General features: G+C 48.8%; 3 protein-coding genes across 6 annotated transcripts; 2 read left to right on the top strand and 1 right to left on the bottom strand.

Annotated features, from left to right (window-relative positions):
* Positions 1-10,493: 10,493 nt before the first annotated feature.
* UTP6 (UTP6 small subunit processome component) lies at positions 10,494-14,409 on the top strand. The gene is made up of 5 exons (XM_063945796.1): positions 10,494-10,584; positions 10,755-10,858; positions 11,499-11,565; positions 11,996-12,068; positions 14,193-14,409. The coding sequence occupies exons 1-5, from the start codon at positions 10,528-10,530 to the stop codon at positions 14,348-14,350; spliced, it is 459 nt and encodes a 152-aa protein (XP_063801866.1). The 5' UTR covers positions 10,494-10,527; the 3' UTR covers positions 14,351-14,409.
* Positions 14,410-22,206: 7,797 nt separating this feature from the next.
* Positions 22,207-84,338, bottom strand: COQ9 (coenzyme Q9). Of its 2 annotated transcripts, none has more exons than XM_063945791.1 (9): positions 84,191-84,338; positions 72,588-72,729; positions 57,926-58,061; positions 53,698-53,840; positions 38,875-38,959; positions 36,528-36,632; positions 35,266-35,421; positions 28,867-28,920; positions 22,207-22,300 (listed from the first exon to the last, which is right to left on the bottom strand). In XM_063945791.1, the coding sequence occupies exons 1-9, from the start codon at positions 84,297-84,299 to the stop codon at positions 22,265-22,267; spliced, it is 966 nt and encodes a 321-aa protein (XP_063801861.1). In that variant the 5' UTR covers positions 84,300-84,338; the 3' UTR covers positions 22,207-22,264. The 2 variants fall into 2 exon arrangements, with proteins under 2 accessions (XP_063801861.1, XP_063801862.1); XM_063945792.1 differs by having other exon boundaries at positions 84,221-84,336.
* Positions 84,339-84,345: 7 nt separating this feature from the next.
* CIAPIN1 (cytokine induced apoptosis inhibitor 1) lies at positions 84,346-94,071 on the top strand. 3 transcript variants are annotated; one of them, XM_063945794.1, is made up of 9 exons: positions 84,346-84,423; positions 85,676-85,839; positions 88,042-88,194; positions 89,419-89,495; positions 90,018-90,177; positions 91,487-91,560; positions 91,918-92,039; positions 93,151-93,232; positions 93,898-94,071. In XM_063945794.1, exons 1-9 carry the CDS (start codon positions 84,416-84,418, stop codon positions 94,006-94,008), a joined length of 951 nt encoding a protein of 316 aa, XP_063801864.1. In that variant the 5' UTR covers positions 84,346-84,415; the 3' UTR covers positions 94,009-94,071. The 3 variants fall into 3 exon arrangements, with proteins under 3 accessions (XP_063801864.1, XP_063801865.1, XP_063801863.1); XM_063945795.1 differs by having other exon boundaries at positions 84,378-84,441; XM_063945793.1 differs by having other exon boundaries at positions 84,399-84,473.
* Positions 94,072-132,176: the final 38,105 nt, after the last annotated feature.

Genomic DNA, 132,176 nt, shown 5'->3' with positions numbered 1-132,176 from the left:
CTCCTCAGCACACGGCGCCATTTTCTGTCACAGCTCCGCTGGTCAGGAAGGCTCCCAGGTCTCTCCCCTGCACTGCACTACAGAAACAGGGTATAACAGAGAGGGGGGGCAGAATAAATGGCAATATATTAATATAAAAGCAGCTATAAGGGAGCACTTAATCATAAGGCTATCCCTGTCATATATAGCGTTTTTTGGTGTGTGCTGGCAGACTCTCCCTCTGTCTCCCCAAAGGGCTAGTGGGTCCTGTCTTCGTATAGAGCATTCCCTGTGTGTCTGCTGTGTGTCGGTACGTGTGTGTCGACATGTATGAGGACGTTATTGGTGTGGAGGCGGAGCAATTGCCAAATATGAGGATGTCACCTCCTAGGGGGTCGACACCAGAATGGATGCCTTTATTTGTGGAATTACGGGATAGCGTCAACTCGCTTAAGCAGTCGTTTGCCGACATGAGGCGGCCGGACACTCAATTAGTGTCTGTCCAGGCGCCTCAAACACCGTCAGGGGCTGTAAAACGTCCCTTGCCTCAGTCGGTCGACACAGACCCAGACACAGGCACTGATTCCGGTGGTGAAGGTGACGAATCAACCGTATTTTCCAGTAGGGCCACACGTTATATGATTTTGGCAATAAAGGAGATGTTACATTTAGCTGATACTACAGGTACCACGAAACAGGGTATTATGTGGGGTGTGAAAAAACTACCAGTAGTTTTTACCGAATCAGAAAAATTAAATGACGTGTGTGATGAAGCGTGGGGTGCCCCGATAAAAAACTGCTAATTTCAAAGAAGTTATTGGCTTTATACCCTTTCCCGCCAGAGGTTAGGGAGCGCTGGGAAACACCTCCTAGGGTGGACAAAGCGCTAACACGCTTATCAAATCAAGTGGCGTTACCCTCTCCTGAGACGGACGCACTTAAAGATCCATCAGATAGGAGGATGGAAAATATCCAAAAAGGTATATACACACATGCAGGTGTTATACTACGACCAGCTATTGCGACTGCCTGGATGTGCAGTGCTGGGGTAGTTTGGTCAGAGTCCCTGATCGAAAATATTGATACCCTGGACAGGGACAATATTTTACTGTCGTTAGAACAAATAAAGGATGCATTTCTTTATATGCGTGATGCACAGAGAGATATCTGCACACTGGCATCACGGGTAAGTGCTATGTCCATTTCGGCCAGAAGAGCTTTATGGACACGACAGTGGACAGGCGATGCGTAGAGGAGTTATTTGAGGTCGGTCTATCGGATTTGGTGGCCACGGCTACGGCCGGGAAATCCACCTTTCTACCTCAAGTCACTCCCCAACAGAAAAAGGCACCGACCTTTCAACCGCAGCCCTTTCGTTCCTTTAAAAATAAGAGAGCAAAGGGCTATTCATATCTGCCACGAGGCAGAGGACGAGGGAAGAGACAGCAACAGGCAGCTCCTTCCCAGGAACAGAAGCCCTCCCCGGCTTCTACAAAAGCCTCAGCATGACGCTGGGGCTTCGCAAGCGGACTCGGGGGCGGTAGGCGGTCGTCTCAAAAATTACAGCGCGCAGTGGGCTCACTCGCAGGTAAATCCCTGGATCCTGCAGATAATATCTCAGGGGTACAGGTTGAAATTAGAGACAGAGCCACCTCGCCGTTTCCTGAAGTCTGCTTTACCAACGTCCCCCTCAGAAAGGGAGACGGTTTTGGAAGCCATTCACAAGCTGTATTCTCAGCAGGTGATAGTCAAGGTACCTCTTCTACAACAAGGGAAGGGGTATTATTCCACTCTATTTCTGGTACCGAAGCCGGATGGCTCGGTAAGGCCTATTCTAAATCTGAAGTCCTTGAACCTATACATAAAGAAGTTCAAGTTCAAGATGGAGTCACTCAGAGCAGTGATAGCGAACCTGGAAGAAGGGGACTTTATGGTATCCTTGGACATCAAGGATGCGTATCTCCACGTTCCAATTACCCCTCACACCAGGGGTACCTCAGGTTCGTTGTACAAAACTGTCACTATCAGTTTCAGACGCTGCCGTTTGGTTTGTCCACGGCACCTCGGGTCTTTACAAAGGTAATGGCCGAGATAATATTTCTTCTTCGAAGAAAAGGCGTATTAATTATCCCATACTTGGACGATCTCCTAATAAGGGCAAGGTCCAGAGAACAGCTAGAGATGGGTTTAGCACTATCTCAAGAGGTGCTAAAGCAGCACGGATGGATTCTGAATATTCCAAAATCCCAATTAATGCCGACAACTCGTCTGCTGTTCCTGGGGATGATTCTGGATACAGTTCAGAAAAAGGTTTTTCTTCCCGAAGAAAAAGCCAAGGAGTTATCTGACCTGGTCAGGAACCTCCTAAAACCAGGAAAGGTGTCTGTACATCAATGCACAAGAGTCCTGGGAAAAAAAATGGTAGCTTCTTACGAAGCAATCCCTTTCGGCAGATTCCATGCAAAGGGATCTGTTGGATAAATGGTCAGGGTCGCATCTTCAGATGCACCTGCGGATAACCCTGTCGCCGAGGACAAGGGTATCCCTTCTGTGGTGGTTGCAGGAGGCTCATCTATTGGAGGGCCGCAGATTCGGCATACAGGATTGGATCCTGGTGACCACGGATGCCAGCCTGAGAGGCTGGGGAGCAGTCACACAGGGAAGAAATTTCCAGGGAGTGTGGTCGAGCCTGAAAAAGTCTCTTCACATAAGCATTCTGGAACTAAGAGCAATCTACAATGCTCTAAGCCAGGCGGAACCTCTGCTTCAAGGAAGACCGGTGTTGATCCAGTCGGACAACATCACGGCAGTCGCCCATGTAAACAGACAGGGCGGCACAAGAAGCAGGAGGGCAATGGCAGAAGCTGCCAGGATCCTTCGCTGGGCGGAGAATCACGTGATAGCACTGTCAGCAGTATTCATCCCGGGCGTGGACAACTGGGAAGCAGACTTCCTCAGCAGACACGACCTTCACCCGGGAGAGTGGGGACTTCATCCAGAAGTTTTCCACATGCTATTAAACCGTTGGGTAAAACCAATGGTGGACATGATGGCGTCTCGCCTCAACAAAACACTGGACAGGTATTGCGCCAGGTCAAGAGATCCGCAGGCAATAGCTGTGGACGCGCTGGTAACACCTTGGGTGTACCAGTCGGTATATGTGTTTCCTCCTCTGCCTCTCATACCAAAGGTATTGAGGATTATACGGCAAAGAGGAGTAAGACTAGTGGCTCCGGATTGGCCAAGAAGGACTTGGTACCCGGAACTTCAAGAGATGGTCACGGACGATCCGTGGCCTCTACTTCTGAGAAGGGACCTGCTTCAGCAGGGTCCTTGTCTTTTTCAAGACTTACCGCGGCTGCGTTTGACGGCATGGCGTTGAATGCCAGATCCTAAAAGGAAAAGGCATTCCAGAAGAAGTCATTCCTACCTTGATAAAGGCAAGGAAGGAAGTCACCGCGAAGCATTATCGCCGTATTTGGCGAAAATATGTTGCGTGGTGCGAGCAGCGGAGTGCTCCGATGGAGGAATTTCAACTGGGTCGTTTTCCTACATTTCCTGCAATCAGGATTGTCTATGGGTCTCAAATTGGGATCTATTAAGGTTCAAATTTCGGCCCTATCAATATTCTTCCACAAAGAATTGGCCTCAGTCCCTGAGGTCCAGATTTTTATCAAAGGAGTACTGCATATACAGCCTCCTGTGGTGCCTAAGGTGGCACCGTGGGATCTAAATGTAGTTTTAGATTTCCTCAAATCCAATTGGTTTGAACCACTAAAGAATGTGGATTTGAAATATCTCACATGGAAAGTGACTATGTTACTGGCCCTGGCTTCGGCCGGGAGAGTATCTGAACTGGCGGCTTTGTCTTATAAAAGCCCTTATTTAATTTTCCATTCGACATAGGGCAGAGCTGCGGACGCGTCCGCATTTTCTCCCTAAGGTGGTATCAGCGTTTCACCTGAACCAGCCTATTGTAGTGCCTGCGGCTACAGACGACTTGAAGGACTCCAAGTTGTTGGACGTTGTCAGAGCCTTAAAAAATATACATTTAAAGGACGGCTGGAGTCAGAAAATCTGACTCGCTGTTTATACTGTATGCACCCAACAAGTTGGGTGCACCTGCTTCTAAGCAGTCGATTGCTCGTTGGTTTTGTAACAAAATTCAACTTGTACATTCTGTGGCAGGCCTGCCACAGCCTAAATCTGTTAAGGCCCATTCCGCAAGGAAGGTGGGCTCATCTTGGGCGGCTGCCGAGGGGTCTCGGCATTACAACTCTGCCGAGCAGCTACGTGGTCAGGGGAGAACACGTTTGTAAATTTTTACAAATTTGATACCCTGGCAAAGGAGGACCTGGAGTTCTCTCATTCGGTGCTGCAGAGTCATCCGCACTCTCCCGCCCGTTTGGGAGCTTTGGTATAATCCCCATGGTCCTTTCAGGAACCCCAGCATCCACTTAGGACGATAGAGAAAATAAGAATTTACTTACCGATAATTCTATTTCTCGGAGTCCGTAGTGGATGCTGGGCGCCCATCCCAAGTGCGGATTATCTGCAATACTTGTACATAGTTATTGTTAACTAATTCGGGTTATTGTTTAGGAAGCCATCTTTCAGAGGCTCCTCTGTTATCATACTGTTAACTGGGTTTAGATCACAAGTTGTACGGTGTGATTGGTGTGGCTGGTATGAGTCTTACCCGGGATTCAAAATCCTCCCTTATTGTGTACGCTCGTCCGGGCACAGTACCTAACTGGAGTCTGGAGGAGGGTCATGGGGGGAGGAGCCAGTACACACCACCTGACCTGTAAAAGCTTTACTTTTGTGCCCTGTCTCCTGCGGAGCCGCTATCCCCCATGGTCCTTTCAGGAACCCCAGCATCCACTACGGACTCCGAGAAATAGAATTATCGGTAAGTAAATTCTTATTTTCCATGTGAGATATTTTAAGTCCACAGTGGTGGGTGGTTCAAACCAATGTGATTTTAGGAATCCCAAAACTACATTGAGATCCCAAGGTGCCACTGGAGGCACAAAAGGAGGCTGTATATGTAGTACTCCCTTGACAAACGTCTGAACTTCAGGAACAGAAGCCAGTTCTTTTTGGAAGAATATTGACAGGGCCGAAATTTGAACCTTAATGGACCCTAATTTGAGGCCCATAGACAGTCCTGTTTGCAGGAAACGACCCAGTTGAAATTCCCTGTAGGGGCCTTCCTGGCCTCGCACCACGCAACATATTTACGCCAAATACGGTGATAATGTTGTATGGTTACATCCTTCCTGGCTTTGATCAGGGTAGGCATGACTTCATCCGGAATGCCTTTTTCCTTCAGGATCCGGCGTTCAACCGCCATGCCGTCAAACGCAGCCGCGGTAAGTCTTGGAACAGACATGGTCCCTGCTGGAGCAGGTCCTTTCGTAGAGGTAGAGGCCACGGGTCTTCCGTGAGCATCTCTTGAATTTCCGGGTACCAAGTCCTTCTTGGCCAATCCGGAGCCACGAGTATAGTCTTTACTCCTCTCCTTCTTATGATTCTCAGTACTTTTGGTATGAGAGGAAGAGGAGGGAACACATACACTGACTGGTACACCCACGGTGTTACCAGAGCGTCCACAGCTATTGCCTGAGTGTCCCTTGACCTGGCGCAATATCTGTCCAGTTTTTTGTTGAGGCGGGACGCCATCATGTCCACCTTTGGTTTTTCCCAACGGTTCACAATCATGTGGAAGACTTCTGGGTGAAGTCCCCACTCCCCCGGGTGAAGATCGTGTCTGCTGAGGAAGTCTGCTTCCCAGTTGTCCACTCCCGGAATGAACACTGCTGACAGTGATATCACATGATTCTCCGCCCAGCGAAGAATCCTTGCCACTTCCATCATTGCCCTCCTGCTTCTTGTGCCGCCCTGTCTGTTTACGTGGGCGACTGCCGTGATGTTGTCCGACTGGATCAACACCGGCTGACCCTGAAGCAGAGGTCTTGCCTGACTTAGGGCATTGTAAATGGCCCTTAGTTCCAGGATATTTATGTGAAGTGATGTTTCCATGCTTGACCACAAGCCCTGGAAATTTCTTCCCTGTGTGACTGCTCCCCAGCCTCTCAGGCTGGCATCCGTGGTCACCAGGACCCAATCCTGAATGCCGAATCTGCGGCCCTCTAGGAGATGAGCACTCTGTAACCACCACAGGAGAGACACCCTTGTCCTTGGAGACAGGGTTATCCGCTGATGCATTTGAAGATGCGATCCGGACCATTTGTCCAGCAGATCCCACTGAAAAGTTCTTGCGTGGAATCTGCCGAATGGAATCGCTTCGTAAGAAGCCACCATCTTTCCCAGGACCCTTGTGCATTGATGTACTGACACTTGGCCTGGTCTTAGGAGGTTCCTGACTAGGTCGGATAACTCCTTGGCTTTCTCCTCCGGGAGAAACACCTTTTTCTGTACTGTGTCCAGAATCATCCCTAGGAACAGCAGACGTGTCGTCGGAATCAGCTGCGATTTTGGAATATTTAGAATCCATCCGTGCTGTCGTAGTACTACTTGAGATAGTGCTACTCCGACCTCTAACTGTTCTCTGGACCTTGCCCTTATCAGGAGATCGTCCAAGTAAGGGATAATTAAGACGCCTTTTCTTCGAAGAAGAATCATCATTTCGGCCATTACCTTGGTAAAGACCCGGGGTGCCGTGGACAATCCAAACGGCAGCGTCTGAAACTGATACCACAAACCTGAGGTACCCTTGGTGAGAAGGGCAAATTGGGACATGGAGGTAAGCATCCTTGATGTCCAGAGACACCATATAGTCCCCTTCTTCCAGGTTCGCTATCACTGCTCTGAGTGACTCCATCTTGAACTTGAACCTTTTTATGTAAGTGTTCAAGGATTTCAGATTTAAAATGGGTCTCACCGAGCCGTCCGGCTTCGGTACCACAAACAGCGTGGAATAATACCCCTTTCCCTGTTGTAGGAGGGGGTACCTTGATTATCACCTGCTGGGAATACAGCTTGTGAATGGCTTCCAATACCGCCTCCCTGTCGGGGGGAGACGTTGGTAAAGCAGACTTCAGGAACCGGCGAGGGGGAGACGTCTCGAATTCCAATTTGTACCCCTGAGATACTACCTGCAGGATCCAGGGGTCCACTTGCGAGTGAGCCCACTGCGCGCTGAAATTCTTGAGACGGGCCCCCACCGTGCCTGAGTCCGCTTGTAAGGCCCCAGCGTCATGCTGAGGACTTGGCAGAAGCGGGGGAGGGCTTCTGTTCGTGGGAAGAGGCTGTTTGCTGCAGTCTTTTTCCCCTTCCTCTGCCCCGGGGCAGATATGAGTGGCCTTTTGCCCGCTTACCCTTATGGGGACGAAAGGACTGAGCCTGAAAAGACGGTATCTTTTTCTGCTGCGAGGTGACTTGGGGTAAAAAGGTGGATTTTCCAGCCGTTGCCGTGGCCACCAGGTCCGATAGACCGACCCCAAATAACTCCTCCCCTTTATACGGCAATACTTCCATATGCCGTTTGGAATCCGCATCCCCTGACCACTGTCGCGTCCATAATCCTCTTCTGGCAGAAATGGACATCGCACTTACTCTTGATGCCAGAGTGCAAATATCCCTCTGTGCATCTCGCATATATAGAAATGCATCCTTTAAATGCTCTATAGTCAATAATATATTTTCCCTGTCCAGGGTATCAATATTTTCAGTCAGGGAATCCGACCAAGCCACCCCAGCACTGCACATCCAGGCTGAGGCGATTGCTGGTCGCAGTATAATACCAGTATGTGTGTATATACTTTTAAGGATATTTTCCAGCTTCCTATCAGCTGGTTCCTTGAGGGCGGCCGTATCAGGAGACGGTAACGCCACTTGTTTTGATAAGCGTGTGAGCGCCTTATCTACGCTAGGGGGTGTTTCCCAACGCGCCCTAACCTCTGGCGGGAAAGGGTATAATGCCAATAATTTTTTAGAAATTAGCAGTTTATCGGGGGAAACCCACGCTTCATCACACACCTCATTTAATTCATCTGATTCAGGAAAAACTACGGGTAGTTTTTTCACACCCCACATAATACCCTTTTTTGTGGTACTTGTAGTATCAGAAATGTTCAAAACCTCCTTCATTGCCGTGATCATGTAACGTGTGGCCCTACTGGAAAATACGTTTGTTTCCTCACCGTCGACACTGGAGTCAGTGTCCGTGTCAGTGTCTGTATCGACCTGAGGTAACGGGCGTTTTATAGCCCCTGACGGTGTTTGAGACGCCTGTACAGGTATTAACTGATTTGCCGGCTGTCTCATGTCGTCAACAGTCTTTTGTAAAGTGCCGACACTATCACGTAATTCTTTCCATAAGACCATCCAGTCAGGTGTCGACTCCCTAGGGGGTGACATCACTAACACAGGCAATTGCTCCGCCTCCACACCATTTTCCTCATACATGTCGACACAGCGTACCGACACACAGCACACACACAGGGAATGCTCTGACAGAGGACAGGACCCCACTAGCCCTTTGGGGAGACAGAGGGAGAGTTTGCCAGCACACACCAGAGCGCTATATATATACAGGGATAACCTTATATAAGTGTTTTTCCCTAATATAGCTGCTGTATATATTAATATGCCAAATTAGTGCCCCCCCTCTCTTGTTTTACCCTGTTTCTGTAGTGCAGGACTGCAGGGGAGAGTCAGGGAGCCTTCCTCCAACGGAGCTGTGAGGAAAAAATGGCGCTTGTGTGCTGAGGAGATAGGCTCCGCCCCTTTTTCGGCGGCCTTTCTCCCGCTTTTTTGTGGAAAACTGGCAGGGGTTAAATACATCCATATAGCCCAGGAGCTGTATGTGATGTATTTTTAGCCATTTAAGGTGTTTTTATTGCGTCTCAGGGCGCCCCCAGCGCCCTGCACCCTCAGTGACCGGAGTGTGAAGTGTGCTGAGAGCAATGGCGCACAGCTGCGGTGCTGTGCGCTACCTTATTGAAGACAGGACGTCTTCTGCCGCCGATTTTCCGGACCTCTTCACTCTTCTGGCTCTGTAAGGGGGCCGGCGGCGCGGCTCCGGGACCCATCCATGGCTGGGCCTGTGATCGTCCCTCTGGAGCTAATGTCCAGTAGCCTAAGAAGCCCAATCCACTCTGCACGCAGGTGAGTTCGCTTCTTCTCCCCTTAGTCCCTCGATGCAGTGAGCCTGTTGCCAGCAGGTCTCACTGAAAATAAAAAACCTATTTAAACTTTTACTCTAAGCAGCTCAGGAGAGCCACCTAGATTGCACCCTTCTCGTTCGGGCACAAAATCTTAACTGAGGCTTGGAGGAGGGTCATAGGGGGAGGAGCCAGTGCACACCAGCTAGGCCTAAAGCTTTTACTTTGTGCCCAGTCTCCTGCGGAGCCGCTATTCTCCATGGTCCTTTCGGAGTCCCCAGCATCCACTAGGACGTTAGAGAAATTACAGGCCCTGAGCGTTCCGGGTGTTTCTGTTGCTGGAATTACAGGCTCTTGAGCGTTCCTGGTGTTTCTGTTGGTGGTATTACAGGCTCTGCGCGTTCCGGGTGTTTCTGTTGCTGATATTACAGGCTCTGCGCGTTCCGGGTGTTTCTGTTGCTGATATTACAGGCTCTGAGCGTTCCGGGTGTTTCTGTTGCTGATATTACAGGCCCTGAGCGTTCCGGGTGTTTCTGTTGCTGGTATTACAGGCTCTGCGCGTTCCGGGTGTTTCTGTTGATATTTCAGGCTTTGAGCGTTCCGGGTGTTTCTGTTGCTGGTATTACAGGCTCTGAGCGTTCCTGGTGTTTCTGTTGCTGGTATTACAGGCTCTGCGCGTTCCGGGCGTTTCTGTTGCTGGTATTACAGGCTCTGCGCGTTCCGGGTGTTTCTGTTGATATTTCAGGCTTTGAGCGTTCCGGGTGTTTCTGTTGCTGGTATTACAGGCTCTGAGCGTTCCTGGTGTTTCTGTTGCTGGTATTACAGGCTCTGCGCGTTCCGGGTGTTTCTGTTGATATTTCAGGCTTTGAGCGTTCCGGGTGTTTCTGTTGCTGGTATTACAGGCTCTGAGCGTTCCTGGTGTTTCTGTTGCTGGTATTACAGGCTCTGAGCGTTCCGGGTGTTTCTGTTGCTGGTATTACAGGCTCTGCGCGTTCTGGGTGTTTCTGTTGCTGGAATTACAGGGCTCTGCGCGTTCCTGGTGTTTCTATTGCTGGTATTACAGGCTCTGAGCGTTCCGGGTGTTTCTATTGCTGGAATTACAGGCTCTGCGCGTTCCGGGTGTGTCTGTTGATATTTCAGGCTTCGAGCGTTCAGGGTGTTTCTGTTGCTGGAATTACAGGCTCTTGAGTGATCCTGATGTTTCTGTTGCTGGTATTACAGGCTCTGCGCATTCTGGGTGTTTCTGTTGATATTTCAGGCTCTGAGCGTTCCTGGTGTTTCTGTTGCTAATATTACAGGCTCTGAGATATCATATACTTCATCTTTCTGTTCAGATAAATGAACCCGCTATGTAACCAGATGGTGTTACCTTGACGTTTCTTTCTGTCTGCAGGACAGTTTGCCATTGTGGACCCTAATGGTGGAGTGGAGCGAGAAGGAGAGGAGCCCGGAGAGCACCGAGTCTCTCTACCAGGTACCTGTGTGTTGGATGTGCCTCTCCTGTGGTGGCCCTAGTGAGTGTTCTCCTGATGGTTAGCATTAAATGTGAGACCATTATGGATGTTTCTAGTTATAGTTTGGGTGTCTAGGCAGTATGGAGATTACTTGTACAAGATTTGTGCATTAACCTCTGTTTCCTCACAGAAACTGGTTCTGAATCTCACGGTCAACAAAATCATGAAGGTCCGATACCTGGATTGGACGTACAGGTGCCAGGGCTACAAGCGTGCCAGGAAAGTGTTTAGCAGGTGAGATGCATATTAGTGTCTGCAGGTGGGGTCATGTGTGAGTTATGGAGGTTAGACTCTGAACGGTGCCTCTCTGTGACTGACAAAAATACGAGATCTGGGTACCCGCAGTGGGGTCCTGTGTGAGTTAAGGAGAGTAGGCTTGGAACGGTTCCTCTCTGTGACTGACAATACAAGATATGGGTACCCGCAGTGGGGTTCTGTGTGAGTTATGGAGGTTAGGCTTGGAACGGTTCCTCTCTGTGACTGACAATACAAGATATGGGTACCCGCAGTGGGGTTCTGTGTGAGTTATGGAGGTTAGGCTTGGAACGGCGCCTCTCTGTGACAGACATAAATACAAGACCTGGGTACCCGCAGTGGGGTTCTGTGTGAGTGATGGAGGTGGAATGGCGCCTCTCTTTGACAGACAATAATACAAGATATGGGTACCCGCAGTGGGGTCATGTGTGAGTTATGGAGGTTAGGCTTGGAACGGTTCCTCTCTGTGACTGACAATACAAGATATGGGTACCCGCAGTGGGGTCATGTGCGAGTTATGGAGGTTAGGCTTGGAACGGCGCCTCTCTGTGACAGACAATAATGCTCACCAGAATGACAATCCCTGGCACACCATTCACCCCCAGTCTCTCTCTTGTAGTTTACTTCAGAATCGTCCCTTTTCTGAGGATTTCTTCCAGAAGATGATAGAAATCGAGAAAGCTCAGGTGAGTCTGTAGCCTGGGAGCCGGCTGTGTAGCAATGTACCTGATAGAGTAATCCGCTGTCAGCTCACGTGTGCATACAGGTGCAGGTCACCCAACATGCCAAGTGCTATGATACCACTGCACAGGCTACTGGAATGCCATTATATAACGTGTTTCCATATACTGTCACTAAGTGACCAAGGAACAGGAGAGCCCATCTGTATCCTGATCCAGTGTATCTATATAACCTTGTGTTATAAGTCCTGTGGAACCAGTGAGAATGGTTGATGAGCCCTGTGTCTCCTATATACTAGATGCCTGTATATATCACAGCTGCAGAATACATAGTTTGCTCCATTTATTATAGTCATTATTTGCTCTAGTTATTTTTATTGAGCTGCATCTATTTCCATTTCTTCGGTCTGGTAAATGAATATTATTTGTAACGTAGGAGCAGAGCAAGATGGACAATCTCCGAGAGTATTACGAGCGCGCACTGCGGGAGTTTGGGGCTACGAACCATGGTATGTTTTCCACATGTACTTTTATAGTGTTCCAGGCCAGCAGCCGGTGTGTGTATGTTGTCATTCACATGTCTGATACATGCCTTTCTCTGAGGACACTGGAGACATTGGGCTGCACAGGGAATCGTGGCTGTAGCTTCTCCCCCTCTATACCCCACACCTGTCGGAGGCTTCTGTATAACCAGGTCCCACAGGACAAGATAGTGATGAACAATCAATAAATAACAACAGCAAAACATCCCACAACATAAAATTGTAAAGGAGAACAAGAGTGCAAAGGTTGGGCACTGATCCACCAAATATGGTGCAACACACGTGTAAGAACCCATTGATTGATGCTTCATGCTTCTACAGGTGGGTATGTGCAAAATGTGTAGACCCTTGAGAATGTATGAACAGACGACAAGGTGGCAGTCCTACACAGCTGCTCAGCCTGCCCCCCCACCCTCCATAGTAGGCCCCCTAAGTCTCCAGGTGGGAGTGGATCTCTGGAGATGTAGGTCCTACTACATAACTCATGATGCCTTGCACCAAAGTGTCTGCTGTGGAGCAGAGCCAGAGGCTGTTCAAGTACATCCTCTGACCTTGAGGAATGGAGAGCTAACCTCCAAAGTTATGAACCCTCATACTACCTGCAGTGTTTGGTCTTCCCCATTCCCTCACATCTTCCAATAATCTACTGCGACATGTCGGACCCTCATGTCGCGGGCGATCACCCCGGCAGCCTCCCGGGGGGCAGGATTGCCCACGATACATCGTATGCTGTCCTTTTGCATACAATATATCTTGGGCAATCCCAGCCATGCCTTCAGGGTGCAGCATGTTCAGTCTGGAGGATCTGATCTGATGCTCACAGGAACGCGGATCGGATCAGAAACGCCTCCAAAATGCCCGATTTCACCCGATATATCGGGCATTATCGTTCTAGTGTATGGGGCCCTTAAGGCTGAAAAGAAGTCTGATGCTGTAATTTCAGCCTCTACATGACCAGTAATCCAATCCTGTCACCCAGGTATCTAAGGCCTCCTGCCCCTGCTCTATCGGACTTGGAAACCCGCCCTGAGCTATGCTAGCTACTTCAACACCTCCTTCATGACCCTCCCAAAGGCCAGGCTACGCACTGGTTATAGGACAACCATGTGATGGGCACAGTCACTGATTTGTATCCTCAGGGGAGTGGGGCACCTGTGGAAACGGATGCCCTAATTCCTCTAGATCCAGAACAGAGAGCAGTGAAATCAGATGCTTGTCCTTACGCTGGATCCTCTGGGAACTCAGTATCTTGCTTGTCTAGGATTGGGCGCCCTGCTGACCAATGGGCCTCATCCTGAATCTGCAAAGAAGATTGTAATATGGAATTAGCTACCACAAACTAGGAGCATTGGTAGGCACGTGTGATTGTACAGATCTCTGCTCCAGTCATCTAGCATCCACCACAGGTCATGTTTTCTTGATGTCTTTAATAAGCAAATTGATTTTGCTGGGTAAGTAAGTGAGCTCCCAGAAGGCAGTCCTGCAATAGTCCCTGCACAGTAAAATTGCATGCTTGCTGGTAGCATTGCCAGGGCATTTACCATAAGTACAGGGTCCTACAGGTGTAGGATGGAGTGGAGGAGCTTCTACACTGACTGTTCCACAGTGGGATAAATGGCCTATTACCCAATGTCTCCAGTGGGACGAATGGCCTATTACCCAGTGTCTCCAGTGGGACGAATGGTCTATTACCCAGTGTCTCCAGTGGGACGAATGGCCTATTACCCAGTGTCTCCAGTGGGACGAATGGCCAATTACCCAATGTCTCCAGTGGGACGAATGGACAATTACCCAGTGTCTCCAGTGGGACAAATGGCCAATTACACAGTGTCTCCAGTGGGACGAATGGCCAATTACACAGTGTCTCCAGTGGGACGAATGGCCTATTACCCAATGTCTCCAGTGGGATGAATAGGGAAAAAGTGAGTATTAGAAGGAATGGCCTGCTGTCAGCAGATGAGACTTGCATTGTATATTAGTGCTAAGTATGATAACTATGCATTATATAATCTGCCTTATTACACCACAGTAGACTATATATATGCAGTACTGTTTGAGGACAGGAACTGATTGTTGCCTTCCGGTCCCCAGATCTCTGGCTGTGTTACATCAAGGAAGAGCTCAGCCATGCAGAGGGAAAGCCGGAGAACTGTGGCGCCATCCACTGGCGAGCCATGAAAATGCTGCAGGGGGAAGATGTGGAACATTTTGTGAACAAATATACATTACTGCAGACGGGGCACCTATAGTGACGCTTTACCATGTTGTTCTGTACAGTTGTTATACTCAATAAATGTTATTTCCATGAGACGTTGGCACGCAATGGATGTTCCTTCTAGTGATTGGATCAGAGATGTGGCTCTATAGCGCCACCGGGGATGTGCTGGACAATATAAAAGGACTTTTATAATTGTTATATTGGGAACATTGGGGTGTTAGTAAGGACGTTCTCGCCCAATTCCCACACCTGCGCCCAGAAGAAAATGAGTAGGATGGAAAGAACAGTCACATATAGCAACAAAGGACACGGTAAGAAACTAAAGGACGGGTGCCTGATATTCCCCAACAAACACGAGTAGTAAAATCCTCTCTACTTAGTCCTGAAGTTGGTGGACACTGGGGCGTTCCGTGCAAGCAATGCAGAGTACACGCCTAACGGCAGCATCCCAGCGCCATGCACATATAGGGTCCAACGCTGAGGCGCTGGTAAGCCACTAATCTCAGGGGCAAACGCTGGATGTGCAGGAGGGTGGAGACTGATAGAATATATACTGTATATATGTAATAAATAAGAATTTACTCACCGATAATTCTATTTCTCGTAGTCCGTAGTGGATGCTGGGGACTCCGTAAGGACCATGGGGAATAGCGGCTCCGCAGGAGACTGGGCACAAAAAGAAAGCTTTAGGACTACCTGGTGTGCACTGGCTCCTCCCCCTATGACCCTCCTCCAAGCCTCAGTTAGGATACTGTGCCCGGACGAGCTGACACAATAAGGAAGGATTTTTGAATCCCGGGTAAGACTCATACCAGCCACACCAATCACACCGTACAACTTGTGATATGAACCCAGTTAACAGCATGATAACAGAGGAGCCTCTGAACAGATGGCTCACAACCAGAACCCGATTAGTTAACAATAACTATGTACAAGTATTGCAGACAATCCGCACTTGGGATGGGCGCCCAGCATCCACTACGGACTACGAGAAATAGAATTATCGGTGAGTAAATTCTTATTTTCTCTGACGTCCTAGTGGATGCTGGGGACTCCGTAAGGACCATGGGGATTATACCAAAGCTCCCAAACGGGCGGGAGAGTGCGGATGACTCTGCAGCACCGAATGAGAGAACTCCAGGTCCTCCTCAGCCAGGGTATCAAATTCATAGAATTTTGCAAACGTGTTTGCCCCTGACCAAGTAGCTGCTCGGCAAAGTTGTAAAGCCGAGACCCCTCGGGCAGCCGCCCAAGATGAGCCCACCTTCCTTGTGGAATGGGCTTTTATTGATTTAGGCTGCGGTAATCCTACCGCAGAATGCGCCAGCTGAATAGTGCTACAAATCCAGCGCGCAATAGACTGCTTAGAAGCAGGAGCAGCCAGCTTGTTGGGTGCCATCAGGATAAACAGCGAGTCAGTTTTCCTGACTCCAGCCGTCCTGGAAAAATAAATTTTCAGGGCCCTGACTACGTCCAGCAACTTGGAATCCTCCAAGTCCCTAGTAGCCGCAGGCACCACAATAGGTTGGTTCAAGTGAAAACCTGAGACCACCTTCGGGAGAAATTGAGGACGAGTCCTTAAGTCTGCCCTATCCATATAGAAAATGAGATAAGGGCTTTTACATGACAAAGCCGCCAATTCTGACACACGCCTGGCCAAGGCCAACAGCATGACCACTTTCCACGCAAGATACTTTAGCTCCATGGTTTTAAGTGGCGCAACCAATGCGACTTTAGGAAATCCAACACCACGTTGAGATCCAAAAAGTGCCACAGGAGGCACAAAAGGAAGCTGAATATGTAGTACTCCTTTAACCAAAGTCTGAACTTCAGGCCGTGAAGCCAGTTCTTTCTGGAAGAAAATCGACAGAGCCGAAATCTGGACCTTGATGGACCCCAATTTGAGGCCCAAACGTCACCCCTGCTTGCAGGAAGTGCAGGAATCGACATAGTTGAAATTCCTCCGTCGGGGCCTTCATGGCCTCCCACCAAGCAACAAATTTTCGCCAAACGCGGCGATAATGTCTTGCGGTGACATCCTTCCTGGCTATGATCAGGGTAGGGATGACTTCCTTCGGAATACCCTTTTCCTTTAGGATCCGGTGTTCTACCGCCATGCCGTCAAACGCAGCCGCGGTAAGTCTTGGAACAGACAGGGTCCCTGCTGCAGCAGGTCTTGTCTGAGCGGCAGAGGCCAAGGGTCCTCTGCCAGCATCTCTTGAAGTTCCGGGTACCAAGCTCTTCACGGCCAATCCGGAACCACGAGTATGGTTTTCACTCCTCGCCTTCTTATTATTCTCAGTACCTTGGGTATGAGAGGTAGAGGAGGAGACACATAAACAGACTGGTACACCCACGGTGTCACTAGAGCGTCCCCAGCGATCGCCTGAGGGTCCCTTGACCTGGCGCAATATCTTTTCAACTTCTTGTTGAGGCGGGACGCCATCATGTCCACCCGTGGTCATTCCCAACGGTTTACCCGCATTTGGAAAACTTCTGGATGAAGTCCCCATTCTCCTGGGTGTATGCCATCGCCATCCTGCTTCTTGTGCCGCCCTGTCTGTTTACATGGGTGACCGCCGTGATGTCGTCTGATTGGATCAGTACCGGCTGGTTCTGAAGCAGGGGCCTTGCTTGGCTTAGGGCATTGTAAATGGCCCTTAGCTGCAGAATATTTATGTGAAACGAAATCTCCTTGGAAATTTCTTCCCTGTGTGACTGTACCCCAGCCCCGAAGGCTGGCATCCGTGGTCACCAGGACCCAGTCCTGTATTCCGAATCTGCGGCCCTCTAGTAGATGAGCCCTCTGCAGCCACCACAGCAGCGACACCCTGTTTCTTGCTGACAGGGTTATCCGCTGTTGTATCTGTAGATGGGACCCGGACCATTAGTCCCACAGGTCCCATTGGAACGTCCTTGCGTGGAGCCTTCTGAATGGAATTGTGCTTCATACGAAGCTACCATTTTACCCAGGACTCGTGTGCATTGATGTACCGACACCTGTCCTGGTTTTAGGATGTCTCTGACTAGAGATGACAACTCCTCAGCTTTTTCCACTGGAAGAAACACTCTTTTCTGGTCTGCGTTCAAAAACATTCCCAGGAACAGAAGACGTGTCGTCGGGACCAGCTGTGACTTTGGAATATTGAGAATCCAGTCGTGCTGTTGTAGCACTTCCCGAGAGAGTGCTACCCCCACTACCAACTGTTCTTTGGACCTCGCCTTTATCAGGAGATCGTCCAAGTACGGGATAATAAAAACTTCCTTCTTCTGAAGGAGTATCATCACTTCGGTCATTACCTAGGTAAAGACATTCGGTGCCGTGGACAACTCCAACGGCCGCGTCTGGAACTGATAGTGACAGTCCTGTACCACATATGAGGTACTCCTGGTGAGGAGGGTAAATGGGGACATGCAGGTACTCATCCTTGATGTCCAGGGAGACCCTGTAATCCCCCTCGTCCAGGCTCGTAATAACCGCCCTGAGCGATTCCATCTTGAACTTGAATCTTCTGATATAAAAGTTCAAGTATTTTAATTTCAAGATGGATCTCACCGAACCGTTTCGGTACCACAACTACTGTGGAATAGTAACCCCTTCCTTGCTGAAGGAGGGGCACCTTGACAATCACTTGAATATCCACCAACACCGTCTCCCTGGCAGAGGGAGGTGCCGGTAAGGCAGATTTTAGGAAACGGCGGGGGGAAGAACGTCTCAAACTCCAGCCTGTACCCCTGAGATACTACTTGAAGGACCCAGGGATCCATGTGAGAGAGCCCACTGTCCGCTGAAATTTCTGAGACGGGCCCCCACCGTACCCGGGTCCGCCTGAGCAGCCCCAGCACCATGCTGTGGACCTACCGGACGCAGGGAGGACTTCTGCTCTTGGGAACTAGCTGTGTGCTGCAGCTTTTTCCTTTGCCTCTCGGCAGAAAGGAGGAGCCTCTAGCCCTCTTGCTTTTCTGGGGCCGAAAGGACTGTACTTGATGATACGGTGCTTTCTTTTGTTGTGGGGTAGCCTGTGGCAAAAAAATCGATTTCCCAGCAGTAGCTGTGGAAACGAGGTCTGAAAGACCATCCCCAAACAGTTTTACCCCCTTATAGGGCAACTTCCATGTGCCGATTCGAGTCGGCATCACCTGACCATTGCCAAGTCCATAACCCCCGTCTGGCGGCAATGGACCTAGCGCTTATTTTTTATGCCAGCCGGCAAATATCCCTCTGTGCATCACGCATGTATAAGACCACGTCTTTTATATGCTCTATTTTCAGCAAAATATTGTCCCTATCCATAGTTATTTTCCGACAGGGAATCTGACCACGCAGCGGGAGCACTGCACATCCATGCCGAAGCAACGGCTGGTCGCAATATAATGCCCTAGTGTGTGACTATATCTTATAGGGTAACCTCCTGCTTTCTATCAGCAGGTTCCTTCAGGGCGGCCGTATCCGGAGACGGTAGTGCCACCTTTACTGATAAGCGTGTAAGCGCTGTATCTACCCTATGGGGTGTTTCCCCCACGTGACCTATCCTCTGGTGGGAAAGGGTACGCTGCCAATAACCGTTTAGAAATTATCAATTTCTTACCGGGGGAAGACCACGCTTCCTCACACACCTCATTTAATTTCTCAGATGCAGGAAAAACTACTAATAATTTTTCTCTCACCAAACACAATACCCTTTTATGTGGTACCTGGGGTATAATCATAAATGTGTAATACATTTTTCATTGCCTCAATCCTGTAACGCAGGCTTTTTCAACCAGTGTGCCGTGGCACACTAGTGTGCCGCGACCAGTTGCAAGGTGTGCCGCGGAGCCAGAGCACCTTCAGAGTGAACTGTTGGCCCGGGCTCTTCTTAGAGAATCAGTCGTGCTCCGGCCATGACCTATGCCTTGAAAACTATGTGATATCATAGGTCACAGCCGCCGCATCTCACCACCCAGCCAGCCCACCTGGCTGCATACATATCTTCCAGTTCCCGCCTGCATACACAGCTTTCTTTGCCCACCCACATCCACACCTGCCCGACCGCTCAGTATTCGTAGAACTCCACTATGAACAGCCCCCGCCACTGAGGGACAGGGAGGAGGACAGCTGATAATATTTATTATTTTATTTCTCCTGTGGGGAACAATATGATTTCAATAGGATTTATGTGGGGAGAAAAAGAATTTATGGATTTATGGGGGGAACAATGTGAATAAATCATGTGGGGAGAAATGTGATTGATTTATGTGTGGAGCAATAGGATTTATGTGGGGAGCAATGTGATTGTTTTTTACTGTGAGGGCCAATGTGTGTGTTTTGTTTTTTTCTGTGGGGAACGGATGGTGTGCCTTGGCAATTTTAAAATATTGTTCGGAGTGCCGTGAGTAAAAAAAAGGTTGAAAATCACTGCTGTAACGGGTGGACCTATTTGGAGGGTACACCAGTCTCATCGTCGCCGACACTGGAGTCAGTATCCGTGTCGACATCTGTGTCTGCTATCTGAGATAGCGGGCGATTTTAGAGCCCCCCATGACATTTGAGACGCTGGAACAGGCACAAGCTGAGTAGCCGGCTATTCTGTGTCGTCGACCTTTTATGTAAGGAGTTGACACTTTCACGTAATCCTTCCATAAGTTCAACCACACCGGTGTCGACCCCGCAGGGGGTGACAACATATTTACAGGCAGTTGCTCCGCCTCCACCTCATTATCCTCCACATACCTGTCGACACAGCCGTACCGACACACAGCACACACACAGTGAATGCTCTGATAGAGGACAGGACCCCACAAAGCCCTTTGGGGAGACAGAGGGAGTATGCCAGCACACACCAGGGCGCTATATATCACAGGGATAGCACCTATAAAAAAGTGTTTTCCCTTATAGCTGCATATATATTGTATACTGCGCCTAAATTGTGCCCCCCCTCTCTTTTTAACCCTTTCTGTAGTGTATTAACTGCAGGGGAGAGCCAGGGAGCTTCCCTCCAACGGAGCTGTGAGGGAAAATGGCGCCAGTGTGCTGAACGAGATAGCTCCGCCCCTTTTTCGCGGACTTTTCTCCCGCATTTTTATGGATTCTGGCAGGGGTTAATGTACATCCATATAGCCCTGGGGGTTATATGTGATGTATTTTTGCCAGCCAAGGTGTTAATATTGCTGTTCAGGGCGCCCCCCCCAGCGCCCTGCACCCATCAGTGACCGCAGTGTGAGGTGTGCATGAGGAGCAATGGCGCACAGCTGCAGTGCTGTGCGCTACCTTGATGAAGACTGATGTCTTCTGCCGCCGATTTTCCGGACCTCTTCTGGCTCTGTAAGGGGGCCGGCGGCGCGGCTCTGGGACCGGACTCCGAGGCTGGGCCTGTGTTCGATCCCTCTGGAGCTAATGGTGTCCAGTAGCCTAAGAAGCCCAAGCTGGCTGCAAGCAGGCACGTTCGCTTCTTCTCCCCTTAGTTCCTCGTTGCAGTGAGCCTGTTGCCAGCAGGTCTCACTGAAAATAAAAAACCTAAAACTAACTTTTTTTCCAAGAAGCTCAGGAGAGCCCCCTAGATTGCACCCTGCTCGGTCGGGCACAAAAATCTAACTGAGGCTTGGAGGAGGGTCATAGGGGGAGGAGCCAGTGCACACCAGGTAGTCCTGAAGCTTTCTTTTTGTGCCCAGTCTCCTGCGGAGCCGCTATTCCCCATGGTCCTTACGGAGTCCCCAGCATCCACTAGGACGTCAGAGGAATAATAAATATACAGATATATATATATATACACACACACAATACCTTTGTGTGTCCCAGGGTTGAACCCAGGTCCGAATAGGGTAGGCTGCAACCCAGAATACGTTAATGCCTGTAAACCCCATTCTCCTGTAGGACATAAGTCCCAGCATAATAGCAGAACATGATTAGAAGAAAAGTGAGCCTGCGGGACAGAGCACAGTAACCACGCGGGGAAATCTGCCCTGGTGCCTCACAACTGAACCTCCTAAGATGGGTGATAACACCTTCCCACGGGCCCATCAGCCATCCTTGTCCCTAGTGGGGTCTTACTGTCTCTACCACCCTAACGCAGACCACCAATCCAGGGGCCCACTGTGACATGTACCAGAAAAGGCGCTCTCACAGACAAGGGACCCTCTGATGTGTGCTGATGTATCCCACTCTCCCGCTGGCTCCAGCATTAGGAGCGGGGCTTGTCCCTGAAGGTGATACAATAATCACCATTCCTCTTACTGCAATCTGACGGCTGACGTATATCCAACTCTAGGACAAAGCCGGCACTACAACTGGTGTAAGGGGAGCAGCCATGCACCGCTATACCCCCAGCCTCTCCCACATGAGATGTAGGTGTGGTAGTAAGTACGGAGATGTTCAGGGTATGATGGTAAGCGCTGTTCCGCTGCCTGTCTGTGTTACAGGATAACCAGATCTCACCGATTACTAAACCCGCTCCTGTGCCAGAGCACAAACCTACCTCCCTCATTTCCAGAGATCACACAGAGAGACATTAAATTAGTTTGTATCTCTACGACAATGCGTCTAATAAGCACTATCTTCAAGGCACCGCAACCGGCCAGGTTATAAGGATATCCATGCTTAGGCACAGGTGTCTTAATTAGTAACTCAAGTCTGTTGCCTGGACTGTTGAGGTGCCTTGAAGATCGCATTTGGGAACCACTGATCTATTCTAGAACTTGGGTGAAGGTATAGAAGAGATGACCTCACATGTCAGCCACCGCACCATGCCATATGTAGCACATTCCACGTACTATGGATTATACAAGTGACATTTGTTAGATTTAAAGGTAATTCACTTGTGAGATTGTAAATTCTTCCAGGCAGCAGTTCCAGTACAGTAGCGGCCCAGATCACCGGGGATTCTCCCCCACACAGGAACACACTGCAGGCAGGATACAATCTATTTATTACGCATAATGAGGTGCAGGCAGAGGGTTGTAGTGACCTTCACCGACGCTGGTTCAGTCCCGTCAGGTTCTTTATCTGGACAAGAGAGGAAAGACAGATCAGTAACTGACCTCCGGTTCCTGTATAATCTGTATGGAGCCTGATAGTGACCCCACACTGTGCACTGCCCCTGTCACCTCTGCCGTGTCCCACCGTTATTACACACTATAAAAGGGTGGGGGATCACTAGTACTACGCACACCAGGCTTCCTGTATAATCTGTATGGAGCCTGATAGTGACCCCCACACTGTGCACTGCCCCTGTCACCTCTGCCGTGTCCCACCGTTATTACACACTATAAAAGGGTGGGGGATCACTAGTACTACGCACACCAGGCTTCCTGTATAATCTGTATGGAGCCTGATAGTGACCCCACACTGTGCACTGCCCCCGTCACCTCTGCCGTGTCCCACCGCTATTACACACTATAAAAGGGTGGGGGATCACTAGTACTACGCACACCAGGCTTCCTGTATAATCTGTATGGAGCCTGATAGTGACCCCACACTGTGCACTGCCCCTGTCACCTCTGCCGTGTCCCACCGTTATTACACACTATAAAAGGGTGGGGGATCACTAGTACTACGCACACCAGGCTTCCTGTATAATCTGTATGGAGCCTGATAGTGACCCCACACTGTGCACTGCCCCCGTCACCTCTGCCGTGTCCCACCGTTATTACACACTATAAAAGGGTGGGGGATCAATAGTACTACGCACACCAGGCTTCCTGTATAATCTGTATGGAGCCTGATAGTGACCCCACACTGTGCACTGCCCCTGTCACCTCTGCCGTGTCCCACCGTTATTACACACTATAAAAGGGTGGGGGATCACTAGTACTACGCACACCAGGCTTCCTGTATAATCTGTATGGAGCCTGATAGTGACCCCACACTGTGCACTGCCCCCGTCACCTCTGCCGTGTCCCACCGCTATTACACACTATAAAAGGGTGGGGGATCACTAGTACTATGCACACCAGGCTTCCTGTATAATCTGTATGGAGCCTGATAGTGACCCCACACTGTGCACTGCCCCCGTCACCTCTGCCGTGTCCCACCGCTATTATACACTATAAAAGGGTGGGGGATCACTAGTACTACGCACACCAGGCTTCCTGTATAATCTGTATGGAGCCTGATAGTGACCCCACACTGTGCACTGCCCCTGTCACCTCTGCCGTGTCCCACCGTTATTACACACTATAAAAGGGTGGGGGATCACTAGTACTACGCACACCAGGCTTCCTGTATAATCTGTATGGAGCCTGATAGTGACCCCACACTGTGCACTGCCCCTGTCACCTCTGCCGTGTCCCACCGCTATTACACACTATAAAAGGGTGGGGGATCACTAGTACTACGCACACCAGGCTTCCTGTATAATCTGTATGGAGCCTGATAGTGACCCCACACTGTGCACTGCCCCTGTCACCTCTGCCGTGTCCCACCGTTATTACACACTATAAAAGGGTGGGGGATCACTAGTACTACGCACACCAGGCTTCCTGTATAATCTGTATGGAGCCTGATAGTGACCCCACACTGTGCACTGCCCCTGTCACCTCTGCCGTGTCCCACCGTTATTACACACTATAAAAGGGTGGGGGATCACTAGTACTACGCACACCAGGCTTCCTGTATAATCTGTATGGAGCCTGATAGTGACCCCACACTGTGCACTGCCCCTGTCACCTCTGCCGTGTCCCACCGCTATTACACACTATAAAAGGGTGGGGGATCACTAGTACTACGCACACCAGGCTTCCTGTATAATCTGTATGGAGCCTGATAGTGACCCCACACTGTGCACTGCCCCTGTCACCTCTGCCGTGTCCCACCGTTATTACACACTATAAAAGGGTGGGGGATCACTAGTACTACGCACACCAGGCTTCCTGTATAATCTGTATGGAGCCTGATAGTGACCCCACACTGTGCACTGCCCCTGTCACCTCTGCCGTGTCCCACCGTTATTACACACTATAAAAGGGTGGGGGATCACTAGTACTACGCACACCAGGCTTCCTGTATAATCTGTATGGAGCCTGATAGTGACCCCACACTGTGCACTGCCCCTGTCACCTCTGCCGTGTCCCACCGTTATTACACACTATAAAAGGGTGGGGGATCACTAGTACTACGCACACCAGGCTTCCTGTATAATCTGTATGGAGCCTGATAGTGACCCCACACTGTGCACTGCCCCTGTCACCTCTGCCGTGTCCCACCGTTATTACACACTATAAAAGGGTGGGGGATCACTAGTACTACGCACACCAGGCTTCCTGTATAATCTGTATGGAGCCTGATAGTGACCCCACACTGTGCACTGCCCCTGTCACCTCTGCCGTGTCCCACCGTTATTACACACTATAAAAGGGTGGGGGATCACTAGTACTACGCACACCAGGCTTCCTGTATAATCTGTATGGAGCCTGATAGTGACCCCACACTGTGCACTGCCCCTGTCACCTCTGCCGTGTCCCACCGTTATTACACACTATAAAAGGGTGGGGGATCACTAGTACTACGCACACCAGGCTTCCTGTATAATCTGTATGGAGCCTGATAGTGACCCCACACTGTGCACTGCCCCCGTCACCTCTGCCGTGTCCCACCGTTATTACACACTATAAAAGGGTGGGGGATCACTAGTACTACGCACACCAGGCTTCCTGTATAATCTGTATGGAGCCTGATAGTGACCCCCACACTGTGCACTGCCCCCGTCACCTCTGCCGTGTCCCACCGCTATTACACACTATAAAGGCGGGGGATCACTAGTACTACGCACACCAGGCTTCCTGTATAATCTGTATGGAGCCTGATAGTGACCCCACACTGTGCACTGCCCCTGTCACCTCTGCCGTGTCCCACCGTTATTACACACTATAAAAGGGTGGGGGATCACTAGTACTACGCACACCAGGCTTCCTGTATAATCTGTATGGAGCCTGATAGTGACCCCACACTGTGCACTGCCCCTGTCACCTCTGCCGTGTCCCACCGTTATTACACACTATAAAAGGGTGGGGGATCACTAGTACTACGCACACCAGGCTTCCTGTATAATCTGTATGGAGCCTGATAGTGACCCCACACTGTGCACTGCCCCCGTCACCTCTGCCGTGTCCCACCGTTATTACACACTATAAAAGGGTGGGGGATCACTAGTACTACGCACACCAGGCTTCCTGTATAATCTGTATGGAGCCTGATAGTGACCCCACACTGTGCACTGCCCCCGTCACCTCTGCCGTGTCCCACCGCTATTACACACTATAAAGGCGGGGGATCACTAGTACTACGCACACCAGGCTTCCTGTATAATCTGTATGGAGCCTGATAGTGACCCCACACTGTGCACTGCCCCTGTCACCTCTGCCGTGTCCCACCGTTATTACACACTATAAAAGGGTGGGGGATCACTAGTACTACGCACACCAGGCTTCCTGTATAATCTGTATGGAGCCTGATAGTGACCCCACACTGTGCACTGCCCCTGTCACCTCTGCCGTGTCCCACCGTTATTACACACTATAAAAGGGTGGGGGATCACTAGTACTACGCACACCAGGCTTCCTGTATAATCTGTATGGAGCCTGATAGTGACCCCACACTGTGCACTGCCCCCGTCACCTCTGCCGTGTCCCACCGTTATTACACACTATAAAAGGGTGGGGGATCACTAGTACTACGCACACCAGGCTTCCTGTATAATCTGTATGGAGCCTGATAGTGACCCCACACTGTGCACTGCCCCCGTCACCTCTGCCGTGTCCCACCGCTATTACACACTATAAAAGGGTGGGGGATCACTAGTACTACGCACACCAGGCTTCCTGTATAATCTGTATGGAGCCTGATAGTGACCCCACACTGTGCACTGCCCCCGTCACCTCTGCCGTGTCCCACCGTTATTACACACTATAAAAGGGTGGGGGATCACTAGTACTACGCACACCAGGCTTCCTGTATAATCTGTATGGAGCCTGATAGTGACCCCACACTGTGCACTGCCCCCGTCACCTCTGCCGTGTCCCACCATTATTACACACTATAAAGGCGGGGGATCACTAGTACTACGCACACCAGGCTTCCTGTATAATCTGTATGGAGCCTGATAGTGACCCCACACTGTGCACTGCCCCTGTCACCTCTGCCGTGTCCCACCGTTATTACACACTATAAAAGGGTGGGGGATCACTAGTACTACGCACACCAGGCTTCCTGTATAATCTGTATGGAGCCTGATAGTGACCCCACACTGTGCACTGCCCCCGTCACCTCTGCCGTGTCCCACCATTATTACACACTATAAAAGGGTGGGGGATCACTAGTACTACGCACACCAGGCTTCCTGTATAATCTGTATGGAGCCTGATAGTGACCCCACACTGTGCACTGCCCCCGTCACCTCTGCCGTGTCCCACCGCTATTACACACTATAAAGGCGGGGGATCACTAGTACTACGCACACCAGGCTTCCTGTATAATCTGTATGGAGCCTGATAGTGACCCCACACTGTGCACTGCCCCCGTCACCTCTGCCGTGTCCCACCGCTATTACACACTATAAAAGGGTGGGGGATCACTAGTACTACGCACACCAGGCTTCCTGTATAATCTGTATGGAGCCTGATAGTGACCCCACACTGTGCACTGCCCCCGTCACCTCTGCCGTGTCCCACCGCTATTACACACTATAAAGGCGGGGGATCACTAGTACTACGCACACCAGGCTTCCTGTATAATCTGTATGGAGCCTGATAGTGACCCCACACTGTGCACTGCCCCTGTCACCTCTGCCGTGTCCCACCGTTATTACACACTATAAAAGGGTGGGGGATCACTAATACTACGCACACCAGGCTTCCTGTATAATCTGTATGGAGCCTGATAGTGACCCCACACTGTGCACTGCCCCCGTCACCTCTGCCGTGTCCCACCGTTATTACACACTATAAAAGGGTGGGGGATCACTAGTACTACGCACACCAGGCTTCCTGTATAATCTGTATGGAGCCTGATAGTGACCCCACACTGTGCACTGCCCCCGTCACCTCTGCCGTGTCCCACCGTTATTACACACTATAAAAGGGTGGGGGATCACTAGTACTACGCACACCAGGCTTCCTGTATAATCTGTATGGAGCCTGATAGTGACCCCACACTGTGCACTGCCCCCGTCACCTCTGCCGTGTCCCACCGTTATTACACACTATAAAAGGGTGGGGGATCACTAGTACTACGCACACCAGGCTTCCTGTATAATCTGTATGGAGCCTGATAGTGACCCCACACTGTGCACTGCCCCCGTCACCTCTGCCGTGTCCCACCGCTATTACACACTATAAAGGCGGGGGATCACTAGTACTACGCACACCAGGCTTCCTGTATAATCTGTATGGAGCCTGATAGTGACCCCACACTGTGCACTGCCCCCGTCACCTCTGCCGTGTCCCACCGCTATTACACACTATAAAAGGGTGGGGGATCACTAGTACTACGCACACCAGGCTTCCTGTATAATCTGTATGGAGCCTGATAGTGACCCCACACTGTGCACTGCCCCCGTCACCTCTGCCGTGTCCCACTGCTATTACACACTATAAAAGGGCGGGGATCACTAGTACTACGTACACCAGGCTTCCTGTATAATCTGTATGGAGCCTGATAGTGACCCCACACTGTGCACTGCCCCTGTCACCTCTGCCGTGTCCCACCGTTATTACACACTATAAAAGGGTGGGGGATCACTAGTACTACGCACACCAGGCTTCCTGTATAATCTGTATGGAGCCTGATAGTGACCCCACACTGTGCACTGCCCCCGTCACCTCTGCCGTGTCCCACCGCTATTACACACTATAAAAGGGTGGGGGATCACTAGTACTACGCACACCAGGCTTCCTGTATAATCTGTATGGAGCCTGATAGTTATCCCAACACACACAGGAGCTACAGACACACAATACACACTAAAGACAACACACACAGGAGCTACAGACACAATAAACACTAAAGACAACACACAGGAGCTACAGACACACAATACACACTAAAGACACAACACACACAGGAGCTACAGACAATACACACAAAGACACAACACACACAGCAGCTACAGACACAATACAGACCAAAGACACAATACACACAAGAGCTACAGACACACAATACACACAGGAGCTACAGACACACAATACACACAGGAGCTACAGACACACAATACACACAGGAGCTACAGACACACAACACACACAGGAGCTACAGACACACAATACACACAGGAGCTACAGACACACAATACACACAGGAGCTACAGACACACAACACACACAGGAGCTACAGACACACAACACACACAGGAGCTACAGACACACAATACACACAGGAGCTACAGACACACAATACACACAGGAGCTACAGACACACAACACACACAGGAGCTACAGACACACAATACACACAGGAGCTACAGACACACAATACACACAGGAGCTACAGACACACAACACACACAGGAGCTACAGACACACAACACACACAGGAGCTACAGACACACAACACACACAGGAGCAGTGGATACTCACAGTAACCGCCGCTCCCATCAGCCCCTGTATAACAGCTTCTCCTGTAGAGGTCACCTATAGACGAGGGGATACAAGTAAGTCACATATACACCATACTGCGCTCCCTGTAGCCTTACAAGTACCAGTCCACTAATAATAGACTTTGGATAATAACGTTTGGGGTAACCTCATAACCGGAATATCACAACATACAGATATATAATAAACATGAATTGATATTCCATACTACACTTTGGGGGTTATTCCAAGTTGATCGCTAGCTGAAAATGTTCGCTGCGCAGCAATGATGCAAAAAAACTGCACTTCTGCGCATGCATATGCGGCGCAATGTGCATGCGCGACGTACTTTCACAACGACCGTTGTAGTTTCACACAAGGTCTAGCGAAGCTTTTCTGTCGCACTGCTGGCCGCAGAGTGATTGACATGAAGTGGGCGTTTCTGGGTGTCAACCGACCATTTTCAGGGAGTGTTCGGAAAAACGCAGGCGTGGCTGGGAGAACGCAGGGCGTGTTCAGGAAATGAACAGTCTGAAGTCATCGCAAGCGCTGAGTAGGTCTGAAACTGCACAAAATTATTTTGTAGCCGCTCTGCGATCCTTCCGTTCACACTTCTGCTAAGATAAAATACACTCCCAGTGGGAGGCGGCATAGCGTTTGCACGGCTGCTAAAAACTGCTAGTGAGCGATCAACTCGGAATGACCACCTTTATGTGCCTTATCCATATGGTGTAAGCATCCATCTGTACCAGCTACTAAATGCCTACATGTGGACATGTCTGTAGGTGCCTCTGTGAGGTGTATAGGTTATTACGCTGTGTCTGTAGGTGCCTCTGTGAGGTGTATAGATTATTACGCTGTGTCTGTAGGTGCCTCTGTGAGGTGTATAGGTTATTACGCTGTGTCTGTAGGTGCCTCTGTGAGGTGTATAGATTATTACGTTATGTCTGTAGGTGCCTGTGAGGTGTATAGATTATTACGCTGTGTCTGTAGGTGCTCTGTGAGGTGTATAGATTATTACGCTGTGTCTGTAGGTGCCTCTGTGAGGTGTACAGATTATTACGCTGTGTCTGTAGGTGCCTCTGTGAGGTGTATAGGTTATTACGCTGTGTCTGTAGGTGCCTCTGTGAGGTGTATAGATTATTACGCTGTGTCTGTAGGTGCCTCTGTGAGGTGTATAGATTATTACGCTGTGTCTGTAGGTACCTCTGTGAGGTGTATAGATTATTACGCTGTATCTGTAGGTGCCTCTGTGAGGTGTATAGATTATTACGCTGTGTCTGTAGGTGCCTCTGTGAGGTGTACAGATTATTACGCTGTGTCTGTAGGTGCCTCTGTGAGGTGTACAGATTATTACGCTGTGTCTGTAGGTGCCTCTGTGAGGTGTATAGGTTATTACGCTGTGTCTGTAGGTGCCTCTGTGAGGTGTATAGGTTATTACGCTGTGTCTGTAGGTGCCTCTGTGAGGTGTATAGATTATTACGCTGTGTCTGTAGATGCCTCTGTGAGGTGTATAGATTATTACGCTGTGTCTGTAGGTGCCTGTGAGGTGTATAGATTATTACGTTGTGTCTGTAGGTGCCTCTGTGAGGTGTATAGATTACGCTGTGTCTGTAGGTGCCTCTGTGAGGTGTATAGGTTATTACGCTGTGTCTGTAGGTGCTCTGTGAGGTGTATAGATTATTACGCTGTGTCTGTAGGTGCTCTGTGAGGTGTATAGATTATTACGCTGTGTCTGTAGGTGCCTCTGTGAGGTGTATAGGTTATTACGCTGTGTCTGTAGGTGCTCTGTGAGGTGTATAGATTATTACGCTGTGTCTGTAGGTGCTCTGTGAGGTGTATAGATTATTACGCTGTGTCTGTAGGTGCCTCTGTGAGGTGTATAGATTATTACATTGTGTCTGTAGGTGCCTGTGAGGTGTATAGATTATTACGCTGTGTCTGTAGGTGCCTCTGTGAGGTGTATAGATTACGCTGTGTCTGTAGGTGCCTCTGTGAGGTGTATAGGTTATTACGCTGTGTCTGTAGGTGGTCTGTGAGGTGTATAGATTATTACGCTGTGTCTGTAGGTGCTCTGTGAGGTGTATAGATTATTACGCTGTGTCTGTAGGTGCCTCTGTGAGGTGTATAGATTATTACATTGTGTCTGTAGGTGCCTCTGTGAGGTGTATATATTATTACGCTGTGTCTGTAGGTGCCTCTGTGAGGTGTATAGATTATTACGCTGTGTCTGTAGGTGCCTCTGTGAGGTGTATAGATTATTACATTGTGTCTGTAGGTGCCTCTGTGAGGTGTATAGATTATTACGCTGTGTCTGTAGGTGCCTCTGTGAGGTGTATAGATTATTACATTGTGTCTGTAGGTGCCTCTGCGAGGTGTATAGATTATTACGCTGTGTCTGTAGGTGCCTCTGTGAGGTGTATAGATTATTACGATGTGTCTGTAGGTGCCTCTGTGAGGTGTATAGATTATTACGCTGTCTCTGTAGGTGCTCTGTGAGGTGTATAGATTATTACGCTGTGTCTGTAGGTGCCTCTGTGAGGTGTATAGATTATTACGCTGTGTCTGTAGGTGCTCTGTGAGGTGTATAGATTATTACGTTGTGTCTGTAGGTGCTCTGTGAGGTGTATATATTATTACGCTGTGTCTGTAGGTGCCTCTGTGAGGTGTATAGATCATTATGCTGTGTCTGTAGGTGCTCTGTGAGGTGTATAGATTATTATGCTGCGTCTGTAGGTGCTCTGTGAGGTGTATAGATTATTACGCTGTGTCTGTAGGTGCTCTGTGAGGTGTATAGATTATTACGCTGTGTCTGTAGGTGCCTCTGTGAGGTGTATAGATTATTACGCTGTGTCTGTAGGTGCTCTGTGAGGTGTATAGATTATTACGCTGTGTCTGTAGGTGCTCTGTGAGGTGTACAGATTATTACGCTGTGTCTGTAGGTGCCTCTGTGAGGTGTATAGATTATTACGTTGTGTCTGTAGGTGCCTCTGTGAGGTGTATAGATTATTACGTTGTGTCTGTAGGTGCCTGTGAGGTGTATAGATTATTACGTTGTGTCTGTAGGTGCCTCTGTGTGGTGTATAGGTTATTACGCTGTGTCTGTAGGTGCCTCTGTGAGGTGTATAGATTATTACGCTGTGTCTGTAGGTGCTCTGTGAGGTGTATAGATTATTACGCTGTGTCTGTAGGTGCTCTGTGAGGTGTATATATTATTACGCTGAGTCTGTAGGTGCCTCTGTGAGGTGTATATATTATTACGCTGTGTCTGTAGGTGCCTCTGTGAGGTGTATAGATTATTACGATGTGTCTGTTGGTGCCTCTTTGAGGTGTATAGTTACGCTGCATCTGTAGGTGCCTGTGAGGTGTATAGATTTTTACGCTGTCTGTAGGTGCCTCTGTGAGGTGTATAGATTATTACGCTGTCTGTAGGTGCTCTGTGAGGTGTATAGGTTATGACGCTGTGTCTGTAGGTGTCTCTGTGAGGTGTATAGATTATTACGCTGTGTCTGTAGGTGCCTATGTGAGGTGTATAGATTATTACGCTGTGTCTGTAGGTGCTCTGTGAGGTGTATAGATTATTACGCTGTCTGTGTAGGTGCCTCTGTGAGGTGTATAGATTATTATGCTGTGTCTGTAGGTGCTCTGTGAGGTGTACAGATTATTACGCTGTGTCTGTAGGTGCCTCTGTGAGGTGTATAGATTATTATGGTGTGTCTGTAGGTGCCTGTGAGGTGTATAGATTATTACGCTGTGTCTGTAGGTGCCTCTGTGTGGTGTATAGGTTATTACGCTGTGTCTGTAGGTGCCTCTGTGAGGTGTATAGATTATTATGCTGTGTCTGTAGGTGCCTGTGAGGTGTATAGATTATTACGCTGTGTCTGTAGGTGCCTGTGAGGTGTATAGATTATTACGCTGTGTCTGTAGGTGCCTCTGTGAGGTGTATAGATTATTACGCTGTCTCTGTAGGTGCTCTGTGAGGTGTACAGATTATTACGCTGTGTCTGTAGGTGCCTCTGTGAGGTGTATAGATTATTACGCTGTCTCTGTAGGTGCTCTGTGAGGTGTATAGATTATTACGCTGTGTCTGTAGGTGCCTCTGTGAGGTGTATAGATTATTACGCTGTGTCTGTAGGTGCTCTGTGAGGTGTATAGATTATTACGTTGTGTCTGTAGGTGCCTCTGTGAGGTGTATAGATTATTACGCTGTCTCTGTAGGTGCTCTGTGAGGTGTATAGATTATTACGCTGTGTCTGTAGGTGCCTCTGTGAGGTGTATAGATTATTACGCTGTGTCTGTAGGTGCTCTGTGAGGTGTATAGATTATTACGTTGTGTCTGTAGGTGCTCTGTGAGGTGTATAGATTATTACGCTGTGTCTGTAGGTGCCTCTGGGAGGTGTATAGATTATTACGTTGTGTCTGTAGGTGCTCTGTGAGGTGTATAGGTTATTACGCTGTGTCTGTAGGTGCCTGTGAGGTGTATAGATTATTACGTTGTGTCTGTAGGTGCCTCTGTGAGGTGTATATATTATTACGCTGTGTCTGTAGGTGCCTCTGTGAGGTGTATATATTATTACGCTGTGTCTGTAGGTGCCTCTGTGAGGTGTATAGATTATTACGCTGTGTCTGTAGGTGCCTCTGTGAGGTGTATATATTATTACGCTGTGTCTGTAGGTGCCTCTGTGAGGTGTATATATTATTACGCTGTGTCTGTAGGTGCCTCTGTGAGGTGTATAGATTATTACGCTGTGTCTGTAGGTGCCTCTGTGAGGTGTATATATTATTACGCTGTGTCTGTAGGTGCCTCTTTGAGGTGTATAGTTACGCTGCATCTGTAGGTGCCTGTGAGGTGTATAGGTTATTACGCTGTGTCTGTAGGTGCCTCTGTGAGGTGTATAGATTATTATGCTGTGTCTGTAGGTGCCTGTGAGGTGTATAGATTATTACGCTGTGTCTGTAGGTGCCTGTGAGGTGTATAGATTATTACGCTGTGTCTGTAGGTGCCTCTGTGAGGTGTATAGATTATTACGCTGTCTCTGTAGGTGCTCTGTGAGGTGTACAGATTATTACGCTGTGTCTGTAGGTGCCTCTGTGAGGTGTATAGATTATTACGCTGTCTCTGTAGGTGCTCTGTGAGGTGTATAGATTATTACGCTGTGTCTGTAGGTGCCTCTGTGAGGTGTATAGATTATTACGCTGTGTCTGTAGGTGCTCTGTGAGGTGTATAGATTATTACGTTGTGTCTGTAGGTGCCTCTGTGAGGTGTATAGATTATTACGCTGTCTCTGTAGGTGCTCTGTGAGGTGTATAGATTATTACGCTGTGTCTGTAGGTGCCTCTGTGAGGTGTATAGATTATTACGCTGTGTCTGTAGGTGCTCTGTGAGGTGTATAGATTATTACGTTGTGTCTGTAGGTGCTCTGTGAGGTGTATAGATTATTACGCTGTGTCTGTAGGTGCCTCTGGGAGGTGTATAGATTATTACGCTGTGTCTGTAGGTGCTCTGTGAGGTGTATAGATTATTACGTTGTGTCTGTAGGTGCTCTGTGAGGTGTATAGGTTATTACGCTGTGTCTGTAGGTGCCTGTGAGGTGTATAGATTATTACGTTGTGTCTGTAGGTGCCTCTGTGAGGTGTATATATTATTACGCTGTGTCTGTAGGTACCTCTGTGAGGTGTATATATTATTACGCTGTGTCTGTAGGTGCCTCTGTGAGGTGTATAGATTATTACGCTGTGTCTGTAGGTGCCTCTGTGAGGTGTATATATTATTACGCTGTGTCTGTAGGTGCCTCTGTGAGGTGTATATATTATTACGCTGTGTCTGTAGGTGCCTCTGTGAGGTGTATAGATTATTACGCTGTGTCTGTAGGTGCCTCTGTGAGGTGTATATATTATTACGCTGTGTCTGTAGGTGCCTCTTTGAGGTGTATAGTTACGCTGCATCTGTAGGTGCCTGTGAGGTGTATAGATTTTTACGCTGTGTCTGTAGGTGCTCTGTGAGGTGTATAGATTATTACGTTGTGTCTGTAGGTGCCTCTGTGAGGTGTATAGATTATTACGCTGCATCTGTAGGTGCCTCTGAGGTGTATAGATTACGCTGTGTCTGTAGGTGCCTCTGTGAGGTGTATATATTATTACGCTGTGTCTGTAGGTGCCTCTGTGAGGTGAATAGATTATTACGCTGTGTCTGTAGGTGCCTCTGTGAGGTGTATAGATTATTACGCTGTGTCTGTAGGTGCCTCTGTGAGGTGTATAGATTATTACACTGTGTCTGTAGGTGCCTCTGTGAGGTGTATAGATTATTACGCTGTGTCTGTAGGTGCCTCTGTGAGGTGTATATATTATTACGCTGTGTCTGTAGGTGCCTCTGTGAGGTGTATAGTTACGCTGCATCTGTACCTGTGTAACAGAATTCCCCATAGTCACAGCCTCTGATATGCGATTCTGCAGGAAGCTCCATGTGTCCTGGAAATCTAGAGAGTTATCCTGCGTCATGACCAGCTCCGTTGTGTTGTAAATTCCCGCCAGCACCGCCCTGCGCGAGTACCAGCTGACCTGCAGAGAAACATGCAGGATATACGGCATTACCCAATGTATATATCATCCCCTACTCCGGCCGTTACCAATATATATATATATATATATATATATATATATCATCCCCCCACTCCGGACGGTTACTTTATGTATATATCATCCCCCGCTCCGGCCATTACCATATGTATATATCATCCCCCGCTCTGGCCGTTACCTTATGTATATATCATCCCCCGCTCCGGCCGTTACCTTATGTATATATCATCCCCCGCTCCGGCCGTTACCTTATGTATATATCATCCCCCGCTCCGGCCGTTACCTTATGTATATATCATCCCCCGCTCCGACCGTTACCTTATGTATATATCATCCCCCGCACCGGCCGTTACCTTATGTATATATCATCCCCCGCACCGGCCGTTACCTTATGTATATATCATCCCCCGCTCCGGCCGTTACCTTATGTATATATCATCCCCCGCTCCGGCCGTTACCTTATGTATATATCATCCCCCGCTCCGGCCGTTACCTTATGTATATATCATCCCCCGCTCCGGCCGGTTACCTTTTGTATATATCATCCCCCACTCCAGCCGTTACCTTATGTATATATATCATCCCCCGCTCCGGCCGTTACCTTATGTATATATCATCCCCCCGCTCCGGCTGGTTACAGGGAGCGGAGACAGATCGTGCAGGAACATCCGCAGCACCTTATGCTGACCGGGGACAACTATGGGAACTGGCGCTGCAGCCAATCACAGAGGGACTGCAGGGTCACAGCACATTCGCATTGCAAGGCCTGTACTAGACAAATGCCTGACTGATAATTATATAAGAATGTTCTATGGATCCCGACCACTTACAGGAGCGCCCAGATACACCTATCCGCAAATCGCACCAAATACCCCGGTTACTGCGACACAGACTGTGCTACTCAGCCGCGCCGCAAAACTATCCCTAAGTTCCTAGTCGCTTACTTGCAAACTAAGACGCACCATGGACAAAAAGTAGCGCTATACAGCAAACGCACTATATGGTGCAATAGGGATAGGAGTACGAGGATTCTGTTTCAGGGCATCAGTGTGGGCAGATGACACATATAATACCCGGCGGTCACTCACATCAGTAGACTGGTCACCAGCATAATGCCAAACGTCATCCACCATGGTGGTCAGAAGCTTCAGGCTGGCAGGAATATTGTGCGGCAGGAGGAGTATCCCCAGCGCCTAGAGGGAATCACATGCACCAATTACAACTGATTACACCACACCCACCAATTACACCACTGTACTGCCATCAACTATATACCACTGCCACCAATTATATACCACTGCCACCAATTATACCACTGCCACCAATTACTGCACTGCCACCAACTATATACCACAGCCACCAATTATATACCATTGCCACCAATTATACCACTGCCACCAATTCCAATTACACCACTGCCCAATTACACCACGCGCAATAACACCATTCAGTGACATCTTTCCCAGGTCACCCAGCACTGACACATTTCCCATGTCACCCAGCAGGCGCACATGTGCACTCATTACTCACTGACATTTCCCAGGTCACCCAGCAGGTGCACAGGTGCACTCATTACTCACCGACACATTTCCCAGGTCACCCAGCAGGAGCACAGGTGCACTCATTACTCACTGACATTTCCCAGGTCACCCAGCAGGTGCACAGGTGCACTCATTACTCACCGACACATTTCCCAGGTCACCCAGCAGGAGCACAGGTGCACTCATTACTCACTGACATTTCCCAGGTCACCCAGCAGGTGCACAGGTGCACTCATTACTCACTGACATTTCCCAGGTCACCCAGCAGGTGCACAGGTGCACTCATTACTCACCGACACATTTCCCAGGTCACCCAGAAGGAGCACAGGTGCACTCATTACTCACTGACATTTCCCAGGTCACCCAGCAGGTGCACAGGTGCACTCATTACTCACGACACATTTCCCAGGTCACCCAGCAGGAGCACAGGTGCACTCATTACTCACTGACATTTCCCAGGTCACCCAGCAGGAGCACAGGTGCACTCATTACTCACCGACACATTTCCCAGGTCACCCAGCAGGAGCACAGGTGCACTCATTACTCACTGACATTTCCCAGGTCACCCAGCAGGTGCACAGGTGCACTCATTACTCACTGACACGTTTCCCAGGTCACCCAGCAGGAGCACAGGTGTATTCATTACTCACTGACACATTTCCCAGGTCACCCAGCAGGAGCACAGGTGCACTCATTACTCACTGACATTTCCCAGGACACCCAGCAGGAGCACAGGTGCACTCATTACTCACTGACATTTCCCAGGTCACCCAGCAGGAACACAGGTGCACTCATTACTCACTGACATTTCCCAGGTCACCCAGCAGGAACACAGGTGCACTCATTACTCACTGACATTTCCCAGGTCACCCAGCAGGAGCACAGGTGCACTCATTACTCACTGACACACTTCCCAGGTCACCCAGCAGGTGCACAGGTGTACTCACTGACAAGTTTCACAGGTCACCCAGCAGGAGCACAGGTGTATTCATTACTCACTGACACATTTCCCAGGTCACCCAGCAGGAGCACAGGTATACTCATTACTCACTGACATGTTTCCCAGGTCACCCAGCAGGTGCACAGGTATACTCATTACTCACCGACACGTTTCCCAGATCACTCAGCAGGAGCACAGGTGCACTCATTACTCACAGACACGTTTCCCAGGTCACCCAGCAGGTGCACAGGTGTACTCATTACTCACTGACACGTGTCCCAGGTCACCCAGCAGATGCACAGGTGTAATAATTACTCACTGACACATTTCCTAGGTCATCCAGCAGGTGCACAGGTGTACCCATTACTCACCAACACATTTCCCAGGTCACCCAGCAGGTGCACAGGTGCACTCACTGACAAGTTTCCAATGTCACCCAGAAGGTGCACAGGTGTACTCATTACTCACTGGCACATTTCCCAGGGCACCCAGCAGGTGCACAGGTGTAATCATTACTCACTGGCACATTTCCCAGGGCACCCAGCAGGTGCACAGGTGTACTCATTACTCACTGACACATTTCCCAGGGCACCCAGCAGGAGCACAGGTGTAATCATTACTCACTGGCACATTTCCCAGGGCATCCAGCAGGTGCACAGGTGTACTCATTACTCACTGATACATTTCCCAGGTCACCCAGCAGGTGCACAGGTGTACTCATTACTCACTGATACATTTCCAAGGTCACCCAGCAGGAGCACAGGTGTACTCATTACTCACTGACACATTTCCCAGGTCACCCAGCAGGAGAACAGGTGTACTCATTATTCAGCGACACATTTCCCAGGTCACCTGTCTTATATACGGACTTCGCTGTATCTGTGCTTTCTTCTAGAGAACATATATGAAAGTTATGATGGAGGGAAGCCATTACCACCGAGCTCAGTCACCCACCTGTGGCCAATATCCCATGTAGGGAATCAGCATCTTTAGCCGAGCCTCCAGTGCATCTTTCAGGAACTGCGCTGTTGGTTTCTTCCTGCCACAAAGCACAGCGTAATATTATAATGATAATAATTTTATTTATGTAGCGCTCTTTCTCCAATAGGACTCAAGGCGCTTAACAGATACATAGCATAATATAGTACAGAAACAAGTATAGAAAAGCTTATCAGAAAATATAGAGAGTGCGGGGAAGTGAGTCCCATAGAGTCGGAGCCGCATGACTAAAAGCTCGACCCCCAGATGAATTACGGGAGATTCTAGGTACTGCTAAAAGTACTTCATCTACAGATCGCAGTAATTGAGTGGGGTAGTATGGGTCAGAAGCTGCTTCAGGTACCTTGGGCCCTGGTCATGTAGGGCTTTAAAACTCAGTAAACCAATATTGAAGATGATTCGCCATCGTACAGGCAGCCAGTGAAGGGAGTAGAGGATGGGTGTTATGTGGCTAGAAAGGGGCTGGTCGGGTAACAGCCTGGCAGCTGTGTTTTACACCAGCTGTAAGCGGTGCAATTCTTTTGCTGGGAGACCAAGGTAGAGGGGATTGCGGAAGTCTAATCGAGGGGATACAAATGTATGAATTACGGCCCTCATTCCGAGTCGTTCGCTCGGTAAATTTCTTCGCATCGCAGTGAATTTCCGCTTAGTGCGCATGCGTAATGTCCGCACTGCGACTGCGCCAAGTAATTTTGCTATAAAGTTAGGATTTTTACTCACGGCTTTTTCTTCGCTCCGGCGATCGTAGTGTGATTGACAGGAAATGGGTGTTACTGGGCGGAAACAGGCCGTTTTAAGGGCGTGTGGCAAAAAACGCTACCGTTTCTGGGAAAAACGTGGGAGTGGCTGGAGAAACGGAGGAGTGTCTGGGCGAACGCTGGGTGTGTTTATGACGTCAAACCAGGAACGACAAGCACTGAACTGATCGCAGATGCCGAGTAAGTCTGAAGCTACTCTGAAACTGCTAAGAAGTTTGTAATCGCAATATTGCGAATACATCGTTCGCAATTTTAAGAAGCTAAGATTCACTCCCAGTAGGCGGCGGCTTAGCGTGTGCAATGCTGCTAAAATCGCCTTGCGAGCGAACAACTCGGAATGAGGGCCTACTTTTGGCCGTTAATCTGAAGGAAAATAAGAATTTACTTACCGATAATTCTATTTCTCGTAGTCCGTAGTGGATGCTGGGAACTCCGTAAGGACCATGGGGAATAGCGGCTCCGCAGGAGACTGGGCACAAAAGTAAAGCTTTAGGACTACCTGGTGTGCACTGGCTTCTCCCCCTATGACCCTCCTCCAAGCCTCAGTTAGGATACTGTGCCCGGACGAGCGTACACAATAAGGAAGGATTTTGAATCCCGGGTAAGACTCATACCAGCCACACCAATCACACCGTACAACCTGTGATCTGAACCCAGTTAACAGCATGATAACAGAGGAGCCTCTGGAAAGATGGCTCACAACAACAATAACCCGATTTAGTTAACAATAACTATGTACAAGTATTGCAGACAATCCGCACTTGGGATGGGCGCCCAGCATCCACTACGGACTACGAGAAATAGAATTATCGGTAAGTAAATTCTTATTTTCTCTGACGTCCTAGTGGATGCTGGGAACTCCGTAAGGACCATGGGGATTATACCAAAGCTCCCAAACGGGCGGGAGAGTGCGGATGACTCTGCAGCACCGAATGAGAGAACTCCAGGTCCTCCTCAGCCAGGGTATCAAATTTGTAGAATTTAGCAAACGTGTTTGCCCCTGACCAAGTAGCTGCTCGGCAAAGTTGTAAAGCCGAGACCCCTCGGGCAGCCGCCCAAGATGAGCCCACCTTCCTTGTGGAATGGGCTTTTACAGATTTTGGCTGTGGCAGGCCTGCCACAGAATGTGCAAGCTGAATTGTATTACAAATCCAACGAGCAATAGTCTGCTTAGAAGCAGGAGCACCCAGCTTGTTGGGTGCATACAGGATAAACAGCGAGTCAGATTTTCTGACTCCAGCCGTCCTGGAAACATATATTTTCAGGGCCCTGACTACGTCCAACAACTTGGAGTCCTCCAAGTCCCTAGTAGCCGCAGGTACCACAATAGGTTGGCTCAGATGAAATGCTGAAACCACCTTAGGGAGAAAATGAGGACGAGTCCTCAATTCCGCCCTGTCTGAATGGAAGATCAGATAAGGGCTTTTACAGGATAAAGCCGCCAATTCTGACACGCGCCTGGCCGAGGCCAGGGCCAACAGCATGACCACTTTCCATGTGAGATATTTTAACTCCACAGCTTCAAGTGGTTCAAACCAATGTGACTTTAGGAACCCCAAAACTACATTGAGATCCCAAGGTGCCACTGGAGGCACAAAAGGAGGCTGTATATGCAGTACCCCTTTTACAAACGTCTGAACTTCAGGAACTGAAGCTAGTTCTTTCTGGAAGAAAATTGACAGGGCCGAAATTTGAACCTTAATGGACCCCAATTTTAGGCCCATAGACACTCCTGTTTGCAGGAAATGCAGGAATCGACCTAGTTGAAATTCCTCCATTGGGGCCTTACTGGCCTCGCACCGCGCAACATATTTTCGCCAAATGCGGTGATAATGCTTTGCGGTTACATCCTTCCTGGCTTTGATCAGGGTAGGGATGACTTCATCCGGAATGCCTTTTTCCTTCAGGATCCGGCGTTCAACCGCCCTGCCGTCAAACGCAGCCGCGGTAAGTCTTGGAATAGACAGGGTCCTTGCTGGAGCAGGTCCCTTCTTAGAGGTAGAGGCCACGGGTCCTCCGTGAGCATCTCTTGAAATTCCGGGTACCAAGTCCTTCTTGGCCAATCCGGAGCCACGAGTATAGTTCTTACTCCCCTCCGTCTTATAATTCTCAGTACTTTTGGTATGAGAGGAAGAGGAGGGAACACATACACTGACTGGTACACCCACGGTGTTACCAGAGCGTCCACAGCTATTGCCTGAGGGTCCCTTGACCTTGCGCAATACCTGTCCAATTTTTTGTTTAGGCGGGACGCCATCATGTCCACCTTTGGTTTTTCCCAACGGTTTACAATCATGTGGAAGACTTCTGGGTGAAGTCCCCACTCTCCCGGGTGGAGGTCGTGCCTGCTGAGGAAGTCTGCTTCCCAGTTGTCCACTCCCGGAATGAACACTGCTGACAATGCTATCACATGATTTTCCGCCCAGCGAAAAATCCTTGCAGCTTCTGCCATTGCCCTCCTGCTTCTTGTGCCGCCCTGTCCGTTTACGTGGGCGACTGCCGTGATGTTGTCCGACTGGATCAGCACCGGCTGACCTTGAAGCAGAGGTCTTGCTTGGCTTAGGGCATTGTAAATGGCCCTTAGCTCCATTTATGTGAAGTGATGTCTCCAGGCTTGACCACAAGCCCTGGAAATTTCTTCCCTGTGTGATTGCTCCCCAGCCTCGCAGGCTGGCATCCGTGGTCACCAGGACCCAGTCCTGAATGCCGAATCTGCGGCCCTCTAGAAGATGAGCACTCTGCAACCACCACAGGAGAGACACCCTTGTCTTTGGTGACAGGGTTATCCGCTGATGCATCTGAAGATGCGATCCGGACCATTTGTCCAGCAGGTCCCACTGGAAAGTTCTTGCGTGGAATCTGCCGAATGGAATTGCTTCGTAGGAAGCCACCATTTTTCCCAGGACCCTTGTGCACTGATGCACTGACACTTGGCCTGGTTTTAGGAGGTTTCTGACTAGTTCGGATAACTCCCTGGCTTTCTCCTCCGGGAGAAACCCCTTTTTCTGGACTGTGTCCAGGATCATCCCTAGGAATAGAAGACGTGTCGTCGGGATCAGCTGCGATTTTGGAATAATGAGAATCCAACCGTACTTGAGATAGTGCTACCCCGACTACCAACTGTTCCCTGGATCTTGCCCTTATCAGGAGATCGTCCAAGTAAGGGATAACTAAAACTCCCTTCCTTCGAAGGAGTATCATCATTTCGGCCATTACTTTGGTAAAGACCCGGGGTGCCGTGGACAAACCAAACGGCAGCGTCTGAAACTGATAGTGACAGTTCTGTACCACAAACCTGAGGTACCCTTGGTGTGAAGGGTAAATTGGGACATGTAGGTAAGCATCCTTGATGTCCAGAGACACCATATAATCCCCTTCTTCCAGGTTTGCAATCACTGCTCTGAGTGACTCCATCTTGAATTTGAACCTCTGTATGTAAGTGTTCAAGGATTTTAGATTTTAAATAGGTCTCACCGAGCCGTCCGGCTTCGGTACCACAAATAGCGTGGAATAATACCCCTTTCCCTGTTGTAGGAGGGGTACCTTGATTATCACCTGCTGGGAATACAGCTTGTGAATGGCTTCCAATACCGCCTCCCTGTCGGAGGGAGACGTCGGTAAAGCAGACTTTAGGAAACGGCGAAGGGGAGACGTCTCAAATTCCAATTTGTACCCCTGAGATACCACCTGAAGGATCCAGGGGTCCACCTGTGAGTGAGCCCACTGCACGCTGAAAATTTTTGAGACGGGCCCCCACCGTGCCTGAGTCCGCTTGTAAAGCCCCAGCGTCATGCTGAGGACTTGGCAGAAACGGGAGAGGGCTTCTGTTCCTGGGAACTGGCTGTTTGCTGCAGCCTTTTTCCTCTCCCTCTGCCACGGGGCAGAAATGAGGAGCCTTTTGCCCGCTTGCCCTTATGGGGCCGAAAGGACTTATGTTGAGAGGCTACCTGGGGTAAAAAATGTGGATTTCCCAGCCGTTGCCGTGGCCACCAGGTCTGTTAGACCTACCCCAAATAACTCCTCCCTTTTATAAGGCGATACTTCCATATGCCTTTTGGAATCAGCATCACCTGACCACTGTCTTGTCCATAACCCTCTTCTGGCAGAAATGGACAGCGCACTTACTCTTGATGCCAGTCGGCAAATATCCCTCTGTGCATCACGCATATATAGAAATGCATCTTTTAAATGCTCTATAGGCAATAATATACTGTCCCTATCTAGGGTATCAATATTGTCAGTCAGGGAATCCGACCAAGCCACCCCAGCACTGCACAATCAGGCTGAGGCGATTGCTGGTCGCAGTATCACACCCGTGTGAGTGTATATACATTTTAGGATATTTTCCTGCTTTCTGTCAGCAGGTTCCTTAAGGGCGGCCGTATCAGGAGACGGTAGTGCCACCTGTTTAGACAAGCGTGTGAGCGCTTTATCCACCCTAAGGGATGTTTCCCAACGTGCCCTATCCTCTGGCGGGAAGGGGTATGATGCTAATAACTTTTTAGGAATTAACAGTTTTTATCGGGGGAAACCCACGCATCATCACACACTTCATTTAATTCCTCAGATTCAGGAAAACTACAGGCAGTTTTTTCTCACCAAACATAATACCCTTTTTAGTGGTACTGGTATTATCAGAAATATGTAAAACATTTTCCATAGCCTCAGTCATGTAACGTGTGGCCCTACTGGAAGTCACATTCGTCTCTTAATCGTCGACACTGGAGTCAGTATCCGTGTCGGCGTCTGTATCTGCCATCTGAGGTAACGGGCGTTTTAGAGCCCCTGATGGCTTTTGAGACACCTGGACAGGCACAAGCTGAGTAGCCGGCTGTCTCATGTCATCAATCTTTTGTAAAGAGCTGACACTAATTCCTTCCATAAGCTCAGCCACTCAGGTGTCGACTCCCTAGGGGGTGACATCTCCATTACAGGCAATTGCTCCGCCTCCACACCATTTTCCTCCTCATACATGTCGACACAATCGTACCGACACACAGCACACACACAGGGAATGCTCTGATAGAGGACAGGACCCCACTAGCCCTTTGGGGAGACAGAGGGAGAGTATGCCAGCACACACCAGAGCGCTATATATATACAGGGATAACCTTAGAGAAGTGTTTTCCCCTTATAGCTGCTGTTTTATTAATACTGCGCCTAATTAGTGCCCCCCTCTCTTTTTTAACCCCTTTCTGTAGTGTAGTAACTGCAGGGGAGAGCCAGGGAGCTTCCCTCCAACGGAGCTGTGAGAGAAAATGGCGCCAGTGTGCTGAGGAGACAGGCTCCGCCCCTTTTTCGCAGACTTTTCTCCTGCATTTTTCTGGATTCTGGCAGGGGTTAAAATACATCCATATAGCCCTGGGGGTTATATGTGATGTATGTTTGCCAGCCAAGGTGTTTTTATTGCTGCTCAGGGCGCCCCCCCCCCCCAGCGCCCTGCACCCTCAGTGACTTCAGTGTGAGGTGTGTATGAGGAGCAATGGCGCACAGCTGCAGTGCTGTGCGCTACCTTGGTGAAGACTGATGTCTTCTGCCGCCGATTTTCCGGACCTCTTCTTGCTTCTGGCTCTGTAAGGGGGCCGGCGGCGCGGCTCTGGGACCGAGCTCCGAGGCTGGGCCTGTGTTCGGTCCCTCTGGAGCTAATGGTGTCCAGTAGCCTAAGAAGCCCAAGCTGGCTGCAAGCAGGCAGGTTCGCTTCTTTTCCCCTTAGTCCCTCGATGCAGTGAGCCTGTTGCCAGCAGGTCTCACTGAAAATAAAAAACCTAAAACTAAACTTTCACTAAGAAGCTCAGGAGAGCCCCTAGTGTGCACCCTTCTCGGCCGGGCACAAAAATCTAACTGAGGCTTGGAGGAGGGTCATAGGGGGAGGAGCCAGTGCACACCAAGTAGTCCTAAAGCTTTACTTTTGTGCCCAGTCTCCTGCGGAGCCGCTATTCCCCATGGTCCTTACGGAGTTCCCAGCATCCACTAGGACGTCAGAGAAATAAGTGCTTGATTCTGGATATGTTCCTCAGGTGAAAGAATGAGGATTTGATTGTGGTTGATATCTGATGATTAAGTGTCAGATGCCACCATCCGGGACAACACCAAGATTCCGCACACAATCAGTGGTTTGTAATTCTGAATCCCCAAGTGTAAGTCCAGATGGTTGGCTATATCAACTGATACTACATAACATATCACCCATAGCCTAATACAGCATAACACAAAACTGCCATTAAGCACAGCGAGAACCCGCCAGAACATCTGTCGCTATGTACAGCGAAAACCCGCCAAAACATCTGTCGCTATGTACAGCGAGAACATCTGTCGCTATGTACAGCGAGAACATCTGTCGCTATGTACAGCGAGAACATCTGTCGCTATGTACAGCGAGAACATCTGTCGCTATGTACAGCGAGAACATCTGTCGCTATGTACAGCGAGAACATCTGTCGCTATGTACAGCGAGAACCCGCCAGAACATCTGTCGCTATGTACAGCGAGAACCCGCCAGAACATCTGTCGCTATGTACAGCGAGAACCCACCAGAACATCTGTCGCTATGTACAGCGAGAACCCGCCAGAACATCTGTCGCTATGTACAGCGAGAACCCGCCAGAACATCTGTCGCTATGTACAGCGGGAACCCGCCAGAACATCTGTCGCTATGTACAGCGAGAACCCGCCAGAACATCTGTCGCTATGTACAGCGAGAACCCATTGGAAAAATAAGATTTTACTCACCGGTAAATCTATTTCTCGTAGTCCGTAGTGGATGCTGGGAACTCCGAAAGGACCATGGGGAATAGCGGCTCCGCAGGAGACTGGGCACAACTAAAGAAAGCTTTAGGTCACCTGGTGTGCACTGGCTCCTCCCACTATGACCCTCCTCCAAGCCTCAGTTAGGACACTGTGCCCGGACGAGCTGACATAATAAGGAAGGATTTTGAATCCCGGGTAAGACTCATACCAGCCACACCAATCACACCGTATAACTTGTGATACTATACCCAGTTAACAGTATGAAATACAACTGAGCCTCTCAACAGATGGCTCAACAATAACCCTTTAGTTAACAATAACTATGTACAAGTATTGCAGACAATCCGCACTTGGGATGGGCGCCCAGCATCCACTACGGACTACGAGAAATAGATTTACCGGTGAGTAAAATCTTATTTTCTCTGACGTCCTAGTGGATGCTGGGAACTCCGAAAGGACCATGGGGATTATACCAAAGCTCCCAAACGGGCGGGAGAGTGCGGATGACTCTGCAGCACCGAATGAGAGAACTCAAGGTCCTCCTCAGCCAGGGTATCAAATTTGTAGAATTTTGCAAACGTGTTTGCCCCTGACCAAGTAGCAGCTCGGCAAAGTTGTAAAGCCGAGACCCCTCGGGCAGCCGCCCAAGATGAGCCCACCTTCCTTGTGGAATGGGCTTTCACTGATTTAGGATGCGGCAGTCCAGCCGCAGAATGCGCCTGCTGAATCGTGTTACAGATCCAGCGAGCGATAGTCTGCTTAGAAGCAGGAGCATCCAGTTTGTTGGGTGCATACAGGATAAATAGCGAGTCAGTTTTCCTGACTCTAGCCGTCCTGGAAACATAATTTTTCAAGGCCCTGACTACGTCCAGTAACTTGGAATCCTCCAAGTCCCTAGTAGCCGCAGGCACTACAATAGGTTGGTTCAAGTGAAAAGCTGATACCACCTTAGGGAGAAACTGGGGACAAGTCCTCAATTCTGCCCTATCCATATGGAAAATCAGATAAGGACTTTTATATGACAAAGCCGCCAATTCTGATACACGCCTGGCCGAAGCCAAGGCCAATAACATGACCACTTTCCGCGTGAGATATTTTAGATCCACGGTTTTTAGTGGCTCAAACCAATGTGATTTTAAGAAACTCAACACCACGTTGAGATCCAAGGTGCCACTGGAGGCACAACCGGGGGATGAATATGCAGCACTCCTTTTACAATGTCTGAACTTCAGGTACTGAAGCTAATTCTTTCTGGAAGAAAATCGACAGAGCCGAGATCTGTATCTTAATGGAGCCTAATTTTAGGCCCATAGACACTCCTTTTTGTAGGAAATGCAGAAATCGACCTAGTTGAAATTCCTCTGTTGGGGCCTTTTTTGGCCTCCCACCAAGCAACATATTTCCGCCATATGCGGTGATAATGTTTTGCAGTTACATCTTTCCTGGCTTGAATCAGCGTAGAAATGACTTCCTCCGGAATGCCCTTTTCCTTTAGGATCCGGCGTTCAACCGCCATGCTGTCAAAACGTAGCCGCGGTAAGTCTTGGAACAGACAGGGCCCCTGCTGCCGCAGGTCCTGTCTGAGCGGCAGAGGCCATGGGTCCTCTGATATAATTTCTTGAAGTTCTGGGTACCAGGCTCTTCTTGGCCAATCCGGAACCACGAGTATCGTTCTTACTCCTCGCCTTCTTATTATTCTCAGTACCTTTGGTATGAGAGGCAGAGGGGGGAACACATAAACCGACTGGTACACCCACGGTGTTACCAGAGCGTCCACAGCTATCGCCTGAAGGTCCCTTGACCTGGCGCAATATCTTTTATAGCTTTTTGTTGAGGCGGGACGCCATCATGTCCACCTCTGGCCTTTCCCAATGGTGTACAATCCTTTGAAAGACTTCTGGATGAAGTCCCCACTCTCTCGGGTGGAGGTCGTGTCTGCTGAGAAGATCTGCTTCCCAGTTGTCCACTCCGGGAATGAACACTGCTGACAGTGCTATCACATGATTTTCCGCCCATCGGAGAATCCTTGTGGCTTTTGCCATCGCCATCCTGCTTCTTGTGCCGCCCTGTTGGTTTACATGGGCGAATGCCGTGATGTTGTCTGATTGGATCAGGACCGGCTGGTTTTGAAGCAGAGGCCTTGCCTGACTCAGGGCATTGTAAATGGCCCTCAGTTCCAGAATATTTATGTAGGGAAGTCACCTGACTTGACCAAAGTCCCTGGAAGTTTCTTCCCTGTGTGACTGCCCCCCAGCCTCAAAGGCTGGCATCCATGGTCACTAGGACCTAGTCCTGTATGCCGAACCTGCGGCCCTCTTGAAGATGGGCACTCTGCAGCCACTACAGTAGAGATACCCTGGTCCTTGGAGACAGGGTTATCAGCCGATGCATCTGAAGATGTGATCCGGACCACTTGTCTAACAGGTCCTACTGAAAAGTTCTTGCATGGAACCTGCCGAATGGGATTGTTCCGTAGGAAGCTATCATTTTTCCCAGGACTCGCGTGCAATGATGCACCGATACCTGTTTTGGCTTCAGGAGGTCTCTGACTAGAGATGACAGCTCCTTGGCTTTCTCCTCCGGGAGAAACACTTATTTCTGGTCTGTGTCCAGAACCATCCCCAGGAACAGTAGACGTGTCGTAGGAACCAGCTGTGACTTTGGACTGTTTAGAATCCAACCGTGCTGTTGTAGCACTTTCCAAAATAGTGCTACCCCGACTAGCAACTGCTCCTTGGACCTCGCCCTTATAAGGAGACTGTCCAAGTACGGGATAATTAAAACTCCCTTTTTTCGAAAGAGTATCATCATTTCGGCCATTACCTTGGTAACACCCTCGGTGCCATGTACAGTCCAAACGGCAGAGTCTGGACTTGGTAATGGTAATCCTGTACCACAAATCTGAGGTACTCCTGGCGAGGATGGTAAATGGGGACATGCAGGTAAGCATCCTTGATGTCCCGGGATACCATGTAATCCCCCTCGTCCAGGCTTGAACTAACCGCCCTGAGCGATTCCATCTTGAACTTGAATTTTTTTATGTATGTGTTCAAGTATTTTAAATATAAAAAAGGGTCACACCGAACCATGCGGTTTCGGTACCCCAAACCGTGTGGAATAGTAACCCCGTCCTTGTTGAAGTAGGGGCACCTTGAGTATTACCTGCTGGGAATACAGCTTATTAATTGCCTCTAGCACAGCCTCCCTGCCTGAGGGAGTTGTCGGCAAGGCATATTTGAGGAAACGGCGGGGGGGGGGGGGGGGGGGAGACATCTCGAATTCCAGCTTGTACCCCTGAAATACTACTTGAATGAAACAGGGATCCACCTGTGAGCGAGCCCACTGATCGCTGAAATTTTTGAGACGGCCCCCCACCGTACCTGGCTACACCTGTGGAGCCCCCGCGTCATGCTGTGGACTCAGAGGAAGCGAGAGAAGAATTTTGATTCTGGGAACAGGCTGACTGGTGCAGCTTTTTCCCTCTTCCCTTGTCTCTGTACAGAAAGGAAGCGCCTTTGACCCGCTTGCTTTTCTGAAGCCGAAAGGACTGTACCTGATAATACAGTGCTTTCTTAGTCTGTGAGGAAAACTGAGGTAAAAATATTTCTTCCCAGCTGTTGCTGCGGATACGAGGTCCCAGAGACCATCCCCAAATAATTCCTCACCCTTATAAGGCAGAATCTCTATGCGCCTTTTAAAGTCAGCATCACCTGAATGGACATTACATTCATTTTGGATGCCAGCCGGCAAAATATCCCTCTGTGCATCCCTCATATATAAGACGACGTCTTTAATATGTTATCATGTTTGACAGGGTCACCGACCACGCTGCAGCAGCACGATCTGCAGGTCTCAGTCTAGTACCTGAGTGTGTAAATACAGACTTCAGGATAGCCTCCTGCTTTTTATCAACAGGTACCTTCAAAGTGGCCGTTCCTAAAACGGCAGTGCCACCTATTTTGACAACCGTGTGAGCGCCTTATCCACCCTAGGGGATATCTCCCAGCGTAACTTATCCTCTGGCGGGAAAAGGTACGCCATCAGTAACTTTTTAGAAATTACCAGGGGGAACCCACGCTTTTCACACACTTCATTCATTCATCTGATGGGGGAACAAAACACCGCCTGCTTTTTCTCCCCAAACATAAAAACCCATTTTTAGAGGTACTTGGGTTAATGTCAGAAATGTGTAACACATTTTTTATTGCCGGAATCAAGTCACGGATGTTCCTAGTGGATTGTGTATATGTCTCAACCTTGTCGACCCTGGAGTCAGACTCCGTGTCGACATCTGTGTCTGCCATCTGAGTGAGCGGGCGTATTTGAGCCCCTGATGGTCTTTGAGACGCCTGGGCAGGCGCGGGCTGAGAAGCCGGCTGTCCCACAGCTGTTACGTCATCCACCCTTTTATGTAAGGAGTTGACACTGTCGGTTAATACCTTTCACCTAACCATCCACTCTGGTGTCGGCCCCACAGGGGGCGACATCACATTTATCGGCATCTGCTCCGTCACCATATAAGCCTCCTCATCAAACATGTCGACACAGCCGTACCGACACACCGCACACACACCGGGAATGCTCTGACTGAGGACAGGACCCCACAAAGCCCTTTGGGGAGACAGAGAGAGAGTATGCCAGCACACACCAGAGCGCTATATATTTTCCCCAATAGCTGCTTGTATATACAATATTGCGCCTAAATTTAGTGCCCCCCCTCTCTTTTTAACCCTTTGAGCCTGAAAACTACAGGGGAGAGCCTGGGGAGCTTTCTTCCAGCTGCACTGTGAAGAGAAAATGGCGCCAGTGTGCTGAGGGAGATAGCTCCGCCCCTTTTCCGCAGACTATTCTCCCGCTTTTTTCTGGATTCTGGCAGGGGTATTTACCACATATATAGCCTCTGGGGCTATATATTGTGGTATTTTTGCCAACCAAGGTGTTTTTATTGCTGCTCAGGGCGCCCCCCCCCAAGCGCCCTGCACCCTCAGTGACCGGAGTGTGAAGTGTGTATGAGGAGCAATGGCGCACAGCTGCAGTGCTGTGCGCTACCTTGGTGAAGACTGATGTCTTCTGCCGCCGCTTTTCCGGACCTCTTCTTGCTTCTGGCTCTGTAAGGGGGACGGCGGCGCGGCTCCGGGACCGAACACCAAGGCTGGGCCTGCGGTCGATCCCTCTGGAGCTAATGGTATCCAGTAGCCTAAGAAGCCCAAGCTGGCTGCAAGCAGGCAGGTTCGCTTCTTCTCCCCTTAGTCCCTCGCTGCAGTGAGCCTGTTGCCAGCAGGTCTCACTGAAAATAAAAAACCTAATTCTATACTTTCTTTCTAGAAGCTCAGGAGAGCCCCTAGTGTGCATCCAACCTCGGCCGGGCACAAGATCTAACCGAGGCTTGGAGGAAGGTCATAGTGGGAGGAGCCAGTGCACACCAGGTGACCTAAAGCTTTCTTTAGTTGTGCCCAGTCTCCTGCGGAGCCGCTATTCCCCATGGTCCTTTCGGAGTTCCCAGCATCCACTAGGACGTCAGAGAAATTATGCTGTTCTGTACACTTACCAGAACTGTGTATATTGTGCTCTGTGCTGTATGTGTCATGTATACTGTACTCGGCACTGTGTATGGGACATGTATATTGTACATGGCACTGTGTATGTGACATGCATACTGTACTCGGCACTGTGTATGGCACACATACACAGTACTCAGCGGTGCAGGGTCGCGCCTACACAGTACTCGGCGCTGCATGTCGGCCCTATACAGTAGTTGGCGCTGCATGTCGCACCTACACTATACCCGGCGCTGCATGTTGCACGTACACTGTACTCGGCGCTGTATGTTGGATGTACACTGTACTAGGCGCTGTATGTTGGATGTACACTACTCGGCGCTGCATGTTGCACGTACACTGTACTCGGCGCTGTATGTTGGATGTACACTGTACTCGGCGCTGTATGTTGCATGTACACTGTACTCGGCGCTGCATGTTGGATGTACACTGTACTCGGTGCTGTATGTTGGATGTACACTGTACTAGGCGCTGTATGTTGCACGTACACTGTACTCGGCGCTGTATGTTGCATGTACACTGTACTTACTCGGTGCTGTATGTTGGATGTACACTGTACTCGGTGCTGTATGTTGGATGTACACTGTACTCGGTGCTGTATGTTGGATGTACACTGTACTCGGCGCTGTATGTTGGATGTACACTGTACTTACTCGGTGCTGTATGTTGGATGTACACTCTACTCGGCGCTGTATGTTGGATGTACACTGTACTTACTCGGTGCTGTATGTTGGATGTACACTCTACTCGGCGCTGTATGTTGGATGTACACTGTACTCGGCGCTGTATGTTGGATGTACACTGTACTCGGCGCTGTATGTTGGATGTACACTGTACTCGGCGCTGTATGTTGGATGTACACTGTACTCGGCGCTGCATGTTGGATGTACACTGTACTCGGCGCTGTATGTTGGATGTACACTGTACTCGGCGCTGTATGTTGGATGTACACTGTACTAGGCGCTGCATGTTGGATGTACACTGTACTCGGCGCTGTATGTTGGATGTACACTGTACTCGGCGCTGTATGTTGGATGTACACTGTACTCAGCGCTGCATGTTGGATGTACACTGTACTCGGCGCTGTATGTTGGATGTACACTGTACTAGGCGCTGCATGTTGGATGTACACTGTACTCGGCGCTGTATGTTGGATGTACACTGTACTAGGCGCTGTATGTTGGATGTACACTGTACTAGGCGCTGCATGTTGGATGTACACTGTACTCGGCGCTGCATGTTGGATGTACACTGTACTCGGTGCTGTATGTTGGATGTACACTGTACTAGGCGCTGTATGTTGGATGTACACTGTACTAGGCGCTGCATGTTGGATGTACACTGTACTCGGCGCTGTATGTTGGATGTACACTGTACTAGGCGCTGCATGTTGGATGTACACTGTACTCGGCGCTGCATGTTGGATGTACACTGTACTCGGCGCTGTATGTTGGATGTACACTGTACTCGGCGCTGTATGTTGGATGTACACTGTACTAGGCGCTGCATGTTGGATGTACACTGTACTCGGCACTGCATGTTGGATGTACACTGTACTCAGCGCTGCATGTTGGATGTACACTGTACTTACTCAGCGCTGTATGTTGGATGTACACTGTACTCAGCGCTGTATGTTGGATGTACACTGTACTAGGCGCTGCATGTTGGATGTACACTATACCCGGCGCTGCATGTTGGATGTACACTGTACTCACTCAGCGCTGCCCAGCTGCACCAGTTTCTGCTCTTCCTCCAGCACTTCCACTAGTTTCCTGTTACACTGAGAGACAAAGTGCAGGACCAGCTCAGCACCTTCATTACCGAACATCCCCGCTGCAGCCGCTGACAGATCCAAGGCCTGGGGAGGGAAGCAACAAGTTACACACCACTCACCCCTGTGCCAAGAGTAACGTCACTGCACCAACACTCACCCCTGTGCCAAGAGTAACGTCACTGCACCAACACTCACCCCTGTGCCAAGAGTAACATCACTGCACCAACACTCACCCCTGTGCCAAGAGTAACGTCACTGCACCAACACTCACCCCTGTGCCAAGAGTAACGTCACTGCACCAACACTCACCCCTGTGCCAAGAGTAACGTCACTGCACCAACACTCACCCCTGTGCCAAGACTAACGTCACTGCACCAACACTCACCCCTGTGCCAAGAGTAACGTCACTGCACCAACACTCACCCCTGTGCCAAGAGTAACGTCACTGCACCAACACTCACCCCTGTGCCAAGAGTAACGTCACTGCACCAACACTCACCCCTGTGCCAAGAGTAACGTCACTGCACCAACACTCACCCCTGTGCCAAGAGTAACGTCACTGCACCAACACTCACCCCTGTGCCAAGACTAACGTCACTGCACCAACACTCACCCCTGTGCCAAGAGTAACGTCACTGCACCAACACTCACCCCTGTGCCAAGAGTAACGTCACTGCACCAACACTCACCCCTGTGCCAAGAGTAACGTCACTGCACCAACACGCACCTGTGCCAAGAGTAACGTCACTGCAGCAACACTCACCATTGTGCCAAGAGTAACGTCACTGCACCAACACTCACCCCTGTGCCAAGAGTAACGTCACTGCACCAACACTCACCCCTGTGCCAAGAGTAACGTCACTGCACCAACACTCACCCCTGTGCCAAGAGTAACGTCACTGCACCAACACTCACCCCTGTGCCAAGACTAACGTCACTGCACCAACACTCACCCCTGTGCCAAGAGTAACGTCACTGCACCAACACTCACCCCTGTGCCAAGAGTAACGTCACTGCACCAACACTCACCCCTGTGCCAAGAGTAACGTCACTGCACCAACACTCACCCCTGTGCCAAGAGTAACGTCACTGCACCAACACTCACCCCTGTGCCAAGAGTAACGTCACTGCACCAACACTCACCCCTGTGCCAAGACTAACGTCACTGCACCAACACTCACCCCTGTGCCAAGAGTAACGTCACTGCACCAACACTCACCCCTGTGCCAAGAGTAACGTCACTGCACCAATACTCACCCCTGTGCCAAGAGTAACGTCACTGCACCAACACGCACCTGTGCCAAGAGTAACGTCACTGCAGCAACACTCACCATTGTGCCAAGAGTAACGTCACTGCACCAACACTCACCCCTGTGCCAAGAGTAACGTCACTGCACCAACACTCACCCCTGTGCCAAGAGTAACGTCACTGCACCAACACTCACCCCTGTGCCAAGAGTAACGTCACTGCACCAACACTCACCCCTGTGCCAAGAGTAACGTCACTGCACCAACACTCACCCCTGTGCCAAGACTAACGTCACTGCACCAACACTCACCCCTGTGCCAAGAGTAACGTCACTGCACCAACACTCACCCCTGTGCCAAGAGTAACGTCACTGCACCAACACTCACCCCTGTGCCAAGAGTAACGTCACTGCACCAACACTCACCCCTGTGCCAAGAGTAACGTCACTGCACCAACACTCACCCCTGTGCCAAGAGTAACGTCACTGCACCAACACTCACCCCTGTGCCAAGACTAACGTCACTGCACCAACACTCACCCCTGTGCCAAGAGTAACGTCACTGCACCAACACTCACCCCTGTGCCAAGAGTAACGTCACTGCACCAATACTCACCCCTGTGCCAAGAGTAACGTCACTGCACCAACACGCACCTGTGCCAAGAGTAACGTCACTGCAGCAACACTCACCATTGTGCCAAGAGTAACGTCACTGCACCAACACTCACCCCTGTGCCAAGAGTAACGTCACTGCACCAACACTCACCCCTGTGCCAAGAGTAACGTCACTGCAGCAACACTCACCCCTGTGCCAAGAGTAACGTCACTGCACCAACACTCACCCCTGTGCCAAGAGTAACGTCACTGCACCAACACTCACCCCTGTGCCAAGAGTAACGTCACTGCACCAACACTCACCCCTGTGCCAAGAGTAACTCTACTGCACCATCACTCACCCCTATGCCAAGAGTAACGTCACTGCAGCAACACTCACCCCTATGCCAAGAGTAACTCTACTGCACCAACACTCACCCCTGTGCCAAGAGTAACTCTACTGCACCAACACTCACCCCTATGCCAAGAGTAACTTTACCGCACCAACACTCACCCCTGTGCCAAGAGTAACATCACTGCACCAACATTCATCCCTGTACCAAGACTAACAACACTGCACCAATACTCACCCCTGTGCCAAGAGTAACGTCACTGCAGCAACACTCACCACTGTGCCAAGAGTAATTCTACTGAACCAACACTCACCCCTGTGCCAAGAGTAACATCACTGCACCAACACTCACCCATGTGCCAAGAGTAACGTCACTGCACCAACACTCACCCCTATGCCAAGAGTAACTCTACTGCACCAACACTCACCCCTGTGCCAAGAGTAACTCTACCGCACCAACACTCAACCCTGTGCCAAGAGTAACATCACTGCACCAACATTCATCCCTGTGCCAAGAGTAACATCACTGCACCAACACTCACCCGTGTCAAGAGTAACGTCACTGCACCAACACTCCCCTGTGCCAAGAGTAACTCTACTGCACCAAAACTCACCCCTGTGCCAAGAGTAACAACACTGCACCAACACTCACCCCTGTGCCAAGAGTAACAACACTGCACCAATACTCACCCCTGTGCCAAGAGTAACAACACTGCACCAATACTCACCCCTGTGCCAAGAGTAACACTGCACCAACACGCACCCGTGTCAAGAGCAACACTGCACCAACACGCACCCCTGTGCCAAGACTAACTCTACTGTATCAACACTCACCCATGTGCCAAGAGTAATGTCACTGCATCAACACTCACCCCTATGCCAAGAGTAACAAGACTGCACCAACACTCACCCCTGTGCCAAGACTAACGTCACTGCACCAACAGGAACCCCTGTGCCAAGACTAACTCTATTGCACCAACACTCATCTGTGCTAAAAGTAACTCTACTGCACCAACACTCACCCCTGTGCCAAGACTAACTCTACTGCACCAACACTCAACCCCGTGCCAAGAGTAACGTCACTGCACCAACATTCATCCCTGTGCCAAGAGTAACATCACTGCACCAACACTCACCCGTGTCAAGAGTAACGTCACTGCACCAACACTCCCCTGTGCCAAGAGTAACTCTACTGCACCAAAACTCACCCCTGTGCCAAGAGTAACAACACTGCACCAACACTCACCCCTGTGCCAAGAGTAACAACACTGCACCAATACTCACCCCTGTGCCAAGAGTAACAACACTGCACCAACACGCACCCGTGTCAAGAGCAACACTGCACCAACACGCACCCCTGTGCCAAGACTAACTCTACTGTATCAACACTCACCCATGTGCCAAGAGTAATGTCACTGCATCAACACTCACCCCTATGCCAAGAGTAACAAGACTGCACCAACACTCACCCCTGTGCCAAGACTAACATCACTGCACCAACAGGAACCCCTGTGCCAAGACTAACTCTATTGCACCAACACTCATCTGTGCTAAAAGTAACTCTACTGCACCAACACTCACCCCTGTGCCAAGACTAACTCTACTGCACCAACACTCAACCCCGTGCCAAGAGTAACGTCACTGCACCAACACTCACCCTTGTGCCAAGAGTAACGTCACTGCACCAACACTCACCCATGTGCCAAGAGAAACTCTACTGTATCAACACTCACCCCTGTGCCAAGAGTAACACCACTATACCAACATCACTGCACCAACATGCATGTAAGGCCACACACCAACACTCACTCGTGCCAAGAGTAATGCCACACACCAACACTCACCCGTGCCAAGAGTAATACCACACACCAACACTGACCCCTGTGACAAGAGTAACACCACTATACCAACATCATTGCACCAACATGCATACCTGTGCCAAGAGTAATGCCACACACCAACACACAAAAAATTACCTTTGCTCCTTCGGCAATAGCATCCGAGGTCCAGCCATATTCGGGCACAAATGCCAAGGCCGCAGTCAAAATACGCTCCTGGAGCTGCTCCACACTCTCATATCCCTCAGATTCCTCGCCACCCTGGTCTGTGTACCTGGAGCCAAAGTAGCAAAGCTCTCATCTTACGTGCTGGTTATTAGCCAGATTTCATTAGAAACATAAGCTCACTATGGTGAAGTGTCCTCTACTGAAAGGCAGTCATATATAAGATCACGCCTTGTAAACTTTGGGACTACTGCTCATAAGAGCTTGCAATCTATAGGAAGGGGCCACATGTATGCAGACATGAATAAGAAGAATTTTTGTACTGATAAATCCCTTTCTCCGATTCCATGAGAGAGACTGGAGTGATTACACTGGGGTAAACATGGGTGTAGTGTGGAGCCTGGCTCTTTAAATTTCTTTACATTTGTAGCTGGCATCTCCCCCTCTATACTCCACCAGTCCCAGTTTAGAGAAACTGAGCATGAGTGGAGACAGAGAGCAGAGACAACAGAGGAAGAAACACGGAGGAGGAACCTACAGACTGTCCAAGGACCGAAACAGAAGTATGAAACCATAAGCAGACAACAACATGCAGTCATACAACCAGAAACAATGGCACAATGACAGGTAATGCAGCACTGGGCAGGCGTTCAGTGTCTTCTATGGAGTCGGAGAGAGGGATTTATTGGTAAGTAGCAAAATCCTATTTCTCCTTCATCCACTAGGGCAAAACTGAGGTGATTACACTGGGAATGTCCCGAAGCATCCCTACCAGGTGGGAGAGCGCTGATAAAGCTGCTAGACCCTGCTGCTAAATCCTGCGTCCAAGGCCACAAATGGAATCAAAACTGTAAAACCGTACACATGTGTACACCGTGGACCAAGTGGCCACACAGCAGAGCTGCATGCTGCCCAAAAGGGGCAGACCTGCGCTGAAAACAGATGGACAAGGAAGTTACCTGTACCTTCAGCGACCCCAACCGAAGACCAGTGTCCAAACCTGCTTGCAGGAAGAGTAGAAGGCGCGGTATACGGAAGGAAGTAGTGGAGAATCCATGGCCTTCACACGCGCCACGTAAGACTTCCAAATACGATGGTAGTGGGCGGACGTAAATGGCTTCTAAACCTGATGCAGAAGGTAATGACTGCTTCCGGGATACCCTTGTATCTTAAGATGGCGGCCTCAACAGCCACACCATTAAACACATTGGGGATAAGTTGGGTTACACGAACGGACCCTGCTGAAGAAGATCCGGCCTGGAAGGCAACATCCACAGATGCGAGAAGCAGCCAAAGGTCTGACTACCATGCTCGACGAGGCCAATGCGGAGCCACCAAGGCTGGAATCAGGTACACCAGATGATACCACCATAGAACAGCCAGAGCGTTCACTGCCTCTGAAACTGGATCCCACATCCCGGAGCAATACCTCATTAACTGGTGATTCTGGCAGGAAACCATAAGGTCTCTCTGAGGCCTGCCCCAAAGCCAGACCAGTTTGAAGGGCCCATTTCCCATCATGAAGGTCCTGGCAACTGAGAGAATCTGCCTCCCAGTTCTCAACACCAGTTATAAAAACAGCAAGATCACCACAGTGTGTCTTTCTGCCCACTGAAGGATGCAGAGGAACCTCTGCATGGCCATACGACTTTGTGTTCCCCCTTGCCGATTGATGTATGCAATGACCGTGGCATTGTCCAATTGCATGCGAAGTGGCAGTCCCTTCAGAAGTGGAGATGCTGCAAGTGGGGCATTATATACCGCCCTGAGCTCCAGCAAACTGATGGGTGAAGCGCCTCCTAGTGCGACCAGCGACCCTGCAATTAGCTCTCCACACCATTTCACCCAAGCCACTTAAGCTGGTGTTCGTAGTCAGGAGAACCCAAATCCAGATGCCGAAGCAGTGACCAGCTGTGAGAAGAATGGTCTGAAGCCACCAGAGCAGAGAGATGCCAGTTTGAAGGGACAGACATATCGATGCATGTGAAGATGAGACCCTAGCCACTGAGACAAAGTTCAACTGAAATAGTCTGGAATGGAACCTGCCAAAATGAATGGCCTCAAAAGAGACCTCCATCTTGCCCAGCAGATGAATGGAAATGTGAACTAAAACCATTTTTTGCTTGAGAACCATGCTGATCAATTCCCCGGCCTCCACACATGCAATCGTTGAGAGGAGGGATTCCATCTTCAAATGGTGAAATGTCAGATATTTAACAAATTTGAGATTCAAAATAGTCCAGACTGAACAGTCCAGCGTTGGAACCACAAACAGATTTGCGTAAAATCTCTGATGCACTGGGACCGGAACTAAAACTTTGCAGGCAAGAAGTATAGCTATTGCCTACTACAACACCTTTTGCTTCTGCATTGAAACCAGCAAACCTGTGATGAAAAACCAAACTCTATCTTGTATCTGTGGGATACAAGATTGTGAACCTAAATGTCTGAACAAGTCTGGAACCAAACTCCCATGGGGCCCCCAGTTGAGACCGTCAATCCACAGGTTTGTGTGCAGTCTTGGGGTCTGGACGATGGGCATACCCGGGTTGACGATTACTGATCTTTCAACCTCAAGACACAGATGAGGCACCTCACCTCTGGCTTTACAACAAAATTTGGTAGGGGCCCGAAATGAGCAAAATGAAGGTCCTGAGTAGGACCGATGCAGAATAACCGCAGTTGAAGGAAAGAAGATACTCTTGCCACCTGTGGCCACAGCAATCCACTTGTCCATTCCCAGACCAAATAAGACATCCTTACAGAACGGAAGGGCCCCCATGACCAATTCTGAATTGGCCTGCCAGGCCCAGAGCCAGAGTGCGTGATGAGCAGCCATCACTGAAGCCAAGACCTTAGGGGTAAATTTACCCCTTGGAATCTACCTAGCCAACATCCATGTAGGAATCTCCCAGGTAAATAGCTGACTCACAAATGTGTTCAGCTAGGGGAATCAGGTCATCTCGTGGAGCATTTGACCAGAGGCCCTCAGCCAATTTTTCCGCCTATTTCTCAACTTCCTTATTTACCCAATGGCTAGCTAAGGCTGGCCTGAGTAAAATTGCTGCTGCCATGTACATGGATTTTAGGGTTGTTTCCAAGTTCCTATCTGATTTATCTCGCAAGGAAATGGCCCCCCTTTTTTTTCTTTTTTTTTTTATAAGATGGGAGACCGATGGATCCACTGGACGAGAAGTCTCCCTTTTGACTCTGTCAGGTGACAGAAAAGGGTAAAGGTAAAGAAAATGCTTGGACATATGCAATTTCTTGAACAGATGTTTCCAAGTCACAGACAGCTGGACTTCTAACAGCCAGTTGATTTTCTTACCAAATAACTAAGTATCCTGACACTCCAGAGCATGTATCCGCCTCCTGCTGCGAGGAATCCTCCACATCCGATTACCCCACCAATTCACCTTCCTCATCGTTGGAAGAGCGATTCATCCTTAGACTAAAGAACCTCCGGCAGAAGTCTCTTTCTTGATGGACGTTGTGCAGAGCTATCTGGACTCCTGGAAGAGGACCCCATAATCTGGACTAAACCCTCAACGTAGCAGACTAACCCGAGACCAAGCTGGCTCAGACACCTGTGAAGAAGGCAAGGAATCAGAACTGGTGCCTTCCCGCCTTGCAAACTCCCTTTATCTATGGGAAACCGCCAACTAGTGGGTCTCAATATCCGCGAGTTAGTAGAGTTCCCGCACATGGACAAATGCTTATAAGGAATTCTGCGGTTTGAAGAACTTTGGAGGAAAGCAAGATAAAGTCACTTAAAGTGAAACTATTTGGGACATTTGAATAGACTTTATCATCACTCTCCTATACCACAATCAATTTTTGTTATTATTTTTTACGCAACCTGACATAAGGTGGTAGCGCCAAAGATATATTCAAATATTTGTCTTTTAATAAATGAGACATGTTAAAGTATGTCACATATAAATAAGGAAAATTGTATAACTCAGAACAGAAGAGAAGAAAGTAGACACTCTTTGTTGGGGCACTCTTGTAGTTAAAATTTAAACTTTATTAAATTTCACAATAAAATCATAGACCATGCCATTTCTTTGGTTCAAACATCAGATTAGCCAGATACAAAAACACAATGTATAGTGATACAAAAATAAATAATATTTCTTGACAACGAAGTAGTTGTAGCCGTATAATGTGTGTATCCTAGATCACATATAACAAATAATGATTGGTCTTGGTGTGTACCCCTTTAATTCCCGTATGAAAAACAACAATGATGTAGATCGTGTTAATACAGTCTGTAAAAAGGAGAGAATGTGCCAGCCAAAGACCTTTGTGATCTCATATTTGGATAGTAAATCATCCTTCAATCATATGTTTGTCTAGGGCTTATTCAACAATTTATACAAATAGTCAGGCAGGGTTTTACATTTTAACGTTTACAGGCAAAAATATACAAATGTAAAAATTCTCCGGTTATCCTAAGTGGTCAGAGTCCTGATCTGCAGGTATCCGTGATGACTGCAGTACTGACAATAATCTTTCATTAAGTGTCACAGTTAATGTGGTTTTATAAATGCAGCTGTAAAGGGAAAGATAAGGAAAGAATGTCCTCATACGGCCTTGCCCTGGCTCCTGCTGTCTCCCTGTGTGCCAGCTTTATGGCATTGAACAGGAAGGTGAGGGTGCACAGGGAGGGTCATAAAGAAAAAGTGAGAGAGCTGCTTTTATACAGTGAGTCTCTTCTCAGCCCTGTTAGATATACCAGCGCAGGGGAGAGTGGAAAAGACTGCCAATGACAGTCCCTCAGAACTGGACCTAGATAGTCTCTCTAATAGAACTGATTGTTGTCGTATCATCAGGGTAACGGTGGGAAGTGGTTTCTGGACTCTGTGAATAAGTATTAGCCTCAATTTGACCACTGTAGTATTGGAATCTAGTACAGGTTCACTGAGTCCAGAAACCACTCCCCTGTTATCCTGGTGATACGACAACAATCAATTGGACTGATATTTTTGAATACCGAAGGGGATGGACTTTCTCTGTTCCTCCTAGCAGTTCTTCATTCCAAACCAATTAGGACACATAGGGGGAGATTCAAATGTTTGAAAAGCCGGTTGGGTGTCTATTAGATAGGAAAAAACAAACTCCCAACTGACTTTTCAAACATTTGAATCTCCCCCATAGTGTGGGTATAAGTATGGGTACATGCCGCCATACTATACAACATAGGTGAACACGCCCTACCAGGCAAAACACGTGTCCTTTCTGGGCATACCTGGTGCTTGTGCACAGGATCAGCCCCAGCAGTCACCACCCGATAAGTATCATGATTTTTGTATTCTTTTTCTCATGTGATTTTTCACGTGTTGGTTTTCTTCATCTTTATTGCAATTATAATTATACTGCCCTAGAGAATATCAACCTTTGTATTGCAAAATTCACTATTTAACTGGGTTGCGTGTAACAACAAACTCTAACTGAATAATTCCTATGTACAGACATAGGGGGTCATTCCGAGTTGATCGCTCGCTAGCTACTTTTAGCAGCCGTGCAAACGTATAGTCACCGCCCACAGGGGAGTGTATTTTCGTTTAGCAAGTGTGCGAACGCTTGTGCAGCCGAGCGGGACGAAAACGTTTTTTGCAGTTTCTGAGTAGGTCTGAACTCACTCAGCCGCTGCGATCACTTTAGTCTTTTTGGTCCCAGAATTGACTCAGACGCCCGCCCTGCAAACGCTTGGACATGCCTGCCTTTTTCCAAACACTCCCTGAAAACGGTCAGTTGACACCCATAAACGCCCTCTTCCTGTCAACTTCTTGCGAATGGATTCTTTGTTAAATCCATCGCCCAGCAACGATACGCTTTGTACCTGTACAACACGCCTGCGCATTGTGGTGCATACACATGCGCAGTAGTAACCTGTTTGCTGCGCTGTGAAAAACAGCAGTGAGCGAACAACTCGGAAAGACCCCAGAGTCATTGATTTACATAAGCACTGCCTTGCATAATCTCATCTGAGACATTTATACCCTTTTTCCAGTAGCTCCCCTGCAAATTCCCTGATCAAGTGATCCGGGAATCCTACCCGGGTAGCTTGCTGGGTTGAGCACGTGTTCAACCCGGTAAGCTGTGTAGTGTAAACGGAAGCCGTGTCGCATCTCCCGTTCACAGTGTATGGAAGGGCGGTGCTGGGAGATCATGTGATCTCCCAGTGCCACGCCTGCCGCGTCAGCAGCAGCGTCACCAACCTGGCAATATGCCGGGTTGGTGAGCTGAGCGTAGAAGGGGGCTGTAGCACGGGTCGCAGCCGTGTCAGGCTCCCGGCTGCGACCCGTGCTACAAGTGGAAAAGGGGTATGATTGACACAAAGCTGTACATCTGTTTAGAATATGTCTTTTACCAGCGGAAAGAACAGTTTTGGGAATTTTGTGAATACTCAATTCTTGACCTATCTAGGTCCAGTTCTGAGGGACTGTCATTGGCAGTCTTTTCCACTCTCCCCTGCGCTGGTATATCTAACAGGGCTGAGAGGAGACTCGTTGTTCAAAAGCAGATCTCTCACTTTTTCTTTATGACCCTCCCTGTGCACCCTCACCTTCCTGTTCAATGCCATAAAAGGCAGCAGGAGCCAGGGCAAGGCCGTATGAGGACATTCTTCCCTTATCTTTCCCTTTACAGCTGTATTTATAAAAACCAGTGTCATTTGTAAAACCACATTAACTGTGATACTTAATGAAAGATTATTGGGGGTCATTCCGACCCGATCGCACGCTGCACTTCTTCGCAGCCATGTGATCGGGTCGGAACTGTGCATGCGCGGCGGCCACATTGCGCAGGTGCATCGTTGACCGCCGTGAACGAAGAAAGCGGTCGCAGTCACGACAGCAAGAAAATTGACAGGAGGAAGGCGTTTCGGGGCGTCAACTGACCATTTTCTGGGAGTGGTTCGGCGAACGTAGGTGTGTCCAGGCGTTTGGAGGGCGGATGTCTGATCGATCGCACAGGGTAAGTAACGATTACCCTGGTCTAGTTCTATACAAAACTTTTTTTGCATAGCAGGCCTGCACAAGCGTTCGCTATGCAAAAAAGCCCTCCCCATAGGTGGCGCCAAGTTGATCACACAGGAAGCAAAAAGTTACTACGTGCGATCAACTCGGAATGACCCCCATTGTCAGTGCTGCAAGCATCACGGATACCTGCGGATCAGGACTCTGACCACTTAGGATAACCGGATGATTTTTGCATTTGTGTATTTTTGCCTGTAAACGTTAAAATGTCAAACCCTGCCTAACTATTGTATAAATTGTTGAATAAACATATTCTAGACAAAGACATGATTGAAGGATGATTTACTATCCAAATATGAGATCATAAGGTCTCTGTCTAGAACATTCTCTCCTTTTTACAGACTGTATTAACACGATCTACATCATTGTTATTTTCCATACGGGAATTAAAGGGGTACACACCAAGACCAATCATTATTTGTTATATGTGATATAGGATACACACATTGGTGGTCATTCCGAGTTGATCGCTAGCTGCATTCGTTCGCTGTGCAGCGATGAGGCAAAAAAATCGGCACTTCTGCGCATGCGGCGCAATGCGCACGCGCGACGTACTATTACAAAGAACGATGTAGTTTCACACAGGGTCTAGCAAAGCTTTTCAGTCGCACTGCTGGCCGCACAGTGATTGACATGAAGTGGACGTTTCTGGGTGTCAACTGACCGTTTTCAGGGAGTGATCGAAAAAACGCAGGCGTGCCAGGAAAGATGAAGGCGTGGCTGGGCGTTTTTATGACGTCGAAACAGGAACTGAACAGTCTGAAGTGATCGCAAGCGCTGAGTAGGTGTTGAGCTACTCTGAAACTGCACAAAAAAAACTTTGTAGCCGCTCTGCGATCCTTTCGTTCGCACTTCAGCTAAGCTAAAATACACTCCCATTGGGAGACGGCATAGCGTTTGCACGGCTGCTAAAAACGGCTAGCGACCGAACAACTCGGAATGACCACCCTTATACGGCTACAACTACTTCGTTGTCAAGAAATATAATTTATTTTTGTATCACTATACATTGTTTGTGTTTTGTATCTGGCTAATCTGATGTTTGCACCAAAGAAATGGCATGGTCTATGATATTGTGAAATTTAATAAAGTTTTAATTTGAACTACAAGAGTGCCCCAACAAAGAGAGTCTACTTTCTTCTTCTTTTCAGGTCCCAATATCCACCAAGTTTCCAGGAGTGAAGCACGGCCAGCATACAGCTTGTGCTGCAGCAGGGAGGTCTGCGGATCTGTCTCTAGCAGCGCTGAGATGGGCTACACGCAACTTTAGCAAGAACTCCGCCCCCTTGCTAGTCAAGGGTGGTGAGGCATACTCACCGCCGCTTGGGTGCCACTGTGCGGTGGGCGTAGAGGGTCTGATGAACCTGTGGTCAGGGACCCCGGGCAGTGGCTGCAGTAAGCCGTGGCAAGTCCGCCCAGCGGCTCTCATGGCGCAGGGACGCTGCAGCAACTTGCAGTCTGCCTGTGTAGATATCAGATAGAAATTAAATAAACCAAAAAAAAAAAAAAGGCAGGTGACAGTTCCATCTGACTCCCTCAGGCAAAAAGCTTAACTGGGCCTGGTGGGGTATAGAGGGGTAGATGCCAGCTACACGCTACACTGGCCTATACCCCAGTGAAATCACTCCAGTTTCTCCTAGTGAATGAAGGAGTACATATATTGTGCACGGGTCAACTATACAGTAAGGACATGGTAACAATAGCTGGGGCAGTACCTCGGAAAAGGGCTGGTGACAATAGCTGGGGCAGTACCTCAGAGGAGAAGGGCTGGTGACAATAGCTGGGGCAGTACCTCGGAAAAGGGCTGGTGTCAATACCTGGGGCAGTACCTCAGAGGAGAAGGGCTGGTGACAATAGCCGGGGCAGTACCTCAGAGGAGAAGGGCTGGTGACAATAGCCGGGGCAGTACCTCAGAGGAGAAGGGCTGGTGACAATAGCCGGGGCAGTACCTCAGAGGAGAAGGGCTGGTGACAATAGCTGGGGCAGTACCTCGGAGAAGGGCTGGTGACAATAGATGGGGCAGTACCTCGGAGAAAGGGCTGGTGACAATAGTCGGGGCAGTACCTCAGAGGAGAAGGGATGGTGACAATAGCTGTGGCAGTACCTCAGAGGAGAAGGGATGGTGACAATAGCTGTGGCAGTACCTCGGAGAAGGACTGGTTACAATAGTTACATAGTTGTTGAGGTTGAAAAAAGACAAATGTCCATCGAGTTCAACCTGTATTACATTTTGTTTTATTTATTTTTATATTATTTAAATGCTGTATCCCTGGATATATTTTTTTCCGCTAGGAATTTATCTAATCCATTTTTAAACTTACAGTATTGATTGAGTCCACCATTACTACCTTCTCTGGCAGAGAATTTCAAAGCCTTACTGCTCTTACTGTGAAGAATCCTTTTCTCAGTTGAGTATGGAATTTTTTCTCTTCTAACCTCACGGGGTGTCCTCGTGTCCTATGTAGTGTTTTTTTGGTAAACAAATCGTTTGATAAATCCTTGTATTGTCCCTTAATGTATTTATAAATATTAATAATGTCCCCTCTCAGTCGCCTCTTTTCCGCTGTGAACGTATCAAACCTTTTAAGTCTTCCCTCATAATCCAGTGCCTCTAACCCCTTAACCAGTTTAGTAGCTCGCCTCTGAACCCTTTCTAGTTCCAAGATATCTTTTTTATAATATGGTGCCCAAAACTGTACACAATATTCCAGGTGTGGCCGCACCAATGATTTATACAGTGGCAGGATTACACTCTCATCCCTTGTCGCCATTCCCCGTTTTATGCATGATAACATGTTGTTAGCCTTTGCTGCTGCATTCTGACATTGCGTACTGCAACCAAGTTTATGATCGATGAGCACCCCCAAATCTTATTCAACTATCGTTATCCCTACATTTTCCCCATTTAGTTTATAGGCTGCCTGATTGTTCTTAGTCCCAAGGTGCATAACTTTACATTTGTCTATATTGAACCTCATTCTCCATTTATCCGCCCAGTCCTCAAGTCTAGATAAGTCATTCTGTAGAGATTCAACATCCTTGTCTGAATAAATTACTCTACATAGCTTAGTATCATCTGCGAAAATTGACACTGCGCTTTCCAGTCCCTCTCCTAGGTCATTAATGAATATGTTAAACAGCAATGGCCCGAGTACTGAGCCCTGTGGTATTCCACTGAGTACTGAAGCCCATTCAGAGTACATCCCATTAACCATCACTCACTGTTCCCTATTAAACAGCCAATTACTCACCCAAGTACAGATAGAATTTCCCACCCCAAGTTCTCTTAGTTTGAGAATTAGTCTCCTGTGTGGAACTTTGTCAAAAGCCTTAGCGAAGTCTAAAAAGATCACATCCACTGCTTGACCCTGATCTATATTATCGCTCACTTTCTCGTAGAAGCTTATTAAGTTAGTTTGACATGACCTGTCCTTCACAAATCCATGCTGATTCCTAGTAAAAACCTTGGAGATATCCAAGTACTCTAGAATGCTATCCCTTAATATACCTTCTAGTATTTTACCCACTATAGATGTCAAGCTAACCGGTCTATAGTTCCCAGGGAGCATTTTAATACCCTTTTTAAATATAGGGACTACCTCTGCTATATGCCAGTCCTTTGGTATCATTCCTGATCTAATTGACTCGCTGAAGATCAAATATAGAGGTTTCGATATCTCTACATTGAGTTCCATAAGAACCCTGGGGTGGAGTCCATCCGGCCCAGGAGATTTATTTATCTTAATTTTACTTAGTCTCTCCCGGTCTACTCCCTCATTTAAGCAAGTACCAAGCAATGGGTCGTTATTATTTTTTATGTTACGCTCTACTCTCGTCAATCTGTCCTCTTTCGTGAATACTGATGAAAAGAATGTATTAAATAAATCCGCTTTTTCCCTATCATCATTAATCAAGACATCCAACTTGCCCTTTAAGGGCCCAATATTATCCCTTTTCAACCTTTTACCGTTTATATACTTAAAGAACTTTTTGGGGTTTGTTTTACTCTCCTTTGCGATTTGTTTTTCGTTTTCTATTTTAGCTGCTCTGATCGCTTTTTTGCATTTTTTGTTACATTCCTTGTAGAACTGGAATGATTCCACCTTTCCGTCAGACTTAAATGCTTTTAAAGCATGCCTCTTTTTATCCATTTGTTCCTTGACCTTCTTATTAAGCCAGAGGTTCCCAAACTGTGTGCCGTGGCTCCCTGGGGTGCCTCGGGACACTTGCAGGGGTGCCCTGGGTTGGTGGTCCAGGACCAATTCAAATTATTCATGGTTAATATAATAGGCAAAACCAGTGCTGGTGGCTGCCAGTCATAAAATATGTGGCTAAACAGAAGCAAATCTTGTCCCTCACCACACAACTGACCCTAAGGATGACATATAAATGTGATCTACTTAATGTAATATTTCTTTCTAAATTTCTCAATAAGAAATGTTTGGCCTAGGGGTGCCGTGAAAACAATTCTGATTTTCTAGGGCGCCGTGATTCAAAAAAGTTTGGAAACCACTGTATTAAGCCACATCGGTTTGAATTTCCTACTTTTGTTTTTGTTGACTTTGGGAATATAAAAATTAGTATACTTATTGAGCGCAGTTGTAAAACCGTCCCACATTTCAGCAGTATTCTTGCCATTAAATACAATTTCCCAACTGATGTCCTTCATTGCTTGTTTCAGCAATATGAAATTAGCTTTCCTATAGTTAAGTCTTAGTTAAACCCTTATATTGTTGTTTTTGAAAGCTGATATCGAATGTGATCATATTGTGATCGCTATTTCCTAGGGTCTCCCCTACTTCAGTATTTGTTATTATTTCCTCATTAGTTAGTACTAGGTCCAGTATAGCCCCTTGCCTAGTTGGCTCTTCAATTACCTGGGACAAGTAATGATCTTTTAGCATGTTTTTTGAACCCGTTACCCCTAGCTGTATTTACTGTTTCGGTGTTCCAGTTTATGTCCAGGTAATTGAAGTCCCCAACAATAACGACGTCCCCCATACCTTTTTCGATTTGCTGCAAGAGTTGTAATTCGTCAGCCACACTAATATCTGGCGGTTTATAGCATGTCCCTATTAAAAGTTTTTTGGTATCTTTACCTCCACTCGAAATCTCAACCCGTAATGACTCTACGTTATCTCCAGTCCTCTCGTAAGTGACCTACTTTAAATATGGTTTTAAGAATGGTTTAACATAGAGACAAATCACCCCCTCCCTTTTTATTAGTCATATCTCTACTGAAGAGAGTGTATCCCTCGATGTTTGCCGTCCAGTCGTAAGAATCGTCCCACCATGTCTCAGTAATGCCTATTATGTCATAATGGTCATTAAGTGCAATTGCCTCTAATTCCCCCATTTTACTGGTTAGGCTTCTCGCATTTGCAATCATACATTTAAGTTTAGTAATTCCCTGATCCGCAAGTTTTGTTGTACATAACAGTTCCTTAGGAACCTCGGTTTCCCTTAAATTACCATTGCTGACTATTTCCCCCCCCCCCCTTTCCACCCCCATTATACTTTATCCATCCCACTATTCTTCGCTCTCTAGTTGTCCCACTAATTCTTTCTAATCCCTCCCCCCAGGCATCTAGTTTAGAATCTCCGCCAACCTTCTAACCATCCATCCCCCCAGCACCGCTGCACCCTTCTCATTCAGGTGCAATCCATCGCAACCAAAAATATGGGGCCTGACTGAGAAGTCCGCCCAGTGTTCTAAGAACACAAACCCCTCCTTCCTACACCAGTCTCTAAGCCACACATTTACCTCCCTAATCTTCCTCTGCCTTCCTGGACTAGCGTGTGGCACAGGTAATATTTCAGGGAATATTACCTTAGATGTCCTTGCCTTTCATTTTTGTCCTAGGTCCCTATAATCTCTCTTAAGGACATCTCACCTACCACTAACTTTGTCATTGGTGCCAACATGCACCAAGACCGCCGGGTCGTTACCGGCCCCTCCCAACAATCTTTCTACCCGGTCCGCAATGTGCCGTACCGGAGCACCCGGGAGACAACAGACTGTACGGCGATCACGGTCCCGGTAGCAGATTGCCCTATCTGTTTTCCTGATAGTAGAATCCCCTACCACCACAATTTGACTAGGTACCTCGCTTTCTTTTTTTACCTTTGTCCTGGAGGGCCCGCTCCTCTGGATGCTAGAGGGAATGGTATCCTCCAGTGCCGTCATTTCCTCACTACTATCCCCAGAATCTTCGTCCAGTCGGGCGAATTTATTGGGGTTTGGCAGGTCGGAGATATCCTGTCTCCCCCTCTTCTTCTTCCTTCTAACCGTGAACCAGCTTGCTACCCGATTGTCCTCGTTCTCGACTACCGGTGGCCCCCCCTGCAACTCCTCCACCGTTCTAAGCTCAGTTCGAGATTGTGAATACTCCTCAGTCTCGTAACGGTTTGCTCTAGATCAGTTACCTGGGCTTCCAGGGCAACCGTTCGCGTACACCTCGCACAGATGTATTCACACTGGGCCGGTTGCTCCAGTTGCGCATACATCATACACGACATGCACTGAGTGAGATTCCCAACCACGGACTCCCCCATTTTGTCTAAAAACTCCCTGTACCTTTATAAAAACAATACAATATAATACAAACAATACCGACTATGTATTACAATACAATTTAGTATAGACTATGCTACACAACACAATACTATAGCCTAGCTGTGGAAAGAGAATTTTCAATAGCTGGGGCAGTACCTCAGAGAAGGGCTGGTGACAATAGCTGGGGCAGTACCTCAGAGAAGGGCTGGTGACAATAGCTGGGGTAGTACCTCAGAGAAGGGCTGGTGACAATAGCTGGGGCAGTACCTCAGAGAAGGGCTGGTGACAATAGCTGGGGCAGTACCTCAGAGAAGGGCTGGTGACAATAGCTGGGGCAGTACCTCAGAGAAGGGCTAGTGACAATAGCTGGGGCAGTACCTCGGAGAAGGGCTAGTGACAATAGCTGGGGCAGTACCTCAGAGAAGGGCTAGCGACAATAGCTGGTGCATTACCTTGGAGTAGGGCTGGTGACAATAGCTGGGGCAGTACATCGGAGGAGTAGAGCTAGTGACAATAGTTGGGGCGTACATCGGAGGAGAAGGGCTGGTGACAATAGATGGCGCAGTACCTCGGAGGAGTAGAGCTGGTGACAATAGATGGGGCAGTATACTGGAGGAGAAGGGCTGGTGACAATAGATGGGGCAGTACATTGGAGGAGAAGGGCTGGTGACAATAGATGGGGCAGTACCTCGGAGAAGGGCTGGTGACAATAGAAGAGGCAGTAACTCGTCGGAGAAAGGCTAGTGACAATACATAGGGCAGTATCTCATCGGAGAAGGGCTGGTGACAATACATAGGGCAGTACCTCGTCGGAGAAGGGCTGGTGACAATACATAGGGCAGTACCTCGTCGGAGAAGGGCTGGTGACAACAGCTGGGGCAGTACCTCGGAGAAGGGCTGGTGACAATAGATGGGGCAGTACCTCGGAGAAGGGAAGGTGACAATAGATGGGGCAGTACCTCGGAGAAGGGAAGGTGACAATAAATTGGGAAGTACCTTGTCAGAGAAGGGCTGATGAAAATAGATGTGTCAGTACCTCGGAGAAGGGCCAGACTCCTCAGGTTTCCCCACTGGGTCGGTGTGTGTAAATGGAGGCGGTGTCTTCTGGTCTACCGTAAACTTCAGAGGTGATGATACCCACACGGTCCGGGCGGAGCACAATGGTGGCTGTGCTAGGGCTGGGAAGAAAGGTCAGAGTGAGAATTGTCTCTGCCATCCTTATCTTATAGAGACATTGGTGCTAACACAGTATGTGCCCTCCATCATCACTACAATAGGACATCCTGGGACAGGAGAAAGGGTCAGGCTAGGCCTGTGATTCCCACGTTATCCAGCCAAGGCTATAGACCTCCTCCCATATACACTTATATAGTGTGATCACCAGCAGCCGCAGTCACCATATCTCCAAGACATGTATCTGTAATTACCCTGTCCACAAATGGGGATATTGGGATTTACCACTGCTCAGGGGCTATGGAAGCACACAGAGATAGGGTACTGCACCTACTGCCAGGGTAAAGACACAGGGGCAATAACACTGACCCTTGGCTCACAGGAAAAAGACACAACCTTAGGCTGGAACGCCAGAGCTCTACAACTTGAGAAATATATGGAGATTGGAACCTTCAGAGACATGCCCCAGCAATGGGGTAAAAAGATCTCCCTGCAAGTCCTACAGAGATAAAGGAGAACCCGATGGTGGGTGAATGCAAAGCATTGTCATCTGGTAGCAGGGCCAAATGGGTGTGGGGCAAAAGAAGCAATGAGAGCTATAAAACATATGACTTTAGGGAAAAGAAAAAAGTCACGAGGGCTAGGTCTGGCGAGTGTGGAGGGTGATCTGCGTCACAGAGACAGCCGTGTGGGCTGGTGCCTTGTCCTGATGGAGGATGGAACCATTTCCCACAACTCTGGGTTCTTTTTTCTGATTCTTTCCCGCAAAGTTGCTTAATCATGTTTGTAGTAATGACATGCACTGTTGCACCTTCTGGTACTCAGTCTGCCAAAACAATACCCTTGATATCAAAGAAAACAATTAACATGGCTTTGAATTTGGATTTGGTTTGACGTGCTTTCTTCATTCTAGGTGATGATGAGGTTTCCAGTGCATGGACTGGGGTTGTATCTCAGGATTGTACTGGAAGATCCGTGTTTCATCACAAGTAATAACTTTACCTAATAAATGTGAATCCACTTGAATTTGTTCCAAAATGTCTGTAGAAATTTGATTTCGATTTTCTTTCTGCTCGGCAGTGACAAGCCTTGGAACCATCCTAGTACAAACTTTTATCATGTCAAGATCTTGATGCAAAACTTGCGTAACAGTGTCTTTGTCAATGTTTACCATTTCTGCTGTCATTCCGATGCTGAGCCGATGGTTAATGCAAACAATTTTTTTAATTTTATCCACATTTTCATGTTTTTAGATGTGTAAGGCAGAGGTTCTCAAACGTGCTCCTCAAGGTGCCCCAAAGGTCCAGGTTTTAAGTTTATCCATGCTTGGCCACAGGTGACTTAATTAGCACATCAGTCTATTTGATCTAACAATCTGTGCTGAGCCACGGATATACCTAAATCCTGGACCATTGGGGTGCCTTGAAGACCACATTTGGGAATCTCTGGTGTAAGGCCTTCTGTGACATTCATCATCTTCATGGCTGTCACCAAATCCTTTGTGCCACACAAACACACGTGCCCATGACATACAATCTGCCCTGTAAGTCTCTGTTAGCACAAGGAGATTCGGTGGTGTTTTGTTCAATTTAACCAAAATTTTTTAGTTAACGCGTTGCTCTACTTCTGACATTTTTCCAGACACACAGGAAAAAACAACTTCTTTGATAGCTGTGTGACAAACGATCTGTGCGAGAAAGGCGACACTGGCAAAACTCTTCTGGGATAGACCAAGGTCAATGTTCCCCCACTCCCTAGTAACTCACCCAGTATGGTGTAGACTCTTTGCATAATAGCCACAACTTTGTATGATTTACCCTGTACAGTGTAAACTTTGTGGCTTCTCATAAAAGTTAAAAGTTAATAGTGTAAGGTATCAGCAGGACATTAGTATGGCCAAAATAAAAACTACAGGCCCCAGATGTCCGTCCCGTGTTCATTGTTCCTGCCTGTGACGGGGATGGGACATTAACATGCAGACAACAGTATCAGAATTGTGTCTCATGTACAAGTAAATGTTTTATTCACCTAGATGGAACAATATGACTGCTAGCCTTTGTCCTGTATGTGACCCTATGTATACAGAGTCCTGGAAGGAGGAAAATTGATGCCGCAATGAAAACTGGAGTACGGGAAAAATTCTCTCTCCAACAAGCAGACCAGGTCAGGAAGGTATTACAAGGTTATGAGAATGTCACCTCCAGGGAGTAGTGGAATGTTCCCATCTGGGCTAACTCCCCCTCCCCTATCTTTTGCAAGACAGCTACGTGGAGGGAGTATATGATCTCTTAAATGTCCAGTGCTGAGCTAGGAGTGCAGCTGTGAGGGTATAATTGCATTTCTCTAACGTCCTAGTGGATGCTGGGGACTCCGTCAGGACCATGGGGATTAGCGGCTCCGCAGGAGACAGGGCACAAAAATAAAGCTTTAGGATCAGGTGGTGTGCACTGGCTCCTCCCCCTATGACCCTCCTCCAAGCCTCAGTTAGGTTTTTGTGCCCGTCCGAGCAGGGTGCAATCTAGATGGCTCTCCTAAAGAGCTGCTTAGAAAAAGTTTTTAGGTTTTTTATTTTCAGTGAGACCTGCTGGCAACAGGCTCACTGCAACGAGGGACTTAGGGGAGAAGAAGTGAACTCACCTGCGTGCAGGATGGATTGGCTTCTTAGGCTACTGGACACCATTAGCTCCAGAGGGATCGAACACAGGCCCAGCCATGGAGTCCGGTCCCGGAGCCGCGCCGCCGACCCCCTTACAGATGCCGAAAAGCGAAGAGGTCCAGAAACCGGCGGCAGAAGACTTTTCAGTCTTCATGAGGTAGCGCACAGCACTGCAGCTGTGCGCCATTGTTGTCACACACTTCACACCAGCGGTCACGGAGGGTGCAGGGCGCTGCAGGGGGCGCCCTGGGCAGCAATGAGAATACCTTGTTCTGGCTAAAAAATACATCACATATAGCCCTGGGGGCTATATGGATGTATTTAACCCCTGCCAGGTCTCACAAACTCCGGAGAAGAGCCCGCCGAAATAGGGGGCGGGGCCTATCTCCTCAGCACACAGCGCCATTTTCCTGCTCAGCTCCGCTGCGAGGAAGGCTCCCAGGACTCTCCCCTGCACTGCACTACAGAAACAGGGTAAAAAAGAGAGGGGGGGGGCACTTTTTTTGGCGTTTTTTGATATATATTAAGCTGCTATAAGGGAGACAACACTTCTATAGGGTTGTTCCTATATATTTATAGCGCTTGGGTGTGTGCTGGCAAACTCTCCCTCTGTCTCCCCAAAGGGCTAGTGGGGTCCTGTCTTCGATAAGAGCATTCCCTGTGTGTCTGCTGTGTGTCGGTACGTGTGTGTCGACATGTATGAGGACGATGTTGGTGTGGAGGCGGAGCAATTGCCGGTAATGGTGATGTCACCCCCTAGGGAGTCGACACCGGAATGGATGGCTTTATTTATGGAATTACGTGATAATGTCAGCACATTACAAAAATCAGTTGACGACATGAGACGGCCGGAAAACCAGTTAGTACCTGTACAGGCGTCTCAGACACCGTCAGGGGCTGTAAAACGCCCTTTACCTCAGTCGGTCGACACAGACCCAGACACGGACACCGAATCTAGTGTCGACGGTGAAGAAACAAACGTATTTTCCAGTAGGGCCACACGTTATATGATCACGGCAATGAAGGAGGCTTTACATATCTCTGATACTGCATGTACCACAAAAAGGGGTATTATGTGGGGTCTGAAAAAACTACCTGTAGTTTTTCCTGAATCAGACGAATTGAATGAAGTGTGTGATGAAGCGTGGGTTAACCCCGATAGAAAACTGCTAATTTCAAAGAAGTTATTGGCATTATATCCTTTCCCGCCAGAGGTTAGGGCGCGCTGGGAAACACCCCCTAGGGTGGATAAGGCGCTCACACGCTTATCAAAACAAGTGGCGTTACCGTCTCCTGAAACGGCCGCCCTCAAGGATCCAGCAGATAGGAGGCTGGAAACTACCCTGAAAAGTATATACACTCATACTGGTGTTATACTGCGACCAGCCATCGCTTCTGCATGGATGTGCAGTGCTGGGGTGGTTTGGTCGGATTCCCTGACTGAAAATATTGATACCCTGGATAGGGACAGTATTTTACTGACTATAGAGCATTTAAAGGATGCATTTCTATATATGCGAGATACACAGAGGGATATTTGCACTCTGGCATCGAGAGTAAGTGCGATGTCCATATCTGCCAGAAGTTTATGGACGCGACAATGGTCAGGTGATGCGGATTCCAAACGGCATATGGAAGTATTGCCGTATAAGGGGGAGGAATTATTTGGGGTCGGTCTATCGGATTTGGTGGCCACGGCAACAGCCGGGAAATCCACCTTTTTACCTCAGGTCCCCTCCCAACAGAAAAAGACACCGTCTTTTCAGCCGCAGTCCTTTCGTTCCTATAGGAACAAGCGGGCGAAAGGACAGTCATATTTGCCCCGAGGCAAAGGAAAGGGTAAGAGAGTGCACCAAGCAGCTTCTTCCCAGGAGCAGAAGCCCCCCCGGCTTCTGCAAAGCCCTCAGCATGACGTTGGGGCTTTACAAGCGGACTCAGGGGCGGTCGACTCAAGAATTTCAGCGCACAGTGGGCTCACTCACAGGTGGACCCCTGGATCCTGCAGATAATATCTCAGGGTTACAGGTTGGAATTCGAGAAGTCTCCCCCTCGCCGGTTCCTAAAGTCTGCTCTGCCAACGTCTCCCTCAGACAGGGCGACGGTATTGGAAGCCATTCACAAGCTGTATTCTCAGCAGGTGATAGTCAAGGTACCCCTCCTACAACAGGGAAAGGGGTATTATTCCACACTATTTGTGGTACCGAAGCCGGACGGCTCGGTAAGACCTATTCTAAATCTGAAATCTTTGAACCTGTACATACAAAAATTCAAGTTCAAGATGGAGTCACTCAGAGCAGTGATAGCGAATCTGGAAGAAGGGGACTTTATGGTGTCCCTGGACATCAAGGATGCTTACCTGCATGTCCCAATTTGCCCTTCACATCAAGGGTACCTCAGGTTCGTGGTGCAAAACTGTCATTATCAGTTTCAGACGCTGCCGTTTGGATTGTCCAGGGCACCTCGGGTCTTTACCAAGGTAATGGCCGAAATGATGTTTCTTCTACGAAGAAAAGGCGTATTAATTATCCCTTACTTGGACGATCTCCTGATAAGGGCAAGGTCCAGGGAACAGCTGGGGGACGTAGTAGCACTAACCCAAATAGTGCTGCAACAGCACGGGTGGATTCTGAATTTTCCAAAATCTCAATTGACCCCGACGACACGTCTGCTGTTCCTGGGAATGATTCTGGACACGGTTCAGAAAAAGGTGTTTCTTCCGGAGGAGAAAGCCAAGGAGTTATCCGAACTTGTCAGGAACCTCCTAAAACCAGGGAAAGTGTCTGTGCATCAATGCACAAGAGTCCTGGGAAAGATGGTGGCTTCTTACGAAGCGATTCCATTCGGCAGGTTCCACGCACAAACTTTTCAGTGGGATCTGCTGGACAAATGGTCCGGATCGCATCTGCAGATGCATCAGCGGATAACCTTGTCGCCACGGACAAGGGTGTCTCTTCTGTGGTGGTTGCAGAGTGCTCATCTGTTAGAGGGCCGCAGATTCGACATACAGGACTGGGTCCTGGTGACCACGGATGCCAGTCTGAGAGGCTGGGGAGCGGTCACACAGGGAAGAAACTTCCAGGGAGTATGGTCAAACCTGGAGATGTCTCTTCACATAAATATACTGGAGCTAAGAGCGATTTACAATGCTCTAAGCCTGGCAAAACCCCTGCTTCAGGGTCAGCCGGTGTTGATCCAGTCGGACAACATCACGGCAGTCGCCCACGTAAACAGACAGGGCGGCACAAGAAGCAGGAGAGCAATGGCAGAAGCTGCAAGAATTCTTCGCTGGGCGGAAGATCATGTGATAGCACTGTCAGCAGTGTTCATTCCGGGAGTGGACAACTGGGAAGCAGACTTCCTCAGCAGACACGATCTACACCCGGGAGAGTGGGGACTTCATCCAGAAGTCTTCCACATGATTGTGAACCGTTGGGAAAAACCAAAGGTGGACATGATGGCGTCTCGCCTCAACAAAAAACTGGACAGGTATTGCGCCAGGTCAAGAGACCCTCAGGCAATAGCTGTGGACGCTCTGGTAACGCCGTGGGTGTTCCAGTCAGTGTATGTGTTTCCTCCTCTGCCTCTCATACCAAAAGTACTGAGAATTATACGGCAAAGGGGAGTAAGAACGATACTCGTGGCTCCGGATTGGCCAAGAAGAACTTGGTACCCGGAACTTCAGGAGATGCTCACGGAAGATCCGTGGCCTCTACCTCTAAGACGGGACCTGCTTCAGCAGGGACCGTGTCTATTCCAAGACTTACCGCGGCTGCGTTTGACGGCATGACGGTTGAACGCCGAATTCTAAGGGAAAAAGGCATTCCGGAAGAGGTCATTCCTACACTGGTAAAAGCCAGGAAGGAGGTGACTGCACAACATTATCACCGCATTTGGAGAAAATATGTTGCGTGGTGTGAGGCCAGGAAGGCCCCCACGGAGGAATTTCAATTGGGTCGATTCCTACATTTCCTGCAAACAGGATTGTCTATGGGCCTCAAGTTGGGGTCCATTAAGGTTCAAATTTCGGCCCTGTCGATTTTCTTCCAGAAAGAATTGGCTTCAGTTCCTGAAGTCCAGACTTTTGTAAAAGGAGTACTACATATACAGCCCCCGGTTGTGCCCCCAGTGGCTCCGTGGGACCTTAATGTAGTTTTGGATTTTCTCAAATCCCATTGGTTTGAGCCACTCAAATCGGCGGATTTGAAATATCTTACATGGAAAGTAACCATGCTACTGGCCCTGGCTTCAGCCAGGAGAGTGTCAGAATTGGCGGCTTTATCGTATAAAAGCCCATATCTGATTTTCCATTCGGACAGGGCAGAACTGCGGACGCGTCCTCATTTTCTGCCTAAGGTGGTGTCAGCGTTTCACCTGAACCAGCCTATTGTGGTGCCTGCGGCTACTAGCGATTTGGAGGATTCCAAGTTGCTGGACGTTGTCAGGGCATTGAAAATATATATTTCAAGGACGGCTGGAGTCAGAAAATCTGACTCGCTGTTTATACTGTATGCACCCAACAAGCTGGGTGCTCCTGCTTCTAAGCAGACGATTGCTCGTTGGATTTGTAGCACAATTCAACTTGCACATTCTGTGGCAGGCCTGCCACAGCCTAAATCTGTCAAGGCCCATTCCACAAGGAAGGTGGGCTCATCCTGGGCGGCTGCCCGAGGGGTCTCGGCATTACAACTCTGCCGAGCAGCTACGTGGTCGGGGGAGAACACGTTTGTAAAATTCTACAAATTTGATACCCTGGCTAAAGAGGACCTGGAGTTCTCTCATTCGGTGCTGCAGAGTCATCCGCACTCTCCCGCCCGTTTGGGAGCTTTGGTATATTCCCCATGGTCCTGACGGAGTCCCCAGCATCCACTAGGACGTCAGAGAAAATAAGATTTTACTTACCGATAAATCTATTTCTCGTAGTCCGTAGTGGATGCTGGGCGCCCATCCCAAGTGCGGATTGTCTGCAATACTTGTACATAGTTATTGTTACAAAGAAATCGGGTTGTTATTGTTGTGAGCCGTCTGTTCAGAGGCTCCTACGTTGTCATACTGTTAACTGGGTTCAGATCACAAGTTGTACGGTGTGATTGGTGTGGCTGGTATGAGTCTTACCCGGGATTCAAAATCCTTCCTTATTGTGTACGCTCGTCCGGGCACAGTATCCTAACTGAGGCTTGGAGGAGGGTCATAGGGGGAGGAGCCAGTGCACACCACCTGATCCTAAAGCTTTATTTTTGTGCCCTGTCTCCTGCGGAGCCGCTAATCCCCATGGTCCTGACGGAGTCCCCAGCATCCACTACGGACTACGAGAAATAGATTTATCGGTAAGTAAAATCTTATTTTATCCCTCAATGTTGTTTGTGCATTTCTTTTGGATTCAGCCACACACTGGGGATGCAACCTATATGATCAATTGTGACACCCCATCATCAGAATCACCTAGGATCTTTGAGTAAGTGCTAGGTTTATATTATTTCCTGTTTATTTTGTGAGATTTATGTGCTGTATTTCCTATCCATATTTGTAATCTTATAATTTTTTAATCATACCTTGGATTATTTTGTTTGAATTAAAAGATAATTAATAGTAGCGTATTCAGTGTCTCTTGATGAATCTGTGAGCTAGTGAGGCCAAAGCTACGTACCTAAATGTGAGTGTGCAATTAATAAATCTGGATGCAGATAGCTGTAGAGGACTGTCTGGTGTCCATACATTGATGTTTTGGGTTCCTTTGCTGGTGGCAGTTACCGGGTTTTCAATAATCACATGTGCTTAGGTAACCATAAATCACTGGTGGCGATTTTCAGACTGGAGGTATCTGGAGAATCGGCCTGCCAGTTTTGACACTGCCACTAAATAAGAGAGTGAACCATCCAGCAATTCAGAAAGGCAAGCAAACATAGGCGTCTATGGGCCTAATTCAGTAAGAACAGCAAAAGTGCTGAAGTCACTATTTGGCACTTTCAGCACGTGCACCCACGCCGGTGCACGGATGTTCAAGGTCTTAAACAGTGATAGTAGGCGATCACATTGTAAGACCTGGAGGGGGGTGAGAATGGAACATCGACGCCGCGTTTTGTGGCATTGACGCTCCATTTAAGGGATGCAGGCATGTCTGGACTGTAGCTGGGGTGGTCCAAGGAGGCTGTGTGACGTCACGCGCTGCCCGCCGACTGCCTACCTTAATCATGTGAGCACATCGCTGTATAGCGATGCGCTCGCATGTTAGCAAGGGGGGCAGGACCCGGCCTGCGGGGTGGCCTTGCCCTGTGCAGCCCCCCACGTTAGAGAAGTGACTTGTAGTTGTGCGATTTTTTTATCCGCAAAACTACAACTCAAGCTGAATTAGGCCCTATGTACTAAGCCTTGGAGACAGATAAAGCTCCTGCCATGTTACACCAAATGTTTGAAACATGACAGGAGCTGATTGGTTCACTCCACTATATCGCTAAGGCTTAGTAAATAGATTCAAAAGATACAAATGAGCAGGACCAGAGACAGCCAGGAGAGCACCGTAAATGGAAGGCATTGGTATGTCATGCAGCACCGAATGGTAGTGTGCGATATGGTCAGCGGAACAGTGAACTCTGACCTGGGGAAGGAACTCAGTAGCCTGTATCATAATGAAGCTATAGAGAGGAAGCTACAACATGGCCCCATAACTCAGCTATGTAAGTAAAGGATACAGATGTGAGGTTGACCACAGCGGTAGAATGGACAGCAGCCACCTGGAGCGATAAAGCCACGTGAACGTGACGAAACGCGTCAGAACCCCGCCTCTATGCACACCTGGTCCAGGTGAATTCTTGGTGCAATCCATATTGGTCTCGCTACCACTTCAATTGATCATCCCACCGCTCCAGGCGGCTGCCGTCCATTCTACCGCTGTGGTCAGTGACAGCCATCGGGCGGCTTCTGCATCTCCTCTCCGCGGCACAGTGCAGTGGGCAACGCAGGACTCTTAGCCGAGGACGCTCGGCTAATTAACCAGCCCACTCTGAGAGGTAGAAAAGCTAACCATCACTTACCTGGTGACTCCGAGCCTTAACCATCTGGAATTGCACTATTTGAATCCTTTTCCACCTTTTAACATTTTGTGGAACACGAACAGTTTCAATCTACATTTATTACCCAGTACATGGCTAATAAGCTATGAATCATCTATGACAGATATAGGTGTGCTGCTATCATTTTAATATTACCCTTATTACTTTATTATTTTATATCTTTTTATTGTGAAGTACTGTGATTAAATATTATATTTATATATTTACACGTTGGCTCTCGTTTTGATATAACTCCTGACACACAGCACAGCCGTTGTTGTTGTTTTCTTATATTGTTTGTTTTACCACTCCACATAGTGTTATCGGCAAGCGTAGTTTCTCAGGAATTCTGTACTTTTATTTGTATTCATTTAATTGAACTCATAATATTGTTTGAGGCGCTGCAATAGTAGTTTTTGTTGGTTTGGGTGAAATGAGCGACCTGCTAGATTGAGCCATGCAGGCCAATCTAGCACCAGCGATAGCGCATCGCTATCGCTGTGGGGGGTACACACGGAGAGATCTTGCTGAAAATCTAAGCAATCTAATCAGGTTGCTTAGATTATCGCTCTGTGAGTACCCCCCTTAAGCCTTAGAAAGTGTGTACCTTGTGTGACATCAAGGATGAAACTGCTGTAAATATTTTTGGAAAGCTGCATCCCCCTGGCAACAGCGGAGGGTCTTTCTTAAGACTTACTTTGAGCAAATAAACATCTCGCCTCAATACGATTGCTTTCATCTTGCGACTATATAGGAATACAACCCAAGTAATCCCGTTCTCCGCCTTTACTGCGGTGAGGCCAGCGTCTCCAAGCTCTGCCCTCTGCCTACTACCATGCAGGGCCTGGTCCAGGTCACTGACCAGTGGGGGTCAACCAATGCCAGTCAGGAGGTGTGGCAGAAGCATGACGACGCACACAGCAGGAAGTGGTTCCAGGTGCCACGTAGCAGGCTGCAAACTGCACAGTGGGTGGAGTCAGTAACAGGCGGTTACTGACGATAAGAAGGAATCCCTTATTGGTCCGGTCCCGTGAGACCCAAACCCAATCTGTGAATGATAGGCGTAGACAGGGAGGGCACGTCCAATCACAAGCACACTTCCTAAGGGTGTCTGGAGCACATTAGGATTCCGGTTAGGGGTACACGTCCTGGGGGAACATTAGGATTCCAGGGAGGGGTACACATCCTGAGGGTGTCAGGGGTACATTAGGATTCCGGGGAGCGGTACACATCCTGAGGGTATCAGGGGTACATTAGGATTTCGGGGAGGGGTACTCGTCCTGGGGGTGTCAGGGGCACATTAGGATTCCGGTTAGGGGTACACGTCCTGGGGGAACATTAGGATTCCAGGGAGGGGTACACGTCCTGAGGGTGTCAGGGGTACATTAGGATTTCAGGGAGGGGTACACGTCCTGGGGGTGTCAGGGGCACATTAGGATTTCGGTTAGGGGTACACGTCTGGGGGAACATTAGGATTCCAGGGAGGGGTACACGTCCTGGGGGTGTCAGAGGTACATTAGGATTTCGGGGAGGGGTACACGTCCTGGGGGTGTCAGAGGTACATTAGGATTTCGGGGAGGGGTACACATCCTGGGGGTGTCAGGGGTACATTAGGATTTCGGGAAGGGGTACACGTCCTGGGGGAGGTCAGTACAGTGAGGTACAGATGAATGGGGGGGGGGGGGGGGGAGTGACCTCTGGAGGCAGTGAGGGGATAATGGCAGCTACATCCGGGGAACTGGCCCTCATGTTGCCCCCCTGTACCTGCCCCTCCGTGAAGAGCCACCTCCTCACCGAGCCGCTGCCGCCCCCACACCAGGCGAGGCCATCTCCCACTCGCTGCTCTCAGCGCCCTTGCTGCAGACGCCGCCATCTTGGAATCTGGCAGCACGGGGCGTGGTTACGTCTGCCAAAAGCTGGGCGTCGAAGGTCGTGTCATATAACGCCGTTTCCGGTACAGGATGTCGTCATACCCCAGAAGTGAGGCTGATGCTGAGGTGAGAGGAAGAACTCAGGTACCCGGATCACAAGAGATGTATACTGTCATGTATGTGAGACTGTGCCATGTGTGTGTGTGAGACTGCCATGTAATGTGTCATGTATGTGTGAGACTGCTGTGTAGCATTTAATTTGTCATGTATGTGAGACTGTGCCGTGTAACATGTTTGTGTCATGTATGTGGGAGACTGTGCTGTGCAGCCTTTTAATTGGTCATGTATGTGAGACTGTGCCATGTAATGTGTCATGTATGTGAGAGACTGTGCCATGTAGCATGTATTGTCATGTATGTGAGACTGTGCTGTGTAGCATTTAATATGTCATGTATGTGAGACTGTGCCATGTAGCATGTAATGTGTCATGTATGTGAGAGACTGTGCCATATAATGTGTTATGTATGTGAGAGACTGTGCCGTGTAGCATTTAATGTGTCACGTATGTGAGACTGTGCAGTGTAGCATGTAATGTCATGTATGTGAGACTGTGCCATGTAATGTGTCACATATGTGAGACTGTGCAGTGTTGCATGTAATGTGTCATGTATGTGAGAGACTGTGCAGTTTAGCGTGTAATGTCATGTATGTGAGAGACTGTGCCGTATAGCATGTAATGTGTCACGTATGTGAGACTGTGCAGTGTAGCATGTAATGTGTCATGTATGTGAGAGACTGCAGTTTAGCGTGTAATGTCATGTATGTGAGAGACAGTGCGTATAGCATGTAATGTGTCACGTATGTGAGACTGTGCAGTGTAGCATGTAATGTGTCATGTATGTGAGACTGCCGTGTAGCATGTAATGTGTCATGTATGTGAGAGACTGTGCTGTTTACCGTGTAATGTCATGTATGTGAGAGACTGTGCCGTATAGCATTTAATATGTCATGTATGTGAGACTGTGCCATGTAGCATGTAATGTGTCATGTATGTGAGACTGTGCAGTGTAGCAAGTAATGTCATGTATGTGAGACTGTGCCATGTAATGTGTCACGTATGTGAGACTGCAGTGTAGCATGTAATGTCATGTATGTGAGAGACTGTGCCGTATAGCATGTAATGTGTCACATATGTGACCCTCACAGTAACCTGTCCTCTGTGTATTGGGTGGTTTGTAAGTAGCTTAGTAATTACCTCTGTGGTGTTGCCTGCGCTGTTACCTCCATAGATCAGGTCCGGCGCCTCCTCTGGCCTGGGTTGTGTGTGACTTGCTGTGCATAGTAGACAAGATGCATCTTCTCCTCTGTTCTCCTGCAGGATGGAAGCTGTGGGATGTTTCCTCTCATCTGGACATCGCGTAGCTGTGACCTGGGACAACACTTCCACCCCGGAGCGCCTGCAGGAGTTCGTGCCACAGGTTCAGGCTGCCGTGGCCCCAGGAGGAAAGGTTTCTGTGGAGAATGTGGAGAGATTGCTGCTGTGTGAGTCCTCGTGAGATGTTCTTACACGCTGTTACACGGGGTCCTGCAGCGGTGACGTTGTGCAGTGCATCTGCTCAGCAGTTATTAGCAGATATACAATGAGAGAAATTGCATTGCTTTGGCCATAGGGCCTAATTCAAGGTTGATTGCAAAACAACATATTTCTCTAATGGGCAAAACCATTTGCAGTGCAGGTGGGGCAGATGTAACATGTGCAGAAAGTTAGATGTGGATGGGTTATATCTAGGTAAGTCCTTTCCTCTAATGGGCAAAACCATGTGCAGTGCAGGATGGGCAGACGTAACATGTGCAGAGAGAGTTAGATTTGGGTGTGGTGTGTTCAATCTGAAATCTAAATTGCAGTGTAAAAATAAAGCAGCCAGTATTTACCCTGCACAGAAACAAAATAACCCACCCAAATCTAACTCTCTGCACATGTTACATCTGCCCCACCTGCACTGCACATGGTTTTGCCCATTAGAGGAATATGTTGTTTTGCAGTTAACCTTGAATTAGGCCCTTAGGGGGTCATTCCGAGTTGATCATAGCTGTGCTAAATTTAGCACAGCTACGATCATGTTCCCTGACATGCGGGGGGACGCCCAGCACAGGGTTAGTCCGACCCGCATGTCAGTCCGGCCCCCGGGCACCAATACAAACGCATCGCACAGTGGCCATGCCTTTGTATCTGAGGAGTAACTCCCGTCCAGCGCAGCTCCTGCGGCTGGCCGTGAGTTATTTGTTGTTGCCGCTGGCCGCAGTGGCTGCGTGACACAGTAACAACTTCAGGCTGATTGGAGACAAAGTTGCATTTAAATTCTGTCTCGAGTTCCCATCAAAGGTTTCTTTACAATCAGCGCTGAGTGAAGTTTTCACCACCAGGAAGTAGAGCAAGTTCTTTTCATTTTAAAACGTAACGATACAGCATTGTGGATTTGTTCGGTTTTTATAATGCAGTTATCAACAGACACAGACGTAAGTACAAATCCCGACATGGGCCCTCATTCCGAGTTGTTCGCTCGTTAGTTTTTTTTTCGCAACGGAGCGATTAGTCGCTAATGCGCATGCGGAATGTCCGCAGTGCGTCTGCGCCAAGTAAATTTGCTATGCAATTAGGTAATTTACTCACGGCATTACAAGGTTTTTTCTTCGTTCTGGTGATCGTAATGTGATTGACAGGAAGTGGGTGCTTCTGGACGGAAACTGGCCGTTTTATGGGTGTGTGCGAAAAAACGCTGGCGTTTCTGGGAAAAACGCGGGAGTGGCTGGAGAAACGGGGGAGTGGCTGGGCGAACGCTGGGCGTGTGTGTGACGTCAAACCAGGAACGAAACTGACTGAACTGATCGCAGTGGCAGAATAAGTCTCGAGCTACTCAAACTGCAAAGAAATTTATTTTCGCAATTCTGCAAAGCTAAGATTCACTCCCAGTAGGCGGCGGCTTAGCGTGTGCAAAGCTGCTAAAAGCAGCTAGCGAGTGAACAACTCGGAATGAGGGCCCTGGTGCAGAAAGCTCCGGATGTACTCTGCAGACATTACCCGGCTGTTACCTTCGTCTGATCGTTCATGAAGTGTCTCCGATACTGGTCGTTCAGATGCAGGAAAGTCGGCAAACAACACGTTTCGGAGCGTGCACTGCTCCTTTTTCAAGTTATGCCGCCACAATGAAATCTTTACATTTTTAAAGGCAAAATCACATGATCTTAACAACCAATAGAAAATCAAGATATTTTAACTAGTCAGATCATTTGCAATAAACAATTACACCTGAATTAGTTAATCTGTGTTCACATGTAGCAATCTCTATTCAGCCACATATTATAAACAGAGTTACATATTATAGACATTGACCTGGGATCAGTACGCGATACCGCCGAACGGAATCCTGGTGGTCGGAATACCGACACCGGGATCCCGACCGGCACAATCCCGACAGGGGGGGCGAGCGCAACGCAGCCCCTTGTGGGCTCGCTGTGCTCGCCACGCTGCGGGCACGGTGCCTCGCTACGCTCGGCACACAGAGGGAGAATATGTCGGGATTGTGCCGGTCGGGATCCCGGTGTCAGTATTCCGACCACCGGGATTACGTCCAACAGGATCTTGACCGCATCCCATTGACCTCAGAATTGCCCAATATAACAGTACTGATATGACAACATCCCCTTTATGTCTATGTCAAGTTCCTCCCCCTGTGTCCCCCCCAGCTGCCCACGCAGACTCCAGCTATGACACCGTCCTCCTCGGTGCAGTCCCGGGAAGTGCTGCCGTCCATAACTCTGATGTTTTGGCTGAAGTTGCTCGAATCCTGAAACCTGGTGGAACAGTGATTATTCAGGAACCAGTGGACCTCCATGCTGGTGAGATTGCGACACTCTAAGACTTTTACTGGTTACCAGACTCTCTCCATGGGTGTCAGCTAATGTGACTTACATGCTTTCCAGTCTTGTGACTATTCAGCAGGTACCCATCCGGCAGGCCCTGCTCACGCTCATACTATATCTCTCAGGGCAACTGTCCTGTGACATCCCATACGTTGTATGAGAGGGGCACCAAGTCTCTGCAGATAGCGGATACATCACTGGTTACAAATAAGCCCTGACTGCCCTAGTCCCCCCTACCCCTGTGTCCCAGCTCGTCCGCCCCCCCCCCTCCTAAGCTGGCATGTTATCCTCTGTGCTCTAGCCTCTCCGGCTGGCCCGCTTCTCCTCTGTGCTCTGGCCTCTTCCGGCTGGCCCGCTTCTCCTCTGTGCTCTGGCCTCTCCCGGCCGGCCCGCTTCTCCTCTGTGCTCCGGCCTCTCCCGGCCGGCCCGCTTCTCCTCTGTGCTCTGGCCTCTTCTGGCTGGCCCGCTTCCCCTCTGTGCTCTGGCCTCTTCCGGCCGGCCCGCTTCTCCTCTGTGCTCTGGCCTCTTCCGGCCGGCCCGCTTCTCCTCTGTGCTCTGGCCTCTTCCGGCCGGCCCGCTTCTCCTCTGTGCTCTGGCCTCTTCCGGCCGGCCCGCTTCTCCTCTGTGCTCTGGCCTCTTCCGGCCGGCCCGCTTCTCCTCTGTGCTCTGGCCTCTTCCGGCCGGCCCGCTTCTCCTCTGTGCTCTGGCCTCTTCCGGCCGGCCCGCTTCTCCTCTGTGCTCTGGCCTCTTCCGGCCGGCCCGCTTCTCCTCTGTGCTCTGGCCTCTTCCGGCCGGCCCGCTTCTCCTCTGTGCTCTGGCCTCTTCCGGCCGGCCCGCTTCTCCTCTGTGCTCTGGCCTCTTCCGGCCGGCCCGCTTCTCCTCTGTGCTCTGGCCTCTTCCGGCCGGCCCGCTTCTCCTCTGTGCTCTGGCCTCTTCCGGCCGGCCCGCTTCTCCTCTGTGCTCTGGCCTCTTCCGGCCGGCCCGCTTCTCCTCTGTGCTCTGGCCTCTTCCGGCCGGCCCGCTTCTCCTCTGTGCTCTGGCCTCTCCGGCTGGTATGCTCGTCCCCTGCGCCCCATTATAGTAGGTGCTGGTATGGCATAGCCCCATATACCCCCCACCTTACCATTGTGCATTATCTGTAGTACCTGTGTGTGCTCCTGGTGCAGTATATGTAATAATAATGACCCGCTTACTTCCCAGCTCCTGATGCACATCTCAGATCCCCGGCTCGGCTTTCCTCCGCTCTCACCCTCTCGGGACTTACAGGAGTGAAGCAGGTAAGTGCTTAGTGTCTTGGTGCCATCTACCACAATGCACTGCTATCACCTACTCACAGAAGCTGCTATATGGGGGGAATTCAATTGGACGTGAGGTTTAGCCTGCAAAAACAACCTTGCACCTAATTTTCTATTATCGCAAGTATGCGCTCCCCCGGTATCCGTTTAGGGAAAAAAATGCAAGCAGGGTTTTCAGCTTTGGGTTCCTCGCTGCGCAAGAAAGATAACATCAAATAATGATGATACTCACCCGTCCAGCGGTCTCCCCTCCATCTTCCTCACTGATTTTCTGGCTGATGTATTGGGTTACAATGGAGCCACCAGCAGTACTGTGAGACCCAGACTGATGCATCTGGGCAGGTTAGAGGTAATCTCATTCTGTGTCGCTGCAAGACTTATACAGCCGTTGTGATAACCCTGCTCTGATCCTCGATATCCTTTATGTGTATGCTGGCTGCATCTCATCTGGGTAACAGCAGGTCACCCAGGGGTAGTTGTGTGTAACCACCTTCTCTTTCCTAGTTGCTACAAGAGCCTCTGACATCACAGCAGATACGAAGCATTGGGGAACATCTGGGCTACTCGGGTGGGGAAATGGCCACTGTCACACTATCCGCTAACAAACCCAACTATGAAGTAGGATCTACAAGGCAGCTGTCACTTTCCAAACGCCCAGTGCCAGGTAATTACTGTCCACCAAATGCTGCTTCCCGGCGTGCATTATGCACAGGAAGGAGGGGGTCTGAGGTGCTTTACAGGGGTGCACAGAGCACAGGAAGGAGGGGGTCTGAGGTGCATTACAGGGGTGCACAGAGCACAGGAAGGAGAGGACCAGGGGTGCACCGAGCACAGGAAGGAGAGGGCCTGAGGTGCATTACAGGGGTGCACAGGAAGGAGAGGGCCTGAGGTGCATTACAGGGGTGCACAGGAAGGAGACGGCCTGATGTGCATTACAGGGGTGCACAGAGCACAGGAAGGAGGGGGCCTGAGGTGCATTACAGGGGTGCACAGAGCTCAGGAAGGAGAGGGTCGGAGGTGCATTACAGGGGTGCACAGAGTACAGGAAGGAGAGGGTCGGAGGTGCATTACAGGGGTGCACAGAGCACAGGAAGGAGAGGGTCGGAGGTGCATTACAGGGGTGCACAGAGCACAGGAAGGAGAGGGCCTGAGGTGCATTACAGGGGTGCACAGAGCACAGGAAGGAGGGGGCTGGAGGTGCATTACAGGTGCGCACAGAGCACAGGAAGGAGAGGGCCGGAGGTGCATTACAGGGGTGCACAGAGCACAGGAAGGAGGGGGCTGGAGGTGCATTACAGGGGTGCACAGAGCACTGGAAGGAGGGGGCCGGAGTTGCATTACAGGGGTGCACAGGAAGGAGGGGGCCTGAGGTGCATTACAGGGGTGAACAGAGCACAGGAAGGAGAGGGCCTGAGGTGCATTACAGGGATGCACAGAGCACAGGAAGGAGGGGGCTGGAGGTGCATTACAGGGGTGCACAGAGCACAGGAAGGAGGGGGCTGAGGTGCATTACAGGGGTGCACAGAGCACTGGAAGGAGGGGACTGGAGGTGCATTACAGGGGTGCACAGGAAGGAGGGGGCCTGAGGTGCATTATAGGGGTGCACAGAGCACAGGAAGGAGGGGGCCGGAGGTGCATTACAGGGGTGCACAGGAAGGAGGGGGCCGGAGGTGCATTACAGGGGTGCACAGGAAGGAGGGGGCCGGAGGTGCATTACAGGGGTGCACAGGAAGGAGGGGGCCGGAGGTGCATTACAGGGGTGCACAGGAAGGGGGGGCCGGAGGTGCATTACAGGGGTGCACAGGAAGGAGGGGGCCTGAGGTGCATTACAGGGGTGCACAGGAAGGAGGGGGCCTGAGGTGCATTACAGGAGCACACAGCGCAAAGGAAGGAGAGGGTTGGAGGTGCATTATGCGAGTGCCCACAGTTTTTCGTCACTTTGTATGGTAATGTTCTCTCTCTCTCTCTCTCAGGTAAACCCTCCGTGGATCCAGCTGCTGTGAAGCTATGGACACTGTCTGCCAGTGATATGAATGACGATGATGGGGTCAGTTACAGAAAATCATCTTATTCCCTTAGCTATACAGCATTGTCCAATGAAGGGTTCCTCCTAGTGACCTTACGACACATTGATATGAGGTACAGGAGGCCTGACTGGGCAGCAGGAATACAGGCAGCAGGGAGTTAGTACAGGGGTATGCTGTTACAGGCTTTGCTTTAGGCAAAGAGGGTGGAATAAATATTTCCTGTGAATGAATTGCAGCTGATGTCTATGTGCACAGTGTCAGGCATATGGCACAGCGCGAGTGGTATTTTATAGGAGGTAATAGAAATAATATACTGAACTATAGTACTAGAATCGTGCTAAACTAGCAGTACCTATGGACCTTTCTTCTGATTTCAGGATCTCTTAGACTCTGATGAGCTCCTGGATGCAGAAGACCTCAAGAAGCCTCTTCCCTCCTCCCTGCAGAAGAGCGGGTGTGGAGAAGGGAGTGAGAAGAAACGCAAGGCCTGCAAGAACTGGTGAGAACCCTAACCCGAGACTCCAAGAGTTCCTAACACCTGCATCCCATGTTCTACCGGTGTCTCCTTAAATGTACCAGAGGCATCCCATGCTCTACCGGTGTCTCCTTACATGTAATAGTGGAACATGTAACAGTGATTCCCGACATGTATCCGTGACCTCCCATGCTCTGCAATGGTCTCCTTATATGTACTAGAGGCATCCCATGCTCCACCAGGGTCTCCTTACATGTATCGGAGGAGTATATCATGCGCCTCAAGAACCCCCAACACATTACCCAGGTGTTCTGCCATGAGCCTCTGGAACCCTCCAACACATTATCCAGGGGTTCTGCTATGAGTCTTGTGAATACCCCAACACTATCCAGGTGTTTTGATATGAGTCTCGAACACCTCAACACACTATCGAGGCATTCTGCCATGATCCTCAGGAACCCCCCAACACACTATCGAGGCATTCTGCCATGAGCCTCAGGAACCCCCCAACACACTATCGAGGCATTCTGCCATGAGCCTCAAAAACACCCCAACACTATCTAGGTGTTCTACGGTGAGCCTTGTGACCCCCCCCAACACTATCTAGGCGTTCTGCCATGAGCCTCGGGAACTCGCAAACACATTATCCAGGTGTTCTGCCATAAGCCTCTGGAACCCTCCAACACATTATCCAGGGGTTCTGCTATGAGTCTTGTGAATACCCCAACACTATCCAGGTGTTTTGATATGAGTCTCGAACACCTCAACACACTATACAAGCGTTCTGCCATGATCCTCAGGAACCCCCCAACACACTATCGAGGCATTCTGCCATGAGCCTTAGGAACCCGCCCAACACTATCTAGGCCATCTTCAACCTGCTGCCCTCCAGCTGCTGTGGAACTACACATCCCAACATGCCCTGTCACAGTTTTGCTATTAAGGCATGCTAAAACAGAGGCAGGGCATGCTGGGATGTGTACTTCCACAGCAGCTGGAGGGCCGCAGGTTGAAGACCTATGATCTAGGCGTTCTGCGATGTACCAGAGGGATCCAGTAACGCCAGATCCAGCGGGGTCATTAAAGTAAATTCTTTATGCAGTGTGTGATAGTATAAGATGTTTATCTCACACAGCACGTGTGGATTAGCAGAGGAGTTGGTGGAGGAAAAGAGCAAGATTGTTACCCCAAAGCCTGCCCCTTCAGCATGTGGCAATGTGAGTATTGTGTGCACTAAGGGGAAACGATGGAGACTGAGCAGACGTTTCTGAGGCCAATTGGTGATAAGGCAGAGAATGCACAGTGTAGACCTTCTGACTGTAGATCTATTGAACCTCTCAATCAGTAGGTCGACCCTGGAAAAGGGCGACAAGTACAAAAAGTTGACACATGAAAAGGTTGACGATGAAAATGGTTGACGCAACATATTTGCATTTTTTTGGGGGTGTCATTTTCCCCATCTCCGCACGTGGACACCTAATTAATGCACCACGTCCCCTCGCATGCTTCAGGCAAGGTGCCTCGCAGGTTACTATTCCCACTCGTAGTTTACATGGATGGTAAAGTTTGAAATAAAATCTCATGTCGACCATATGAAAGGTCCACAGTGCTTATGGTAGACAGGTTCATAAGTCGACCTAATGACCAAGGTGACTACCTATTGGCTATCTAACTAGAAACTTTAGATCTATTGACCGCATACCAGCAGAAGGATGGCGGTATTGAGCTGACAGCAGAGGCTGCATGGGTGGAGGAGGCTGCTGGTGAGGATTGGTTGCAGTGATAGGGGAGGCGAGCCTGCAAGGGTGGAGAAGGAGATTGCAGTGGTGGATAAGAGACTGGTGACCATGATGACGGCTGAGCTTTGTGTTCCTCTTTTCAGTGTTATTTAGGAGACGCATTTCGCTGTGCCAGTTGCCCGTATCTCGGAATGCCAGCATTTAAACCAGGAGAGAAGGTTCTGCTGAATCCCAGCCAGCTGCAGGACTCCTAGTGCCGGAGGAATTGTCTCTGTATATAAAGATGTTATTTACAATAAAAAGTGTAACTGCCTTCATTACAGTGTCTAACTTGTGCTTGGGAAGGGCCATCAATTTTCTCCAGCTCTAATTAGATTTTATTTGCTGTCGTAGTGTCTGTTATACTCTAGGTAAGTGTTTAGTCATTCGCTGTAAGATGATAATACTGAAATTGTTATCCGAATCTAATGGTCCCGCTGAAATTGTAGATGGTTTCTCTATTGTATGTTCTTATCAGACTGAAGAATAATCTCAGCACTTTTCAGACTTTCATTGCTGTTCTGCAGCCGTAGTTACACTGCCGGCACGTATCTGTGCCGCAGCCTCTTACCGGAGAGTTAGTCACACTGCCGGCACATATCTGAACTCGGCCGTGGACGCAGTTTCTTAGCGGAGAGTTAGTCACACTGCCGACACATCTGTGCTCAGCCGTGGACGCAGCCTCTTACCGGAGAGTTAGTCACACTGCGGGCACGTATCTGCGCTCAGCCGTGGACGCAGCCTCTTACCGGATAGTTACACTGCCGGCACGTATCTGCGCTCAGCCGTGGACGCAGCCTGGAGAGTTAGTCACACTGCCGGCATGTACTAAAAATATCCTCACAGAAATGTACAAGAGCTGCTCAACTGAAATGTATTTGTCAACATTAAAACTAAACTCTGTAATAACATTTGTCATCTAATAGGATAATTGTAATATGTAAATATTAAAATACAGAAAATGAATTGTGTCAAATTTATCAAACAAGTAAAATAAAAATTTGGAGGTTCTTGAGGATTTAGCTGGATTTCTGTAAATATCTACTTGAGGGAGCACGGTCTATCTGGGGAACATTGATAGACTGTAGGATAAAAGAGGAGGCTGAGGAGTAGACTATACATACTGTAGTTAATTCTTTAAAGAGCTTCCATAGATGAATGATGGAGATCCTGGTGCAGGCCAGTCTGCAAGAAGAAAAGGAGATGAGGTAAGCAGAACTGAAGGCCAGAACACCCATATTTCTCCTTCATCCACTAGGGGCCACTGGAGCGTAGTTACAATGGGGAATAGTAGGCAGTAATTGGGAGCTGGCACTTTAAACAAAATTCCAACCCTGTGTCTAGCTCCTCCCCTACTATCTCCCCTCCAAGCCAGTCTTAGTTTAGTGCCCAAGGGAGCTGGTTCACTTGGGTTTAGCTGAAGAAATTTTTATTTTTTTCTTTATTATTTTATTTTTTTCTCACTTACACTCACAGACTGGCAGCTCTGCCACTGCCAGTCTGCACCGTGGGAGCTGCCGGCGGGGTCCCATCGCAGCTGCGTGCGGCTAGGGATGGGCCCCGGCTGAGGGAGACACTGAGCTCTCCTGAGTTGGCGGACACCGCTGCGTGCGGCGCGTGTCGCGGCCACTCCATCCAGCAGAAGATCACGGCAGCGGTGAGTATCTGCGGCCGGACACCGCTGCGTGCGGCGTGTGTCGGGGCCACCCTCCACCACTGAAAGGTGAGTGTGTGCATACCCCCCACCCAGACATGGGCTGAAGGGGTGACGGGGGTTTCTGAAGAATTAATTTATATTGGTGAAGGGGACAGTGACTTAGCACCCTTACAGTACCCTAACAAACAGTCCTCCCCAAACCACCCCCTCGGATTATTATTATTATTTTTATTCATTTTTATTTAACAAAAAAAAAAGCGCTGTGCTGCACTCACAGCCGCCCGCCGGCCAGCCGCCCGCTCTCCTCACTGTTCGGATCCCTGGCAGCGCGGCTCACAGAGCCGCTACAAGGATCCGACATAAGCGCGCATTGCATGTTTAAATTTGGCGCCGTCAAGGAGGGGGGCGGGGCTTAATCCCGCTCTGCGCGCCCGGAAGTACAGCGCGCCGGGGACCCGTTCTTCAGCAGCGCGGGACGGAGGCCACGCGATCAGCAAGAGAGTTACAGTGGGGAAGGGGGGCACTCGGGGGCACTGCAGGTACAGGATTTGTTTATTGCAGCCTGTCACTGCACACAGTATCGTGCAGGACAGATAGGCTGCTGTGGCTACATTCTTTTCCCTGCTTCACTCCCCTCCCTCCCATTCTGCCTATAGCTGTTTCCTGTGGGGGAAGGGTATCAAGTTTAGGTGCTGCCATGGCCACTAAAGGCTCCAAGGCAGCTCAAAAGCAGGGTCAGGTTTTAGGTGAGGAGTCACAGCAATCAGCCCAGCCCTCCTCAGAACCCCAGAGCGCCCCGACATGGACGACACAACTCACAGAGGTGATGTCCCGGCTGACTGGGGAACTTAAAGCCTCTCGGAAAGATAGAGAGGCGGCCCAGTTCCGACAGCTTGTCCTGGTACCGGTGCCAGAACCTGCATGGGCAGTCTCATTGGCAAAGTCAGTGGAAGGACTTTCCAGGGCTGTAATACCTTCCCAAGCCCCGTCCTTTAGTCCCCCCCAACAGGCTGCAAAAAAGAGATTGCTAGCCTCGGTGTTACAGGACTTTGACGATGATATGCCTCAATTAGATGAGGCGGAGGTAGATGTACAGGATATACAAGATGTGGATATCCAGGATACGGTGGACGATCAGGTATATGGGGACTCTGAACCAGTAGCTCAGGGTATAGAGGCTCTTATTACTGCTATTCGCTCAGTGTTACAGGTGGAGGAGACGGAAGACACCTTACGCCCTTCAAGGTTTGGCACAGACCAATACCTGCCGGTGACTTTTCCAGTTTCGGAGGAGCTGGATGCGCTCATAACGACAGCCTGGAAGCATCCAGACGCGAGATTTCAGGTATCAAGAAAATTGTTGTCTTCCTATCCTTTTCCCGCAGGTAGCAGAACGCGCTATGAGAACTCTCCGATCGTGGATCCTTCGGTGTCTCATCTGTCCAAAAAGACGGTCCTGCCTGTTCCGGGGGTAACTTCACTTAAGGAGGCGCCAGATAGGAAGTTGGAGTCTACCTTAAAGAATATTTACTCTGCGGCAGGGGTTTTGCAGCGCCCGGCACAGGTAGGTTGTTGGGTCAACAAGGCGATCGAAGCTTGGGCGGAACAATTGTCCTCTGGAATTCGTGACGAATTACCGGCGGATCAATTGATAGACTTGGCGGAGCACATCCGTGAATCAGCCCTTTATCTTTGCGAAGCGTCCAAGGACATAGGTGTTCTTGGAGCTAGAATTTCCGCTTTAACAATTGCGGCCCGCAGAACGTTATGGCTCCGAAATTGGCATGCGGATACGGAATCCAAAAGGGCGGCAGAGGCGTTACCCTTTACGGGTGAGTTTCTGTTTGGTAAGGATCTGGATGCCTGGATCTCTACGGCTACGGGGGGTAAGTCGGCTTATCTTCCTTCTACTGCTCCAGCCGCTCGCAGACCATATAGGGGTCCCTCTTTTCGATCCTTTCGTGCCCCTTCCAGGTTTCGAGGACAGGCCAGGGGTGGAGCTTCTACCTTCCGTGGCCATAGAGGTAGAGGCGGCGGCAGGGGTAGAGGTTCCGCAGCCTCAACCCAGTCAGACGTTAAGTCTGCTGGCACTGCCACCGCATGACGGGCCTCCCTCCCACCTGGGAGATCACAGGGTGGGAGCTCGTTTGTGGGATTTCAAGGAGGTCTGGATACAGTCCTGCCCAGATGCTTGGGTCCGGGATCTCATCACTTGCGGTTACAAGCTCGTTTTTCAGGAACAACCACCCCAGCGGTTCTTTACCACGGGTTTGCCAGTTTCCGACAACCGGGGAGTTGCCTTACAAACCGCGGTCCAGAAGCTTCTGTCTGCAAGGGTAGTGATCCCTGTTCCCTCGCATCATCGAAAACAGGGCTATTACTCAAGCCTGTTTCTAGTACCGAAGCCGGACGGCTCAGTCAGACCAATCCTGAACTTGAAAGATCTCAATCCGTATTTGAAGGTGTTCAAGTTCAAGATGGAGTCTCTCCAGTCTGTTATTGCGGGGTTGGAAAAGGACGAGTTTCTGGCATCCTTAGACATCAAGGACGCATACTTACATGTTCCCATTTGGCCTCCTCACCAGGCCTTTCTCCGGTTCGCAATACAAGACACTCATTTACAGTTCCATGCCCTTCCTTTCGGTCTCTCTTCTGCCCCCAGAGTGTTCACAAAGATCATGGCGGTCATGATGGCCCTACTTCGGAAGCAGGGTGTGACAATTGTCCCCTATCTGGACGATTTGCTAATAAAAGCAAACACAGCAGAACGGTTACTTCAGAATATCCAGATGACACAGGACTTTCTGATCCGACACGGGTGGGTCCTGAATTTCCCGAAGTCTCACTTATGCCCCGCACAACGGCTGTTGTTTCTGGGAATGATTCTCGACACAGTCCATCAGAGGGTTTTCCTTCCGCGGGACAAGATACTTTCTCTGCAGACACTGGTAAGACTGGTCCTTCAGCACCGTCGGGTGTCGGTATATCTGTGCATTCGCCTGCTGGGAAAGATGGTAGCGGCGTTCGAGGCTCTTCCGTACGGTCGCTTCCACTCTCGACCGTTTCAGCTAGGTCTTCTAAATCAGTGGTCAGGATCTCATCTGTTCCTTCATCAGCGGGTGACGCTATCTCCAAAGGCACGGTCATCGCTGCTCTGGTGGCTCCAGTCGACCCATCTGTTGGAAGGAAGACGGTTCGGCATATGGGATTGGACTCTCCTCACCACGGACGCCAGTCTGCGAGGCTGGGGAGCAGTGACCCTGGGACATCGGTTTCAGGGGCGTTGGTCAATCCACGAATCCGCTCTCCACATAAACATCCTCGAACTAAGGGCGGTGTACAACGCCCTGCTGCAGGCACATCACCTCCTGCAAGGTCGAGCGGTCAGAGTTCAGTCCGACAACGCCACGACGGTAGCATACATCAACCGTCAGGGCGGCACTCGCAGCCGAGCAGCGATGAGGGAAGTCACCAACATCCTTCTCTGGGCGGAGAAGTATGCTCTATCCTTCTCGGCAATATTCATTCCGGGAGTGGACAATTGGGAAGCCGACTATCTAAGTCGGCAGGACATGCACCCGGGAGAATGGTCACTACATCCCCAGGTGTTTTGGCAACTGGTCCGCCGGTGGGGAAGACCACAGATCGACCTCATGGCGTCCCGCCTGAACCATCAGTTGCCTCTTTACTACTCTCGGACGAGGGACCCGGCGGCGGCGGGCGTGGATGCTCTCACGGCTCCTTGGAATTTCCAGTTTGTTTACCTCTTTCCTCCGTTTCCGCTGTTGCCAAAGATTCTGCAACGCATCAAGAGAGAAGACGCTCTGGTTCTCCTAGTGGCTCCAGATTGGCCGCGCAGGGTTTGGTACTCCGCTCTACGTCAGTTGTCGGTGGCCGAGCCTTGGACCCTACCACTACGAGACGACCTTCTACAACAGGGCCCCTTTTGTTATCCAGACTTACGCAGGCTACGTTTGACGGCGTGGCTGTTGAGAAAGCCATCTTGACAAGGAAGGGGATTCCTCGTACAGTTATACCTACTATGCTTCGGGCTAGAAAGTCGGTTACATCTTCTCACTACTACCGCATTTGGAAGGCTTATGTAGCATGGTGTTAACGTCGACAGTATTCTCCTTCCGTGTATAGCTTAGCCAGTCTTCTCCGTTTTTTGCAGGCGGGTTTTTCAGCAGGCCTAAGACTAGGCTCACTAAAAGTGCAGGTCTCTGCTCTTTCGGTTTACTTCCAGAAACGGTTAGCTTTGCTGCCTGAGGTTCAGACCTTCTTTCAGGGGGTTCTTCGAATACAGCCTCCCTTCCGTCCTCCGACAGCGCCATGGGACCTCAGTCTGGTCCTGTCCTTTCTGCAGTCTTCATTGTTTGAGCCCCTGGAATCAGTAGAGATAAAATATCTCACCTGGAAGGTGGTTCTGCTCCTGGCGCTGGCTTCAGCTAGACGGGTGTCGGAACTGGGGGCTCTCTCTTGCAGGTCTCCTTACCTGGTGTTTCATGCGGATAGGGCCGAGCTTCGTACTCGTATGTCCTTTCTACCAAAAGTGGTGTCTGATTTTCACATCAATCAGCCGCTTGTTGTACCGGCCCTCTCAGGGGACTCTCCAGATGTGAGATCATTGGACGTGGTAAGAGCGCTCAAGATCTATGTGGATAGGACTTCGGCTATTCGGAAGTCTGATTCCTTATTTGTGCTGTACGACGCTGCCCGCCGTGGTTGGCCGGCATCTAAGCAGACCTTGTCTCGATGGATTCGACTGACCATCAGACAAGCTTATTTGGCGGCTTCTCGGGAACCTCCATCTTCTATTTCAGCACACTCCACACGCTCTGTGGGACCTTCTTGGGCGGCTGCCCGGGGGGTCTCTATGACTACTTTATGTCGGGCGGCTACTTGGTCCGGCCGTCATACGTTTGTCAGATTCTACAAGTTTGACACTTTTGCGGCCTCTGCATCTCACTTTGGCCGACGGTTCTACAGGACCCTCAGCGCTCTCCCACCCGTTCTGGGAGCTCTGGGACGTCCCCATTGTAACTACGCTCCAGTGGCCCCTAGTGGATGAAGGAGAAATCAGGATTTTGGTACTTACCGATAAATCCCTTTCTCCGATTCCACAGGGGCCACTGGACGCCCGCCCCGCGCTGTTCTTCCTTGTTGTTTTTTGTTTAACGGTCTGCGGGTCAATTAATGACCGTTCGTTGAGTTCAGGTTAACCTGTTTATCATTATTATTAGGTTCGATTCCAGGGTTAGTTTGGGTTATCCTGGTTCAGTAGACGTCAATAACCTCCTCTACCTTTATAGGTTTCTCTATTACAGCTCTCCTTGGGCACAGTTTTACGTAGACTGGCTTGGAGGGGAGATAGTAGGGGAGGAGCTAGCCACAGGGTTGGAATTTTGTCTAAAGTGCCAGCTCCCAATTACTGCCTACTATTCCCATTGTAACTACGCTCCAGTGGCCCCTGTGGAATCGGAGAAAGGGATTTATCGGTAAGTACCAAAATCCTGATATACGCACCAAACAAAATACATTTTCCAAACCCTATAGTATACAGTTGCTGGAGCTGGCCTATAAGTCCTGATCATGGTCTGGGGCGCTGCCTCGGAGAATCCCCTGGATCTCAAAATCTGGGCCTCAAGTTTCACGCCGTCAAATCGAAATCTTGAGTGTAGAAAGGGGCGTTGACCGAGAAGGTCCTACCTGAAGCGTTAAGCACCAAGGAAGATTTGCAGCTATGGCCTCTGTTTCTAAGCCCAAACCAAGAAGGAGGAGCCCTATGATGTTTAAATCATTGAGATATGCAAACTATATAGACACATTTTGGGTGAGTAGGACCAAGTGGAAAATACAGGGAAATATATTTACACACATGATCTAATTTTTCCTTTATTTGAGGATTGTCACAATCCTTACTAAAATCATATAATTTAGTGACTTACCTCTGCCATCTGTCCTGTATCCTGTGTGTTTTCTACTGGCTGGGATAAACCGCTCATCAGTATCATGAGTCCCTGAGTGCCGAGTTGTATGTCTGGAAAGTGAGACTTGCTAACGAGCTGCACTTGTGTTGATTAACCTTCTGTGTGAAAGCTGAAGTCAGGAAGTCTCTTCATGCTGTCCTATGCTTCCGTACCAGCATCCACAAGTCCAGTGCTCACCAGAATACAACTCCTTGTGCTCTCAGGCCTGCAGCCACTAATATCTCTGCAAGCTATACCACGCCGAAGTTCCCTCCAACACCAACTATGGACATCGCCATGACAGTTCCTGGGCAGCTGACCTTTCTGGGCTCAATCCGGTATCACTTCCTTGTCATGTGAATCCCTCATCCAGTCAGCAGTGAGCAAGTAGTAAGTTCCAAGTCCCAGCACTGGCAAGCTGTCAGTGTTTTGTTGTCTCTCAGGGCCTAATTCAGAGTAGATCGCAGCAGCAAATTTGTTAGCTGTTGGGCAAAACCATGTGCACTGCAGGTGGGGCAGATGTAACGTGTAGAGAGAGTTAGATTTGGGTGGGGTGGGTTGAAACTGAAATCCAAGTTGCAGTGTAAAAATAAAGCAGCCAGTATTTACCCTGCACACAACCAAAATAACCCACCCAAATCTAACACTCTCTGCACATGTTACATCTGCCCCACCTGCAGTGCACATGGTTTTGCCCATTAGCTAACAAATTTGCTGCTGCAATGAGATCTGCATTAGGCTGATATTAAAGGGCCATACTGCTATTTCCATCACAGCGTGTTTAAGTGTACTGGTGTGCCATCCAACGTGTGACTGTTCTGCATTCCAACGCAGCACCTATGCCTTGCTGGTTCCGTCCAGCATTCTGAACACCTACCTTGTTGGTTCCGCCCAACATTCAGAAAACCTGCATTGCTGTCTTCATCCAGCATTCCAAAAATCCTGCGTTGCTGTCTTCATCCAGCATTCACATCAAACCTGTGCTGCTGGTTCCGTCCAGCACTCCAGAAAACCTGCATTGCTGTCTTCATCCAGCATTCTACAAACCTGCCTTGCTGGTTCCGTCCAGCATTCTACAAACCTGCCTTGCTGGTTCCGTCCAGCATTCTGAACTCCTGCCTTGCTGGTTACGTCCAGCATTCTGGACTCCTGCCTTGTCGGAAAGCCAATCCCGACATCTGGAAAACCTGCCTTGTCGGAAAGCCAATACCGACATCTGAAAACCTGCCTTGTCGGAAAACCAATCCAGACATCTGGAAAACCTGCCTTGTCGGAAAGCCAATACCGACATCTGGAAAACATGCCTTGTCGGAAAGCCAGTCCCGACATCTGGAAAATCTGCTGTGCTGGTTCCGCCCAGCCTTCTGCAAATCTACTCCGCTGGTTCCGTCCAACTTCTGGAAAACCTGCCGTGCTGATTCCACCCAGCCTTCTGCAAATCTGTTTGCTGGTGACTCCCAGCATTCCTACTGCTAGTCTTCATAGACTTTACGTTCTCAGTGACCATCCAGCTACCTATTGCACTGGTGGTTCATGCCACCAATGTTTCAGTACCCAAATAGTTGGTCACTTCTCCTACGTTCCTCAGCCAACTGATACGTCTGCATGAGGAGATTGTTTCTTAAGCCTGCACAATTCTATCCACAACTCTCAAATCCAGAGACCAGACTTTGACTGGATTCACAAATAACCTCAGGGATCTTCAGAGGAAAAACATCAATATCCTTACACCAGGGGCTACTAAGTTAAATTTTGGAATATACATAGTCTGGAAACACTTATTCCCAATGCAAATGCAAATGTTCCCAAAGTCTGACCTTTGTTTATGAGAAAACGCCTCAGGGACTTTCACTCCTCCATCCACATTCTGAAACAGACGAAGAGGGGGCAACAAAATACCCTTAATACAACCATTCTGAAAGGGAAGGTTTGAATTTCATCTCCCAGCGCTTGATGCTATATGTTTGCCCATTTCGTATTTTTTGTTCACATCAGAGGTTGGTGATACCTCTAGAGCAACATATTTTTCAGCTGCAAGGGTGCGCCAGAATAGATTAATTTTGTCTTTTTGTTTCTTTGGCCTCAGGGACTGCTGTACTAAACGGGAAACGTCTCAAGGACTGCTGTACTAAACGGCCAAACTGGGGGCCCTGGAATAGGTCTGGGTCACCCAACTGGCTAAATTCTTCCTTAAAATATGGTATCGTCTGGGAAAGGACAAGGCCAATGCTGCTACCCTATCCTGCTTCCCAGTAAAGACACACAAATGGGCCCCACAGACAAAGAACAGGAGGGACTAGAGATACTGGACCTTGCAAGGTTCAGACCCACCCCTGGGGCCTGGCAGGCAGCCAGCTGCGGTCTCCAGTTGCAAAGATCCGTCCAGAATTGAGGCATTCAACAAGAACAAATCCAGGACAAGAGCATCATCTGTGGCTGGAAAGCGCAGGGACACTAGCCATCCACCAGCTCAGGAGGATGGACACCAATGGGAACGACTGGCCATCGGAGAGGTCATGTTGTGTCAATGCGCCCATCGTGAGCGGGAACTACGCACCATGTGGCAAATCATTATCCCTGAAGGGGCAGCCTGAGACTTGGTGGTGGAGTCCCACGAGGAGGGGGGCCATGTAGTGGTGGCCAAGACACTCCAGTGGATTCCTTCCAGGACTACAGAAGATACTAGAGTGTGTCAATTATATGAGAGCAGTGGTGTCACCAAACCCACAGAACAAATGGCCCCCATACAGATCATCAATACCACCAGACCCCTAGAACTGCTGATGGTTGACTGTGTTGATAGGAGAATCAGTGCAAGGGCACCAGTTTGCCTTGGTCATGACTGACCACTTCACCAAGTTCATTGAGGAAAAGAGTCGCCACCTGAAGACCATTGGGGAGATTGGCGAAGCAAAACATTTCGTCCACGATGCATCCCCAACCTGGACGGACCCTGGGTGGGCCCCTAACAGAGGGACTACACGTTTGTGACAAATGGCCAAGGAACAAGCTGAGTGATAGATGGGGGGTCCTGCCCTATGTTGTTCAGCAGTGGATATCCTCCAAAACCCCCGTCTACAAGGTACGTGCATTCGCACTCGTAAAAACATAGATTGTTATGGAAGATAAGAACCACTTGACCCATCTAATCTGTCCCTTTTTTTACCTCAAACCCTATTTGATCCTTATTTCTTTGTAAGGATGTCCTTATGTCTATCCCATGCATGTTACATTGCTCTACTGTCTTATCCTCTACCAACTCTGACAGGAGGCCATTCCACTTGTCCACTACCCTTTCTAATACTTCTCTCCCTGTGAGGAATGTCTCCCTCCTGTACCGTGGTGATACCCCTGATATATGTGACAGTCTCTCTCATGTCCTCGTGTCCTAATACTTCTCTCCCTGTGAGGAATGTCTCCCCCTGTACCGTGGTGATACCCCTGATATATGTGACAGTCTCTCTCATGTCCTCGTGGTCTAATACTTCTCTCCCTGTGAGGAATGTCTCCCCCTGTACCGTGGTGATACCCCTGATATATGTGACAGTCTCTCTCATGTCCTCATGGTCTAACACTTCTCTCCCTGTGAGGAATGTTTCTCTCCTGTACCGTGGTGATACCCCCTGATATATGTGACAGTCTCTCTCATGTCCTCGTGGTCTAATACTTCTCTCCCTGTGATGAATGTCTCCCCCTGTACCGTGGTGATACCCCTGATATATGTGACAGTCTCTCTCATGTCCTCATGGTCTAACACTTCTCTCCCTGTGAGGAATGTCTCTCCCCTGTACCGTGGTGATACCCCTGATATATGTGACAGTCTCTCTCATGTCCTCGTGGTCTAATACTTCTCTCCCTGTGAGGAATGTCTCCCTCCTGTACCGTGGTGATACCCCTGATATATGTGACAGTCTCTACCATGTCCTCGTGTCCTAATACTTCTCTCCCTGTGAGGAATGTCTCCCCCTGTACCGTGGTGATACCCCTGATATATGTGACAGTCTCTCTCATGTCCTCGTGGTCTAATACTTCTCTCCCTGTGAGGAATGTCTCCCCCTGTACCGTGGTGATACCCCTGATATATGTGACAGTCTCTCTCATGTCCTCGTGGTCTAATACTTCTCTCCCTGTGAGGAATGTCTCCCTCTGTACCGTGGTGATACCCCTGATATATGTGACAGTCTCTCTCATGTCCTCGTGGTCTAATACTTCTCTCCCTGTGAGGAATGTCTCCCTCTGTACCGTGGTGATACCCCTGATATATGTGACAGTCTCTCTCATGTCCTCGTGGTCTAATACTTCTCTCCCTGTGAGGAATGTCTCCCTCTGTACCGTGGTGATACCCCTGATATATGTGACAGTCTCTCTCATGTCCTCGTGGTCTAATACTTCTCTCCCTGTGAGGAATGTCTCCCTCTGTACCGTGGTGATACCCCTGATATATGTGACAGTCTCTCTCATGTCCTCGTGTTCTAATACTTCTCTTCCTGTGAGGAATGTCTCCCCCAGTACCGTGGTGATACCCCTGATATATGTGACAGTCTCTCTCATGTCCTCGTGGTCTAATACTTCTCTCCCTGTGAGGAATGTCTCCTCCTGTACCGAGGTGATACCCCTGATATATGTGACAGTCTCTCTCATGTCCTCGTGGTCTAATACTTCTCTCCCTGTGATGAATGTCTCCCCTCTGTACCGTGGTGATACCCCTGATATATGTGACAGTCTCTCTCATGTCCTCGTGGTCTAATACTTCTCTCCCTGTGAGGAATGTCTCCCCCCTGTACCGTAGTGATACCCCTGATATATGTGACAGTCTCTCTCATGTCCTCGTGGTCTAATACTTCTCTCCCTGTGAGGAATGTCTCCCCCTGTACCGTGGTGATACCCCTGATATATGTGACAGTCTCTCTCATGTCCTCGTGGTCTAATACTTCTCTCCCTGTGAGGAATGTCTCCCTCTGTACCGTGGTGATACCCCTGATATATGTGACAGTCTCTCTCATGTCCTCGTGGTCTAATACTTCTCTCCCTGTGAGGAATGTCTCCCTCTGTACCGTGGTGATACCCCTGATATATGTGACAGTCTCTCTCATGTCCTCGTGGTCTAATACTTCTCTCCCTGTGAGGAATGTCTCCTCCTGTACCGTGGTGATACCCCTGATATATGTGACAGTCTCTCTCATGTCCTCGTGGTCTAATACTTCTCTCCCTGTGAGGAATGTCTCCTCCTGTACCGTGGTGATACCCCTGATATATGTGACAGTCTCTCTCATGTCCTCGTGGTCTAATACTTCTCTCCCTGTGAGGAATGTCTCCCTCTGTACCGTGGTGATACCCCTGATATATGTGACAGTCTCTCTCATGTCCTCGTGGTCTAATACTTCTCTCCCTGTGAGGAATGTCTCCCTCTGTACCGTGGTGATACCCCTGATATATGTGACAGTCTCTCTCATATCTCCCTTTCCCTTCTCTGCCGCACACTGTAAATAGTAAGATCCTCTAGTCTCTCCGGGTAAGTTGTGTGATGTCGGCCGTGCACCATGTTAGTTGCTCTTCTTTGTACAGTCTCTAATGTATTAATATCCTTCTGAAGATATGGCCTCCAGAACTGGACACGGTATTCTAGGTGAGGCCGCACCAATGACCTATACAGTGGCATTATTACTTCTTTCTGCTGCTGATTCCTCTCCCTATGCACCAAGCATCTGACTAGCCTTCCTCATTGCTGTGTTACATTACTGACCTGCCTTTTGTCACCTAAAATAGTGACTCCTAGATCCCTTTCCTCCTCAGTAGTTTCCAGTATAGTGCCATTACTATACTTAGCCTTTGGGTTTCCGAGACACCAGTGCATGATTTTGCATTCCTTTATCATCCATCTGGCGGATGCCATTACCTCTGGGTTATGCTTAGTGAGCTGTGGAGGTGGGGACTAACTAGTCTGAGACAGGCTCCAACCCCCTGTATAATTCTCCCCCCCTTCCCCTATCCACCAGAACCTCCATCTTGTTTTTAGTACCTGGAGAAGGCACTGTAAAGATGGCCTCTGCGAGAGTCACCAAACTCCACAGGTCCCTGGGTATCTTCCCCCTTTCCAGACCCACATCTGAGGATGCCGCAGGCACAGAAGGTAACACCTCATTGCACAAATACTGCTTTCCCTGCACGCTGTTTTATAGAACAAGTGGCCGGGCATGTGTTACTCACGTGGTCCGACCTCCGTCTCTGAAGGACGCCCGGCTCCCCGTAGCTGACACCATGAGCTGACCTGAAACAGGCTGTGTAGAGCAGGCCTGGCCAACCTGTGGCTCTCCAGCTGCTGTGAAACTACAAGTCCCAGCATGTCCTGGCACTTTTAAGCATTCCCTAAAATAATACTGTGACAAGGCAAGCTGGAATTTGTAGTTTCACAACAGCTGGAGAGCCACAGGTTGGCCAGGTCTGGAGTAGAGTTACAGATGGGTTGTGTCTATTTCCCTTTGTGAGGGCGTAAGTTCTCTTCAGCCCATACAGCATGTTAATGTTTTCTCCAATCTCTGTTTTTGTTTCATTTATGTTGCATTGTACCCTCACGGTCTCGCTTCACTCGCCATGCTTTGGGCCGGTGTCTCGCTCCGCTTCGCTCACCACAGGTTACTATTCCAAATAGTTAGTGACGTTGACCCAGTGCATTACGGGAAAGGTCCTCTCCACAATAGACGCTACCCTGTTGCGCTTTTTAATGATGGTAACTTGTTGGTATGGCCAGAGGCAGGCTCACACTGATGACATCATCACCGGGGGGTTGTTTCTCACACACCCGGAGGCCTATGCCTGACCGCTCCAATAGATTGGAAAGGACCGTGCCCCAATCACTTGGGGGATTTGAAGGTTGCTGGATTTTTCCTTGCTGAACACTCCCTGCAGGCTGGGAGGTGGCATTCTTTAATAACCGATACTAGGATTATTACCGTTGGTAGTTCGTTATCTTGTTATCATGTTAGAACAACTTTCCTGCACTACTACTTGAGATTTGTGCAGTTACATGTATTGTGGGTACTTTGCCTTTGGTGGACGTAGTTTTCAAAGAGTCTGTGGTATACGTACTGTATGTTTGCATTCAACACATTGGTGATTTAGGGGGACATTTACTAAGCAGTGATAAGAGCTGAGAAGTGAGCCAGTGGAGAAGTGGCCCCATCAACCAATCAGCAGCTCTGTATCAATTTATAGTATGCAAATTATAGATGTTACTTCAGTGCTGATTGGTTGCCATGGGCAACTTCTCCACTGGCTCACTTCTCTGCTCTTAACACTGCTTAGTAAATGTACCCCTTAGAGCAGTGGTTTCCAAACGTTTTTGAATCGCGGCGCCCTAGAGTATCATAATTTTTTTCACGGCACCCCTAGGCCAAAAATTTCTTATTGAGAAATTTAGAAAGAAATATAAAATTAGGTAAATTGTATTTATATGTCATCTTTAGGCTCAATTGTGTGGTGAGGGACAAGATTTGCTTTTGTTTGTCCCCATATTTTATGACTGACAGCCACAAGCACTAGTTTTGCCTGTTATATTGACCATAAATAATTTGAATTGGTCCTTGACCACCAATCCAAGACACCCCTGCAAGTGTCCCGAGGCACCCCAGGGAGCCACGGCACACAGTTTGGGAACCACTGCCTTAGGGTCTTATTTAAAGACTCTTAACTTTTTTGATGTTATTACTGAACATATGCAAAAAAAAAACTCCTTTGCTAGTGCTACACTTTTTCAATAGACAGAATTTAGGAAGCTGTCTGCATTGGTTAAAATTGTCTTCTTCTTATTATGGAGAAGCCGTGCGAGTGCCAAAAATAGTCACTTTTCTTCTTCATCCACTAGGGGACACTGGAGGTAGTTACAATGGGGATATAGTAGGCAGTATCTGGGAGCTGGCACTTTAAATCTATAACCATGTGACTAGCTCCTCCCCTACTATGTCCCTCCTCCAAGCCAGTCTTTAAATTGTGCCCAAGGGAGCTGGTCACTCTTGGGATTACTCTTGAAGATTTTTTATTGTATTTTTATTCTTCCGTTCGTTACACTCAGACTGGCATCTCTGCCTCTGCCAGTCTGCATCGTGGGAGGTGCCGGCGGGGTATCCATCCCAGCTGCGTGCGGCTTGGGCTGGATCCCCGGCTGAAGAGAAACCTCTCTGGAGACCGGCCGGACACCGCTGCGTGTCGGGGCCAGTCCATCAGCTCAACATTGCCTGGCAGCGGTGAGTATTTTTAAGTTGGGCGCCATAACGGGGGGGGGGGGGGGGCGGAGCTTAGACCCGGCAGCTTCCAACATGCCCCGGAGTCTCAGCGCACGCTGGCGGCCATAAGTATCTCTGTGGCGCACCGCACTAACAGAGGTATCAGAATCCACTCAATAGTAAAGTTTTCCCTCTGACCGGACTCCGCTGCTTGCGGCGAGCGTCGGGGTCACCTCCTCAGCCACACGGCCAGCACGGCAGTGGTAATTTTAACCCTGGCTTCTGTTAGCAGTGCCAGGGCTCTTCAGATCTCTCTGTTAAGCGGTATCCACTAGCGCTATTAGTTTTATTTTATTTTTAAAGCGCCATAGTGGGAGGGGCGGAGCTTAAACCCGGCTTTGGCTCTGAGTTTTCAAGTGCCCCAATGACCAAGGCTAGTGCTGTTACTTGGAACACCAGAGGCCCCTGGTTCGAGACCTTACCACATAGCATTTTTCCCCGGCTTTTCTCACACGCTGGCCGCCATTTTACGTGCAACCAGCGAAGCTTACAAGAAACATGTGAGGCACTTGTTTTTGCTAATTTAGTAGTACACTGCATTCAGGGTGGGTACTGCCCTCCCTTTATTATTCCTTTGCTTCTCACCTTTTCTTGTAGTGGGCTCCAGAGTCTATTGACAAGGTGGTACTACTACTGTACTTTGGGGAATGTGTGGGGCATCAGACAGTGAAACGTGTCTGTCACTGCACGATATAGGGCAGGGATTACATGTGGCTACACTCCTTTACCCTCCCCTTCTGTCTGTTTTCTCTAACTATTCGTTTAACTGTTACTAACGCTGTGTGGGTGGGGGTCTGTGTGAAAAGTGCTGGCATGACTGGAAAAGGTTCCAAAGCAGCACAAAAGGTTTTCTCTAACGTCCTAAGTGGATGCTGGGGACTCCGTAAGGACCATGGGGAATAGCGGCTCCGCAGGAGACTGGGCACATCTAAAGAAAGCTTTAGGACTATCTGGTGTGCACTGGCTCCTCCCCCTATGACCCTCCTCCAAGCCTCAGTTAGATCTTTGTGCCCGAACGAGAAGGGTGCACACTAGGGGCTCTCCTGAGCTTCTTAGTGAAAGTTTTAGTTTAGGTTTTTTATTTTCAGTGAGACCTGCTGGCAACAGGCTCACTGCATCGAGGGACTAAGGGGAGAAGAAGCGAACTCACCTGCGTGCAGAGTGGATTGGGCTTCTTAGGCTACTGGACATTAGCTCCAGAGGGACGATCACAGGCCCAGCTTGGATGGGTCCCAGAGCCGCGCCGCCGGCCCCCTTACAGAGCCAGAAGGCAGAAGAGGTCCGGAAAATCGGCGGCAGAAGACGTCCTGTCTTCAACAAGGTAGCGCACAGCACTGCAGCTGTGCGCCATTGCTCTCAGCACACTTCACACTCCGGTCACTGAGGGTGCAGGGCGCTGGGGGGGGGGCGCCCTGAGACGCAATAAAAACACCTTGGATGGCAAAAAAAATGCATCACATATAGCTCCTGGGCTATATGGATGCATTTAACCCCTGCCAGAATACATAGAAAAACGGGAGATAAGGTCGCCGATAAGGGGGCGGAGCCTATCTCCTCAGCACACTGGCGCCATTTTCCCTCACAGCTCCGTTGGAGGGAAGCTCCCTGGCTCTCCCCTGCAGTCACTACACTACAGAAAGGGTTAAAAAAGAGAGGGGGGCACTAATTAGGCGCAGTATTAACTATACAGCAGCTATAAGGGGAAAAACACTTATATAAGGTTATCCCTGTATATATATAGCGCTCTGGTGTGTGCTGGCAAACTCTCCCTCTGTCTCCCCAAAGGGCTAGTGGGGTCCTGTCCTCTATCAGAGCATTCCCTGTGTGTGTGCTGTGTGTCGGTACGTTTGTGTCGACATGTATGAGGAGAAAAATGATGTGGAGACGGAGCAGATTGCCTGTAATAGTGATGTCACCCCCTAGGGGGTCGACACCTGAGTGGATGAACTGTTGGAAGAAATTACGGGACAGTGTCAGCTCTGTACAAAAGACAGTGGTTGACATGAGACAGCCGGCTACTCAGCTTGTGCCTGTCCAGACGTCTCATAGGCCGTCAGGGGCTCTAAAGCGCCCGTTACCTGAGATGGCAGATATAGACGCCGACACGGATACTGACTCCAGTGTCGACGGTGAAGAGACAAATGTGACTTCCAGTAGGGCCACACGTTACATGATTGAGGCAATGAAAAATGTTTTACACATTTCTGATAATACGAGTACCACCAAAAAGGGGTATTATGTTCGGTGAGGAAAAACTACCTGTAGTTTTCCTGAATCTGAGAAATTAAATGAGGTGTGTGATGATGCGTGGGTTTCCCCCGATAACAACTGATAATTTCTAAAATGTTATTGAGGTTAGGGTGCGTTGGGAAACACCCCCTAGGGTGGATAAAGCGCTCACACGCTTGTAAGGGCTCTACCCTCTCCTGAGATGGCCGCCCTTAAGGATCCTGCTGATAGAAAGCAGGAGGGTATCCTAAAATGTATTTACACACATACTGGTGTTATACTGCGACCAGCAATCGCCTCAGCCTGGGTGTGCAGTGCTGGGTTGGCGTGGTCGGATTCCCTGACTGAAAATATTGATACCCTAGATAGGGACAGTATATTTTTGCCTATAGAGCATTTAAAAGATGCATTTCTATATATGCGTGATGCACAGCGGAATATTTGCCGACTGGCATCAAGTCTAAGTGCGTTGTCCATTTCTACCAGTAGAGGGTTATGGACACGTCAGTGGTCAGGTGATGCGTATTCCAAACGGCATTTGGAAGTATTGCCTTATTAAGGGGAGGAGTTATTTGGGGTCGGTCTTTCAGACCTGGTGGCCACGGCAACAGCTGGGAAATCCACGTTTGTACCCCAGGTCGCTTCTCAACATGAGAAGACGCCGTATTATCAGGCGCAGTCTTTTCGTGGACAAGCGGGCAAAAGGTTCCTCATTTCTGCCCCGTGACAGAGGGAGAGGAAAAAGGCTGCAGAAATCAGTCAGTTCCCAGGAACAGAAACCCTCTCCCGCCTCTGCCAAGCCCTCAGTATACGCTGGGGCTTTACAAGCAGAATCAGGCACGGTGGGGGGCCCGTCTCAATGAATTTCAGCGCGCAGTGGGCTCACTCGCAAGTAGACCCCTGGATCCTTCAGGTGATATCTCAGGGGTACAAATTAGAATTCGAGACGTCTCCCCCTCGCCGTTTCCTAAAGTCGGCTTTACCGATGTCTCGTTCTGACAGGGAGACAGTTTTGGAAGCCATTCACAAGCTATATTCCCAGCAGGTGAAAATCAAGATACCCCTCCTGCAACAGGGAACGGGGTATTATTCCACACTGTTGTGGTACCGAAGCCGGACGGCTCGGTGAGACCGATTCTAAATCTAAAATCTTTGAACACTTACATACAGAGGTTCAAATTCAAGATTGAGTCACTCAGCAGTGATTGCGAACCTGGAAGAAGGGGACTACATGATGTCTCGGGACATCAAGGATGCTTACCTTCATGTCAAAATTTACCCTTCTCACCAAGGGTACCTCAGGTTTATGGTACAGAACTGTCACTATCAGTTCAGACGCTGCCGTATGGATGGTCCACGGCACCCCGGGTCTTTACCAAGGTAATGGCCGAAATGATGATATTCCTTCGAAGCAAGGGAATTTTAGTTATCCCTTACTTGGACAATTCCCTGATAAGGGTAAGATCCAGGGAACAGTTGGAGGTCGGTGTAGCACTATCTCAGGTAGTGTTGCGGCCGCACGATTGGATTCTCAATATTCCAAAATCGCAGCTGGTTCCGACGACTTGTCTTCTGTTCCTAGGGATGATCCTGGACACAGTCCAGAAAAAGGTGTTTCTCCCGGAGGGGAAAGCCAGGGAGTTATCCGAGCTAGTCAGGAACCTCCTAAAACCGAGCCAAGTCTCAGTGCATCAATGCACAAGGGTTCTGGGTAAAATGGTGGCTTCCTACGAAGCAATCCCATTCGGCAGATTCCACGCAAGAACTTTCCAGTGGGACCTGCTGGACAAATGGTCCGGGTCGCATCTTCAGATGCATCAGCGGATAACCCTGTCACCAAGGACAAGGGTGTCCCTCCTGTGGTGGTTGCAGAGTGCTCATCTTCTAGAGGGCCGCAGATTCGGCATTCAGGACTGGGTCCTGGTGACCACGGATGCCAGCCTGCGAGGCTGGGGAGCAGTCACACAGGGAAGGAATATCCAGGGCTTATGGTCAAGCCTGGAGACATCACTTCACAAAAATATCCTGAAGCTAAGGGACATTTACAATGCTCTAAGCTTAGCAAGACCTCTGCTTCAAGGTCAGCCGGTGTTGATCCAGTCGGACAACATCACGGCAGTCACCCACGTAAACAGACAGGGTGGCACAAGAAGCAGGAGGGCAATGGCAGAAGCTGCAAGGATTCTTCGCTGGGCGGAAAATCATGTGATAGCACTGTCGGCAGTATTCATTCTGGGAGTGGACAACTGGGAAGCAGACTTCCTCAGCACGACCTCCACCCGGGAGAGTGGGGACTTCACCCAGAAGTCTTCCACATGATTATAAACCGTTGGGAAAAACTCGACAGGTATTACGCCAGGTCCAGGGACCCTCAGGCAATAGCTGTAGACGCTCTGGTAACACCGTGGGTGTACCAGTCAGGGTATGTGTTCCCTCCTCTGCCTCTCATACCCAAGGTACTAAGATTGATAAGATGGAGAGGAGTAAGCACTATATTCGTGGCTCCGGATTGGCCAAGAAGGACTTGGTAACCGGAACTTCAAGAGATGCTCACGGAGGATCCGTGGCCTCTACCTCTAAGAAGGGACCTGCTCCAGCAAGGACCCTGTCTGTTCCAAGACTTACCGCGGCTGCGTTTGACGGCATGGCGGTTGAACGCCGGATCCTGAAGGAAAAAAGGCATTCCGGATGAAGTCATCCCTATCCTGATCAAAGCCAGGAAGGATGTAACCGCAAAAACATTATCACCGCAATTGGCGAAAATATGTTGCGTGGTGCGAGGCCAGTAAGGCCCGACGGAGGAAATTCAACTGGGTCGATTCCTACATTTCCTGCAAACAGGAGTGTCTATGGGCCTGAAATTGGGGTCCATTAAGGTTCAAATTTCGGCCCTGTCAATTTTCTTCCAAAAAGAACTAGCTTCAGTCCCTGAAGTTCAGACGTTTGTAAAAGGGGTACTGCATATACAGCCTCCTTTTGTGCCTCCAGTGGCACTTTGGGATCTCAATGTAGTTTTGGGTTCCAAAAGTCACATTGGTTTGAACCACTTAAATCTGTGGAGTTAAAATATCTCACATGGAAAGTGGTCATGCTGTTGGCCCTGGCCTGGGCCAGGCGCGTGTCAGAATTGGCGGCTTTATCCTGAAAAAGCCCTTATCTGATTTTCCATTCGGACAGGGCGGAATTGAGGACTCGTCCTCAGTTTCTCCCTAAGGTGGTTTCAGCGTTTCACCTGAACCAACCTATTTGTGGTGCCTGCGGCTACTAGGGACTTGGAGGACTCCAAGTTGCTAGACGTTGTCAGGGCCCTGAAAATATATGTTTCCAGGACGGCTGGAGTCAGGAAATCTGACTCGCTGTTTATCCTGTATGCACCCAACAAGCTGGGTGCTCCTGCTTTTAAGCAGACTATTGCTCGTTGGATTTGTAGTACAATTCAGCTTGCACATTCTGTGGCAGGCCTGCCACAGCCAAAAATCTGTAAATGCCCACTCCACAAGGAAGGTGGGCTCATCTTGGGCGGCTGCCCGAGGGGTCTCGGCTTTACAACTTTGCCGAGCAGCTACTTGGTCAGGAGCAAATACGTTTGTAAAATTCTACAAAATTGATATCCTGGCTGAGGAGGACCTGGAGTTCTCTCATTTGGTGCTGCAGAGTCATCCGCACTCTCCCGCCCGTTTGGGAGCTTTGGTATAATCCCCATGGTCCTTACGGAGTCCCCAGCATCCACTTAGGACATTAGAGAAAATAAGAATTTACTTACCGATAATTCTATTTCTCGTAGTCCGTAGTGGATGCTGGGCGCCCATCCCAAGTGCGGATTGTCTGCAATACTGGTACATAGTTATTGTTACCAAAAAATCGGGTTATTGCTGTAGTGAGCCATCTTTTCTAGAGGCTCCTCTGTTATCATGCTGTTAACTGGGTTCAGATCACAAGTTGTACGGTGTGATTGGTGTGGCTGGTATGAGTCTTACCCGGGATTCAAAATCCTTCCTTATTGTGTACGCTCGTCCGGGCACAGTATCCTAACTGAGGCTTGGAGGAGGGTCATAGGGGGAGGAGCCAGTGCACACCAGATAGTCCTAAAGCTTTCTTTAGATGTGCCCAGTCTCCTGCGGAGCCGCTATTCCCCATGGTCCTTACGGAGTCCCCAGCATCCACTACGGACTACGAGAAATAGAATTATCGGTAAGTAAATTCTTATTTTCACATGTCAGAAATGTTCTGCAAAGTTCACTCAGGACAGTCAGAGAATTCCCTGTTATGTGACCGCTCCTGTTTGGACAGCTCAGCTTACGGAGGTAATGTCGCTGTTAACAAGAGACCCTGTTCGTAATTTCTCCTCCCCAGGTTTCCAAGAAGAGGTTGCTAACCTCAATGTTACACGACTCTGCCGAGGAGATGCCTCTATTGGAGGAGGCGATAGATGTCCAGGATACTGATGACGATTGGGTTTATGAGGAATCTGAACCAGTGTCTCGGGGTATCGAGGCGTTTATTGCAGCTGTTCGTCTGGTACTGCAGGTGAAAGAGTCGGAACTGGACACTTCACATCCCTCGGGGGTTCGACACCAATCAAAAACTGACAGCGACTTTTCCAGTTTCTGATGAGCTGGATGTGCTCCTGACGGCGGCCTGGAAACATCCGGATGCAAAATTTCAGGTATCAAACAATTTTTGTCTTCCTACCCTTTGCACACATAGCTTTTAGAGTTTTGTTTGTGCTTTTCCTGTTCCTAGCTATGTTCCTCTCTCTGCCTATTTTTATTTGGTTTTGATCTGAATTATCTTCTATTGCTGTGGATTATCTTCTATTGCTGTGGTTCCTGGAGCAACCTCGCTGAAGGAGCCGTCTGATAGAAATATGCGGCAGCGGGGGTTCTACTTAGCCCGGTGCAGGTAGGTTGTTGGGGAACAATTGTCCTCAGGGTTACAAGACGGTTTGCATCAGGATCAACTGATACCTTTGGCAGATCATATTCGCGAATCTGCTTTGTATCTTTGTGAGGCCTCCAAGGACGTTTGTATCTTCGGCGCCAGAATTTCCGATTTGGCTATCTTGGTCCGAAGAGCTCTCTGACTACGACAGTGGCAGGAGGATACTGAATCCAAGAGGGCAGCAGGGGCGTGCCCTTTATGAGCCTAGTCGGTAAGTATCTTAATGACTGGATTTCTCAAGCCACTAGGGGTAAGTCCACTTATCTTCCCACTGCTGTTCCAGCTCCTCGATGGGCCTATACCGGTCCTTCCTTTCGGTCCTTTTGTGCCCCTTCCAGGTTTCGAGGCCGTGCCAGGGGTGGTACCTCCGTCACCCGTGGATCTCGAGGTAGAGGCCGAGGCAGAGGTTCAACAACCTAGACCCAGATGGTAAGTCCTCCACCACACCCACCGCATGACGGGCCTCTCCCACCTGGGGGATCCCAGGGTGGGAGCTTGTCTGTGGGATTTCGGGGAGGCCTGAGTACAATCCTGTCCAGATGCTTGGGTCAGGGATCTCATCACTTGTGGTTACATGCTTGATTTTCGAATCCAACCGCCTCAGTGTTTCTTCACCACGGGTTTGCCGGTTTCCAACGACAGGAGGGTCGTCCGGCAGGCGGCGTTCCAGAAGCTTATATCCGCAAGGGTGCTGATCCCTGTTCCCTCACATCATCCGAAACGGGGCTATTACTCAGGCCTTTTTCTCGTACCGAAGCCGGACGGCTCGGCCAGGCCTATTCTGAACTTAATGGATTTCATTCCATTTTTGAGGAGTCCCTTCAGTCTGTTACTGCCAGTTTGGAGCAAAGCAAGTTTATGGCATCCTTAGACATCAAAGATGCCTACTTACATGTTCCCATTTGGCCTCCTCATCAGGCTTTTCTCCGGTTCGCGATACAGGATGCTCATTTCCACTTTCAGGCCCTTCCATTCGGTCTCTCTTCTGCTCCCAGAGTGTTCACAAAGGTCATGGCAGTCATGATGGCCCTACTTCAAAGGCAGGGAGTGACGATTGTCCCCTATCTGGACAATCTACTGCTGAAGACCCACTCTGCAGACCTGTTGCTTCAGAATATCCGGATAACCCAGGTTCTTCTGATTCGCCACGGGTGGATCCTTAACTTCCCAAAGTCTCAATTATGCCCTTCGCACAGGTTTCTGTTCTTGGGTATGTTTCTTGACACGGTCCATCAGAGGGTTTTTCTCTTCCTCAGGACAAGATCCTCTCTCTCTTCAGACAAGTGCGGCGATGAGAGAGGTCGCCAACGTCCTCCTCTGGGCAGAGGAAAATGCTCTGGCTTTGTCAGCAATCTTCATTCCAGGGGTGGTCAATTAGGAATCCGTTTATCTCAGACGCCAGGACATGCACCCGGGAGAGTAGACACTCAATCCCCAGGTGTTTCATCAGCTGGTCCGCCGATGGGGGAGACCTCAGATCGACCTCATGGCGTTTCACCTGACCCTTCAACTGCCTCTTTACTACTCTCGGACGAGAGTCCTGGCGGCAGTAGCCGTGGATGCCCTCACGGCTTCTTGAAACTTCTGGTTCATTTATCTGTTGACAATGCTAAATTCCTTTGTCGTATAAACAACCCTTAATGAAGTCTAAGAACACAGTACGCTGATTACTTAAGAAGTACCGTAAGGGTACGCTAGTTGCGTAACGATCGCTCAGCCATAGGCGAGACGCTCAAGCGTCACGTTCGCTCACGGCCCAGAGATCACAGGACAGCACGTTATTGGTTATGACTAGAGTAATGATTCGCTATGGCGTAGCATACGCTCGAGACCACGAGGAGGTCACCAGCGGCGCAGACGCTCACAACGCTATACCTTTATGTCTAAACCTTTTATCGATGTAATACACAGAATACCTTAATGAGAATACAGGGTGTAAGTGCAACCTTGTGTAACCTGACTAACTACAAAGCTGCTTGAGCGTCACCGACGCTCAAGTGAACACTTAACACTATGAGAAAATACACAGATACCTGTTTAGGGTCCAAAGCCTATTATCTGTATTATAACTATTATACTTGCAAAAAGAATCACAGTACAAATAATACACTACAATATAACAGAGACTTCCTAACCAAAATACAATACTATCTAATACAATACAATACTAGTCTAGGGGAGATGTGAGAGAAAAGAGAATGGAGAGAGAGAAATGGAGAGAGATGAGAGAAATTGGCTCACAGTAAGACAATGATTACGGAGAGAAACTTACGCACAAAGGGTATGATCGCATGCGCCTCGATATCCAGCTCCCGGTTATCAGCAGAAAACCGTTGATGAGAGAGAGAGTTTGGATATGGTCGGCCTGCCTATTTATGCCCCACACACAATGCAATCTCATAGTCCCTACAATCCCATTGTCCATTGGACGTCGGAATTCGGCCCTGTATCATAACAAAAGGTCATAGGTTGATTCATACAGGTGGGCTGTGACGATTTCAAACAGCTCAGGTGGGTGGGAAACTAGGTTTCCCGCCGCATACCTGAGTATGAGTAAATAATAGAAATGGACATAAACTTCTTATGTCCATAACTATTCGCACGAGCGATTAATACGCTTCAAACCAACACCGGAATATTGCTAATTAAATACTCTTCCGATGGGTACCAAACACTGCTGCATGACTCCTGTTAGACCCTTCCTACAATACAAAGAGGGATTCCTCAGCTCAGGGACATTCTATATTAACCAAACTTTCAGAAACTATCAAAGGGACCATGATCTACAAACTACATTAATTGTGAAAATATGTAACGAAGGAGTCGCACGCTACGACTACATAAACTCTACCGTAAATACGCATACCGTGCGCCCGCGGGTGCACGCTATTGCGGGTATGCGCCTTCACGGGAGAGCGTACGCATGCGCAGCGCAGACCAGTGTGCGGTGCAAATATGGCAACGTGCATAGAGACATTTTTCTGACTTTGACAGTCCACCCTTTGGCAGTCAATAATAACTGCCACCTTCTAAAACATTTCAAAAGGAGAAAAATGTAAGTCAGGGGTTAATTGATTTCTATGGTGGGGTAAGGAAGAAGAGTGGAGTAGGTGTGAAGAGGGTATGACCTAGTGAGAAAGCAGAAGCATGTGTGTATGAGTCCATGTTTGGAGGGTCATGTATCATCGTGCCGTACGTGTGGTAAATCAAGCTTCGAGGTATTGCGAAGTATACATTTGAATTCCTTCTTATCCCGTACTAAGGGTCTGTGGATGGGCTGTCAAACTCTACCGAGCTCATTTCGGCTTTCAGTTGTAACAAAATGGGGATGCACATTTTAGTTGATGATACATGAATGGGGGAGGTATGTGGTTGCTGATATCTGTGCCTGTATTCCCTATCGACTATGTGTGTCATTACCTGAGGGTTGTAGAGATGAAGATAAAGAACACTTATGGAAAATGCAATGATATTCTATGTCAGGGAAATGTACATCTGTCGTTGAAGTTGTGTTCGGTATCTGTTGAGAGTCGTCTTCTTTGCGCTGTATTGCTCCTTGGGCATGAGCAAATAGCTTTGTCAGTGCCATCAGATTTACAAAAAATGTTGGGCTAGCGTGAGTTTAAAATACTAGGGAAACTGGGGATCCATGGCAAAGTTCATCAAGTGTCCATATCATAGGTTGTCAAAACTTCATCTTTGGTGCTTGTCTGTTGTCTGTATAGCGTCTCGTCAACTTCCTCGTCCAAGGGGGTCTTTGTATCTTGGAGAAAAGCAGCAAAACAGGTGAAAGAAACGGACCGTATAATCGCATTTTCATCACATTCTGGTTTCTATCATTGGGTCATAAATCAAATCCAGGTTAATTACAATTTCCTCACTCCTCAAACTCATCACTCTTGTACTTTGTTTGCACCTCATTAAAGCCTGCCCGCATCTAAATATCAATCCAATCGATATAACGACACCCAAGATACATAGTAGAAACTTTCCAACATCTATTATGACTCCTTGAGCCCAGTCTCCCAAACCGGAGAACCAATTTCGCGGGTTCAACCATGACACCCAACCAGTCAGCTCATTTCCTACAGCAGCAAGGGTGAGATTGTGTTTTCGACGAAATTCCCACTTCAATTGGAGAATATCGTCCATCTTTTGGTCTATGACCTCTACCGGATCCTCGGTGCTATTTGTGATATACGTGCAACACTTTATGCCGTACTGTGTTGCCAATGTAACACAATATCCGCCTGTTACTGCTGTAAGATAATTAAGAACCATCCTATGCTGTACTAGTTCTGTTTTGTAAGCTTGAAGTTCTCTTCCAGTGTATCTAAACGTGTCATCATACATTTCAGTGATATTATCTAACAAATTGGCGAGTGCGGAAATGTATCTATAATTCATCACTCCTCGAGCGGTGCGAGTGAAATCTAACGCTACCAGAACCTGAATCCCGGTGGATTCATGGATAAGATCAGAGGCCGGATGCTCTAACCTTTCTGACAGTTGTCTTTTAACTCGGTGCTCATAATGAGTGTGAGTATAAGGAGCTTGGGCACCACGGTGTATGTCTTTCATTTTGTCATGTGTAACAGTCATCACTTCAGGCAATACTTTTCCAATATAACACAATCCTTCAGAGTTTGGGGCAAGCCACTTGTACGCCTTTCTCCCGCATATGAAATATGCATCATCGGGGAGAACATATGGGACGGAGAAAGACATTACCATATTACACACCTTCCAGGTGAAATCTCCTAGCCCTAATTCTTCCATCTGCTTAATGCACGTATCAGGTTGTACGATATGTGCACAGTATCCTGGTGATACTTCTCCAACTCTAGTAATTCTATTTCCTAAGGTATATCGATACCGGAAAGATTTTCCTCTACTGGCTATGTGGCGTACAAGCTCTGTATCTGTAGGCATTCTATCTGCTCTGTGTGAAAAGGTCATGGTTAAATTGCTCCACGACACTTCCCAATTTCCCGGTTTTCTGGGATTGGAGATGTTGAAACATAAGAGGGACCTATCCACATGGTATTGGTGGAGCTTCAGACTAGGAGGGCTGGAGATATTAAACCTCCGGTCCACCGGTCTCCCACCACTTAGCTCAAGTACCTCCCCTAACGTTAAAGGAAATGGCACTAGCCCTGATTTGCTATGACCCTGAGGTACTTGAGAGCATACCCAGCAATCTGTTTGGTTTAATACGTTACCCACTAAGGAGTGATAGTCACTCAATGGATGCCGGTCCATATGGATATTAAAACTGGATTGGCATTTCTTTATGCATCCATCTTCAACCAGATTATCACAGAGCCTACAGATACAGTTTTCTTCAGCTAACAATCCGTCACAATTTCTTCTATGATCAATGCTATCGGATCGTTTTCTGATACTCGCCTTTGCTTGTTGGTTTGGTTGATCTTGGAAAACTACGCCTCCATCATCATAATCGGAACCCATTCCAGAACCTCTCTCGACCTCTATGGTACTCTCGCCGGAACAGACTGCTCTGGTCAACATCATGGTCAACATCAAAATCCAGATCACAGTCTCTTGGGGCAAGTCCATCTTTGAGGAGGAAATGGAGAAGAATGAGAAGGGGGAAAAAGAAATTTTAAGGGAGAGGGGATGGGAAGTGGAGGAAAACAATAAAAGGGAGAGGGGAGTCGACAACTGCTTTCGGTCTTCGAGGCTCAGGTGCCGCCTCAGTCCTCCTGGAACAGACACTCCAGTGATACAACCTCTACCGTCTGTTCCTTATCACGGGACTTCTCTGGATCAGCAACCTTTTTGCAGTGGGATGAATGGACCCAAGTCTCTCTCTCAGCAACCTTCAATGCTGTGGTGCTAGTCAATAAGACCTGGTATGGTCCTTCCCATCTATCAATAAGACAACCTGAGCGTAGAAAATTTCGTATCATTACATAATCCCCAGGTTCAATGTCATGACAATTACTATCTGGTAAATCAGGAATCACCAACTTCAGATTATCATTTTGATTCCTTAACTGTTTACTCATGTTAATTAAGTACTTTACAGTTACTTCATTGTTACATTTCAAATCATCCTGAGGGTTAATCATGACATGCGGTTGTCGACCAAACAAGATTTCAAAAGGAGACAGATTAAGAGGGGACCTGGGAGTGGTTCTGATGCTATACAAAACAATGGGTAAAGCTTCTGGCCACGTCAATCCTGTCTCTGCCATTACTTTACTCAATTTATTTTTAATAGTGCTGTTCACTCTTTCGACCTTCGCACTCGCCTGTGGACGGTACGGAGTGTGCAGCTTGCTATCAATACCCATTAATTTACACATTCCTTGAAAGACATCACCTGTAAAATGGGTACCCCTATCACTTTCAATGATTCTAGGGATACCATATCTACATACAAATTCCTGCACAATTTTCTTAGCTGTAAACATAGCGGTATTTGTAGCTGCTGGAAATGCTTCGACCCAATTCGAGAAAACATCTATACAAACAAGTACATATTTCAAATTTCGACATGGGGGTAATTGAATGAAGTCAATTTGTATTACCTGGAAAGGGCCGCCGGCAGGTGGGATATGGGATGGTTCTGTAGGTATTGCCTTTCCAATATTCTTTCTCAGACAGGTAAGGCATGACATTGCTCTTTTACTCGCATGAGAGGAGAATCCTGGGGCGCACCAGTATGCTCTTACCAATTTGCACATTCCCTCCCTGCCTAGATGAGTCAGTCCGTGAGCTGCTTCAGCCAGACATGGAAGATATGCTCTGGGGGCCACTGGTTTACCATGTCCATCCGTCCAGAGCCCTGAGGACTCCTGGCCATATCCCTTTGCCTTCCAGATTGCTCTTTCCTGTGTGGAACACAAATTCTGCATCTCACACAACTTTTGTGTGTTGATGGTATGAAATACCATCAGTTGTGTGGTGTCTGTCTGTATGGGGGTAGCAGCTGCAAGCTTTGCGGCTTCGTCTGCTCGGCTGTTACCAAGTGACACTGGGTCTTGACTATATGTATGTGCTTTACATTTGATAACAGCCACTCTGTCGGGTTCCTGTATCGCTGTTAGAAGCCTTTTTATGTGAGCTGCATGCGCTATCGGTGTACCAGCTGCCGTCATGAAATTTCTGAGGCGCCATAGGGCTCCGAAATCATGTACTACCCCGAAGGCGTATCTAGAATCGGTGTAGATATTGGCTGACTTGCCCTTAGCCAATTCACATGCTCTGGTTAGGGCGACCAGTTCAGCAACCTGGGCTGAGTGAGGTGGACCTAACGGTTCCGCTTCTATGGTGTCTTGGTCATCTACGACTGCGTATCCAGTACACAAGTCTCCCGAGTCTGACTGTCTATGACAACTACCGTCAGTGTAGAACGTGAGTTCTGCATCTTCCAGTGGATTGTCACTGATGTCAGGCCTTGCGGTAAAATTTTGGGTCAAATATTCCATACAATCATGTGTATCTTCCTTTGCATTAAATCCTCCTTCCCCATCACTCTCACCTTCCACCCTTTGTGTCTGACCAGGCACACCTGGGAGAAATGTTGCAGGATTTAATGCGCTGCATCTCCTTATGGTGATGTTTACTGGGGCCATTAATGCCAATTCCCATCTTGTAAACCTTGCTGATGAGACGTGTCTGGTTTGGGCAGAATTCAATAAGGCAGATACCGCATGTGGTGTATGGATTGTGAGGTTGTGGCCTAGCACGACATCTTCGCTTTTTGTCACTAGCAATGCTATCGCCGCAACGCTACGCAAGCATGTGGGGAGGGATCGCGCTACCGTATCTAGCTGAGCGCTGTAGTATGCAACTGGCCTGCTGGCGTCACCGTGTTTTTGGGTTAGTACACCTGCTGCGCACCCAGCACTTTCTGTTCCGTATAGTTCAAAGGGTTTCCCATAGTCTGGCATACCTAGTGCTGGTGCCTGCGTTAGGCATTGCTTAAGTCTCTCAAATGCTGTTTCGGATTCGTCTGTATGCGAAATCCGATCAGGTTTGTTTGAAGAGACCATTTCCTGCAAAGGTAGCGCCAATATGGAAAACCCTGGGATCCAATTGCGGCAATACCCACACATTCCTAAAAACGTCCTGATCTGTTGCTGGGTTTGTGGCAGTGTCATGTCTCTAATGGCTTGGATTCTATCAGCGGTCAGGTGTCTCAGTCCTTGTGTTAGACAGTGTCCCAAATATTTTACCTTAGTCTGGCATAATTGTAACTTGTCTTTGGAAACCTTGTGACCTGTGTCTGAAAGATGAAACAGGAGCTGTTTCGTATCCTTCAGAGAGGCTTCCAGTGAATCTGAACACAGCAGTAAATCATCCACGTACTGTATCAATACTGATCCACTCTCCGGTTGGAAATACTGTAAACAATCATGCAAAGCCTGAGAAAATATACTTGGACTATCTATGAAACCTTGGGGTAGCCGAGTCCACGTGTATTGGACTCCTCTGTATGTAAAAGCAAACAAATATTGGCTGTCAGGGTGCAGAGGTACCGAAAAGAATGCGGAGCAGAGGTCAATAACAGTGAAAAATTTGGCAGTGGGAGGAATTTGCATTAGGATGACAGCTGGATTAGGCACTACGGGGAACTGACTCTCAACTATTTTGTTAATCCCCCTTAAATCCTGCACTAGTCTGTAACCCCTCCCCCCACTCTTTTTAACAGGGAAGATGGGACTATTGGCTGTGCTGGACGTTCTTACCAGAATGCCCTGTTGCAGCAAGCGTTCTATTACTGGGAAAACTCCTAACTCCACCTCTGGCTTCAGAGGATACTGTGGGATTTTTGGAGCTATCCTACCATCTTTTACTTGTACAACTACTGGAGCTACGTTTGCCATTAATCCAGTGTCCTGTCCATCTTTTGTCCAAAGTGACTCTGGTATCTGAGATGTCATCTCTTCTATTTGGGATGGATTCCTATTTGTCATAATGGAATGTGACATTAATTTTGATGGGGAGTCTAACATGTCTCGTACTTCCTGAGCGTGATTCTCAGGAATGTCCAAGAATACACCTTCAGGAGTGCAATAAATGACGCAACCCATTTTACATAGTAATTCTCTACCCAGGAGATTAGTTGGTGCCGATGCAGCCAGCAAAAAGGAATGCTTGGTATGCAAAGGCCCTATTGTAATCTCGGCTGGTTTGCTCACAGGGTAGTGCTGGACTACTCCTGTTACTCCCATGGCTGGAATTGTCCTACCAGTGGTTCTCATGCCCACTGTCGAATTTATCACTGACTTGGCCGCCCCTGTGTCTACAAGAAAGTTTAAAGTTTTACCAGCTACATTGATTGCAATCTCTGGTTCGCTTCCAATACTGGCAATCAATTTCACTGGCTGCAGATTACAGGTATGGCCACACCCCTAGTGGGTATGCTGACCTCCCTGAATCCCGCTGGCAGCGACTACTTGTGAGGGGGTTAGCTGGGAACTACCAGAGGCATGCCAGTCTCTGTTCGGGGGATATCTTTTTGTTTCCCCTGTATGTGGCTCAAAACTCCGCCTCTGTGGACCCTGCTCCCAATGTCGTGTGTCGTGTCGTGGTCTAGGGGGTTGAAAAGATCTTTGTACACTCTTTGTTCTACAGTCTCGTGCATAGTGTCCCGGTCTGTTACAGGAATAACAAGTTATTACAGTTGACTTACTTGCAGGATTCGATGGTACATACGCAGGCTGCCTTGTGGTCAGCGCCTGTATACTTACTGACATCAGCTTATCACTTTGCGACTCCCTGTGTCTAGTGATGTTTCTGTCGTGATCAATAGCAGCCTCTCTCAAAGTGGACACCGACAGACCTCGCCAACATGGTTGCGTGGTCTGTACCCTAGCCTTTAATGTTTCCTTTAAACCATCCATCAGTACAGATACTGCTACTTCTTGATGGTTTGGGTTGGTCCTAATATCTTCTATACCAGTGTATTTTGCCATTTCTAATAGTGCCCGGTGGAAATATTCTGTTGCCGTTTCGGACTCCTTTTGCTTAATGGAAAATATTTTATTCCATTTAACAATGGCTGGGAAATACTCTTTTAGTTGTAAATTTATCCTTTTTACATTATCTTTGTCGTACACATCTGTAAGCGGTACATCTTTATCTAGTCCACAATCAGTCAAGAATTGAACTGAGTCGACATTGGGAGGTAAGCAAGCTCTTAGTACTATCTGCCAATCCTTATTATTGGGCTCTAAAGTGTTTCCTAGATCCCTGATGTATTTTTGGCTTGCAACTAAATCTTTTCTGGGGTCTGGGAATTCAGACACTATGGTCCTTAATTCCATTCTAGTAAACGGGCAATACATGGCAATGTTCCTAACGGGTGTGGCTCCTGATGCATCTGTTTTCCCATTGGGAACTACTATCACCTTAACTGGATTAATTCTAACAACCTCATTCTGTGTAGATTCTACAGCTTGTGGTGAAATTGTTTCAGTATAATGCATGGTGCCGTACTTACCCGTTGACACGACCTCACCTATCCCTCCGCTAGGGGCCTTCACTAATCTCGTGTGTGGAGCAGTTCCTACTGTGGTTTCTGATATGGTGGCCGCTAGAGAGAGCGCTGAAATTGTTGCCGAATCGTCTTCTTGATCACACTCCTGAGGAAGGTTCAAAACAGGGTACAACTTGCACGGGTTAATAATCGCATGGGTTACTTGGTTAACATCATTAACATTTACAGGGTTACTAAGAGTTTGTGTTTTACAACCCAGTGCGTTTCTCTCCGCAATCAATTTCTCTCCTGTAATGTATGGTGGAGGAGGGGCTGTGGCTATCAGCTTCCTGACTGCCCCAGATCCTGCCGCCAGAGCCAAACCTCTCTGTATCTCACCTTCCTGCTGCCACAACTGTAAATAATCATGATGCTGAATTCGTCTCTTTGTTGATTTTATGAGACATATCCTCCTCCTTAAATTTTGTAACACTTCTGGACTGAAGCTACCTATTCTTGGGAATTTGTCCCTGTCTTGTACAGTCATTCTCTCCCATTCATCACATAAAGATTCTGTGTGACTTCCGTATTTTTCACACATGATGTACCTTGCCGACCCGACGGGTCGGTTCTCTGAATCAACCCGAACCAAGGTTGATCGCCCCCTACCTGAACAATTGGCCCCCATAATCTGCAGGTGTTGCTTACTACTCCTGTGATCTTTATCACGGTCTTCAGCGAACCCTTACAGCAAACCAAATTATTCAAGATAGGCCGGCGGTGGCGGTTTACCGAGTACCCCACTCACTCGCCCACCTCGACCAATACGACCTGATCACACCGATATGGTGCTGGCGTACTCGATACAGGGCCCCTATGGAACCTTCTGTTTACTGGAACATATGAGGGTTACCCGCAGGACACTTACTCTTTCCAGTAAACGTGGGGTTGTTAGATAGTTCCTGAGTGACCAGCGAACTTCCCTTCCAAAAATAAAAAATTACACAAATCACGTCAGAATGTACAAATAGCGTTTGTGACCACTTTACTCTAATGGTATTAGGTCAGATTACTAACTACTGCACACAATTACGTGCGGTACAATCGTTCAGTACATAAGCACTACTTGTCATGTACTGAAAGATCAATGGAATCGATGTTTCCGGCCGCGATTCCTTCAGCAAGAGCTTATGGCCTATATGGGTTCTGCACCAACACCCCTGGCGTTGTGCCTCTTGTACCTTTATAGCGGACCTCTTTGTCTATTTTACCTGTTACCTTATGACCTCCTGGTCTGTTACCTTATGACCTCCTGGTCTGTTACCTTATGACCTCCTGGTCTGTTACCTTATGGTCCGCTATACTCTAATGCTCAAATATTATTTAACCAGGGATGCCTCCCTAGCCACCGTATATGTCACTTATACGTATGTTCCTTGACGAGTACCCAACTTTCCTTTTGGTTCAACCTCTAAGTTATATAAACTTATGTGATAAAAACACACTCACTCAACACATGTACACTTTTGTTTCTATATCTATTTCTGCGCAGAAATTTTCTTCAGCCCAGCTGTGTTACCAATTAGGAGCAGGATCTGTTAAACTAAATTTCAGATTTTTCCAAAAATAGATTTGCGTTATTTACCGCGTCGCGTTATCTACCGCTGTGCGTTATTTATCGCCTTTGCGCTAAAATCCAACTTTTCGTGACTTGAGCTACGTGGGCGTAACCGGACGCTACGTTGCGTAATGAACGCTGCGTGCGTCTGCCTTTGGATTGCGTACGCTAGTCTTTGTTAGCGACACGTGTACGCAAAACAAAGATCCACCGTAACACAATTTCTACCTTTATCAATGTAGATGATCCCTGATCATCTACCGCACACCACACTGACTGCCTTATCTCCCAGACAAGCCGTGTGTTGGTCTATACTTTAACTATTACCTCTACTATGAAATAACAGCAAATCTCTTTTAGCACTTTCTATCAACTGTAAAAATTGGCAAACAGGAATAGTGATATACGAAATTGAAAAAGAAATGCAGATATATATGTATGCGTGCGTGTATACGCAAGACAGAAGAGAAATAAACAGTTTCAAAAGACCCAAGCGTTTTGTTCTTACTTCCGGTTCCCGGATTCCTTCAGCACTCTTTATCTAAGCGAAGCAGACGCTTATCCCGTCAGCACTGCGAGACAACCTCCCACCCTTTGCTGGGGGATAATGTCTGCTGATCTACCTAGTGCAGATATGAGAAGGACAGGACGAGTCCCCAATTGACAATGCTAAATTCCTTTGTCGTATAAACAACCCTTAATGAAGTCTAAGAACACAGTACGCTGATTACTTAAGAAGTACCGTAAGGGTACGCTAGTTGCGTAACGATCGCTCAGCCGTAGGCGAGACGCTCAAGCGTCACGTTCGCTCACGGCCCAGAGATCACAGGACAGCACGTTATTGGTTATGACTAGAGTAATGATTCGCTATGGCGTAGCATACGCTCGAGACCACGAGGAGGTCACCAGCGGCGCAGACGCTCACAACGCTATACCTTTATGTCTAAACCTTTTATCGATGTAATACACAGAATACCTTAATGAGAATACAGGGTGTAAGTGCAACCTTGTGTAACCTGACTAACTACAAAGCTGCTTGAGCGTCACCGACGCTCAAGTGAACACTTAACACTATGAGAAAATACACAGATACCTGTTTAGGGTCCAAAGCCTATTATCTGTATTATAACTATTATACTTGCAAAAAGAATCACAGTACAAATAATACACTACAATATAACAGAGACTTCCTAACCAAAATACAATACTATCTAATACAATACAATACTAGTCTAGGGGAGATGTGAGAGAAAAGAGAATGGAGAGAGAGAAATGGAGAGAGATGAGAGAAATTGGCTCACAGTAAGACAATGATTACGGAGAGAAACTTACGCACAAAGGGTATGATCGCATGCGCCTCGATATCCAGCTCCCGGTTATCAGCAGAAAACCGTTGATGAGAGAGAGAGTTTGGATATGGTCGGCCTGCCTATTTATGCCCCACACACAATGCAATCTCATAGTCCCTACAATCCCATTGTCCATTGGACGTCGGAATTCGGCCCTGTATCATAACAAAAGGTCATAGGTTGATTCATACAGGTGGGCTGTGACGATTTCAAACAGCTCAGGTGGGTGGGAAACTAGGTTTCCCGCCGCATACCTGAGTATGAGTAAATAATAGAAATGGACATAAACTTCTTATGTCCATAACTATTCGCACGAGCGATTAATACGCTTCAAACCAACACCGGAATATTGCTAATTAAATACTCTTCCGATGGGTACCAAACACTGCTGCATGACTCCTGTTAGACCCTTCCTACAATACAAAGAGGGATTCCTCAGCTCAGGGACATTCTATATTTACCAAACTTTCAGAAACTATCAAAGGGACCATGATCTACAAACTACATTAATTGTGAAAATATGTAACGAAGGAGTCGCACGCTACGACTACATAAACTCTACCGTAAATACGCATACCGTGCGCCCGCGGGTGCACGCTATTGCGGGTATGCGCCTTCACGGGAGAGCGTACGCATGCGCAGCGCAGACCAGTGTGCGGTGCAAATATGGCAACGTGCATAGAGACATTTTTCTGACTTTGACACTGTCCTCCTTTCCCGTTGCTACCTCGGGTACTGCAATGCATAAAGACAGAATATGCGCTAGTCCTCTTGGTGGCTCCAGATTGGCCGCACAGGACTTGGTACTCCGCCCTACACCTGTTGTCAGTAGACAAGCCTTGGCTCAGTGCATGTCCTCGTGTCCTATTGCTTCTCTTCATTTGGAGAATGTTTCCCTCCTGGACTTTGTTAAAATCCTTGATATATTCGAAAGGTTCTATCATGTCTCCCCTTTCCCTTCTCTGCTCCAAACTATACATGTTGAGATTTCTTAGTCTTTCTGGGTATGTTTTGTGATGTAGGCCATGCACCATTTTAGTTGCCCTTCTTTCTGCTGCTGATTCCTCTCCCAATGCAGCCAAGCATCCGACTAGCCTTTGTTACATTGCTTACCTGCCTTTAAGTCACCTGAAATAGTGACTCCTAGATCCCTTTCCTCCTCAGTAGTTTCCAGTATAGTGCCATTAATACTATATTTAGAATTTGGATTTTTGAGACCCAAGTGCATGATTTTGCATTTTTTGGCATTAAACTGTAATTGCCACACTCTTGACCATTCTTTTAGTCTACCTAGATCCTCAATCATTTGTTTTACCCCACCTGGTGTGTCTACCCTTTTGCATACCTTTGTGTCATCTGCAAAAATGCATACTTTCCCTTTAATGCCATTTGCAATGTCACCAATGAAGATATTAAAAAGCACTGGTCCAAGTACAGATCCCTGCTTTTTAATATCTTCATTCTCAGCAGGACTTCGACTAGGTTCACTTGAGGTTCAGGTCTCTGCTCTTTCGGTTTTCTTCCAAAGGAAATTGGCCTTGCTACCAGAAGTTCAGACCTTCTTGCAGGGAGTTCTCCGAATGCAGCCTCCCTTTTGCCCTCCAACGGCACCATGGGACCTCAACCTGGTCCTCACTTTTCTGCAGTCTCCGTTATTTGAGCCTCTGGAGTCGGTGGAGATGAAATCTCACCTGGACGGTGGTCCTTTTCTTGGCTCTGGCTTCGGCCAGACGGGTGTCGGAACTTGCGGCTCTCTCTGTGTGTCTCTCTCTCTCTCTCTCTCTCTCTCTCTCTCTCTCTCTCTCTTTCTCTCTCTCTCTTTCTCTCTCTTGTGGGCCTCCTTACCTGATATTCCATGAGGATACGGCTGAGCTTCGTACTCTGTCGT

The sequence above is a fragment of the Pseudophryne corroboree genome, chromosome 11, assembly GCF_028390025.1.
Source record: "Pseudophryne corroboree isolate aPseCor3 chromosome 11, aPseCor3.hap2, whole genome shotgun sequence".
NCBI lineage: Eukaryota > Metazoa > Chordata > Amphibia > Anura > Myobatrachidae > Pseudophryne > Pseudophryne corroboree.
This window is presented reverse-complemented; position numbering and strand designations above follow the sequence as displayed.

What these genes read in the sequence shown, in the direction of transcription:
- UTP6 (XM_063945796.1), top strand. Translation starts at nt 10,528, where the DNA reads ATGGTGGAGTGGAGCGAGAAGGAGAGGAGCCCGGAGAGCACCGAGTCT. An exon ending in GCACCGAGTCTCTCTACCAG is followed by an intron (nt 10,585 to 10,754) that starts GTACCTGTGTGT and finishes GTTTCCTCACAG; the next exon opens with AAACTGGTTCTGAATCTCAC. An exon ending in TAGAAATCGAGAAAGCTCAG is followed by an intron (nt 11,566 to 11,995) that starts GTGAGTCTGTAG and finishes TTTGTAACGTAG; the next exon opens with GAGCAGAGCAAGATGGACAA.
- COQ9 (XM_063945791.1), bottom strand. Translation starts at nt 84,299, where the DNA reads ATGGCGGCGTCTGCAGCAAGGGCGCTGAGAGCAGCGAGTGGGAGATGG. An exon ending in ACATGGGATATTGGCCACAG is followed by an intron (nt 36,633 to 38,874) that starts GTGGGTGACTGA and finishes GATTCCCTCTAG; the next exon opens with GCGCTGGGGATACTCCTCCT. An exon ending in TGGGGAATTCTGTTACACAG is followed by an intron (nt 28,921 to 35,265) that starts GTACAGATGCAG and finishes CCTCGTCTATAG; the next exon opens with GTGACCTCTACAGGAGAAGC.
- CIAPIN1 (XM_063945793.1), top strand. An exon ending in ACCAGTGGACCTCCATGCTG is followed by an intron (nt 88,195 to 89,418) that starts GTGAGATTGCGA and finishes CTTACTTCCCAG; the next exon opens with CTCCTGATGCACATCTCAGA. An exon ending in GACTTACAGGAGTGAAGCAG is followed by an intron (nt 89,496 to 90,017) that starts GTAAGTGCTTAG and finishes TCTCTTTCCTAG; the next exon opens with TTGCTACAAGAGCCTCTGAC.